This window comes from Sapajus apella, unplaced genomic scaffold (genome assembly GCF_009761245.1).
Source record: "Sapajus apella isolate SASKATOON/1434 unplaced genomic scaffold, GSC_monkey_1.0 scaffold20, whole genome shotgun sequence".
NCBI lineage: Eukaryota > Metazoa > Chordata > Mammalia > Primates > Cebidae > Sapajus > Sapajus apella.
Window position 1 is genome coordinate 14,762,515 of NW_022436960.1, and position 144,179 is coordinate 14,906,693.

Consider the following 144,179-nt stretch of genomic DNA (forward strand, 5'->3'; position numbering starts at 1 on the left):
CTGTTATTATCTGCGCTGTAGATGTATGTTCTACATTGAGGTATACTGTGTATATTTTATTAAGTCATAATTGCTTGTTGAATTATGACTAGCCTTGCTAGTCTGTCTTTCACTGAAACTTTTAAACTCAGTCCTCAACTTGTGACTAAACATTTGTGGCTTTGTCATGAAGTGTGTCCACACTAAGTTATTTTGTTGTAGTGCTCAGGCATCCAGCTCTTCCTGGCCCCATCTCCACTTCTCGTGTCCTGCACTTGAGCCAGGCTAACTTGATTAGGTCATCCATCCTTTCTCCCGTTGGCTTCCAAGTGTCCTGGCAACTAGGGTTCTCCTTGCCTCATCGCTGCTAGACTGCAAACTCAGACAAGAGGGCTCATCTCAATGTGATTCTGGCCTAGTGTGCAAGATCCTTTAAAATGCTGCAACACCTTTCTAAGCAGGAAAAAACTCACACTATTATAGTGCTTATGAGATTAATACAAATAGAGAAAAACTGCGTAACAAAAAGTGCCATAGATTTAAATTTGCTTTCTTTTAATCAGTTTTGGGTCTGAATTTTAAGTTGGTTTTTACATTTTTCACAAGCGAACTACATAACTCACGTACCTGAACAGTCAATGCCGTTGCCTTCAGTGGACACAGGTTTAAGAGTGCAGGGAGGAATGATTCAGGGATAAGGTGTGGGTAGATTTTCCAGAGTAACTCACTGAGTCCCTGAGCCAGCTGGACAAGGTCCTTTTATAGTTAACACTCTTCCCATTGCATTAAGAACGGTCCGTTTTTATATGTGACTCAAGTACTTTCCACAAATCATATTCGAGTACAGCTCAGTACTCAGGCCTATTTTATCCCTTTATGTTTTGAATGGGGCCTGGTAGGTTCAGTTAAATCTGAGGACTTTGATCAATTTGATTTTCTTAAAAGAACTTTTCTCTCCCATTGACTTTTAAGACCACAATATTAGTAAAATTAGGTGACTGGATTGTTTTTGGTCCTTTTTTCTTAAAGGATTCTACTGAAAGAAAGGGTATGCAGCTACAGTCATGGGTAAAGAGCAAAAGGTACTACAAGTTAAGAACCTTGGGCCTGAGTCTAGAGCCTGCCATTTGTGAGTTCTCTGTGATGTGGTCAGGACTCTTCGTGCGTCAGAACCTCAGCTTCCACATCAGATAACCTGAGATCACGGGCGGCCATCCCTGCTCTGCCTGCTTCGTGGCATTTTGTCCCATATGCAGTTAGACTTGAAAAAATGCCTCCTGAATTATATGATTCAGCAGAACTGATTTTAGTGAAAGATTTGCTTTTGTTTGTTTTGACACTGATTACCTTATAAAAGAGACAGCTATGGGACCTCAGACAATCTGTGACTCAGTTTTTACATTTGTAAATGAGAGGACCCAGAGAGTTGTTGGGGGAATAAAATGAGGTTCTGGCACATTGAAAGTGCTTAGTCAGTCTTACCATATTACTGTGAGGTTGTATCATACATTTAACTTAATGGCTTTCAAGAGAGGAAGAGGCCAATCCCCTGTTGTGCCCTCTGACCTTTCATAGTAACATGGGGTTGCCATTATCTTCATTGTTACAACAAACAAATTTCCTAATGTGAATTAAGGTTGTGGAGCTTTAGTATTAAAAAGAGTGAAATAAACTGCAGACAAGAAGGAATGATTTTGGAATTCTCCGCCCATTTCCACCTCCAGTGACCTGATTGTTATCTTAAAGGCAGACTGGTTTGGGTGCTCATACATCTACGTGAAGGTTTTCTTTCTGTTGTACCCTTTAGTTTCGTGCAGTTGTTCTAACATAAGAAATTACTGTGCAGGGTATACATTAAAGTCCTGTACTTATAAGGGCTAATTAAGGCATATTCAAGGCAAGTTTTGACTACATACGACATTCTTCCAATACTGGCTTTTGAACTGACCTCAGCCAATCAGCTTTATCCAGCATGTCCCAGTGTGGGATATTTTGAGTCATTTTCAGCCAGAGAAGTGCCAGAGCTAGCTCATATTGGCTGGCAAGCACCAATTAAATTTTCAGAAATCTTGTGAGCCAACTGATGTGACATTAACAGTTTGAAACTGGCTGTGATGGAAGTATTTACACCATGGATATGGGTAAACACCAATCAGAACTTCCATCCAAGAGCCAGTTGCTAAACATTACCAGCTCATCACTGTTTTCTGCACTTGCTAGAATCATGAAATTTTAGCCTAAGCAGGAACTTTTTAGTCTGTATGTCTGTGTCTGTGTGTGTCTGTCTCTTTTGGCCTAGATGAGGCTTAGAAAGGAAAAGTGGCTTGCCTGAAAGAAGTTGGTCAGTTAGAGGCTGGCTGTGAACCCAGGGCTCTGCCAGTTTCTAGTCTAGACTGCCTTATGTGGGGAGCTCATGGTCAAATGTGAATTATAAAATTAAAAATTAATCCACTTAGCTTTTTGAGTTAGGTACCATAGTCTCCAATTACAGCAGCAATCTTTTAGCACTTTTCTCGCTCTTACCAAGATGACTTTTCTTTGTGTTCTTGCTCCATTATCATAGGGCTTCATGGCCTGTCACAGACTGAGAGAGCTGGAATAACACTGATTTTGTTTACAGGACAGAATAGAGAAAACCATTTTTTTCCACATTGGGGCTACTCTCATTATATTGATAGTTTCCAAGGAAGTATAGTTATATCCAAGGAAACTTAATGTTCTTTTTTGTTGAGACGGAGTCTCGCTCTCTTGCCAGACTGGAGTGCAGTGGGGCAATCTCAGCTCACTGCAACCCCCGCCTGCTGGGTTCAAGGGATTCCCTTGCCTCAGCCTCCTGAGCTAGGATTATAGGGGCACGCTACCACACCCAGCTAATTTTTGTATTTTTAGTAGAGACGGGGTTTCACCATGTTGGCCAGGATGGTTTTGATTTCGTGACCTGGTGATCCACCCGCCTTGGCTTCCCAAAGTGCTGGGATTATAGGAATGAGCCACCGGGCCCGGCCAACTTAGCGTTCTTAGGCTTATTATTCCCAGAGAGGAAAATTATGCCCTAATAGTAACTTTGGGAAATGCCTGTTTTCAGGAGACAGGATTTTGTCGATGCTTTCTCTTTTGTCCTGTCCTCTGGGTGTCATGATGGAGATTTTAGTCCTGTTTTATTTTCCTTTAAAATGTAGCCATTCTGAGAGGTAGCACTACCTAACCTGGGTTATCCAAGTCTGCACTAGAACATAGAGTAGGATATGGAGGGAGCTTCAACACACAAAGGGGCTGCTGCAGAAAGCATTTAATTTTTTCAGAATGACTTAAAAAATTTATATATTTTAAAAATTGTAAAAGCTGGCCAGGCATGGTGGCACACGCCTGTAATCTCAAGAACTTTTGGACACCAATGCAGGAGGATTGCTTAAGTCTAGGGGTTTGAGACCGTCCTGGGCAACACAGTGAGACCCCATCTCTACAAAAAACACAAAGATTAGTTGGGCATGGTGGTATGCGCTGGTAGTCCCAGCTACTCAGGAGGTTCAGGTGGGATTGCTTGAGACTGGAGGTTGAGGCTGCAGTGAGCTACAATGGTGCTACTGCATTCCATCCAGCCTGGGTGACAGAGTGAGACCCTGTCTCAAAATATAGATACATATTACCATATATATATATATAAGCTTATTACAGTCAAGTGATTACATTTAAAGCTTTTTTTTGTGGACTGCAGCTGATTTTTTATGTGTGTCTTGTTTTAAAAGGAATGCGGTCTGCCTGGAGCCTCACCTTTCATTACAACAACTTTGTAACCAATTGCGTTTCAAAACCTTCTATCTGGAAGACTTATCAGGGCTTTGGCTTTGAAAGGAATGTCTTCCTACTAATGTTTCGTTAAACAAGTGGTGTGTGAAGGAGTGTAATCTTTCTGGGTTTATTAGCAAAGGAGAACACTCCCTCTGTTTGTTCCTGGTCTTCAGTGCATTGAAATTTCTTTTCACGGGGTTGTATTTGTGTATATTTCACATATACATATACATCTTTTTACAGGGAATGAAAAAGACTCGAGTAGATGCAAAAAAAATTGGTCCTCTTAAACTGGCTGCCCTAAATGGACTCTCCCTATCTCGAATCCCTCTGCCTGATGAAGGAAAGGAAGTGCCTACCAGAGCAACAAATGATGAAAGGGTACGTATGGGACACATGGGGCCTTGTGCCTTCTCTGGGACAACTGATAAATGCTGGGCAAATGCCTTCATGAAATTTTGAATTTTCTAACACAGTTTAATAATAATAAATGAGTGTTAAGGAATTTTGTAATATGGGCCTCAAAATTGGGGCAAATTATAGCTAATGTCTTAATAGATAATTTCAGGTTTAAATGCTGATTTTTTTGTGTGTTTATTTCTGAATGTTCTTTTTTAACCTTCCCCTGGCCTTTGGGGCAGTTTTCATTTTGATGGCCTTAAAGTGAGAAGAAATCTACAAAAATACAGGAGTATACATAAGAAAGACAGCAGACACTGACTTTTATTATGTTGAAAGTTTATCTACAGAGTAGTTTTTCAATTTTTCAAACTTCCTTTGTGCCTGAGATGTATTTTCTATGAAATTTTATTATATCAAAATGAGATAGGCATACATTTGCCTTACAACGGGGTCTTGGAGGTAGTTCCCAGTATTTCTTCCTGCTTTAGTCTTTTATATATCATACGATATAAAATGGAAACATTTGTTCATAGATATTGGAACTAATTATCTGTCCCCTAGATTTACTGTTCTCCAGGAGAATTCCATAAGGGGTCACAAAACTGACCACAGACCTAGAGAAAATGAATTCAACAAATTTCTTTAGGCCAGTGTTTAACTTTAAACACAACTTTGCATTATATTTCTCACCAAAATGATTGTCCTTTTTTCTTTTAACTCCTGTTGTTGTGGATTGGTAAAATTTTAACTTTGTTTTCACCTAGAATTTTGTTTTTGATTTTGTTTTGTTTTGTTTGAAATAGGGTCCCATGGTTCACTATAGCCTCAATCTCCTGGGCTCAAGCAATCCTCCTGCCTCATCCTCCCAAGTAACTGGGACTGCAGGCATGCACCACCACACCCGGCTCAGTTTTAAATTTTTTGTAGAGATGGGGTCTCACTGTGTTGCTTAGGCTGGTCCCAAACTCCTAGGCTCAAGTGAGCCTCCCTCCTCAGCCTCCCAAAGTGCTAAGATTACAGGTGTGAGCCACTGTGCCCAACCTAGAATTTTCAATATTAGTGCTTGATTTGAAGCAGAAAACAATATTTCAAATATACAGTCAAAATGTAGCTGCGACATGTGGCTATATTCATGTTATTCCACAAATTCTGTTTTATAGTGTAAAATTCTGGAACAACGATTAGAACAAGGAATGGTATTCACAGAATATGAAAGAATTCTTAAGAAACGGCTAGTTGATGGGGAGTGCTCAACAGCACGACTCCCTGAAAATGCAGAAAGAAATCGATTCCAAGACGCTCTCCCTTATGACGACGCGAGAGTGGAGTTGGTCCCAACTAAAGAAAACAATACTGGTTACATCAATGCGTCACATGTTAAGGTGAGAGGGATACCTCATGTAAGAAACAGCACATGCAGTTTCAGTTAAGTCATGAGAGTGGTAAGAACTGTATTCGTGTCTCTTTAGAATTCAGATATTTAAAAATGTATCTTTATTTTACTTTTTTTAGGTAAACACCCTAGTTTTGAACATTTGTGACAAACTGTATTATAAGCTGGGAAATCCACACACCAATGCTTGATAAAAAGTGACTATCAGACAGAGCCAAAGTCATGTCTACTCTCTGTGTGCGAAACCACTCTGCCCCCAACACTGTTACCAGGACTTGGGGCACACTTATTTGCTGGGCTTTTTTTCTTTTCCTTTTTTTGAGATAGAGTCTTGCGCTGTTGCCCAGGCTGGTGGAGTGCAGTGAGGTGATCATGGCTCCCTGAAGCCTAGACCAGCTCTTGCCTGGCTTTAGAACTCTGTCCTTCTAAATCTGAAGACCTGTTTTTAGCTTCTAAATTCTTTTGGGAGCCACTGAATTGCTAGTTTTTCCTCATCACATACTGACATGCCTTTTTATGTAACAAAAGTATCTGGGCTTTTTGATGGTGTTCACAAAAGCTTTTGACTTACCAAGGTGCCATCTGTTCCCTTTGCATGTTCCCTGTAATAATTTTTAAGTATCACTTTGTTCTTTGAAGAGGTACTTTTTCCTGGAACCAGTATAATGCCTAAACTGGGGTGATGTTTATGGTGAGAGGTATGGGTCTAGTTGTATTTTTCTGCTTATGGATATCCAGTTTTCCTGGCTCCATATATTTAAGAGGCTGTCCTTCCTCCAATGTATGTTCCTGGCACCTTATCTGGGGTAATGTCACTCCCATGAAAATGGACAAAATGATGATGCACAACACATGATGAAATAAAGCCAGATATTCTGTCTTCCTCACTGTGCCCTTTGTTCATGCTGGCCACATTCAATTCTTTATTTTGCATAGGAGAAATCTCCTTACGGTGAGTGAATGAGTAAGCGTCTGCGGACAGGTGGTGGTTTTTCTATTTAGTTTGCAAGTATTATTTGAGAAGGGAATAGGCTGACACCAAGGCTTTCCTGGAGACTGGCAGTCTGCCTGTGAATGCCAGTACCCCCGATGGCTTTTGGGAATCTATGCACATGCTATTTTGTTTTTAAATATAATATAGGCATAATTGACTTAAAAACTGAGGATTTCTTTGAAATAACTCATCCAGTCTTTTAAGACTAGATGGGTAAGAATCGAATGATACTATAGTTCTGTTAGTGATATTTCAAAATCTTCAGCAGCCACCTGCAGGATAGAGGAAAGAATTTGATAGACCTGGGTCTGATTCCTAGATCTAAAATGAGGGCCTTCATCTTACTTATATGGGAATAAATAAATGATGACACCTGCTCTGCAGGCTTCTCATTAGTCCCTTCCTCCTCCCTAGCATGTATTCACTGTTATAACCTGGTACTCACCCACAGTGGCAGCCACTGGGTGCTCAGATAACGTGGAACAGTGACTAGGGGGCTGGCAGCCCTTAGTGAGACTGCATGTGGCACAAGGCTTAGCACGGGGTTTTATATTTAGTGAGTGCTTAGAAGACACTCACAATATTGTCGTCACTCAATATTGGTGAAGCCAAGGTTTAACCCAGGTCTCTTAACTACAAATCTAGTAATTACTGTTGTATTAGACTGCTCTTAAGGAAGTTAAATCTTAAGTGGAAACTTACTATTATTGTGGAGAGTGGCCTCGACTCAGAAGTTCAGAAGTGAGACTATCTTAAGTAGGAAGTTGTTTCCTTTAAAGAAGAACCATGGCTGCAATAACAGCTACTTCTTGAGTTATGTTCCAGGTACCATAGATACTTAGTCCTCACAACGACCCTAAGAGACTAGGCAGGATTTTTATTTTATAAATGAGAACTGAGATTCAGAAAGGTTAAGCAGGTTGCATAGATGTAATGTATATTCTGAGTACCTGAGTTTATAAAAATGTCAGTAATGCAAATTGTATTCACAAAAGATTAAAAGTCTTTCCTTATTCTACTGAATAGTCCAGTTTTTACTTTCCTACTTTTTACTTTTTAAAAAAACTTTTGAGTACTACCATGAATGCACGCCTACACCTATGTATATCATACACACACACCAATTTTTTTCGATCTTTTCTAATCCCAGGTCTCTGTCAGTGGAATCGAATGGGATTATATTGCCACACAAGGACCATTACAGAATACCTGTCAAGACTTTTGGCAGATGGTATGGGAACAGGGAATTGCAATTATAGCAATGGTGACAGCAGAAGAGGTAGGTGCTCATTTCTCTTAAGTGATTTTCTCAGCCTCTGAAGAACAGTTAATGTTAATCCTCTATAATCCTGACCTTTAGAGAAAAAAGCAGGGTAGGGTTGTGGTTTTGTTTCAGATGTGCTCTGTGTGAGAAGGGCATCCACTGCTGGATCTCAAGTCATTTAACCATGCTCGTCTTTAACAGGAGGGTGGAAGGGAGAAGAGCTTTAGGTATTGGCCACGACTTGGTTCCAGGCACAACACTGTCACCTACGGAAGGTTTAAGATCACAACCCGGTTCCGCACAGACTCTGGCTGCTATGCCACCACGGGCTTGAAGATGAAGCACCTCCTTACTGGGCAAGAGAGGACCGTCTGGCACCTCCAATACACAGACTGGCCTGAGCATGGCTGCCCAGAGGACCTCAAGGGATTTTTATGTGAGTGACTTTAACTTTGTTCCCAGGACAGCTAGCTGCCTCTTGAGAGAAACATTTATGTTTCTGAAATATTTCCTTTATGTTCTCTCATATAAGCTTCAGACTTTTTTTTTGTTTTTGTTTTTTTTTTGAGATGGAGTCTTGCTCTGTCACCCAGGCTGGAGTGTAGTGGTGAGATCTTGGCACACTGCAACCTCCGCCTCCTGGGTTGAAGTGATTCTCCTGCCTCAGCCTCCTGAGTAGTTGGGGTTACAGGTGTGTGCCACCATGCCTGGCTAATTTTTGTATTTTAGCAGAGACAGCGTTTCACCATGCTGGTCAGGCTGGTCTTGAACTCGTGACGTCATGATCCGCCTGCCGCGGCCTCCCAAAGTGCTGGGCTTTACAGGCGTGAGCCACTGCGCCTGGCCCAGACTTGTTTTAACATAAAGAACACAAATGTTTTGGGGAGGCTTAACAAGAGGTTTATAAATTATGATTTGGTAGTGAGTAGAATGCCACAACTGACTCAGTACCTTCCCCATTTCATTTTGTAGATCAGAAAGTGGGCAGAGGTAGTGACTTGCTCAGGGTCACACTGTCCCTTGGTGGTTGGGTTTGATTAATTGGCACCCAGTGCTCTTTTATCTGCAGTCCTCTCAATCCGTGGAGAGAATATGAAAATTGAATCACTGATGTGATATGCCTTGATCCTTGAGTATTTTTCTATTTCATTGATTTTCCACAGCATACCTTGAAGAGATCCAGTCTGTTCGACGCCATACAAATAGTACAAGTGATCCCCAAAGCCCCAACCCTCCGTTGTTGGTCCACTGCAGTGCTGGGGTAGGAAGGACTGGCGTGGTTATTTTGTCGGAGATCATGATTGCCTGCCTGGAACACAATGAGGTGATGACTCTTACGATTGCCTGGCCTTTCTGGGTGGAAATAAGGGGGTAGGGAAGAGAGAGACATAGTGACCTAATAGCTCTTTTTACACACATTTCCTTGGACTGTGATGGCCTCCAGACATTATTAATGTTCCCCGTAAAGGGCTGTGTCTTCTTGGAGAGTCTCAGTACCAGTTAGCATATTAAAGACTGTGAGAAGTTATACGATAAATAAAGCTGATATTTTTTTTACTTACCCAGAGTTTCTCAAATTTGAGCTCAGAACCCTTTTTTCCTGTTCACATTTCAAAGAGGATTCATGCTGCCCAGAGCCCTTGCGGGAAATAGCTAGATATTGATAGCACTTAGCACACACTGTTTTTGTAGAATCTTGGTAGTTAGTGAGATATGGTAATTATGTCCAACCATACCAAGTCAGTGAGCTACACCCAGGGAAAGCTGAAGTAGTAGTCTGCATGGACATTCTATTTATAGTTAAAACGAATCAGAAAATCAGAGGTAGGCAGTCATTCATGGCTTATTTCTAGAAGACGCTAGGGTGGAAAAGAGACTGTCCATCTCCTAACCAGGTTTCTGCTAGGACGCTAGTGTCTTCCCATCCTTTCTGACACCCCGGGAACGCATTACCTTCATCACTGTTTCTCTCAACCCAGGTGCTGGACATCCCGAGAGTGCTGGACATGCTGAGGCAACAGAGAATGATGCTGGTGCAGACGCTCTGCCAGTACACATTTGTGTACAGAGTCCTCATCCAGTTCCTGAAAAGCTCCAGGCTCATCTAAGCTCCCACATTTCTTACGGGGCCAGTCATGTGAAGCGTTTACAGCTTAAAAAAAAGCGCTTGCCTAACTCATCCTTTCCCCTTGACACTTGATCCACGCAGCGCTGCACTGGGATGTAAATGGTGCAGTCGGAATGGCGGCACACTGAAGGAAACGCGCGAAGCACGGGCTGAAGAGGAGATTTCTAACCTGGGAAGGTGCTCAAGGAGGACTTGGCTTCAAGGGCCTTGCCCTGCCCGGGTCTGTCCAGTTTGCAGTACTTGCACACATTTTGGAGATTGTATTTTCGAGACAATTCTTTTACTGAAGCTATGCTGGGCAATTCTGGCAATCATTAAAGTGCATAGATTTCTATCTTAAATGAGTTTTTGATAATGGAGTTTTATTTTATGACAAATATTTAGGGATTTTCTAGTGAGAACTTTGTGTAGGTATGATCCACAGATACGAGTGGCTCCTATAACTTTGTATTTAAAAATCATGTTATCTTTTGTTATTTTTTTAAAAAACCTTGGGTTTTAATAGTTTAGTTACCAAATTGAAAACTATACTGAGAATCTTAAAAGTGTTATTTTGAAACATCAAAAACATTTTTCTATCCAGAATATTTTTTATCCTAAAAATTCGATAGAGTTGTACCTTCTCTATTTTTCAAACGGGAGCTCAACTCATTTAGATACTGAAATGAGTCAGTTCATGTAAAGTTGGGGATGAAGGCACGTTATTTAAAATATAAGAGAATAAATATTATTTTTTCAGTATTATTCATAAATTAAATGACTTGCATTTTATTGGTTGAAAATGAAGTGGAAAAACAATTGCCTAGGGTGGTTTTAAGCACTTTTTTGTTAAAAACAAATCTGAGTTTTAATATATGTGTTGCTTTGTAGATGACACAGTGACAGTGGGCACTGAGAAGTGTTCTGGGAGAGAGTGGGACTGAGTATGTAAGATGACTAGGACAAGAGTAAGTGGAGCATGACATTAAGTGCAGGATGCCTTCATCTTTGCAAAAATGCAGTATTATCTACACTCAGACCGAGGTGCTGGGATGGAGAGCAGGGGCTTGGAGTATGGGGGCTGACCCCACAGCACTGTCCCCAGGGAATTCAAGTCCTGTCATGCCAGTGACTTACTCTGTTTCCTTGGGGTTTTTCCACCTAAACCTGTATTTTTTTTTTCATAAATAAATTCAGCATTATCATTAAAAGAAGCCCTGAAGAGGGTTGTTTTTCCTTTTGGTGGAAAGGGATAGTTAATAATAGTTTTCACCTCTTCTCCCAAAAATACAGTCCAAATTTGTGCACAGCAATTGCTGTGGTATTCAAGAGGTACTTGCATTTTAGCTCCTTAATCAATCCCCTGGTCAGTGTTAGCTGTTTAGTGCCCCCTCATCCATCCCATTTAGGCACATCCCAGTAGATAGAGCCAGGCTGAGTTACAGGGGGAGAGTGTCATCTCTGGCCCAGATTAAGATGGCCTTGTCACAATGACCACTGAGTAGGTACGGATGAATGATATGTAGCCGAGGAACCCTCTCCTTTTTCCTTCTTTTTGGGCTCTTCTCACAATGGAAAGCTTCCAAAATGTCAAATCTAGGGCTGTTTCCCAAATTACACTCTTCTAGGCATCATTCTGATTCCCATGTCACTCCTAAAGCAATTTAACACACTTCCATGAGCACTACATGTGTGTTGTCAGCCACGAGACAGACTTCCTACAGAGTGTGTGTACCAGCCTAACTAACTCTGCCTTACCCAGAAGCCAGCCACCTAAGAGGAAAACAGAGGTATTAATGAAAATTGAAAGTAGGTACACTTCTCATGTAGGAACAAAATAAAAATTTTAAATACAAAATTCTTTTTAAAGTTCTTTTTAAAGAACAATAAAACTAAGTGAAAATGTTCAGAAAGAGCCCATTAGAAGAAAGGAATGAGAATTTTTTACTGGGACTATTTCCCATCTCTGGAAAAAGTGCTTCTTCCCCTCCCCTTCCCTCTCCATGGTATGTTTTTGTGAAAATGCTTTTCTATCGGGTTTAAACATTTTGAAGTAGCTTGTTGACAAGAACATATTGTAAAACAAATCTAATTAAAGAGTAATATATGGTCTACTTGTGTTCCTGTTGTAATAATTTGACAAGTAAACTTCTGGGGGCAAAATTAATGTTTAAATCTATCACTCTTAAAATGTTGCATGTTTGACATCATTTCTAAGAGCCATGTAACTTCAAACTTTTAATTGCAGTTGGTGAATATGAAAGGATTTCTGAATAAAAATCTATCATATTACTGAGCTTTGAAATAGTGTGATTTTCAAGAGCATACGAGAACATTTAAGGGTTCATAAGTTTACCGCCTCTGAAATGAGGATATTACTATCTGTCAAACTTACACAGTGCTTCATGTATCTTAGGTATCTTAGTGTCTTTTAATAAAAATTATTAAAATGTGCACTTCCATAAAAAGTAGAGTTATAACCAGTGTTTTCTACTGATCAATTTTGGTATCTCTGGCATCTGTTTTCCTGATTAGTGGCACATTTTGATGAAATGTTTTAGTTGATAGTTTTGAGCACAGAAAGTACTCACTTTTTTTTAAATTTTTTATTTTTGAGATGGAGTCTCGCTCTGTTACCCAGGCTAGAGTGCAGTGGCACGATCTTGGCTCACTGTAACCTCTGCCTTCTGGGTTCAGGTGATTCTCCTGCTTCAGCCTCCTGAGTAACTGGGATTACAGGCATGTGCCACTATGCCTGGCTAATTTTTGTATTTTTAGTGCAGATGGGGTTTCATCATGTTGGCCAGGCTGGTCTCTAACTCCTGACCTCAGGTGATCCACCCGCCTTGGCCTTCCAAAGTGCTGGGATTACAGGCGTGAGCCACTGTGCCTGGTGAGAAAGTACTCATTTTAGAATATCATTTGGAATGCTGATTGTATTATTCATTATTAATTTCTCCTGGATCATCTGTGAAGCATTCAGAAAATGCCAGAATTTAGTCTTTAAAACCCTTTGGCTGAATTACAAGTGTTTTGGGCGAGAGTAAGGCTTCTAAGGAAGCCTGTGCTTTAGAAACTTCCAGAAAGCACTGTCAAGCCAGAAGCACAGGAAGGAGGAGAGCATGGTGGTGTGAGTGATGACAGCATGACATGGCCAGCTTTTCTGTGAAGCTTTCACCATCAGAAGAGAACACTCATTTCAGATGGGTTGAGATGTTAATGTTCACAGTATTAAGAAAATTTAGGCTGGGCGCGGTGGCTCAAGCCTGTAATCCCAGCACTTTGGGAGGCCAAGGCGGGTGGATCACGAGGTCAAGAGATCGAGACCATCCTGGTCAACATGGTGAAACCCCGTCTCTACTAAAAATACAAAAACATTAGCCGGGCATGGTGGCGTGTGCCTGTAATCCCAGCTACTGAGGAGGCTGAGGCAGGAGAATTGCCTGAACCCAGGAGGCGGAGGTTGCGGTGAGCCAAGATCGCGCCATTGCACTCCAGCCTGGGTAACAAGAGTGAAACTCCGTCTCAAAAAAAAAAAAAAGAAAATTTAAATATGTGCCATACAACTACGTGTGGTAAAATAAACTGGAGGTTAGCTGCAACTTACCAAGAGCAGGTTTATTATTTGAGATTTGCATGAACAAATGGAAATAGGAATTACTATTGTAAATCAGATTCTTTTTTTGAGATGGAGTCTCGCTCTGTCACTCAGGCTGGAGTACAATGGCAGGATCTTGGCTGACTGCAACCTCCACATTCTGGGTTTAAGCGATTCTCCTGTCTTGGCCTCCCAAGTAGCTGGGATTACAGATGTACACCACCATGCCCGGCTAATTTTTGTATTTTTAGTAGAAATGGGGTTTCACCATGTTGGCCAGGCTGGTCTCAAACTCCTGATCCCAGGTGATCCGCCCACCTCGGCCTCCCAAAGTGCTGGGATTACAGGTGTGAGCCACTGCTCCTGCTGTAAATCAGATTTTTAAAGGAACTCTTTTGGATAGAAATGGAGTTGAATTTGCTTCTCCGCAAGATTTCATGTGGAACAAGCTACATCTATCCCTTTCCAGTTTTTTTTTTTTTTTTTAAAGAATCTATATTGAAGTGGGCTTTCTTTTGAGCTGAGGGATGGACATATTAAAAGTAGAGGAATAGCTGCATTAGACATTTGCCTGGGAAAACATTTATCAAAAGAATATGAGCTTTTCAAATTCCTGTAGATAAGCGCTCCATTTACCCTACTATCTAAAATTACTTATAGAAAAATGAGGAAGGCTGGTCGTGGTAGCTCACGCCTGTAATGCATGCTGGTGCACATCTGCAATCCCACCTAATGGAAGGAGAATTGCTTGAACCTGGGAGGCGGAGGTTGCAGTGAGCTGAGATCTCGCCACTGCACTCCAGCCTGGGTGACGGAGCAGGACTTTGTCTCCAACAAAACAAAACAAAACAGAGGAAACATCAGGAAATTCAGATCACAGTTTGCATGTTTTGGGGATACCTGGGCAGAGGGGATTTTAGAAAACATTTGAAGTCCTTGGTTTGTTAAAGTGGTGGCATAGTTTTCTGTTTTTCAGGTAGCTCCCAAATAAAATATATGCTCTAAAAATTCACTTGTATGTTGACTTTTTGTAATATTTACCCATGCAAACAATACTCTTGGTGTTAACTCTCTTACTTTGGGCCCCCCAAAGCTAACTCAAACCATAGGGGCCCTGAAAGGTAAGCAGTGGTACAGAATCAAGGCACAACATGTGTTCTGTACTCCCAGTAAATAGGGCAACTTCTCTCCCTACACTGCACCCTGCTGGTGAGATCAGAGAATAAATTCTCACTGCTCCTGCCAGGCAGTGGCAACCTGGACTCAGAAAGCCACTGAAGTCAAACTAGTCAAGTGTTTTATGGGGAAACTGTACAGAAAGTATGCCAGCGTTTGTTGCAGAAACTTGAGCTGTGCACGGGTAAGGAGCAGAATGGGGCTTATAACGTGAGCAGGGATGCTACTAATGTAACTGTCTGAAGTGGGGCAGGAGGTGAAGGAGGGCGAAGTGGCAAAACTTACCCCTTCCTCTCCTGTTGTCACTTAATGTCCTCCTTAGCATTCCTGGCTTGAAAAGGGAAGTAAGGGAGGGCCTGAGAAGGAAGTTGAAGGTCTTCGGCGCCCAGCTAGGGAGCAGCAGTTCAAGGCAAATGTTATTACATAGAGGGTATCCCTGGGTCACATACCAGTCAAATTAAGATCTGTCTGTAGACTGTATTTCCAAAAATGTTTACATTACTCATGTGTATTTTAAAAAATAATTGGTTTTCAAAAATCTAAAGAACATCTAAATATCTTCCAATATTTTATAGGCCACTAAAGGGATAGTAACCATATATTTTTGAGTTATGCTTTAATATTATAAATAAGTACAAGAGAGGAACCATTGTGTTTGAACTTTCGTAGAACTTCGGTAACAGTATGGCTCACATACTGTTCCAAATTTCTGAAATTGCTTATTAACTAGTAAGTGTTTTGATCATTATTCCTTAACTTCCATTAAATGACTGTGGTGTGTCAAATAAAAGGACTTTAAAATCTATAAAACCCCGTGACCCTGAATCAACAATGTGGTGTACCTGCACTGGCTATGGCAGGACACGAGTGACACAATTTCAGTGTTAATAGACCTACAATTTTAACTGGCAGGTGGTTTTTAAAGTGTGTAAAAAGAATACATAATTTCAGATGTCAAATTCAATACTATTGACATTTAAGTGTTCATGTGTATTTTAAATTCACTCTAAAAACTTTGTGAAGCCGGGCACGGTGGCTCACGCCTGTAATCCCAGCACTTTGGGAGGCTGAGGCGGGTGGATCACGAGGTCAAGAGATCGAGACCATCCTGGTCAACATGGTGAAACCCCGTCTCTACTAAAAATACAAAAAAAAAAAAACATTAGCTGGGCATGGTGGCGCATGCCTGTAATCCTAGCTACTCAGGAGGCTGAGGCAGGGGAATTGCCTGAACCCAGGAGGCGGAGGTTGCGGTGAGCCAAGATCGCGCCATTGCACTCCAGCCTGGGTAACAAGAGCGAAACTCCGTCTCAAAAAAAAAAACAAAACAAAACAAAAAAAACTTTGTGAAATACTAATACTGAACTAGAGTTCCGTATTCACCCTAAAAGCAGATGTCTATTGCAAAGAAATTCAGAAGGTTGGATGATCCTCTGGGTTAGACAGGATATGAGTCTGTCAGGCCTCAATTTTTTGGGTAGGTTGATGAGACGAGTACAGATTTAATAACTAGTTTTCATTTCTGTCTGCCCATCAGCTGAGAAAAACTGAACAAATGAACGGGGAATATAAATGTATTCATAAGATCTAGGCATTACAGGTCAGACTACCATATGCTGATATGGCCCAAATCTTTTTATCCTGGAATTTTATTAGAAATAACTTGAAATTAATAGACCATTGAATGAGACAAATATTTTGTTACTTACAGTAATTAATATTTATTGAAATGTAATTTAATCTTAAATGTCCTGAAAGGATTTTGGTAAGGTTTTATTAGTTTTACTGTGCAACGCTGGTTCAGACCAACAAATAGCTTGAAAAAACTGAATATTCTCCAGAGATGACAAATTTATTTCTAGAACAGGTTTAGTAAAAAAGTTAATAATACAGAATACTTAAACCCCCTGTAAGTCAAACAAAAAGGTAAACAAAAAAAAATGTAAGAAAAAATACTAGTTATTTTTCAACCACTTATTTTTCTTTGAGACAGGGTCTCACTTTCAGGCTGGAGTGCAGTGGCACAGTCATAGCTTACTGCAAATCCTTGAATGACAGATGCACATCAGCATGCTCAGCTAATTAAACAATTTTTCTTTGTAGAGATGGGGTCTTCCTTTGTTGCTCAGGCTTGTATCAAACTCCTGAGCTCAAAAGATCCTCCTGCCTCAGGATTACAGGCGTGAGCCACCGTGACCAGCCTACAATCACTTTTAGGTTAGGAGAGCTCCAGTAGGTTTCATTTGAGTTGTGTGGTTTTTGTGGCACAACAGAGAAATTAAAGTAGTTGTGTAGGGATGATTCTTAATGTTTCTGAAAAATTTCTGTTAATATGATCAGTTTAGACCAGCTCTCTATATGTTTTAGAATTCCATATTAAACATAAGCAGCTTAATTTCTGATAGAATTAAACTATTACCTACTTATCAGTATACTCAATTTCTAAATAATACATTGAAAATGGAAGAAAAATTTTAAAGTTGTCAATGTATCAAGTCTTAAAAAAAAAAAAAAAAAAAAAACTCATACAGCCACACCTTACTCAAAAGACTGGCACTGGGATAATATAGTTTTGCTTTTTAACTGTTCTCCAGTAATTTTTTACATTCTAAAACATTTTTATCGTGCCAATGTTAATGTTACATGTTAACTGAATATTTTCTATGCAGTCACCACAATGTTTTAATCTATTGTGCTTAACAGTGGGAAATATTCTGATTTAACAAAGCTCTTTAGTTCACATAAAGAACTGCACTATAATCAGAGATTCGATTTATATTTTTGTATTGTACTATCTGGTTAAAAATGGAAGCAGTCCAAACCCTAATCATAACACATTTAGCAGAGCATAGTTTTAAAATTTTGCTGTTTAAATAAAAATTCCAAGATAGGTTATTATGATTTAATATGTCTGACAAACCTAAAACCAAAATTTGGATAAAACTTATATGAAATACATTTTCATAGAGCAAATTTAGAAATTTGCTCTGTAATTGAAGCAATGCACTAGGAATTCTACCTTTTCAAAATGGTAGTATAAATAATTGTCTAGTATTTTCTAGTTTAAAAAGAAATTTTATGTGCTACTGTCTGATCGATAGTGTAAAAATGTATAATCAGAAGAGCTTAATTCTTCTAAACTTATTGATTTGTCAAGGTGTGTACCTTTAATGGGCAAAAAGGCTTGAATGGCTAAATGTAATATATGTGAAATAAATATATGGTCTATTCTTGCCATAAAAAATAAATGTTTGAAGCAAGACATGATTTGTGTGTGAATATTATAGTGCAATTAAAGCTATTTTGCCTCTATTTTTCCACTGTAGATCTTACTGCAAAAAGGCATGTAATTAAATTAGTCCTATTTCCCCACTGGATTATTTTTAATAATGTACCAGACAACAGATGTTTCTTTTAGTACATCCCAATGTGTCATCACACATTTCCATAGTAATCAATCACTTTAAGTGTTAATGCACCTTGCCAAGCTAGCCAGCTTCATTAATCAGGATATTTGTGGGTCAATTAATACACTCGAATGAAGATTTGATACCAATTTCACAGAGGGCTGGCAGAGCTCCTCATGTGGCCATCCCTGTAGTAGAACATATGCTATCTGTTGTGTCCACTTTATTCATCTTCCAGTGGGGTTGCTTTTGGACCAGTAGCACCAGGGTCTGGAATCTGTTAGAAATGCAAATTCTTGCACCTGGCCCCAGATCTAAAACTTCTGAGTCAGAAGCTATGGGGATGGGGCCCAGAAAGCACTTTAGTTTTCCAGGTGATTTTGATGCACATTAAAGTTTGAGAATCATGCATTAGTAATTAAAAATCAATGGACATTTAATATAGATCCTAATTTGGGACTCATTATATGGCCAAGCTATAATTATCCTCAAGTCTATTTAGGCTTTTTTTTTTTTCTTTTTGAGATAGGGTCTCTCTCTGTCACCCAGGGTGGAGTGCAGTGGCCTGATCACAACTCACTACAGCCTCCATCTCCTGGACTCAGGTGATTCTCTTGCCTTAGTCTCCCAGTTAGCTAGGACTACAGGTGTGCACCACCACTCCTGGCTAAGTTTTTGACATTTTTTTTTTTTTTTGTAGAGACAGAGGTCTCACTCTGTAGACCAGGCTGGTCTTGAACTCTTGAGCTCAAGCAATCCTCCCATCTTGGCCTCCCAAAGTGCTGGGATTATAGATGAGCCACCACACCCAGCCAACTTAGGCCATTCTTTTTAGTTTAATGATATTTATAGTTGTGGTAGGTTGAATAGTGGCTCACTAGATAGGTCAATGTCCTAATCCCCTGAAGTTATACATTTTACATGGCAAAAGGGACTGTTCAGATGTGAATAAATTAAGCATTTTGAGTTGGGGGATTACCTGGATTATCCAGGTGGACATAAAGTAATCACCAGGGTCTTCAATGGAGAGATTTAAAGATGCTTCACAGTTGGCCTGGAATATGGGGGAAGATGCCACAAGTGAAGGAATGCAGGCAGCCTGTGCAAGCTGGTAAATGCAAGGAAACAGATTCTCCCCTAGAACCTCCAGGAGGAATGCAGCCCCAGCAATAGCTTGATTTTAGGACTTGAGTTCCAGAACTGTAAGACAATGAGTTACTGTTTGTGATAGCTTGTTACAGCAGCAATAGGAAACTAATACAATGATACACTCTTTCTCTCAGAAGAAACTTGACAGTCTGCTGGGTTGGAAAAACTAGGTGAGTAAGGAGGCCTCATGTCCAGAACTACTAGGTGCTTTTGCCTCAGAACGTGAATATGAGCACAAAACAGAATGCACAAGGCAACAAGCTTCGCGTTGGTGCAAAACTTTCCTTATTCCAGCCCAAAAAATCTTCCTCACAGTCTTTAAACATATTGATTTGTTCCATTATGATATGCTATTTGTTACTGGTTCAATCTGGCTACTGGGGAAAGTCACTCAGGGTGGCATCTTCTATCACTGAGGTATGACTCAGTTTAACAGACTGATTTCCAATACTACACCAGCACATGAAGAGTGAATAGGTGTTTCTACTTCAAATATAAATTATTTCCATTTTAATCTCTACAGACCTTAAGAATTAAACTAATTTTGGTAACAAAAAGAAATCTTTGGATCATCTAGTCCAAGGTCCTTAAAACCAAAGCCCTTCCTCCCTGTGAGGTCTGAGAAAACAAAAACACATGAAGGCTTAGGATAAAGTAATTCATTGGCGACCATACAGCTAATCAGTTCACTTGGCAAAGTACAGTCTTGCCCACAAAAGCTGTTCTGATCTTTACTTATTGACTTTATTGAGAACATGTGACTTTTTAAAGTAAGACTTCTAATGATGATGTTAATTTATATTTTACACCATTTAAAACGTGAGCATATACATTTTCATGTAACCTAGCAATCTGCTACATTCTTTTCCACAGTGCAGAACTAGAACTTTCCGAGTATAAAGAGAAGAGGAAATCTTGTTTTCCCTATAGCTTGTCTTAAGCTAAACCTCCCATTAAGTTCAAACTATCTTCCCCCATAATCAAATGCATTAATTGTCAAGCTGGGTATCCAAAGAGAAACAGGCCCTTCCTCTTGAGAATCTTACAGTCTAGGGACAAACTGGGTAAACGACATTATACAACTCACGTAATAAGACAGATTCCAGATCACAGAGCTGGGGTAGGATGGACAAATATTAGGGCAATCACTCAAGGATTCACAGGAGGTGTTATATTCGGTCTGGGCTATAAATGAAGACTCCAGGGTCCCAAAGAGGGGAAATGATACTCTGAGCAGAAAACATAACATAGAAAATGCAAAAGGGCCTGGACTTTATTGTGTTATCAAGTCCAAATTCTCAAAGGTGTTTTAAAGAAGACAGTGGCATGGTTTGTTTAAAAACAGTAGCAGCAAGGGGTATACTGGAGGGAAGACGGTGGATAGGAAGCAGGACTAACTAGCAGCTCCCACTAAGATGGACAGAGCAGCATGTGGAGACCCACATCGTGAACCTTTGCTCCAAGAACTACCACAGGAGCATACCAGGAAATCCAAGAGGATCCAGCAGAGAGAAGGAGGTGAACTGCTGCTGCAGGCTCTGTGGGACAGCCAAGAAACTCTAAAGACAAAGGACATAATCTCTTGGGAGCTCTACGGCCCCGCCCACAGGGTGATTCTCCCTGTAATACCACAGCTGATGCACTCTTGAAAGCGCCACCTCCTGGCTGAAGGCCAACCAATGCAAAACTAGTGCCCTTAACAAAAATACAACCAAGGACCCTCATAGGGTCCACTTCACTCTCCTGCTGCCTCCACCTGGGCAGGTGCTGGTATCCATGGCTGAAAGACCTGAAGATGAATCACATCTCAGGACTCTCTGCAGAAACTCCCCAGTACCAGCCTAGAGTCTGGTAGCTTTCCTACTAGATCCAGAAGAGAAATAACAATCACTGCAGTTTGGCTCTTAGGAAACCCCACCCCTAGAGGAAAGGGGAGAGTACTGCATCAAAGGAGCATCCTGCAGGTCAAAAGAATCTGAACACGGCCCTTGAGTCCCAGATCTTCCCTCTGACACTGTCTACCCAAATGAGAAGGAACCAGAAAAACAATTCTGGTAATATGACAAAACAAGGCTTTTAACACCCCCAAAAGATCACACTAGCTCACTAGCAATGGATCCAAACCAAGACAAAAATCTCTGAATTGCCAGAAAAAGAATTCAGAAGGTTGACTATTAAGTCAATCAGGGAGACACCAGAGAAATGTGAAGTCTAACTTAAAGAAATAAAAAATGATTAGAGAAATGCAAATCAAAACTACACTGAGATACCACCTCATGCCAGTTAGAATGGCGATCATTAAAAAATCTGGAGACAACAGATGCTGGAGAGGATGTGGAGAAATAGGAACACTTTCACACTGTTGGTGGGAGTGTAAATTAGTTCAACCATTGTGGAAGACAGTGTGGCGATTCCTCAAGGACCTAGAAAGAGAAATTCCATTTGACCCAACAATCCCATTACTGGGTATATATCCAAAGGATTAGAAATCGTTCTACTATAAGGACACATGCACACGAATGTTCACTGCAACACAGTTTACAATAGCAAAGACCTGGAACCAACCCAAATGCCCATCGATGATAGACTGGACAGGGAAAATGTGGCACATATACACCATGGAATACTATGCAGCCATAAAAAACGATGAATTCATGTTCTTTGTAGGGACATGGATGAACCTGGAAACCATCATTCTCAGCAAAATGACACAAGAACAGAAAACCAAACACCACATGTCCTCACTCATAGGCGGGTGTTGAACAATGAGAACACATGGACACAGGGAGGGGAGCAATACACACTGGGGTCTGTTGAGGGGAAATAGGGGAGGGACAGTGGGGGGTGGGAGTTGGGGAGAGATAGCACGGGGAGAAATGCCAGATATAGGTGAAGGGGAGGAAGGCAGCAAATCACACTGCCACATGTGTACCTATGCAACAATCTTGCATGTTCTTCACATGTACTCCCAAACCTAAAATGCAATTAAAAAAAAAAAGAAATAAAAAATGATATAGGGCCAGGTGTGGTGGCTGGCACCTATAATCCCAACACGTTGGGATGCTGATGCAAGTGGATCACTTGAGGCCAGGAGATAGAGACTAGCCTGGCCAATATGGCAAAACTCTGCCTCTACTAAAAATGTAAAAATTAGCTGGGCATGGTGGTGGGCACCTGTAATTCCAGCTACTGGGGTGGCTGAGGAACGAGAATTGCTTGAACCCGGAGGTAGCAGTTGCAGTGAGCCATGATTGTGCTGCTGTACTCCAGCCTGGGTGACAGAGCAAGACTCTCTCTCAATGAAAAAAAGAAAAAAAGATATAGGATACAAATGACAAAATGTCCAGTGAAATAGCATAAGTGAAAAACAATCACAGCTGGGTACTGTGGCTCATGCCTGCAATCCTAGCAGTTTAGGAGGCCAAGGCAGGTAGATCACCTGAGGTCAAAACCGGCCTAGCCAACATTGTGAACCCTGTCTCTACTAAAAGTACAAAAATTAGCTGGGCGTGGTGGCAGGTGCCTGTAATCCCAGCTACTCAGGAGGCTGAGACAGGAGAATCACTTGAACCCAGGAGGCAGAGGTTGCAGGTAGCCAAGATTGCACCATTGCACTCCAGCCTGGGCAACAAGAGTGAAACATCATCTCAAAACAAAACAAAACAAAACAAAACAAAAAGCACAACTTCTAGAAATGAAGAACACAGTTAGGGAAATGCAAAATGCAAAATGCACCGGAAAGTCTCTCAGCAATAGAATTGAACAAGTGGAAGAAAGAAACTTCAAGGCTCAAAGCCAAGGCTTTCAAATTAACCCAATCTGACAAAGACAAAGAAAACAGAATTTAAGAAAATGATCAAAACCTCCAAGAAGTTAGGGATTATGTTAAATAGCCAAACCTAAGAATAACTGGTGTTCCTGAGGAAGAACAGAAATCTAAAAGTTTGGAAAACACATTTGAGGGAATAATTGAAGAAAACTTCCTTGGCCTTGCTAGAGATCTAGACATCCAAATACAAGAAGTTTGAAGAACACCTGGGAAATTTAGTGCAAACAGATCATTGCCTAGGCACATAGTCAACAGGTTACCTAAGTCAAGAAAAATGAAACGCAATCTTAAGAGCTATGAGGCAAAAGCTTCAGGTAACCTATAAAAAAAAAAACTTATCAGATTAACAGCAGATTTCTCAGCAGAAACTCTACAAGCTCAAAGGGATTGGGGTCCTATCTTTAGCTTCCTTAAACAAAACAATTATTAGCCAAGAATTTTGTATCCAGCAAAACTAAGCTTCGAAGGAGAGATACAGTCTTTCTCAGAAAAACAAACACTGAGAGAATTTACCACTATCAAACCAGTACTATAAGAACTGCTAAAAGGGGTTCTAAATCTTAAATCTTTAAAATCACCAAAACAGAATATCCCTAAAGCATAAATCTCACAGGACCTACAAAACAAAAACACAATGAAAAAAAAACTAAGGTATTCAAGCAACAAATAGTATGATAAATAGAATAGTACCTTACATATCAATACTGACATTGAATGTAAATGGCCTAAATGCTCCACTTAAAAGATACAAAATGGCAGAATGGATAATAATTCATCAACCAAGTATCTGCTATCTTCAAGAGACTCACCTGACACATAAAGACTCACATAAACTTAAGTAAAGGGGTAGAACGGTAAAAGGGTAGAATAGCTACTCCTGCTTGCTTTTGGTGTCCATTTGTGTGGAATATCTTGAATGGAATAATTAGAAAACCTAGAGGAGATGGATACATTCCTGGAAATATACAACCTTCCTAGATTATCCCAGGGAGAAATAGAAACTCTGAACAGACCAATAACAGCAGCAAGATTGAAATGGTAATTAAAAAATTACCAACAAAATACCAATGGGATATTTGTTACCAACAGAATACCTTTCCATGCAAATAGACACCAGAAGTAAGCAGGAGTAGCTATTCTTATATCACACAAAGGAAACTTTAATGCAACAGCAGTTCAAAATAACAAAGTGGGGCATTATATAATAATAAAAGGACTAGTCCAGCAGGAAAATATCACAATCCTAAATGTATATATATGCACCTCACACTGGAGCTCCCAAATTTATAAAACAATTACTACTAGACCTAAGAAATGAGATAATATGGCAACACAATAATAGTGGAGGGACTTCAATACTCCACTGACAGCAGTAGACAGGTCATCCATACAGAAAATCAACAAAGAAACAATGAACTTAAACTATACCCTAGAACAAATGGACTTAACAGATATTTACAGAATATTCTACTCCACTATTGCAAGCATGCTATTAATCAGCACAAGAAACATTCTCCAAGATAGACTATATATGATAGGTCACAAAACAAATCTCAACACATTGAAAAAAATAAAAATCTTATCAAGTACTATCACAGACCACAGTATAATAAAAATAGAAATCAACTCCAAAAGGAACCCTCAAAGCCATGCCAATAAATGGAAATTAAATAATCTGCTCCTGAATGATCATTGGATCAACAATGAAATCCAGAGGGAAATTAAAAAATTCTTTGAACTGAATGATAATAGTGACACAACCTATCAAAACTTCTGGAATATAACAACGGCAGAACTAAGACGAAAGTTCATTGCTTTAAATGCCTACATCAAAAAGTTAGAAATCACAAGCATTTCTATATACCAACAACAGAAAAACAGAGAGACAAATCAAAAGTGAACTCCCATTCACAACTGCTACAAAGAAAATAAAATATCTAGGAATACAACTAACAAAGGATGCAAAGGACCTCTTCAAGGAGAACTACAAACCACTGCTTAATGAAACAGGAAAGTACACAAACAGATGGAAAAACATCCCATGCTCATGGTTGGGAAGAATCAACACCGTGAAAATGGCCATACTGCCCAAAGTAATTTATAGATTCAATGATATCCCCATCAAGCTACCAATGACCTTCTTCACAGAACCGGAAAAAACCACTTCAAACTTCATATGGAACCAAAAGAGAGCCTGCATAGCCAAAACAATCCTAAGCAAAAAGTACAAAGCTGGAGGCATCACACTGCTTGACTTCAAACTATACTACAAGGCCACAGTAATCAAAACTGCATGGTAGTGGTACCAAAACAGAGATATAGACCAATGGAACAGAACAGAGGCCTCAGAAGCAACACCACACATCTACAACCATCTGATCTTTGACAAACCTCACAAAAACAAGCAATGGGGAAAGGATTCTCTGTTTAATACATGGTGTTGGGAAAACTGGCTAGCCATGTGCAGAAAGCAGAAACTGGACCCCTTCCTGACACCTTACACAAAAATTAACTCCAGATGGATTAAAGATCTAAACATAAGACCTAACACCATAAAAACCCTAGAAGAAAACCTAGGCAAAACCATTCAGGACATAGGCATAGGCAAGGACTTCATGGCTAAAACACCAAAAGCAATGGTAACAAAAGCCAAAATAGACAAATGGGATCTAATTAAACTACAGATCTTCTATACAGCAAAGGAAACAATCATAAGAGTGAATTAGCAACCAACAGAATAGGAAAAAATTTTTGCAATCTACCCATCTGACAAAGGGCTAATATCCACAGTCTACAAAGAACTAAAAGATTTACAAGAAAAAAAAAAAACAAACCCATTCAAAAGTGGGTGAAGGATATGAACAGATACTTTATAAAAGAAGACATATATGAGGTCAACAAACATAGGAAAAAATGCTCATCATCACTGTTCATTAGAGAAATGCAAATCAAAACCACATTGAGATACCATCTCACGCCAGTTAGAATGGCGATCATTAAAAAATCTGGAGACAACAGATGCTGGAGAGGATGTGGAGAAATAGAACACTTTTACACTGTTGGCGAGAGTGTAAATTAGTTCAACCATTGTGGAAGACAGTGTGGCGATTCCTCAAGGACCTAGAAATAGAAATACCATTTTACCCAGCAATCCCACTACTGGGTATATACCCAAAGAATTATAAATTGTTCTATAATGAAGACATATACACACACATGTTCATTGTGGCACCGTTTACAATAGCAAAGACTTGGAACCAACCCAAATGTCCATCATCGATAGACTGGATAAAGAAAATGTGGCACATATACACCATGGAATACTATGCAGCCATAAAAAATGATGAGTTCATGTCCTTCAAAGGGACATGGATGAATCTGGAAACCATCATTCTCAGCAAACTGACACAAGAACAGAAAACCAAACACTGTATGTTATCACTCATAGGTGGGTGTTGAACAATTAAAACACATGGACACAGGGAGTGAAGCATCACATACTGCGGTCAGTAAGGTGGGGCTAGGGGAGGGACAGCAGGGGTGGAGAGGGTGGGGAGGGATAATGAGGGGAGAAATACCAGATACAGGTGATGGGGGGATGAAGGCAGCAAACCACATTGCCATGTGTGTACCTATGCAACAATCCTGCATGATTTACACATGTACCCTACAACCTAAAGTATAATTTTTAAAAAGTCTGAAAGAGCACAAATAGACAATCTAAGGTCACACCTCAAAGAGCTATAAAAACAAGAACCAACCACACCCAAACCCAGCAGAAGTAAAGAAATAAACAAGATCAGAGCAGAATTAAATGAAATTGAAACAAAAGAAAACCACAATATAAAAGATAAATGAAACAAAAAGCTGGTTCCTTGAAAAGATTAATAAAATTGATACACCATTAGTGAGATTAACCAAGAAAAGGAGAGGATTCAAAGAAGCCCAATTAGAAACAAATGGGACATATTACAACCTATACCACAGAAATAAAAAGATGAAGTTTTAGGCTTTTCAAGACTACTTTGAACAGCTTTTACATGCATAAACTAGAAAAGCTAGAGGAGACGGATAAATTTCTGGAAATATACAACTCTCTTAGATTAACCAGGAAGCAAAAGAAAGTCTGAAAGAACCAACAACAAGCCATGAGATTGAAATGGTAATTTAAAAATTATTAAAAAAAAAAAAAAAAAAAAAAGTCCAGGACCAGATGAATTCACAGCTGAATTCTATCAGATATTCAAAGAAGAATTGGTACCAATCCTATTGACATTATTCCAAAAGATAAAGAGAGAATCCTCCTAAATCATTCTATGAAGCCAGTATCACCCTAATATCAAAACCAGAAAAGGATATATTAAAATAAGAAAACTACAGACCAATATCCCTGATGAACACAGATGCAAAAATCCTCAACAAAATCCTAGCTAACTGAATGAAATAGCATATCAAAAAGATAATCCATCATGATCAAGTGGGTTTCATACCAGGACTGTGGGGATGGTTTAACATCAGCAAGTCAATAAATATGATATACCACATAAAGAGAATTAAAAACAAAAATCACATGATCTGAATAGACCAGAAAAAGCATTTGACAAAATCCAGCATCCCTTTATGACTAAAACCCTCAGCAAAATCAGCATAGAGGGGACATACCTTAAGGTAATGAAAGCCATCTAAGACAAACCCACAGCTAACATCATACTGAATAGGGAAAAGTTGAAAGCATTCCCTCGGGAAAATGGAACAAGACAAGGAGGCCAACTTTCACCACTTCTATTCAATATACAGTACTGGAAGTCCTAGCCAGAGCAATCAGACAAGAGAAAAAAGGGCATCCAAAGTGGTAAAGAGGAAGTCAAACTGTTGCTGTTTGCTGATGACAATACTTAGAAAATACCTGTTTTCTATACCTAGAAAACCCCAAGACTCATCCAAAAACCTCCTAGATTGATAAATTCGGCAAAATTTCAGGATACAAAAGTAATGTACACAAATCAGTAGCACTGCTATACATCAACAGTGATCAAGCTGAGAGTCAAATCAAGAACTCAGCCCCTTTTATAATAGCTGCAAAAAACAAACAAACTTAGAAATATGCTTAGCCAAGGAGGTGGAAGACCTCTACAAGGAAAACTAAACAACACTGCTGAAAGAAATCACAGATGACACAAACAAATGGAAATACCACACTCATGGATAGATAGAATCAATATTGTGAAAATGACAATAGTGCCAAAAGCAATCTACAAATTTAATGCAATTCCCATCAAAATACCTTCATCATTCTTCACAGAACTAGACAAAAAACATCCTAAAATTCATATAATACCAAAAGAGAGCCCACACAGCTGAAGCAAGACTAAACAAAAAGAACAAATCTGGAGGCGTCACGCTACCTGACTTCAAACTATAAGGCCATAGTGACCAAAACAGTATGGCGCTGGTATAAAAATTGGCATATAGGCCAGGTGCAGTGGCTCCTGCCTGTAATTCCAGCACTTTGGGAGGCTGAGGCGGGTGGATCACCTGAGGTCAAGAGTTTGAGACCAGCCTGGCCAACATGGTGAAACCCCATCTCTACTAAAAATACAAAAATTAGCTGGATGTGGTGGTGAGCTACTTGGGAGGCTGAGGTAGGAGAACTGCTTGAACTCCAGAGAGACAGGTTGCAGTGAGCTGAGATCACACCACTGCACTCTAGCCTGGACAACAGAGTGAGACTCCATCTCAAAAAAAGAAAAAAAAAAAAGGCATATAGACCAAAGGAATGGAATAGAGAACCCAGAAATAAAGTCAAAGACTTGACTAACAGTGAACTGATCTTCAACAAAGCTATTCAACAAATGGTGCTGGTACAATTGGCAAGCCACATGTAGAATAAAACTCGATCCTCATCCCTCACCTTATAGAAAAATCAACTTAAGATGGATCAAAGACTTAAATCTAAGAGCTGAAACCACAAAAATTCTAGAAGATAACATCAAAAATACCTTTCTAGACACTGGCTTAGGCAAACTATTCATAACCAAGGACCCAAAAGCAAATGCAACAAAAACAAAGATAAACAGATGGGACTTAATTAAACTAAAAAGTTTCTGCACAGCAAAAGAAATAATCAGTAAACAGACAACCCACAGAGTGGGAGAAAATCTTTGCAATCTATACATCTAATTGCAAAGGACTAATATCCAGAATCTATAAGGAATTCAAACAAATCAGCAAGAAAAAAACAATCCCATCAACAATGGGCTAAGGACATGAATAGACAATTCTTAAAAGAAGATATACAAATGGCCAACAAACATATGAAAAAATGCTCAACATCACTAATGATCAGAGAAATGCAAATCAAAACCACAATGTGATACCACCTTACTCTTCCAAGAATGGCCATAATCAAAAAATAAAAAAATAGTAGATATTGGTGTGGATGTGGAGAAAAGGGAACACTTTTACACTGTTAGTAGGAATGTAAACTAATGCAACCAGTATGGAAAACAGTGTGGAGATTCCTTAAATAACTAAGGGTAGATCTACCATTTGATCCAGCAATCTCACTCCTGAGTATATACCCAAAGGAAAAGAAGTCATTATACAAAAAAGATACTTGCACACGCATGTTTGTAGCAGCACAATTCACAATTGCAAAAATATGGAACCAGCCCAAATGCTCACCAGTCAATGAGTGAATAAATGTGGTGTATGTATGTATGTGTGTGTGTGTGTATATATATGTATACAACTGAATACAACTCAACCATAAAAAGGAATGAAATAATGGCATTTGCAGCAACCTCGATGGAATTGGAGACCATCATTTTAAGTGAAGTGACCCAGGAATGGAAAACCGAACATTGTATGTTCTCATTCATAAGTAGGAGCTAAGCTATGATGATGCAAAGGCATAAGAATAATACAATGGACTTTGGGGACTCAGGGGAAAGGGTAGGAGGGGAGTGAGGGATAAAAGACTACACATTGGGTACAGTGTACACTGCTCGAGTGCTGGGTGCACCAAAATCTCAGAAGTTACCGCTGAAGAATTTATTCATGTAACTAAACATCGCCTGTTCCCAAAAACCTACTGAAATAAAAAATAAATAACAACAACAACAACAAAAAAGTAGCAGCAGCCTGTATTTAATTCTCATACAAGCTCATTTAATTCTTGTACTCTATGATAAAAGTTCTATAATTACCCCCACACTCAGGCTTAGTAACCCAGCTCAAACTCACAGCTCAAAAGGAATCAAACCCAGGCAACCTGGCTCAGAAGGCACACTCCCATTCATCATGCCTCTCAGCCTCAGTTGATGGGCTGTGTGAGAAGGAAGAGGGGAATGTATAAATTAAGATGTTGCTTGATGCTATAACAAAGATGTCTTACGAGAAAAAAAAAAGATGCTGCTTGAAGAGTTTAAGTGCTGTTTCCCAAACTTACCACTTACATCCTACCTTCATATTATAATACTTTTGCCACATTCAAGAACCATTTTTAATATTTCTTTAAATCAACTTATCTTTTAAAACCTAAAGGGGAAATAAAGGATAACAACAAATTGTCCTTATAGGTATCCAAGTTAGAATGGGTCATGACTCCAGAGACAAGAAGCTGTACCCAGAGTTACAGCATGGAGACATGTTCTGTGGACATGTCAAATAAGGCAGGTCTGGGATGTGGACCAAAGTGTGGAGAACAGCAGCCAGGGGATAGTTTCTGAGAATGTCTCCAGAAAGACAGAGGTAGCTCCAGCCAAGAAAGGAAAATTGGGGCCAGGCCAGTAGGTCTGAAGTAGTTACATGGGGAATGGGATGAGGAGGTTTGTGGAAGAGTGAGGCTGGGACTGAAGACAGGAACCCTGGGGCTGAGGAATGGTAGAACCCAAGAAGCAAACAGAGGGGTAAAGGCTGACAGATGGAGAGACCCAGGCTGGGAACCAAGAATAGAGTTGAGGTTATTTCAGGAGGTTTAAGAGGACTGCAAGAGGGGAGACACAGTATTGCTTAGAGGGTTAAAGGGAAGAAGTCCAGGGGTGAGAATTGAGGGGCAGGTGGGCGAAGGAAGGGTTGCAGCAGGATGAGTTGGGGATTCCGACAGTGGGAGGGCTGGGGGAGGGTGATGGGGAGAAGTGGGTCAAATGCTCAGTCCTACCATATTCTGCTTTGCAGGTTGTGCCTGAGTCTGAATCCTGAAGACAGTGGTGATGGTCAGCATCCCATGAATGAGATGGACCTGTCATCCATATACCACTAAAAATCAACTCTCAGATCTCTAGAGGTATGTACCATCCTTTGGGAAACACTGCTACGGCCAAAGCATAATAAAAACCCAAGTTAAAGAACAGGGTACTTGGAAGTCATTGTTAACTTTTTAGAAGGATACTTGGGTTGTATTTTTTTAAATATAAAATTAAAATATAGCTTACAAAAACAAAACGGGTTGTTTTTATCCTCCACAGTACCTAAGCATGAAACTTTGTACGTAATGGGCACACAAATATTCAATTACATTATTGTAAATAACTGAAAAGATATAATTAGGGATGAATCTTCTGGGCCATGTTCTAATAGTTAGGGTCTCATTCATGAGCTACAAAGGTAGGGGAGGGCTTCAGACAGGTCTGATGGAATGTTTGTGCTCATTAGAAGAGACAATATCTCAGCTAGCTGACATATTTCCCTGGGTCACTGACAATTGGAAGGTCCTCAAGGCTTTAGATATTGCAGGAAAGTGAGAAAAAAGAAATTAAAGACATTGCAGACAAGGACCAATGCTTCAAGACCCACACCAGATCTTAAACCATTTCCCATGGCCTACAAAACCATTTTATGTCTGGGTAAAATATGTTCCTCTGAAAATATGGGTAAAATATGTTTCCTCTGATAAGTAATTTTAGAAATTGTGGCCAGCAGATCCTCAGATGACCCCAGTGATTCCTGTGATCTGGCATTCACACCCTTGTATACATCCCCAACCCTTCAGTGTGGGCATGACCTGTGACTGGCTTCTAACCAAAAGAACATGGCAAAGGTGACAGAAAGTCAGTATTGTCATTATGTTACATTACATAAGACTCCATCTTGTTAGCAGAATCTCTCTGGTTTGCCTGATACCCTTAAAAAAAAAAAAAAGCAAGCAGGCATGTTATAACTTCCCTAAGGAAAGGGCCAAGTGACAAAGAACTATAGGCAGCCTCTAGCCATTGCCCAGCAAGACAGCAAAGCCCTCAAATCTATAGCTGCAAGGAAAATAACTGCCAACAAGCCTCTAGATGAGAACACAGTCTGGCCACTGCCTTGATTGTGGGGTAGCCTTGTGAGACCCAGGGCAGAGGACCCAACTAAACTGTGCTTAGACTCCTGATCCACAGAAACCGTGGGATAAATAATAAATGTGTGGCATGTTAGGCCGCTAAGTTTCTGGTAACTCATTATTGCAGCACAGAAATCTTCATACATACATTTAAAAAAAGGAAGAAAAGTAATATTGAGTTACTCGCCATTTGAGGTATTTATTAGTGAAGATTAAACATCCAAAGGGCAGTCCTCAATGCTCATTTCCATGATTTTAAGAGCTGATAATTCCATGTCATGATTATTGTCACCTTTGACACTGGAGAACTGAACAGATTGGGAGAGTGATGTGTTAAGACAGCATAATCCATTTGAAATCTCAACATTTTCAGTGTCACTATCACCTTCAATGACATTCACAGAAGTTTCCTGATCTGTTAAACTGTCTGAAATACTTGGATTATTTTCATCCAAAGTTGCAGGTTTAAGATGCGTTTCGTCATTCACCTGTTGAATTGTAACCCCTTCTGAATCCTTCGATTTATAAATAGGCATGAAAAATTCAGTTGGTGAAGAGAATATTTCATTCTCATCCTTTGGTACAGACAATAACATATCCAAAGCCTTTTGGTATTCTTGACGTTCCTGCAGAATTGTTATATCATTTTCATTTTTGAACTTTTTTGGTTCTGAATTCCCAGACTTTTCAAAATCAAATAAATCCAACATATCAACATCATTTTGCATTACCAAGTTTTTCTCCGACGTGCAGCCTAAGTCTACCTTCAGGACATGCAGCAGGTGGCGCATTTTTTCCTAGCATGAAGAAAAGATTAGAACAATTACATTAACTAAGTCAAAATAATTTTTGACTGCAAAGCTGCAAATCTCACAGGATTAATACTTTCCCTTTCACTTCTCTCACCACCACCCTCAAAAAAGTTCAAGGGAAAAAAAAGCACTTGCTTTTAAGGTATTGTTTGAGGGTATGAAAAAACTGTGAAATTATTTCTATATTAGATTTTTTCTAATGAAGTTATAAGGAAAGACATACCTCCTCCAAATGTTTATTTTGTTTTATATGTCGCTCAAACAGTCGTTCTAAAAACCTACAAATGATAAACAAAAATGTTAATGTCTCAAAATCAGAAAATCATCTAAATATAAAATAGCCATGTATTACTGAAACTACTAAAGGTTGAAAAATATTTTTTAGATTATTCTTTTTCTCTGTAAAGCTGAAGACTAATCCTTTCCTGTTCTCAGTTCTTCCACTATGCATTTGCTTCACATTAAATGTTTCTGAAAGACTGTATGCTACTTTTATTTATTTGAATAAAATTCTGCTTTCTCTCACCCCACCTCCAAAAAGCCGTTTTTCTCTCACAGACGTATGCAAACACCAAAAGCCTCTCTTCCCCTCCCCATCTTTACACACAAACACACACACACACACACCCCTACCCCCAAAGCCAAACCCTAAAGCAAAGCCTCTTACGGAGATATTTTATAATGCTTCCTAAATTATACTTAAAAAAATTCCTATAATGAAAAGTATAAAACACCAATAAGCAAAATGGAAAATGACACCAAAAAAAAGGGGGAAAATATTCCATGTTCATGGATTGGAAGAATCGGTATCATTAAACTGTCCATACTACCCAAAGCAATCTATAGAGTCAATGCAATCCCTACCAAAAGACCAGTGACATTTTTCAAAGATACAGAAAAAAAAATCTTAAAATGTATATGAAATCACAATAGACCTAGAACAGCCAAAGCTATCTTAAGTAAAAAGAACAAAACTGGAGGAATCATTCAAATTATACTACTGACTTCAAATTATACTACAGAGCTATAGTAACCAAAACAGCATGGTCAGGCATAAAACCAGACCAATGGAACAGAATATTGAACCCAGAAACAAATCCACAAACCTACAGTGAACTCATTTTTGACAAAATTGCCAAGAACATACACTGGGGAAAAGGCAGTCTCTTCACTAAATGATACTGGAAAAACTTAATACCCATATGCAAAAGAATGAAACTAGACCCCTATCTCTCACCACATACAAAAATCAAAACAAAATGGATTAAAGACTTAAATGTAAGTCCTCAAACTACGAAACTACTGCAAGAAAACACTGTGGGAAAATCTCTAGGACACTGGTGTAGCAAAGACTTCTTGAGCAATATCCCACAAGCACAGGCAACCAATGCAAATGGACAAATGGGATCACATCAAGTTAACAAGCTTCTGCACAGCAAAAGAAATAACTAACAAAGTGAAGAGACAACCCACAGAATGGGAGAAAATATTTGCAAAATACCCCTCTGACAAGGAATTAAAAACCAGAATATATAAGGAGCTCAAATAACTATTTACTATTAGCTTTATAGGACCAATCTAATAATCTGATAAAAATGGACAAATTTTTTTAAAAATTAAAAAACTCCCACTGATGGTAAATCCACATAACTTAAAAGTTATCACCTATTAAGTTCCATTAAGTGCTACTATGTTAGCCATAATAATCATTTTACCTCAATTCTGACCAATGTAGGGAGAAAAAGATAGTGTAAAAACCATTTTAAAGATGAGAAAGCCACATCTCTAAGATGATAATTTCCTCTCCCCTGAGGTCAAAAGCCATTAGGAGAATTTAACCCAGATGTGGTTTGGCTCCATAGAATTTATTCATTCTAAAACACCATGCTCACCTCTCTATCACAGAAATGTATCAACAGTTTCTTAAAAAACAACTAATTTCTTTTGTTATCATTTGTTAGCATCAGTGAAGTTATGAGCCAATCTTAGGCTTAGTAGTTCTGAATTATTTCACAATTTTCTTTTAAACCCAAGAAATCTGTATTCTACTTTTAACAGCTATCATTAACATTTTAGAATGTTCACTACTAAGCATTTTTTCTATTCATTTGTATTTCTTTACCAAATTGGAATTAAACAATACATACTATTTGGGCATATATTTTTTCTTTTTCATTTCATTTCTTTTTTTTTTTTTATTGAGACAAGAGTCTCACTCTGTTGTCCAGGCTGGAGTGTAATGGCAAGATCTTGGCTCACTGTAACCTGCACCTCTCAAATTCAGAACACACAGTTTCCTTAAGCTATGCAATAGCTAATCTGGTTTTGCAAACTTCCATTTCACTGACAGTGTGTAAATCTAACTCTTAATTTCTCATTTTACTAGATCTAATACTAGTAACAGTTGTACCAAAAATGCTTGATTTTGATCTTCATGACAGCTTCAGATAGTAAAATGGGATTATGGAACTTTGCAAATAAGTGGTAAAGATCTTCTTTTACTAGTTACTTATAACCAAGGGATATAATATTAAAATGAGTAAAATCTCCATTCTATAAATCTCCCAAGTGGTAAACTTCCCCTAATGTATGAATTAAACATTCTTTACAACTTGCTATCAATTATAATAATATGTTTCTGGTGGGATCCAAGATGGCCGTTTAGGAACAGCTCAGGATCGCAGCTCCCAGTTAAAGCGCAGAGGGTGAGTGGACGCCGCGTTTTTATTGCCCACAGACTAGGAAATTCCCGGGCGGAGGTGACCCACGGTCGCCAGCGCGGCTGTTTCGGCCAGCACGGCTATGCCGGCCAGCGCTGCCGCTTTGCTCCGCGCGACTGCTTTGTCGGCGCCCCAGAGCCGCGCTTCTCCGTACAAAATACACCGGTCCGGGGGCCCTTTAGGCTGGCGATTGGAGCCACGGGAAGTTGCCCGTACGCCGGCTCAAAAAGGGGACTGAGCAGAGAACCAGGACAGTAGATTCCAGGGGAAAAAACAAAAAAAAGCGCCACAAACCTCAGTGCCGCTGTTTAAGCCAGCGCAGTGAGTGGCCACAGGGGAAAACAAACAGACCCCGGCGCCTCTTCAACAGGTGACTGGAACACCAACTTAAAAAAGGCTCTGAGGCAGGGAGCCAGGCGATCAGGCTCGGCTGGCCCCACCCCCACAAAAGAACAGCAATCAGAAACTCTGGATTGAGAATTTCACAGCAAGCGCAGCTGAACCCGGGACAGTCCAGCTCTGTGGGGGAGGGGCGTCCGCCATTACCGAGGCAGCCCGCCGTTGCCAAGGCAACCCGCCATTGCTGAGGCAGCCCGCCGTTGCCAAGGCAACCCGCCACAGCAGAGACTCCGCCCCAACAGTGGCAGGCCACCATCCCCAAAGCAGTTCTAACTACACCCATATAAACAGGACTGCAGGGAAGTTCACTCGGCAGCTGGGCAGAGCCCACAGCAGCTCAGCAAAGCTGCTATAGGCTGACAGTGACTAGGCTGCCTCCTTGCTGGGCTGGGCAGGTCTGAAGGAGAAAAAAAAAAAAAAAAGAAGGTGGCAGCATAACGGAAACTCATAAATAAAGCCCTAAATCCCTGGGACAGAGCACCTGGGAACAAAAAGCAGTTTATGAGTACTGCTACAGCAGACCTAAAAGTACCTGCCCAGCAGCTCTGAATGAACAACAACAGAGCTTGCAGCTCACCATTTGAGCTCCTATAAAGAAGAGACCGTCTCCTCAAGCAGCTCCCTGACCCCTATATATCCAAAAAGACACCTCATAAAAGAGAGATCAGATTGACACTAGGCGGGTATCCTTCTGGGACAAAGATAGCAGAAGAAGAAAACTGGTAACAACCCTTGCTGTTCAGCAGCTGCTGCAGGTGAACCCCAGGCAAGCAGGGCCTGGAGTGAACCTCAGCAGACCTACAGCAGAGGGGCCAGACCGTCAGAAGGAAACCAAGAAACAGAAATAACCTCATCATCAACAAACAGACCGTCAATCTGAAAGATTTGAGACCCAATCTGAAAGCCAACAACCACAAAGTCGACAGGTGGATAAATCCTTAAAGATGGGAAGAAACCAGCGAAAAAAGGATGAAAACACCCGAAACCAGAACACTTCCCCTCCTAAAAGGGATCACAACTCCTCACCAGCAAGGGAACAAGGTTGGATGGAGAACGAGTGTGATGAAATGACAGAATCAGACTTCAGAAGGTGGGTAGTAAGAAACTTCTGTGAACTTAAAGAACATGTTCTAACCAAATGCCAAGAAACTAAGAACCTTGAAAAAAGATTTGACGAAATGCTAACAAGAATGGACAAAATAGAAAGAAATATAAGTGAATTGATGGAGCTGAAAAACGCAACACGAGAACTTCGTGAAGCATGCACAAGTATCAACAGCCGAATTGACCAAGCAGAAGAAAGGATATCAGAGGTCAAAGATCAACTCAATGAAATAAAACGGGAAGGCAAGACTGGAGAAAAAAGGGTAAAAAGGAATGAACAAAGTCTCCAAGAAATGTGGGACTATGTGAAAAGACCTAATCTACGTTTGATAGGCGTACCCGAATGCGACGAAGAGAATGAATCCAAGCTGGAAAATACTCTTCAGGATATTATCCAGGAAAACTTCCCCAACCTAGCAAGGCAGGCAAACATTCAAGTCCAGGAAATACAAAGAACACCACAAAGATATTCGTCAAGAAGAGCAACCCCAAGGCACATAATCGTCAGATTCACCAGGGTCGAAATGAAGGAGAAAATACTAAGGGCAGCCAGAGAGAAAGGTCGGGTTACCCATAAAGGGAAGCCCATCAGACTCACAGCAGATCTCTCAGCAGAAACCCTACAAGCCAGAAGAGAATGGGGGCCAATATTCAACATCCTTAAAGAAAAGAACTTTCAACCCAGAATCTCCTATCCAGCCAAACTAAGCTTCATAAGTGAAGGAAAAATAAAATCCTTTGGGAACATGCAAGTACTCAGAGACTTTGTCACCACCAGGCCAGCTCTACAAGAGCTCCTGAAAGAGGCTCTACACATATAAAGGAACAACAAGTACCAGCTCAACTAAAGGGCAAAACAGCCAGCTAGCACCAAAATGGCAGTATCAAATTCACACATAACAATATTAACCCTAAATGTAAATGGACTAAATGCCCCAATCAAAAGACACAGACTGGCAAATTGGATAAAAAGACAAAACCCATTGGTGTGCTGTATCCAGGAAACCCATCTCACATGCAAGGATACACAAAGGCTCAAAATAAAGGGATGGAGGAAGATTTACCAAGCAAATGGAGAGCAAAAAAAAGCAGGAGTTGCAATTCTCATCTCTGATAAATTAGACTTTAAAGCAACAAAGATCATAAGAGACAAAGAGGGACATTACATAATGGTAAAAGGATCAATGCAACAAGAAGAGCTAACGATCCTAAATATATACACACCCAATACAGGAGCACCCAGATACATAAGGCAAGTTCTTAATGACTTACAAAGAGACTTAGACTCCCACACAATAATAGTGGGAGACTTTAACACCCCATTGTCAACATTAGACAGATCAACCAGACAGAAAATTAACAAGGATATCCAGGACTTGAACTCAGACCTGGACCAAGCAAACCTAATAGACATTTACAGAACTCTCCACCCCAAATCCACAGAATATACATTCTTCTCAGCACCACATCACACCTACTCTAAAATTGACCACATAATTGGGAGTAAATCACTCCTCAGCAAATGCAAAAGAACGGAAATCGTAACAAACAGTCTCTCAGACCACAGTGCAATCAAGTTAGAACTCAGAATTCAAAAACTAACTCAGAACCGCACAGCTTCATGGAAACTGCACAACTTGTTCTTGAATGTTGACTGGATAAACAATGAAATAAAGACAGAAATAAAGATGTTCTTCGAAACCAACGAGAATGAAGACACAACATACCAGAATCTCTGGGACACATTTAAAGCAGTCTCCAGAGGAAAATATATAGCAATAAGTGCCCACATGAGAAGCAAGGAGAGATCAAAAATTGACACCCTATCGTCAAAACTGAAAGAGCTAGAGGAGCAAGATCAAAAAAACTCAAATTCTAGCAGAAGACAAGAAATAGCTAAGATCAGAGCAGAACTGAAGGAGATAGAGACACAAAAAACCCTTCAAAAAATCAATAAATCCAGGAGCTGGTTTTTTGAAAAGATCAACAAAATAGACAGACCACTAGCCAGATTAATAAAAAAGAAAAGAGAGAATAACCAAATTGATGCAATAAAAAACGATAAAGGGGATATCACCACAGATTCCACAGAAATTCAAACCATCATCAGAGATTATTATAAACAACTCTACGCACACAAACTAATAAACCTGGAAGAAATGGATAAATTCCTGGACACTTGCCTCCTGCCAAGCCTAAACCAGGAAGAAGCCGAAACCCTGAACAGACCCATAACAAGGTCTGAAGTTGAGGCAGCAATTAAGAGCTTACCACCCAAAAAAAGCCCAGGTCCAGATGGGTTCACAGCTGAATTCTACCAGACATACAAAGAGGAGCTGGTACCATTTCTTCTGAAACTATTCCAAACAATACAAAAAGAGGGAATTCTTCCCAAATCATTTTATGACACTAACATCATCCTGATTCCAAAACCCGGCAGAGACTCAACAACAAAAGAAAACTTCAGGCCAATATCCATGATGAACATAGATGCAAAAATCTTCAATAAAATACTGACAAGCCGATTGCAACAGCACATCAAAAAGCTTATCCACCATGATCAAGTAGGCTTCATCCCAGGGATGCAAGGCTGGTTCAACACACGCAAGTCTATAAACGTAATTCACCACATAAACAGAACCAAAGATAAAAACCACATGATTATCTCAATTGATGCAGAGAAGGCCTTTGACAAAATTCAACAGCCCTTTATGCTAAAAACACTCAGTAAGCTAGGTATCGATGGAACATATCTCAAAATAATAAAAGCTATTTATGACAAACCAACAGCCAATATCATACTGAATGGGCAAAAACTGGAAGCATTTCCCTTGAAATGTGGCACCAGGCAAGGATGCCCGCTCTCACCACTGCTATTCAATATAGTATTAGAAGTTCTAGCCAGAGCAATCAGGCAAGAAAAAGAAATAAAGGGTATTCAAATAGGAAAGGAGGAAGTCAAATTGTCTCTATTTGCAGACGACATGATTGTATATCTAGAAGACCCCATCGTCTCAGCCCCAAACCTCCTGAAACTGATAAGCAAGTTCAGCAAAGTCTCAGGATACAAAATCAATGTGCAAAAATCACATGCATTCCTATACACCAATAGCAGACTTAAAGAGAGCCAAATCAAGAACAAACTTCCATTCACAATTGCCACAAAGAGAATAAAATACCTAGGAATACAACTAACAAGGAATGTAAAGGACCTCTTCAAGGAGAACTACAAGCCACTGCTCAACGAAATAAGAGAGGACACAAACAGATGGAGAAACATTCCATGTTCATGGTTAGGAAGAATCAATATCGTGAAAATGGCCATACTGCCCAAAGTAATTTACAGATTCAATGCTATCCCCATCAAGCTACCAATGACCTTCTTTGCAGAACTGGAAAAAACCACCTTAAACTTCATATGGAACCAAAAGAGAGCCCGCATAGCCAAGTCAATTCTAAGCAAAAAGAACAAAGTGGGGGGCATCACACTACCAGACTTCAAACTATACTACAAGGCTACAGTAATCAAAACAGCATGGTACTGGTACCAAAACAGAGATATAGACCAATGGAACAGAACAGAGGTCTCGGAGGCAACACAACATATCTACAACCATCTGATCTTTGACAAACCAGACAAAAACAAGCAATGGGGAAAGGATTCCCTGTTCAATAAATGGTGTTGGGAAAGCTGGCTAGCCATGTGCAGAAAGCAGAAACTGGACCCCTTCCTGACACCTTACACTAAAATTAACTCCAGATGGATTAAAGACTTAAACATAAGACCCAACACCATAAAAACCCTAGAAGAAAATCTAGGTAAAACCATTCAGGACGTAGGTGTAGGCAAGGACTTCATGACCAAAACACCAAAAGCATTGACAACAAAAGCCAAAATAGACAAATGGGACCTAATCAAACTCCATAGCTTCTGCACAGCAAAAGAAACAATCATTAGAGTGAATCGGCAACCAACAGATTGGGAAAAAATTTTTGCAGTTTACCCATCTGACAAAGGGCTGATATCCAAAATTTACAAAGAACTAAAACAGATTTACAAGAAAAAAACTAACAAGCCCATTCAAAAGTGGGCAAAGGATATGAACAGACACTTTACAAAAGAAGACATACGTGAGGCCAACAAACATATGAAAAAATGCTCATCATCACTGGTCATCAGAGAAATGCAAATCAAAACTACATTGAGATACCATCTCACGCCAGTTAGAATGGCAATCATTAAAAAATCCGGAGACAACAGATGCTGGAGAGGATGTGGAGAAATAGGAACACTTTTACACTGTTGGTGGGAGTGTAAATTAGTTCAACCATTGTGGAAGACAGTGTGGAGATTCCTCAAGGACATAGAAATAGAAATTCCATTTGACCCAGCCATCCCATTACTGGGTATATATCCAAAGGATTACAAATCGTTCTACTATAAGGACACGTGCACACGAATGTTCATTGCAGCACTGTTTACAATAGCAAAGTCCTGGAACCAACCCAAATGCCCATCGATGATAGACTGGATAGGGAAAATGTGGCACATATACACCATGGAATATTATGCAGCCATCAGAAACAATGAGTTAGGGTCCTTTGTAGGGACATGGATGAACCTGGAAACCATCATTCTCAGCAAACTGACAGGAGAGCAGAAGATCAAACACCGCATGTTCTCACTCATAGGCGGGTGTTGAACAATGAGAACACATGGACACAGGGAGGGGAGCACTACACACTGGGGTCAGTTGGGGGGAAATAGGGGAGGGAGGGTGGGGGGTGGGAAGCTGGGGAGAGATAGCAAGGGGAGAAATGCCAGATGTAGGTGATGGGGAGGAAGGCAGCAAATCACACTGCCATGTGTGTTCCTATGCAACAATTCTGCATGTTCTTCACATGTACCCCAAAACCTAAAATGCAATAAAATAAATAAATGGGAAAAAATAATAATAATAATAATAATATGTTTCTAAGAAAGCAATATATTTTTTCATTTCCTAATATGGGAAAATAACTTTAAACATCATATGAAGAAATATGAAGAATATTTAATATAGACCTTAATTCCATAACACAGTTAAAAAAACTAACCTGTTGGAAAACAAACCAAGTTTCAAAATTTCATCTGTTACATCTTCAATGAAACTCAGATACAGCAGTTCTTCTTCACTGCAAAGGAAAGGCAATATATAGCATAAAAATTATTGCTTATTCTGAAAACTATAAGAAACATTACTACCTAATTAGAAATATCTACCTCTACCATTACCAATGTACTTCTATCTTATATTACTAAGAGGAATATTATAAAACAAACATGTCTACCTTCTCAAATTATGCAAGGATAAATATTTACTAAAGATGATGACCTAATAAAGTAAAATTTCACAGCTATCTGCAACATCCATAGCAGTAAAAATAACCAGAATTAAACAAAACAAAAAGAGAGCAATGAAAGGCAAGGGGCAATCAAATGCAATCCGCTGGGAGCAAGCACTTCCAAGGAGTGTTTTAAATTTCCTCTGGCTCCTGACCAGGTCCAGCAGCAGAGGTGCAAGCTCCTCTGCAAAGCACCTGCAAGGAGGAAAAGGAAAGTGGTCCAGAGAAGTGGGAGCTTCAACTAAGAAGTCCTCTCCTAGTTCTAGGCCAGCATCCTGTTTTAAGGTTGAGAAATTTACAAACAGAAAAATTTATTTTTTCTCTCAAAATGTTCAGAGAAGAAAAATTCTCATAGGAAAATTTATGAACATAAATATTGTAATTTTTTAACTACTTGTACACACTTCTCTATTATTTCTTGTAGCTATTACAAGAAAATTAGGATAGTATTGTACATTTGATTTTAATTAGCTAAAATTAGCAAATTTATACAAAATGTAAGTAGCAAGTAACTAAATTAATAAATAAGCAAATATAAGGGAAGAGTTAATAAGCAAATCAAATAATAGATTTAAATGTTTAATAAAAAGTTAGTTTCAAACTGATTCAGTGTCTTGCTTGCTTAAAAAGTGTACATTTGAAAATAAATAAAATTTTATATTTTCCCTAAAAAATGTAACTTAATTAAAACAACATTAAAATCTACAAGTAAAATGTCTGCAAAAAACTGCTGAGGTTAGAACCCTCTGGAAAGAGTATCCTGAGTTACTAAAAGTCTGCATTTCTCTAAAACTCTTCTTTATTATTTTTACTTATACAATAAATAAGAATTATAGATACTAATTATTTAAAAGTATCAGGTATTAGGGACAAATTTCAACTGGAGATAAAACAATGAAGTGGTTGATAATTATTCCAGAAAGTTATTATTTCTCAAATAAATTTGAGAAAATTATTTGGGTTTAGCCTGTATTATACGTTTGCTCTCCCAAAGCTGGTTGTAAGAAAGATTAGTGTTCACAGATGATTGGATAAAGAAAATGTATATATACACCATGAAATACTATTCAGCCATAAAAACAAATAAAATCATGTCATTTGCGGCAACATGGATGGAGCTGGAGGACAGTGTTAAGTGAAATAAGCCAGCAACAGAAAGTTAAACACCACATGTTCTCACTCATATGTGGAAGCTAAAAACAGTTGATTTGATAGAAGAAGAAAGTAGAACAGAGGGTACCGGAGGCTGGGAAGGGCAGAGGGGATCAAGGGACAAGGTGAGATTCGTTAAAAGATACAAAATTACTGCTAGATAGGAGGAGCAAGTTCTAGTGTTCTATACCACTATAGGACGGCTGCTACAGTTAATAATAGTTTCAGATAGCTAGAAAAAGGAAACTCAATGTTTCCAACACAAAGAAAGAAAATGTTTGAGATGATGGATATGCTAATTAAACTGTTCTAATCACTGTACAGTATATGTATCAAAACACCACTAGGTATTCCACGAATATGTACATTTATTACTTGCCAGTTTTTTTTAAAAAGAGAGATTATTGTTCAATCCTGACTTATTTAATAATGGTTTTTATGATTCTTAACTCTTGATTTCCACTATGCAAAATGAAAAGGTAAGAAAAGGTCTTACTCAGAGTAGATTTTACTAGTTGACGGGAGCTTCAGGGAATACTGACTTATTGCCCTAGAAAGAGGAAGTTAAAGTAGTTGAGCAAAACAATGGTTGGCATACAATAAGTACTAAATGATATTGTATATTAGTACAGATTGAATATCCCTTATCTGAGATGCTTGGAACCAGAAGGATTTCAGATTTTGGATTTTGGAATATTTCCATTATATACTTACTAGTTGAGCATCTCAAATCCAAAAATCTGAAATCCAAAATGCTCCAGTGAGCATTTCCTTTGGGTACCATGTCAGATTTTGAAGTATTTTGAATTACAGATTTTCAAATTTGGGATGTCCAACCTGTAATAATATGTTTTAGCAATTTTTAATGCATACTCATATCCATATCTAATTTAATCTTCTAAACAACCCAGTCAGGTATGATGGCTGTGCATTATTTTTCCCATTTACTGATGAGGTCATTAAGGTTCAGAAAGGCTAATTAACTTTCCAAGGTTAATGTTAGTAAGTAGCAAAGACAGGCTTTTAAACTACTTTTCTAGTTATAAATTCACAATTATAACTATGGCATATAAATTCAGAACTATACTACGGCATTTCGCCGTAGTATTGTTTTAAAAAGAATTGTGAATTTATAACTAGAAAAAAAGACAATTTGACTAAGGCTAATATAAACAAAGGCAATTTGACTAAGGTTAATATATAAATAATGCTTCTGGATACCTTACTAAGAAAAAATGTTTAAAGATGGTCATCATGATAAATTTTGTCATTATTCAGTAATGTTACCAATAGTTAATTCAAAGCTTTTTATTCAGGTATATTCAATTATAACATTTTGCTTTACTTCTTTAAGAAAGTATTAGAAAAGACAAACATTCCTTTCCTTCAGCCACTCTTTTTATTCAGTGAAGACTGGCTCAAGAACAGCTTATATTAATAAATAGTTGTATGTACTGAAGCACCAGAAATTTCAAAGATAGGGAAGTTAACAACGAACACTCTATGGCCTTAGCAGGTAAGATCTGTAGCAGAGGCATGAGGGAGAAGCTGGAGCCTGAGGGGACTGTGTGTACTTTACTAGTGGTCTGCTATGCAACACCTTATTCTTGCCCTCTTTTTAATCTCTACTCCTTCCTTTCTTCTAACCCTGCTCTTGATTTCCTATCCATTCTCTGACACTGAAAATATATTTGACAGCTGAAATTATCAAGGCATCTTTTAGGTTTTCTACTACCTGCTAATTAATGTATAATATTCCTTAATTACTCAACACGATGAGCAGTTTTTAAAGAGTGTCTCCATTGCAGTGAGCCAAGACTGCACCACTACACTCCAGCCTGGACAACAGAGACAGACTCTGTCTCAAATAAATAAATAAATAAATAAATACATAGTGTCTTCACATAGCACAGATAGGTCAAGCACCAGTATATGATGAGTATTCAAAATCACAAATTATGACTCCTCAAATGGTAAAGCTCTTCAGTACTATTTGTGCCATGTAAACTGATTAGCATCACTGCCAGAAGACTTGTCTTGGGGAAAATCATTTTTTTAATGAAAAGTGATGACAAATAATACCAGTTGGTATGCCTTTTTCCTTTACTGAGGAATTAGCAAAATTAACTTATTTAAACTTTTACTGAGCACTTAACTTTGTAAATTTCCTTGGCAAAACTAAAACTGTTATTGAATTACATAACACCAAAATAGATTATAGCATGTGATCAAATAGTACTTACGCTACAAATACTATATGTCTGTTATACAAGAAGGCAATTAAAGATAGTTGAAATTATTTCTCTTGTAAACTGTTTACCTTGGTGAAGAATGCTGAAGAGCATCATCCTTAATCCCATCCCATGTTAAGTCATGCCCTTGTAAAGGTAAAGGGGTTATTTTTTCTTTGGTATCATATGTCATACAATTAGATGCCTGGGAATGCAATAAAAATATTTTTGCTTAAAAACACATTATGAAAGCAGAAATATAGCAAATTTTAAGTGAGCAGAGATATCCAGTAGATAAAAATTATACAACAAAGAATATTTTAGAATGATTTTTCTATCAGTTCAGAACTTTTTTCTTAAAGATAAAATGACTTACTTCTTGTATTTTAATGACATTTAAATGACATTAAGAAACTGCCACAAACAAACATATAAAGGGAAATTGAAGCAAATTTTCAACTTCTAAATAAATTTGAGGGGAAAAAAAATCCCATTAATCAGAAATTCAAACAGCTCATCTGTTTTAAATGCCAACATGTCAAATATGCAGAAGCAGTGGTAGCACTAGGAGCATGGACAATAATATTAACAAACAAACAAAAATAATGGCAGCTTACTTTTTTTTTTTAAGTACGGAGTCTCTCTGTCACCAGGCTAGAGTGCAGTGGCGCGTTCTCGGCTCACTGCAACCTTTGACTCCCTGGTTCAAGTGATTCTCCTGCCTCAGCTTCCTGAGTAGCTGAGATTACAGGCAGGCGCCACCATGCCCAGCTATTTTTTTGTATTTTTAGCAGAGATGAGGTTTCGCCATGTTGGCCAGGATGGTCTTGATCTCCCGACCTTGTGATCCACCCGCCTCGCCTTCCCAAAGTGCTGGGATTACAGGCGTGAGCCACCGCACCCAGCTTGTTTTTGTTTTTTTGAGACGGAGTCTTGCTCTGTCGCCAGGCTGGAGTGCAGTGGTACGATCTTGGCTCACTGCAACCTCCGCCTCCCAGGTTCAAGTGATTCCTCTGCCTCAGCCTCCTGAGTAGCTGGGACTACAGGCTTGTGCCACCACGCCTGGCTAATTTTTTGTTGTTGTTGTTGTATTTTAGTAGATACGGGGTTTCACCATGTTGGCCAGGATGGTCTCCATCTCCTGACCTCATGACCCGCCAACCTCAGCCTCCCAAAGTGCTGGGATTACAAGTGTGTGCCACTGCGCCCAATCATGGCACTGCGCCCGTCCAAGTCTTACTTTTATAGACTCCTTCCTATGCACCATGAACTGTGCCAAGCATTTACTTGCATCATTAGATTTAATCTTTACAATAATTTATGTATGGTTTTAAAGGTACTGTTAAAATGTGGATCTATTGCAGTTAATACTCTACTGGCTTCTTCAAGTCAGGTATTGATGGCACTGACTATGGAATATGGAGACACCCATTTTCTTGCAGGATTATTTTCGTATTTATTTAGTTATCTGCAGAGGTAACTCTTTTCAAAAATTTTAAACTAATAATAGCTATCATGGATTAAGCCCTTACCAGGCTAGGCACTTTACCTACATCATTTACTGCTCCCTAATAATCCTGAAAGTTAAGTACAGTTTTTCTAGTTGAGGAAATTCAGCTCTCAGAGGATAAGCGATTTATCCTTGGGCCTTAAGTGGCAGGGCCCTATGTCAAACAGCTATTAATGGCTGAGATGGAAAGCTACCACCTTCTGTCCAGTTTTAGAAGGCAGGAGGGAAGTTGAGTATGATTATATTTTATTCTTCTATCTCTGGATCTGTGTTTGACATTTTAATAGACAAACTATTTTTATAAACAATAAATTTAAGTCAGGACACAAGTGTGTAAGACTGATACTGCAAAAATAAAACAATTCCATTTGTCTCAAAATTAGACCCAAAGTTGCAATATTTTGAAGAAATGATGCTCAGAATTCAAAATATAAACACTGTAATAAAGAGCTTTATGGTCTGGAAAAAGTAAAGGCATGCATAAGAGAATAACATCTACCTATTCTTATAAAATGTATAATTTCCAATCATATAATCTGTGGCAATTTGTTACCAAAAAAAGATATAAAAATTCAACTTCTGCACTACTCTGCTGGCTCCTCTAGTAATCCAGGTCTGCATCTTTGGAAATAATACTTAAGGTATTTTACTGATCATTCCATCTGTCCCACACAACCAACCACCCAGGAAAGATGCTAGTAACAAATGACTTCCCAGATTTGGCAGGATCCACCTGGCTATTCAGAAAGTTATAACCATTTATAAGTAGGCAGACCTCCTGTATAATGGCTGTATCATGTATGGTAAGTGTCACCAAGAGATGATGATTCACAGTCTAAATAGCTGTATATATTTATTTACAGTAAAACATCTGTAATTCAGATGCAGCAATACAAAAATACTTCATACTTATTACCTGCTTTATGTTCATTTCTGAATCTGTCACATTTTTGGTCTCAGCTGCCCCCAACTCAGATTTAAAGCTGTAATAATTTAAAATAAATAATTGTTAATCCTTCAAAATATCAGCACTGTGGTAATAAGGTTTACTGGCTAGAAAAACTCAAACATAAGATAATCAGATGCATCTATTCTTATAAAATACATAATTTTGAATTATTTGATTTCATTTGATTAAATATCTGCAGACTCATCTGATATTACTGTACCTCTTACCTATATCCAAAGAAAAAAATACAAGTCTTAAATTGCTTTTACTTTCTAAAACAACTAAAATCTAGTATCAGATAAATTGTTTGTGTAATAGAAAAACAATCACAGTCACAAATCTGCTGTTACTCAAAACTTGACAAGGTTCGTTTTTTTCTTTAGTCATCTGGCAAACTTTTATTCAACATACATCTTGTGCTGGGCACTACTGTATTTGAAAACATTATTGAGGCAAATTATACATAATTTCCAGAAATTATCCCAACTTAAAATTATTCTTGGCAGGTGTTGCTATGAAGATTGGCTTGAATATCTGCAGGGAATGGAGCAGAGGGGTGGATGGATAAAGGGTTGATTTCTTCCCCTCTGTAGTCCATTGTTTTTGCCACTTTTAACATGAATCAATATGCATATTTACACAAATGCTGTCTGATGACATATTTTAAGAATTCTCATGACTGCATATTTAGAAGACCCTATCATCTCAGCCCAAAATCTCCTTAAACCGATAAGCAACTTCAGCAAAGTCTCAGGATACAAAATCAATGTGCAGACATCACAAGCATTTCTATACACCAATAACAGACTAACAGAGAGCCAAATCATGAGCAAACTCCCATTCACAATCACTACAAAGAAAATAAAATACCTAGGAATAAAACTAGCAAAGGATGCAAAGGACCTCTTCAAGGAGAACTACAAACCACTGCTCAAGGAAATAAGAGAGGACACAAACAAATGGAGAAACATTCCATGCTCATGGTTAGGAAGAATTAATATTGTGAAAATGGCCATATTGCCCAAAGTAATTTATAGATTCAATGCTATCCCCATCAAGCACCAATGAGCTTCTTCACAGAACTGGAAGAAACCACCTTAAACTTCATATGGAACCAAAAGAGAGCCCGCATAGCCAAGACAATCCTAAGCAAAAAGAACAAAGCCGGAGGCATCATGCTACCTGATTGCAAACTATACTACAAAGCTATAGTAATCAAAACAGCACGGTACTGGTACTAAAACAGAGATATAGACCAATGGAACAGAACAGAGGCCTTGGAGGTAACGCCGCACATCTACAACCATCTGATCTTTTACAAACCTGATAAAAACAAGCAATAGGGAAAGGATTTCTTGTTTAATAAATGGCGTTGGGACAGTTAGAATGGCAATAATTAAAAAACCTGGAGACAACAGATGTTGGAGAGGATGTGGAGAAATAGGAACACTTTAACACTGTTGGTGGAAGTGTAAATTAGTTCAACCCTTGTGGAAGACAGTGTGGCGATTCCTCAAGGACCTAGAAAGAGAAATTCCATTTGACCCAGCAATCCCATTACTGGGTATATATCCAAACGATTATAAATCGTTCTACTATAAAGACACATGCACACAAATGTTCATTGCAGCACAGTTTACAATAGCAAAGACCTGGAACCAACCCAAATGCCCATCGATGATAGACTGGACAGGGAAAATGTGGCCCATGTACACCATGGAATATTACGCAGCCATCAAAAACAATGAGTTCGTGTCCTTTATAGGGACATGGATGTACCTGGAAACCATCATTCTCAGCAAACTGACACAAGAGCAGAAAATCAAACACTACATGTTCTCACTCATAGGTGGGTGTTGATGAGAATGCATGGACACAGGGAGGGAAGCACTACATGCTGGGGTCTGTTGAGGGGGAATAGGGGAGGAACAGCAGGGGGTGGGGAGTTGGGGAGAGATAGCATGGGGAGAAATGCCAGACATAGGTGAAGGGAGGAAGGCAGCAAACCACACTGCCACGTGTGTACCTATGCAACAATCTTGCATGTTCTTCACCCCAAAACCTAAAATGCAATAAAAAAATAAATAAATGGCGTTGGGAAAACTGGCTAGCAGCGTGTAGAAAGTGGAAACTGGACCCCTTCCTGACACTTTACACTAAAAGTAACTCCAGATGGATTAAAGACTTAAACATAAGACCTAACACCATAAAAACCCTAGAAGAAAACCTAGGCAAAACTATTCAGGACATAGGCATAGGCAAAGACTCCATGACTAAAACACTAAAAGCATTGGCAACAAAAGCCAAAATAGACAAATGGAACCTAATTAAACTCCAGAGCTTCTGTACAGCAAAAGAAGCAATCATTAGAGTGAACTGGCAACCAACAGAATGGGAAAAAATTTTTGCAATCTACCCATCTGACAAAGGGCTAATATCCAGAATCTACAAAGAACTAAAACAGATTTACAAGAAAAAACAAACAAACAAACAAACCCATCCAAAAGTAGGAGAAGGATATGAACAGACACTTTTCAAAAGAAGACATATATGAGGTCAACAAACATATGAAAAACTGTTCATCATCACTGATTATTCGAGAAATGCAAATCAAAACTACATTGAGATACCACCTCATGCCAGTTAGAATGGCGATCGTTAAAAAATCTGGAGACAACAGATGCTGGAGAGGATGTGGAGAAATAGAACACTTTTACACTGTCGGTGGGAGTGTAAATTAGTTCAACCATTGTGGAAGACAGTGTAGCACTTCCTCAAGGACCTGGAAATGAAAATTCCATTTGATCCAGCCATCCCATTACTGGGTATATATCCAAAGGATTAGAAATCTTTCTATTATAAGGACACATGCACACAAATGTTCATTGCGACACTGTTTACAATAGCAAAGACTTGGAACCAACCCAAATGCCCACTGATAGACTGGACAGGGAAAATGTGGCACATATACACCATGAAATACTATGCAGCCATCAACAATGATGAGTTCATGTCCTTTGTAGGGACATGGATGAATCTGGAAACCATCATTCTCAGCAAACTGACACAAGAACAGAAAATCAAACACTGCATGTTCTCACTCACAGGTGGGTGCTGAACAATGAGAACACATGGACACAGGGAGGGAAGCATCACACACTGGGGTCTGTTGTGGGGGACGGGGAGGGACAGTTGAGGAGGGTGGGGAAGTCAGGGAGGGATAACATGGGGAGAAATGCCAGATGTAGGTGACGGGGGGATGGAAGCAGCAAACCACATTGCCATGTGTGCACCTATGCAACAATCCTGCATGATCTGCACATGTACCCCAGAACCTAAAGTACAACTTAAAAAAAAAAAAGGAATTCTCTGGAAGTATAATATTTAAAAACATACATAATTCTTGAACCATGCTTGAAATAAAATATGTAATTCATACTTATGAGGAGCTTCACCAGTTTAATAGCTATTTTTCAGTAATTACTTTGATAGTTCTGGTAATACATGGAAAAGGAAAAGTCACATTCATCTCATTCCAATCAAAGGGCACTATCAGATCTTAAGGCTGGCAGCAGAAAACAGGAATATAAATTCATTAATTTTCATTTAATTTCCTGAAGGATTTACTATTGGATGTTGATATATCATACCTTAATTCAGTCTGGGTTTCAGCTTCTATCCGTTGATCTGTAAAATCCTTTTTTCTTTTGGCAGGTGTATAATAGCGATATTGTGACAGGAAAGATTTTGCTTCTGTTTTTAAAGTGCGGGGAGTGAATGGCAATTGTTTGTTAGAAAAGAGTTCAGAATGTTTATCCAAAAGATCCCCACTGGGTGCCTTTGAAATGACTAACTGAAACCGGTGGGAATTTGGGAATGTGCTCCTGGGCCTTCTGCCATACAGGGTTCCAGAGCCTGGTTTTCGGGGCCCGGAGGCTGTATAATCCAGGCTGGACAGGGAGGAACTGGAGTTCTTCTCGGGACCGTTGGTGATGACTTTATCGGATTTATGTAGACTTAGGTGCAGTCTCTCTGAAGAGGGCACTAGTGACCTTGCAAAGGATGAAAATCCATTCATTTCTTCTTTTAACACATCATCCTCAATTTGCGGTTCACCTGAGGGCTAAGAACATTTGATATGACAGTCATCAACTGCAATACAAATTCATGTAATTGGGGACCTCGAGATTATACATTAAAAAATGATAGCCTCAAGGGTTTACAAAATTAACTAATATGTTACTGAATATGTTGGTATTTTATTTGAAGTTCTAGTCAAGTATTTGAATAAACATATTAAAATATAATTCTAAATATAAGTCTAGTAGAGCAATCAATTTCCTTTCTGAAACTAAAAAAAAGAATATTTGAGATCTTAAACTTGCATATTAAGATCTACTGGGAGATCTCAGTTTTATCTGAAAGTTTCCACACAAATTGTGAGCACCAATGCCCTTCTCAACCACTGTTAGTGGCATCATCCTCACTGTCCTATCTTGTCATTATTGGAGGCTACAGTGTAAGCCATCCCTCTGTGATGTCCAGGCTTTAAAGAAACGAAAAGCAACTTCTCCTCATAATGTATGGAGCCCTGATTTAGGTAACTGATAATTTAAATAATTAATAAATATTTATTCCATAAAAATTTCATATACATTTCTCAACTTTTCATTGGGGTGGGGGTAAAATTTTGAAAAGGGAGGCATTTTGACTTGCTCCATTTCTTTTTGGTTTAACTTCAGGAAAACCATTTTTGCAGGTTATCTGTGAAGTCTAAAAGCACAGATAATATTTTATTTTATAAACTTTTATAAAATGTCTAAGAAGCTTTGCCTATGGCTTCAGCCCTTATGGACACATCTGTATATCCATCCTCTGCAAAACTCTGAGGCACTTTCATTAGGCAGAGGGTAAATTACATGGAAGTTACAGAAATTGAGGTGAAAATCACTAGGATTTAGTCACTTATATCTGTCCTATAACCTTGTTAGGAGGAATAACAAGGGGAAGATGGACAAGCTGAGTAAGGAAAAAGCCAAGTGCTTCCTGTGTGCAAGGTACTGCTCTTGACATTGAATAGAAGAAGAATAAGAACTTCTATCACTGCTACTAATATGTATGATGTGTTTATTATGTACAAGATACTGCACTAGTTAATTTTCATGTGTAGCTCATTTAATCCTAACATCAACTTCTGGGTGGTGGTACAGTTATTACCCTATTTTGTAGATAAAAATACTGCTCTGAGGTGCATAGTCTCACAGATTTGAACCGAGGCAGAGCCCATGTTCTTTACCACTTCATCATATTATCTATTTTAAAAGTTATTTAAAAATTATATGATTTTAGATTTTTTACAGCATAAAAAATCTTAAACTGATTTTAACTCTTTTTCTTGGAACAAATAAGTCAGCTAACCTAAAGTGCTGATTTATCAAAGCAAAGAAATTGCAGATAACTGGATATTGTGCTACTACTACCTAAAATATGTCAAATCACCTTTCCTTTCCAACTCCTTTATAACCTTATTCCAAATATAAAACAAAAATTACTCAAAGCCAGTAAGTATGCCAGCATTAAATTTTGAGTCCCTAGGGTACTATTTGGTAAATGACTTTAAGACATTAGTTTTTACAAATAATTCTAAATGATACTCACACTACAGCTTATGTACCAGAGCAGTTTAGTTCCCAAAGAAATTTCTTAGTCTAAAAATATTCTATAGGGCAACTAATTAATAAGCACAAGAATTATTTACACTTAGAACAGCACAAATTGAGATCAGAGGAAGGAAAAAGAAATGCACAAGGCATTATGATTGCCTATAAAGAAATTTTATCAGTAATGGTTATTTAATAAACAAAATGAAACACCAAAGAAAGTCTTTTAAAAGGGGTAGAAGTATATGTTAATCTGTCACTCTGAAATGGGATGGAAAAATTGCTTCTGAACTTACTGAAAGCATGAAACTTTTCTCATTTTTGTAACTTATAATCTCTACCTTCTATCCTATTTTTTCTTTCCTTGGAAACTAGTAGACCACAGTATAAAATCCACTGTACCAATCTGCATCTTAAGATTATATAATTGTTTCCTTTAGCTACAAATATTGGAAAGCTTGGATAAAGACATTTGCACAGAATATATGCAACACGCTGGTAGAATCCCAAAACATAAATAGCAAATCACTGTAAAGTTCTGAAATCAGGAAAGGGTTCACCAATTATGTGCCAGTAGAGCAAAAAGTTTGATGGTACCCCCTGAACACTTACTTTCTTTACATCATTCTTAGTCCTGTGAGGCTTGTGGTACAATTTTTCTGTGATTTCAGGATTTATGTAAAGTAATAAACACACCATAGTTGATATACTTATCATATTTTCATGTCAAGAATTTTACAATACAGAACTCAGTACTAAATCAACCTTTTTTTAAGGATGTCAGGAGACGTAATGTACAACAATTTTCTAATTGTCAGATTTTTAAACAGTTGAAGAGTCAATTCAATTGCAGAACTGGATGGGAATGAATTATTTTAAAATCTGACTAACATTTGTTTGCAAAAAAGTTTCAAGTTATATTTCATAAAAGAAACACAGCTCTTGATTTTCACTATTTTATACTGTTTTTAAAAAGTTTCCTAGATTTTTTTTTTTAATCTCACTTTGTTGCCCAGGTTGGAATGCAGTGGCCTGATCATGGCTCAGTGCATCCTCAACCTCCTGGGTTCAATCAATCTGCCCACCTCAGGCTCCTGAGTAGCTGGGACTACAGAAGCACACGATCATGCCTGGCTTTTTTTCTGGTGGGCGTGTGGGGGTGGGTATTTTTTTTGTAGAGATGGGGTTTTGCCAAGTTACCAATGCTGGTCTGAGACTCCTGGGCTCAAGTGATCTGCCTCAGTCTCCCGAAGTGTTGGGATCACAGGTGTGAGCCACTGCTCCCGACCTCTTTTCTAGGTTTATTCAGAAACACAGATCACACCCACATATTCACTTAATCTTAAAAGCACACAGTAAGTGCTATGCCGGTGAAGCAAGTATGGGAGCACTGACCAAGTAGTGAATGACCCGGAGTTACAGGGTGAAATCTGGAAGGACTTAGGAGGGTTCTGAGGATGATAGCAGGTGAGTCAGAGTATGAGAGAAGAAAAGTGGCATGAGATATGGGCAATTGTCATAAAAGGTTTTTGATATATGACCTTTACATATGTACATAAGGGGCTAATACAATCAGAGGTTAAAGCCAGCATTTTAACTACAGCAACCTTTTCAGTGAATACAAATTATAACCATAACAGGTATCTGTTAACTATAACACCCATTCAATTATCAAAATATACTGCCCAAAATAAGGCTTTTAAGACAATCTGAGTGTATCTAAAATATTTATTATCAGGGCTTATCAAAAATGTAGGCAAAGTGCAAGTTACTATGAATTCTAAATGGAGTCAATAAAAACATAGATAAAATAATAAATTAACAACTTTACACAGGCAAAAAGTTATAGGGTTATAGCTGCTATTAGAAAAATGAAAACATCTAACATTTACAGAAATATATTAAAAATATATAACATGTAAATAATATGTTTATATTTTTACTTTATTATAAATATAGTAGATATATAAAACACATTAAAAAGTGTATTAACATATATGACTTGTATTTTCAAGAAGCCCTATTCTTATCTCAAAATATAATTAGTAATTTATACTCATGCCGAATAACAGAAACACATTTAAAATTTTCAGTTAAAAAGTACAATCACTAAAAATGAAAAGATAGCTGTGAGTCAAACATTGAGGAACATATTCCCAGATAGCAAAGTATAATACAGAGCAGATAACAGATTTATTCTAAAGGAAGCAGCTCTATTCCTGGTCCTTTTATCTACATAATAGCCCTGGGGCTCTCAATCATATTCACAGCTTCCCCTGATGACTCCCAAATCTATTTTCAGCCCAGACCTCTTCGCTGACACAGATGCTTATATCCAAATGTCTATTAAATATACTAGATGTTCCAAGAGCACCTCAAATCAAACATAGCCAAACAATAAACTCCTATCTTTTATTATCTCCAGCCCCAAAGAAAACCTGCACTTCATCCTATTATATTTCTGTGAATGATATATTGCTACCCTCCCAGTTGCCCAAGCCAGAAACTTAGGAATCTTTTTAACTCCTGCCTCTTGCTCTTTGCATCATCCACTCAGTCACCAAGTCCTGGAGATTCTACTTTCTTTTCTTTCTTCTTCTTCTTCTTTTTTTTTTTTTTGAGACAAAGTTTTGTTCCATTGCCAGGATGGAGTGCAGTGGCATGATCTTGGATCACTGCAACCTCTGCCTCCAGGGTTCAAGTGATTCTCCTGCCTCAGCCTCCCAAGTAGCTGGGACTACAGGTGCGCACCACCACGGCCAGCTAATTTTTGTATTTTTAGTAAGGACAAGGTTTCACCATGTTGGCCAGGATGGGCTCAATCTCCTGACCTCGTGATCTGCCCACCTCAGCCCCCCAAAGTGCTGGGATTACAGGTGTCAGCCACTGCACCTGGCCTCTACTTTCTAAATATCTGTTAAATGTATTCCTTATGCTCTCTCTGCTGTCTTAGAATCATGTCTTAATTACTGGTTCCCAGATTACTGCAACTGCCTCATAAGTAGTCTGTCCTTCTCTGTTGTCAGTGTAAAGCGTCAGTATGATGATATAACTTCAACTAAAAACTGGTCTATGGCTCCCAGCATTTCTGAAGAGAAAAAATCCAGACCCATTATGGCATTGGTATTTGGTAAGCAGAGCAGTGAATCTGGCTTTTGCCCAACAGTCCACAGTTTTGTTTTAAACCACATAATGGGTGCTGGGGGCAGAAAACAAAGCTCTATGAGATCATGCTTGAGAATCTAGGATCCTCTCAATGGCTACTCTTCAACTAGATGACTTGCAAGGAAACTTCCCCATCCTGAACCCTGGCACTGAGCTGAAGGAGGCTGCTGACCTTCTAATACCAATTCAAACAAACTCAAAAAGGAGACAATGGGTAAATCTAAACATTAGATATTTGTTAATAATTTTTAAGGCATAATAGCATTGTTGTGGTTTTAGAAGTCTATCTTTTAGATATATACTCAAACATTTATTAACAAAATTATACAGTATCTGGGGTTTGCCTCAAAATAACCTAGGAAAGTGAGTGGACACTTAGGTAAAGTAACACTGGCTCTGAGCAGATCATCGTTACAACCTAGGTGATGGGAACATGTGGGTTTAATATACTATATTTTTGTAGATGTTAAGGTTTTCAAAATTAAAAACTTCAAGAAATGAAAACAGCACACATAAGAATAAAACAAACTTACCTTTCAGTTGAGAGATAGAGATAGAAAGAACACAGCCCTCATCATTACAAGAAGAAAAAAACTGAACGATCTGCACATTAATGATTTTTCTTGAACTAATGAGAGAACTGAGGTCACAGAGCAAACAACTAACCTGAAATCTGGAGAGAGATAAGTATCTGAGCACCTGCTTACTTGGGAAAAATGCCATGGAATGCCTTGTAAGTTGATAAGATATGCTAAAATTTTTGTTAATTTCCTAAAGACTGAGTGTGGACTAGTGATGAGTGTGTGCTGCCCCTGAGGTCTGGGGAGTCTGTACCTCTTGCAGGCTTTCCCCAGGTGGGAAAGGGATTCCTGCAGAGAGAATCCCTTTCCCACCTTCTCTTGGTGTGCCTTGGGGAGAGAAATAGCAGTCACTGAGGAAAATCTTCCCAGACTTATTTTCTCATTCTCTTTTAAGGAACAAAAGATTTTGTCACTTAATCTGCAGGGGGAAAAGATCCCTTCACTTTTGCCACATAACAGAATCACAAAAATGACATCCTATTATATTTGTCATATTCTACTGGGTAGAAGCAAGTTACAGGTCCTACCTGCACTGAAGAGGAGGGGATTATTTAAGAGTGTGGGTCAACGTGGGGGTGTTGTCTTCAAATTTTGTCTACCACATTGAGTCAAACAGAAAGTATGAAATAAGAAGGCAGAAATAAAAACATATTAAACGCCCCATTAAAAAGATAATGATTATCAGATTGAATAATCTGACCCTCCAAACACTAATCTAAAACATTAAGATTGGAAAGTGACATTTAAAAAAAAAAAAGAAAAAAAAACATTAAGACTAAAAAATGGAAAATAATATACCAACTAAATACTAGTCAAAATAAAGCTAATTGAATTATGTCACTATCAGAAAATATTAACAGAAAAAGCATTAAGATAAAGAAATTCAAAGCACAGTGGTAATAGGTTCAGTTCACCAAGAAACTGCCTCTTGCAGGCTTTGCTAAATCTGTATTACATATCTCTAATATCTCTAAATCTGTTTTATGTAATAACATGCATTCAAAAAATATATAAATCAAAAATTAATAGTACCAAAAACAGAAATAGCTAAATACATAATTATGTGGAAGATTTCTTTGAATAACTGATAGATTAATCAGACAAAAATAATCAATAAGATATAAAAGATTTGAACATCTGGAAAATACAAAGTTTAATGACTGTACTATATATTAACTACTACACACAAAAACCATAGAATACATTTTATTTTCAAACACATTATGACATTTAAAAAAATTGTCCACCTACTGGGACATAAAACAAGTACTCAATAAATTTCAAGAAATGGATATAATATAGCTGTTTCCTAATCACAACACAATTAGGCTAGAAATCTATAACATACAGATACTAAGGAAAAAAACAGATAAAGAGATTAAGAAACAGTTTTAAAAGACTTCTGGGTTAAAGAAAAAAATCATAATGAAAATTGCAGGCTGGGCACAGTGGCTCACGCCTATAATCCCAGCACTTTGGGAGGCTGAGGGGTGGGATCACTTGAGGTCAGGAGTTTGAGGCCAGCCTGGCCAACATGGTGAAACCAAACTCTACTAAAAATACAAAAATTTGCTGGGCATGGTGGCAGGCACCTGTAGTCCCAGCTATTCTGGAGGCTGATGCATGGGAATTGCTTCAACTCAGGAGATGGAGGTTGCAGTGAGCTAAAATTGCACCACTGCACAACAGCCTGGGCAACAGAGCAAGACTCTATCTCAAAAAACAAAACAAAAAAAACAAACAAAAAGAAACTTGTAAAATACTTTGAATTGAAACATCATAAAAATACTGTGTATCAGAACTTGTGGGAAGCAGCTAAAGCTGCACTTGTTGGCAAAATGTATAGCCTTAAAAATGCTTACACTAGCAAAGAAGTAAGGCTAAGAATTAATAAATTAAATAAAATTAGAGATAGTACAGCAAAATAAACCCAGAGAAAATCAAAGAGGGAAATAAAGATAAAAGCAGATATTGACAAAACAGAAAACAAAGTACAATACCGAAGATTAACACAAATAGAAGTGTGTCCTTTAAAACAACTGACTCAATATCTGAGAATGATGGAGAAGAATGAAGGCACAAATAAACTAATTTAGGAATAACAAGGGGAAACAATACATATTCAAGAGAGATGAAGAGAACAGTATGAACAATTCTCTGCCAAAAATTTACATAAAATGAACAACTTCCTACATAAATCTAACATTTAAATCATTCCGTAATGACTACAAAAAGTGAATCAGTAGTCAAAAATCTTCCCATTAAAAAAAAACAACCAAAAACAAAACTTTAGGCCCAGACAATGTTAATGTTGAGTTCCATTGAATTTAAGGAACAAATAATCCCAAACGTAGAGAAAGAAGAAAGACTGCCCAGTTTATTTTATAAGGTTAGCATAACCAGACATAGGGAGTAGAAAAAAAAAGATCACAGGCCAGTATCAATAATAGACAGATTCCAAAATCCTAAACAAAATATTAGTAATGAAATTTAGCAATGAATAAAAAAGGCAATGGACCATGACTAAGTTCTGTATACAGCAGGAATGCCAAGATGGTTTAACATTAAAGTCATTGTTGTAATTCATTACATTAACCGATTAAAAGAGGCTTAGCATGGTGGCTTACACTTGTAATCCCAGCACTTTTTGGGAGGCCAAGGTGGGTGGATCACTTGAAGTCAGGAGTTTGAAAACAACCTGGTCAACATGGAGAGACCCACCTCTACTAAAAATACAAAAATTAGCTGGGAGTGGTGGTGGGTGCCTGTAATCCCAGCTACTTGGGAGGCTGAGGCAGGAGAATTGCTTCAGCCCAGGAAGTGGAGATTGCAGTGGGCCAAGATCATGCCACTCCAGCCTGGGCAACACTGTGAGACGTGTGTGTGTGTGTGTGTGTGTGTGTGTGTGTACACGGAGTCTCACAATATTTGTGTGTGTGTGTGTGTGTGTGTGTGTGTGTGTGTGTGTGTGTGTGTGTGTGTACAGAGTCTCACAATATTTATATATATATATAAAACTCCACGGATTAAAGGAGAAAAATTATATCGTCATTCCAAAAGATGCAAAAAAGCATTTCATAAAAATTAATACCATTCAGGAGAAAAGGAAAAAAATTTCACAAACTATGAATAGAACTCTTTTTTTAAAAAAAAAAAAAAAACTCAGTCTCGCTCTTGTCCACCAGGCTGGAGTGCAATGGCATGATCTCAGCTGACTGCAACCTCCGGTTCCCAGATACAAGTGATTCTCCTGCCTCAGCCTCCCAAGTAACTGGGATTACAGGCACCTGCGACCACGGCCAGCTAATTTTTGTATTTTTCGTAGAGACAGGGTTTCACCATATTGGCCAGGCTGGTCTCGAACTCCTGACCTCAGGTGATCCACCCGCCTCCGCCTCCCAAAGTGCTGGGATTACAGGCATGAGCCACCATGACTAGCCAGGAATTTACTTCTTTAACCAGATGTTCAAAGGTATCACAAAAAGCCTGTAACTGGGATCTGCAAACTGTAACCTTCAGGCCAAATCTGATCCAATGTCTTCATTAATAAAGTTTTAGCAGAACGCAGCTACACTCATTTATTTATACATTGTCTATGCCCACCTTCCAACGGTAGAGTAGTTGTGACAGAGACTGTATAGCCTGAAAAGCCTTTGAAAATATTAACTATCTAGATCTTTATAGGAAAAGTTTGCTGACCCTAAACTATAGTAAACACGTTGCCAAAGTCAGATTGTACCACTAATGAAGTGCCTTGGAAACATTTGCTTTTAAAAAGTAAAAATACTACCTTACCTTTTGTAGGGTGTTAAAAAATGACTTGGAATTATTTTTAGAATTGGCTTGCACTGCAGTTTTAGTTAATTTGAACTCTTTTTCACACCGTGCTAATTCCTTTTTGAGTTTCTCTCTTCGTTGTTGGTCTGCATCTAAAAGGGAAAACAAATCTTTCAAAATATGGAACAAAACAGAAAAATTAGTTTTTTGGTCTTGCTTGAGTAATAAATGGAACATTTTTCTTGTTAATTGTTATGATATGTAAATAAAAATCCATATACTTTCCTATATAAAGAGTTACTAACAAATTTCAAGAATTATTTCACATGTACCTCTAGAAATTAACTAATACATTTAATTTATAGAAATTCTAAAGAAATTAACTATTTAAATAATACAAACAATGTAGTGAGATTTGTGTAGTTACAAAAAAAAAATGCCAACAAGATATGACAAACTGGCCAAGCCTAAGGGCATAAGAAAGGCAATTCTTAGGAGTTATTCGGAGATATGAAGGTTACAAATGCTTAGTCATGTTATTTGTGACTATGTAATCACCAAATACATAAAATAACGTTTGAACTAGTCTACAGACTTATTCCCCAAATGAAATATTGTTAATACCATCATATTCCATTAAAATATTAAATTTATATGACTTCAAAAAGTGACATTATATTTTAAAAACATTAGTGTGATCAGAGCAACTGACTTCTGTTTCTCTTGTGGAAATACAAACAAAAAAGTGGTTTCATACTTTGGTGTGCTTTAAGTCAGGCACCAACTAAAGGTTAAAAATAGTGAAATGGAAGCTAGCCAAATTTCAGAATTAAGTAGAAGGTTGACTATCAGTAAAATGACTCGTCTTTTCATACAAAATGTAAAATCTATTGGAATTGATTCCAACTTAGTGGACAAGATCAAGTCTAAAATCACCTTTATTTAAATCAGAATTTATAAAAATGTCTATGAGCTTAAAAAACTAAGGTAATTTATATGTATCTATAACTTCAGTTATAATTATTGAAGAAGATTATAAGCATGCTAAATAGGTCGATTTGTCATTTGAAATGACTGAAATATTACTTTAAGGCTATTCTATCTTCAACTAGCTGCTTAATGAATGTATTAGCTAAATTGTAGTAAATAATAATGTTTGTGGAGTGAATTAAATAGTACCTTCTCAGTGGATTATCTTACTCATAGGTAAAATAGGTGTATTTAAAAAAAAAAAGTCCTCAGACACTATTATTATAAAAATGTTCTTCTGTATTATCAAATCTACCTATTCATTTATAAGTAAAGCTTCTTCACATCACCTACAAAAATCAACTTCAAATGAATCACATTCCTAAATTTAAGAGCTGAAACTATAAAACTCTTAAATTAGACAATCAAAATTTAAAATGCTAGCTGGGCACAGTGGCTCATGCCTATAATCCCAGCACTCTGGGAGACTGAGCTTGGAGGATCACTTGAGGTCAGGAGTTCAAAACCAGCCTGGTCAACATAGTAAAACCCCGTCTCTACTACAAAAAAAAAAAAAAAAAAAAAAAAGCTGGGCATGGTAGAGCGCACTTGTAGTCCCAGCTACTTAGGAGGCTGAGGCAGGAGAATCCCTTGAACCCAGGAGGCGGAGGTTTCAGTGAGCTGAGATTGAGGCACTGCACTACAGCCTGGTCAACAAGAACAAGACTCAGTCTCAAAAAAAAAAAAAAATTAAAAACATTTACACTTTTTCAAAAGCCATACATGTGAGAAAAAGACAAGTCACATATGTGGAAAATATATTTTCAAATCACGTATCTAATAAAGAACTTGTATTCAGAATACAAAAATAACTTACAAATCAATAATAAGACAACCCAATTTAAAAATGGGCAAAAGATTTAAACAGGCATTTCACCAAAGACATATAAACGGCCAATATGCCCATTAAAGAAAATGCTGTACATCAGTAGTTATGAGAGAAATGCAAATTAAAACCACGATGAGATACCACTTCAATCTCACTAGAATAGCTATAATTAAAAAGGGTCAATAACAAGTGTTAGCAAGGATATACAGAAACTGAAACCCTAATACATTGGAGGTAAAATGTAAATTGGAACAGCCACTTTAGGAAATGGTTTGACAGTTTCTTAAAAAGTTAAACATAATATTACAATATGACCCAGCAATTCCACTCCTAGATATATACCCAAGAGAAATGAAAACATATGTCCACACAAAAGACTTGTATATGGAAGTTTGTAGCAGCAGTATTCACAATGGCCAGAAAAATACAGCAACACAAATGTTCATGAATTGATTAACAGATAAAATATGGCATTTTCATGTAACAATTCTATTTAGCAATGAAAAGAAATGAAGTACCAATACAGACAACAACATGGACAAATCTCTCAAAACCATTAAGCAAAATGAAAAGTCTAATGCAAAACGCCATATAAATGATTCAGTTTATGTGAAATGTTCAAAAAAGGCAGATTTGTAGAGAAAGAAAGTAGGATACAACTAAGATGGCTGTCTAGATGCAGCTGGGAAATGCCTCTCCCACCAAGATGAACTAAACTATCGAGTAAACCATCATCCTTTAACAAATTGTTGAAGAGGAAACACTGCAAATTGATAGAGAGGTGATGCAGAGATCATGGCTGAAGAGGGAGGAAGCTGGGAAATCTGCAGAGCTGCTGAGAGCCAGAACTAGCTCCTGGTTTAAGGAAGGGGTGGGTAAGAGAACTCTGGGATCCTAGCTACAAGAGAACCCACGACCCCCATAGCCATTTGAATTAGAAGGGAGAACTGTCTGGAGATCAGGCAGAGGCAGTGCTTGAACCTAAACAGAGCCCAGGATTCCTGATGAGCAGTGCAGTTGCAGCAAAATGCGACCACAGGCACTCATCCCTCAAAGCCCTCCATCTTGCTCTGAGCAGCTGTAGCTTCTGCTGTCTGCCAGACTGGGAGAAGGCAGGGCTGCCTTTCCTGGGGGACTGGGCCCATCTGATCTGCATGCCCCTGTTGTTTTTACTAGCCCCTCCCAAGACCACCTGTCTGGTTGCTCCCACAGCAGGGTGTCCATAGCAGGGCCTTCACTGCCCCACCTGTGTTTTACTGGTGGTCTGGGAGCAGTTTGGCTCCCCCAGCACAGCTGCTGCTTTACCCTGAAAGGCTAGAGAACAAAGTCATGGGCTGAGCCCAGTCCCAACCCCCAGGACTCAACCACATCGCCCAGGGGTATCAAGCTGAGATCTGTGCCCTGAGCTTGAACAGGGCCGGAGCCCTCATGCTCAGAACACTGAGAAAAACGTGGTGCAGGTTCATCATGTGATGGCATGGGAGCTGGGCATCCCTTCCTCCAGAAGATGGATCTGGGAAGGGTGCGGTCTGTTAGTCAGCTATAGCCTCTTCCTTAGGGGTCCTATGGTAGAGAACAACTGGAACAGCCCAGTGATCTGGGTGCAGAAGACTTGGGACAAGCCTAGCAGCTCAGGCCTGCTCCTGGGGCAGATGCTGGAATGCTGGAAAGAAGCCGACCAGGTCAAGAGACCATGAGCTAGGCAGGCCCCACAGCCAACTGCTAGGCTAAAAAGCTCAAGCTGTGAATGGCACATCAGATGCCCACCTGTGGTACCACTGCCCTGAACTGGGGATCCTCCACCCATAACCCACTGCATCACCAAACCACAGCAGACAAATCCCAAAACATGCTCTGACTCTGCAAACTCAGAGGACCAACTAGTGCCCAGGAAGTTGCGGGTCTTCTGGTGACCTAACCTTCAGCTTGAACTACCTCTAAGGGAGGGGGCCGTGCAGCTCACCAAAGCCCCCTGTTAGAACTAATGAAATGCCAGCGTGGTTCCAGCAATTGCAGGGGGCTCCACCAAGGCCTGAGAACACCAAAGGCTGGTGAGGGAGTCATCTCTCTCACTGCCCATCTTCCCTTCCCAGAACACTGTTGCTTATATACTGAAATGCAAAACAGGTGCATGGCTGAGAGACTGTGTTGGACCTTATTTTTAAGTTCCATCTTCTGGATCACAGCCTGAATCACAACACAAAACAAAAATAAATTTCTTCAACACAAGATGCCTGTGAAATCCAAAGCAGGAAACTAAGGAACCCATACAGAGCCTTAGCCCTCTGAAATCACCCAGAAATGAAGCCAATCAACTATACACAACATACACCACAGTCAAACGCTCAAGGGGATAGGGCTTTTTGTTTCTATTGAGAAACAAATGACAGTGAATTCAATAAAAATAAAGAAAAGAAACACCAGCCCCCTCAGATAAGAAGGTATTAGCACAAGAACTTCGGCAATTCAAAAAGTCAAAAGTCAAGAGTGTTTCCTTACCTCCAAAAGATCACACTGGCTCTCCAGCAGTGAATCCTAACCACACTGAAATGCCTGAAATAGCAGACATAACTTCAGAATCAAGTTGGTAAGGAAGCTCAACAAGATCCAAGAGAAAACTAAAATTCAACCCAAGAAAGCAAGAAAAATCCAAGAATTGAAAGACAACATAGCCATATTAAGAAAGAACAAAAAAGAATTTCTGGAACTGAAAAATTCACTACAGGAATTTCAAACTATAATTGAAAGCCTTATTAACAGACTAGACTAAGCGGATGAAAGAATTTCAGAGTATGAAGACCAGTCCTTTGAATCACGTCATACAAAAATAAAGAAAAAACAATTTAAAAAGTGAAAAAAGCTTCTGAGAAATATAGACCAAACCTATGACTCACTGACATATCTGAGAGAGAAGACAGAATAAACAACTTGGAAAACGTATTAGAGGATATAATCCATGAAAATTTCCCCAATCTCGCTAGACAGGTCAACATACAAATTTAAGAAATTCAGAGAACCGTTGTGAAATACTATACAAAATGACCATCCCCAAGACACAGAGTCACCAGACTTTCTAAGGTTAACATGAAAGAAAAAATCTTAAAGACAGCTAGAGAAAAAGGAAACCCAAAAACAGGCTAACAGTGGACTACTCAGCAGAAACGTGACAAGCAAGAAGAGATTGGAGGCCTAAGTTTAACCTTCTTAAAGAAAAGAAAAAGAAATGCTAGCCCCAAATTTTATATTCTGACAAACTGAGCTTCACATACAAAGATGAAATAAAGTCTTTCCTGACAAGCAAATGCTAAAGGAATTGGTTATCCCCTGACCTAATGTGTTAGGCCATTCTTGCATTGCTATTAAAAATACCCAAGACTGGGTGATTTATAAGGAAAGAGGTTTAATTGGCTCATGAGTCTGCAGGCTGTACAGGAAGCATAATGCCAGTATCTGCTTCTGGGGAGGCCACAGGAAGCTTTTGCTCATGGTAGAAGGCGAAGAGGGAGCTTGCATCTCACATGGCAAGAATGAGAGTGGAAGTGCACAGGGCATATGCTTTTAAACAACCAGATCCTGCAAGAACACACTCACTATCACAAGGACAGCATCAAGGGAGTAGTGCTAAACCATTCATGAGAAATCCACAGACATGATCCAATCACCTCCCATCAGGTGCCACCTCCAACAGTGGGGGTTACATTTCAATGTGACATTTGGGTAGAGACGAACATCCAAACTATATCACCTGGTCTACAAGAAATGCTCAAGGACATTCTAAACACACACAAGTAAGGATGATACTCACTACCATAAAGAACACATAAATACAGAGGTTCACAGATCCTATAAAGCAACTGCACAATCAAGACTACAAAGCAACCAGCTAACACCACCACCACAAGATCAAACATCACATATTAACTTTGAATGTAAGTGGTCTAAATGTGCCCACTTAAAAGGCATAGAGTGGCAAGTTTCATTAAAAACAAAACAAAACAAGATCCAACCTTCTACTACCTTCAAGAGGCCCATCACACATGAAATGACACCTAGATATATATGCACCCAACACTGAAGCACCCAGATTAATAAAACACGTACTTCTAGACCTATGAAAATATTTAGATAGCTACAAATTAATAGTGGGGGACTTCAACACCCCACTGGTAGTGTTACATAGACCTTCGAGACATAAAACAAACAAAGAAATTCTGGATTTACATTTGACACTTGACCAACTGGACCTAACAGACATCTATAGAAGAATACTCCACCCAACAACCATAGAATAAACATTCTTCTCGTCTGCATGTAGAACATACTCTAAGATCAACCACATGCTTGATGATAAAGCAAGTTTCAATGAATTTCAAAAAACTGAAACCACATCAAGCATATTTTTGGACCTCAGTGGAAAAAAAGTAGAAATCAATACCAAGAGGATTCCTCAAAACCACAGAATTTTACATGTAAATTAAACCATCTTGCTCCTGAATGACTTCTGGGCAAACAACAAAAAGTGAAATCAAAAAAACTCTTTGAAATAAATAAAAATAGAAACACAACATACCAAAATTTCTGAGATGCAGCAAAAGCAAGTTTACAGTGCTAAATGCACACATGAAGAAGATAGAAATATCTCAAATTAACAATCTAACATTGCAACTAGAGGAAGTGGAATAACAAGAAGTAATCCCAAAGCTAGTAGTAGAAAACTATTATCTACAAGCAGAAATAATTGAAATTGAGATTCCAAAATCCATATAAATGTTAAATGAAACAAAAAGTTGGTTCTTTTTTTGAAAGAATAAAGACTGTTAGTGAGATTATCAAAGAAAAAATAGAAGATCCAAATAAGCACAACCAGATATGACAAAGGCAACATTACAACGTATCCCACAGAAATAGAGAAGATCCTTAGACACTATTATGAATACTTCTGTGCATAGAAACTAGGAAATCTAGAGGAAATGGATAAATTTTTGGAAACATACAATTTCCCAATATTGTATCAGGAAGAAATGGAAACCCTGAAGAGATCAATAATGAGTTCCAAAATTGAACCAGTAATAATAATTTTAAAAATCTACCAACCATAAAAAGCCCTGGACCAGTTAGATTCACAGCCAAATTCTACCAGACATATCAATAGTTGGTATTAATCCTACTGAAACTGTTCCAAAAAGTTGAGGAAGGGCTCCTCCCTAACTCATTCTATGAGACCCATCCTATGAAACTGGCATCATTCTAACACCAAAATCTGGTAAATATACACCAAAAGTGACAGGCCAATATCCCTGATGAATATAGACACAAAAATGCTCAACAAATACTAGCAAACCTAATCCAACAGCACATCAAAAGGTTAATAAACCACAATCAAGTAGGCTTCATTCCTGGAAAGAAAGGCTGGTTCAACATATGCAGATCAATAAAGGTGATTCACCATATAAACAGAATTAAAAACAAAAACCTTATGATTATCTCAACAGATGTAGCAAAAGCCTTCAATAAAATCCAGCAACCTTCCATGATTCAAAACAAAACAAAACAAAACAAAACCACCTTGAAAAAATTAGGGATCAAAAGAACATAACTCAAAATAATAAGAGTCAGCTATAACTGGCCCACAGTCAACATCATACTGAATGAGCAAAAGCTGGAAGCATTCCTCTTTTGAACTGAAACAGCATAAAGATGCCCACTCTCACCACTCCTATTCAACATACTACTGGAGTCCCAGTAAAGTTTTAGCATACAAAATTAATGTGCAAAAATCAGTAGCATTTCTATACACCAATGACATTCAACCTGAGCACCAAATCAAGAACACAATCCCATTTACAACAGCTACACATACACAAAATAAAATACATAGGAAAACATTTAACTAAAGAGGTGAAGGATGTCTAAAAGAAGACCTACAAAATAATGCTCAAAGAAATCAGAGATGACACACACAAATGGAAAACATTCCATGTTCAGGGACTGGAAGAGTCAATATCATTAAAATGTCCATACTACCCAAAGCAATCCACAGATTCAACACTACTCCTATCAAACTACTAACATCATTTTTCACAGAATTTCAAAATACTATTCTAAAATTGATATGGAACCAAAAAAGATCCTGAATCACCAAGGTAATCCTAAGCAAAAAGAACAAAACTGGAGGCATCACATTACCCAACTTCAAACTATACTACAAGGGTACAATAAACAAAACAGCATGGTACTGGTACAAAACCAGACATATAGACCAATGGAACAGACAGAGAACCCAGAAATAAAGCTACACACATAATTTATCTTCAACAAAGTTTACAAAAATAAGCAATAGAGAAATGACTTCCTATTCAATAAAAAGTGCTAGGATAGCTTGCTGAATCATATGCAGAAGAATGAAACTAGACCCCTACCTATCACCATAGATAAAAATTAACTCAAGATGGATTAAAGATTTAAATATAAGACCTAAAACTAAAAAATTCTATAAGAAAATCTAGGATATACTCTGCTGGACGTCGGCCTTGGCAAATAATTTGTGACCAAGTCCTCAAAAGCAATTGCAATAAAACCAAAATTTGACAAGTGAGACTTAATTAAACTAACGAGCCTGTGCAATGCAAAAGAAACTATCAACAGAGTAAACAGACAACCAACAGAATGGGAGAATATATTTGTAAACTATGCATCTGACAAAAAACTAGTATAAAAAATTGTGATGGTTAATACTGAGTGTTAACTTGATTGGACTGAAGGATGCAAAGTATTGATCCTGGGTTTATCTGTGAGGGTGTTGCCAAAGGAGATTAAGATTTGAATCAGTGGGCTGGGGACGGCAGATTCACACTTAATCTGGGTGGGCAACATATAATTAGCTGCCAGCAAAAATAAAGCAGGCAGAGAAACATGAAGGGTTGAGACTTGCCCAGCCTCCCAGCCTACATCTTCCTCCCATGCTGGATGCTTCCTGCCCTTGAACATCGGGCTGCAAGTTCTTCAGTTTTGGAACATGGACTGGCTCTTCTTGCTCCTCAGCCTACAGATGGCCTATTGTGGGACTTCGTGATTGTGTGAATTAATACTTAATAAACTCCCCTTTATACATACACACACACACACACACACACACACACACACACACACACACACACACACACATATAAAATGTCAAAAACTGTGTCCATTAGTTCTGTCCCTCTAGAGAATGCTAATACAAAAATCTATGAAGAACTCAAGAAAAAAATTAAGAAGAAAAACAACCCCATTAAAAAGTAGGAAAAGGACACAGACACTTATCAAAAGAAGACATACAAGCAGCCAACGCATAAAAAAGTAACATCACTAGTCATCAGAGAAATGCAAATCAAAATCACAATGAGATACTATTTCATACCAGTCAGAATAGCTATTACCAAGAAGTCAAAAACTAATAGACGTTGGCAAGGCTGTGGGGAAAAAGGAATTATACACTGTTGGGAATGTGAGTTCAGCCACTGTGGAAAGCATTTTGAAGACTTCTCAAAGAACTAAAAATAGACCTACCATTCATCCCAACAATCCCACTGCTGTGTATAAACCCAAAGAAAAACAAATCATTCTATCTAAAAGACACACATGCCCTCATATCTACTGCAGCACTATCCACAATAGCAAAGATATGGAATCAACATAGGTGCCCATTAATGGTGAATTGGCTAAAGAAAATATGGTGTGTGTATATACATATACATATATATATATATATATATATGATGAAATACTACATACACATGAAAAAGAACAAATCATCAAATCATGTCCTTTGCAGCAACATGGATGTTGCTGGAGGCCATTATCCTAAGTGAATTAATATAGAAACAGAAAACCAAATACTATGTTCTCACTTATAAGTGGGAGCTAAACAATGGGTACTTACGGACGTAAAGATAGGAACAGTAGACAGTAGAGACTAGAAGGGGGCGGGAAAGGAGGTGTGGGCTAAAAAGCTATTGGGTAATATACTAACTAAGTGGGTGATGGGTTCAATTGTACTTCAAACATCAGCATCACATAACATATCCTTGTAACAAACCTGTGTAAGTACCCCATGAATCTAAAGTGAAATGTGATTTTAAAAAAGATGAAGAGGACAGGGATAGAAGGAGGAAGAGGAGAAAAACAGAAGGCTGTTGTCCAAAGTGTCAGGACTCTTAGTCATAATTCTTCTGCCAGATGTTTTCTCCTTGATCAAAGTCCCTGTTCAGGATGAAGTTAAGGGAAATAGAAGTTAATGGAAAATTAAAATAATTGTTTAATGACTTTACTGCTGGAAAGGCTGTTAACGGTTATTTGGAGTACACCACTGTCATATAGGAATTTCCCTGCAAGCACAGTAGGATAAAGAATACCTGGAAAAAATATAGGGTAGCTGGCAAAACGGCCAAAGGGGAACAGCTCCGGTCTGCAGCTTGCAGCCAGATAAATGCAGAAGGTGTGCAATTTCTGCATTTCCAACTGTAGTACTCAGCTCATCTCACTGGGACTAGTTAGACAGTGGGTGCAGCCCACAGAGAAGCAGGGTTGGGTGTTGCCTCACCCAGGAAGTGCAAGGGGTCAAGGAGCTCCCTCCCCTAGCCAAGGGAAGCTGTGAGGGACTGTGCCACGAAGAATGGTACACTCTGGTTCAGATACTATGCTTTTCTCACAGTATTCACAGCTCACAGACCAGGAGATTCCCTCGGGTGCCTAAGCCACCAGGGCCCTGGGTTTCATACAAAAGAACTGGGCAGCTGTGTGGGCAGACACCAAGCTAGCTGCAGTAGTTTTTCTTTTTTTCTCATACCCCAGTGGCTCCTGGAATGCCATTAAGACAGAACCATTCACTCCCCTGGAAAGGGGTCTGAAGCCAGCAATCCAGGTGGTCTAGCTCAGCAGATCCACCCTCACAGAGCCCAAGAAGCTAAGATCTATTGGCCTGAAATTCTTGCTGCCAGCACAGCAGTCTAAAGTTGACCTGGGATGCTAGAGTTTGGTGGGGGTAAGAGTGTCCAACATTACTGAGGCTTGAGTAGGCAAACAAAGCCACAGTACAAACAAAGCCACCTGGAAGTCCAGACAGGGTGGAGCCCACTGCAGATCAACAAAGCTGCTGTAGACAGACTGCCTCTCTAGATTTCTCCTCTCTGGGCAGGGCATCTCTAAAAAGAAGGCAATAGCCCCAGTCAGGGCTTATAGATAAAATTCCTATATCCCTGGGACAGAGCACCTGGGGGAAAGGGTAGCTGTGGGTACAGCTTCAGCAGACTTAAATGTTCCTGCCTGCCGGCTCTGAAGAGCAGCAGATCTCCCAGCAAAGCACTCAAGCTCTGCTAAAGGACAGACTGCCTCCTCAAATGGGTCCCTAACCCCTGTTTCTCCTGATGAAGAGCTACATCCCAGCAGGGGTTGATAGACACCTTATAAAAGAGAGCTCCAGCTGGCATCTGGTGGGTGCCTCTCTGGGAAAAACCTTCCAGAGGAAGGAGTAGGCAGCAATCTTTGCTGTTCTGCAACCTCCACTGGTGATACCCAGGCAAACAGGGTCTGGAGTGGACCTCCAGCAAAATCCAGGAGACCTGCAGCAGAGAAGCCTGACTGTTAGAAGGAAAACTAACAAACAGAAAGGAATAGCATCATCAACAAAAAGGATGTCCACACAGAAACCCCATCTGAAGGTCACCAACATCAAAGACCAAAGGTAGATAAATCCACAAAGATTAAAAACCAGCACAAAACGGCTGAAAATTCCAAAAGCCAGAATGCTTCTTCTCTTCCAAAGGATCACAATTCTTTGCTAGCAAGGGAACAAAACTGGATGGAGGATGAGTTTGATGAATTGACAGAAGTAGGATTCAGAAGGTGGGTAACAACAAACACCTCTGACCTAAAAAATCAAATTCTAACCCAATGCAAGGAAGCTAAGAACCTTGAAAAGAGGTTAGAGGAATTGCTAACTAAAATTACCAGTTAAGAGAAGAATATAAATGACCTGATGGAGCTGAAAAATACAGTACGAGAACTTTGTGAAGCATACACGAGTATCAATAGCCAAATTGATAAGCAGAAGAAAGGATATCAGAGATTGAAGATCAACTTAATGAAGTAAAGCATGAAGACAAGATTAGAGAAAAAAGAATGAAAAAGAATAAACAAAGCCTCTAAGAAATATGGGACTATGTGAAAAGACCAAACCTACATTTGATTGGTGTACCTCAAAGTGATGGGGAGAATAGAATCAAGTTGGAAAGCTCTCTTCAGGTTATTACCCAGGAGAACTTCCCCAACCTAGCAAGACACGTGAACATTCAAATTCAGGAAATACAGAGACCACCACAAAGTTCTTGAGAAGAGCAACCCCAAGACACATAATCATCAGATTCACCAAGACTGAAATGAAGGAAAAAATGTTAAGGGCAGCCAGAGAGAAAGGTTGGGTTACCCACAAAGGGAAGCCCATCAGACTAACAGCAGATCTCTCTGCAGAAACCCTACAGGCCAGAAGAGAGTGGGGACTAATATTCAACATTCTTAAAAAAAAAAGGAATTTTCAGCCCAGAATTTCATATCCAGCCAAACTAAGCTTCATAAGCAAATGAGAAATAAAATCCTTTACAGACAAGGAAATGATGAGAGATGTTGTCACCACAAGGTCTGCTTTACAAGAGCTCCTGAAGGAAGCACTAAACATAGAAAGGAACAACCAGTACCAGCCACTGCAAAAACATACCAAATTGTCAAGACCTTTGATACTATGAAGAAACTGCATCAACTAATGAGCAAAATAACCAGCTGGCATCATAATGACAGAATCAAATTCACATATAGCAGTATTAAGCTTAAATGTAAATGAACTAAATGCCCCAATTAAAAGACACAGATTGGCAAATTGGATAAAGAGTTAAGACCCATCAGTGTGCTGTATTCTGGAGACCCATCTCATGTGCAAAGTAACACATAGGCTCAAAATAAAGGGATGGCAGAATATTTACCAAGCAAATGGAAAGGAAAAAAAAAAAACAGGTGTTACAATCCTAGTCTCTGATAAAACAGACTTTAAACCAACAAAAACCAAAAAAGACAAAGCACATTATATAATGGTAAAGGGATCAATGCAACAAAAAGAGCTAACTATTCTAAATATTTATGCACCCAATACTTAAGCACCCAGGGTCATAAAGCAAGTTCTTAGAGACCTACAAAGAGACTTAGACTGCCACAAAATAATAGTGGGAGACTTTAACACCCCACTGTCAATATTGGACAGATCAACAGGACAGAAAATTAACAATGATATTCAGGACTTGAACTCAGCTCTGGACCAAGCAGACCAAACAGACATCTACAGAACTCTCCACCCCAAATCAACAGAATATACATTATTCTCAGCACTACATTGCACTTATTCTAAAATTGACCACATAATTGGAAGTAAAACAATCCTCAGCAAATGCAAAAGAATGGAAATCATAATAGTCTCTAGGACCACAGTGCAGTCAAATTAGAACTCAGGATTAAGAAATTCACTCAAAACCACAGAACTACATAGAAACTAAACAACCTGCTCTTGATTGACTACTGGGTAAATAATGAAATTAAGGCAGAAATAAATATGTTACTTAAAACCGATGAGAACAAAGACACAACGTACCAGAATCTCTGGGACACAGCTAAAGCAGTGTTTAGAGGGAAAATTATAGCACTAAATGCCCACAGGAGAAAGCAGGAAAGATCTAAAATCGACACCCTAACATCACAAATAAAAGAACTAGAGAAGCAAGAGCAAATTCAAAAGCTAGTAGAAGACAAGAAATAACCAGGATAAAAGCAGAACTAAAGGAGATAGACATGAAAAACCCTTCAAAAAATCAATGAATCCAGGAGCTGTTTTTTGAAAAGATTAACAAAAAAGACCGCTAGCCAGACTAATGAAGAAAAGAGAGAAGAACAATACAAAATGATAAAGGAGATATCATCACTGATCCCACAGAAATGCAAACTACCATCAGAGAATACTATAAACACCTCTATGCAAAGAAACTAGAAAACCTAGAAGGACTGAATAAATTCCTAGACACATACACCCACCCAAGGCTAAGAAACTGAATCCTTAAGTAGACCAATAATGAGTTCTGAAATTGAGGCAGTAATTAATAGCTTATCAACCTAAAAAAGCCCACGACCAGATGGATTCACAGCCGAATTCTACCAGAGGTACAAACAGAAACAATGACAAAAATCACATGATTATCTCAAAAGATGCAGAGAAGGCCTTTGATAAAATTCAACACCCCTTCATGAAGCTAAAAACTCTTCATAAACTAGGTATTGATGGAACATACCTCAAAATAATAAGAGCTATTTATGACAAACCCACAGCCAATATTATACTGAATTGGCAAAAGCTGGAAGTATTCCCTTTGAAAACTGGCACAAGACAAGGCTGTCCTCTCTTATCACTCCTATTCAACATAGTATTGGAAGTTCTGCCCAGGGCAATTCAGGCAAGAGAAAGAAAGAAAGAGTATTCAAATGGGAAAAGAGGAAGTCAAATTGTCTCTGTTTGCAGATGATATGATTGTATATTTAGAAAACCCCATCATCTCAGCCCAAAATCTCCTTAAGCTGATAAGCAACTTCAGCAAAGTCTCAGGACACAAACTCAATGTGCAAAAATCACAAGCATTCCTATACATCTACAATAGACAGAGAGCCAAATCATCAGTGAACTCCCATTCACAATTGCTACAAAAAGAATAAAATACCTAGGAATAAAACTTCAAGGGATGTGAAAGACTTCTTAAAAGAGAACTATAAACCACTGCTCAAGGAAATAGGAGAGCACATAAACAAATGGAAAAACATTCCATGCTCATGGACAGTAAAAATCAATATTGTGAAAATGGCCATAGTGGCCCAAATTATAGATTCAATGCTATCCCCATCAAGCTACCACTGACTTTCTTCACAGAATTAGAAAAAAAAAAACTACTTTAAATTTCATATGGAACCAAAAAAGAGCTCATACAGCCAAGACAATCCTAAGCAAAAAGAACAAAGCCGGAGGCATCATGTTACCCGACTTCAAGCTACACTACAAGGCTACAGTAACCAAACAGCATGGTACTGGTAACAAAACAGATATATAGATCAATGGAACAGAACAGAGGCCTCAGAAATACCAACACACATCTACAACCATCTGATCTTTGACAAGCCTCACAAAAACAAGCAATGGGGAAAGGATTCCCTATTTAATAAATGGTGCTCGGAAAACTGGCCAGCCATATGCAGAAAACTGAAACTGGACCCATTCCTTACACCTTATACAAAAATTAACTCGAGATGGATTAAAGACTTAAACATAAGACCTAAAACTATAAAAACTCTTGAAGAAAACCTAGGCAATTTCAGGACATAGGCATGGGCAAAGACTTCATGACTAAAACACGAAAACCAATGGCAACAAGAGCCAAAATTGACAAATGGAATCTAATTAAACTAAAGAGCTTCTGCACAGCAGAAGAAACTATCATCAGAGTGAACAGGTAAGCTACAGAATGGGAGAAAATTTTTGCAATGTATGCATCTGACAAAGGGCTAATACCTAGAATCTACAAGGAACTTTAATAAATTTACAGGAAGAAAACAACTCACCCCATCAAAATGTGGGTAAAGGATATGAACAGACACTTCTCAAAAAAAGCCATGTATATGGCCAATAAACATATGAAAAAAAGCTCATCATCACTGGTCATTAGGGAAATGAAAATCAAAAACACAATGAGATACCATCTCACACCAGTTAGAATGAGATCATTAAAAAGTCAGGAAACAACATATGCTGGGAAGGATGTGAAGAAACAGGAACGCTTTTACACTTTTGGTGTGACTGTAAATTAGTTCAACAATTGTGGAAGACAGTGTGGCAATTCCTCAAGGATCTAGAACCAGATATAATTTGATCCAACAATCCCATTACTGGGTATATACTCAAAGGATTAGAAATCATTCTACTACAAAGACACATTCACATGTATGTTTTGCAGCACTGTTCACAATAGCAAAGGCTTGGAACCAATTCAAATGCCCATCAATGATAGACTGGATAAAGAAAATGTGGCACATATACACCACGGAATACTATGCAGCCACAAAAAAGGATGAGTTCATGTCCTTTGTAGGGACATGAATGAGGCTGGAAACCATCATTCTCAGCAAATTAACACTGGAACAGAAAACCAAACACTGCATATTTTCACTTATAAGTGGGAGTTGAGCAATGAAACACATGGACACAGGGAAGGGAACTCCACACACCAGGGCATGTTGGGGGGTAGGGAGCTAGGGGATGGGTTGATGGGTGCAGCAAACCACCATGGCAAATGTATACCTATGTAACAAACCTGCACATTCTGCATATGTATCCTAGAACTTAAAGTTTAATAATAATCATAATAATACCTGGATACTTTTTAGTCAATATTTTTCTTCTCTAAGGAAACTATATACAAATGCAATTGTGGAAACTAATTACAAATAGATTAAAGATCATTTTGATTTGTAAATATGCTTAATAGAATTTCTTCTTTTTCCAAGAATAAAAGATAGAATTCAAAAAAAAAAAGGAGATTAGTGGTTGCCTAAGGCTAGGGATAGGAATTTGCAGCATGGCTGCAAATGGGTACAAAGGATCTTCATAAAATGATGAAAATGTTCTAAAAGTGGTTTGTGGTTGCACAATTCTGTAAATTTAGTAAAAATCAGTGAATCTTATAGTATTTAAATTATTTTTCAATGAAACTTCTATAAAAATTAAATTATTTAAACAATTCAACAAACTATATTCCAGTTTAGGTACTATGAAGATTGAAATGATCAAGTCAGTAGCCTGCTATGACAGAAAGACACAGAGTAGCTTATAAAAACAGAGATGACTGAAATCCAGAGATTTCTTTTTTTATGTGTCTAGAAAGCCCGTTTCTAAGCTAAGTTCATTATAATGAAAAATTATATAATGAACTTTATAATTTTTATACAATTATATAAAATGTAAACATATAAAAATTATATAGTGTAAAATATAATGATGATTATTAATTACATTTAATTTGAGATTACAATATTTGCAATTACTCTAAGCCATCACAATTTGGTTTATACAGCAAAAAAGGAAAAGCTCCTGCCTTAACTGACTAAAAGCAAAAAATACTACGGATAAATAAGCACTAGCTAAATCTAAATTTTAAAAACAAAACATGGAGGCAATTCTTTAAATACCCCCTATATGCTGTCAAATTCCAAATTTTTAGATCTCTTCTGGAACTGTCTCATGAATTCCAGACTTGCACTCCAACTGCCTCCTTGGGGTTGCCAACTGGCTATGTAACAGGCATTTACTTCAAAGTTAATGACCAACACTGAACTACTGATTTGCTTTCTCCTCTCAAGCTTTTCCTATGAAATCATAACTCCATCCTTTTGGTTGACAAGTTCTAAGTCTTGGAAGTCATTTTTTACTCACTCCTCTTTTTTCTCTCCCGCTATATCTACATCCAATCTATCAGTAAATTCTATTGACACACATTTGAAATGTTTCCAGAATCCAACTATTTTAATCTCTCTCTATACTGCAACCACTCTGGTCCAAGTCACCATTATTTCTCATCTGGATTATTTATTGTCTTCTAACTAGTCATTCTGCTTCTGTAATTCCCTCTTACAGAGTATTCTAACTACAAAGCTAAAAGGGATGCTTTTAAAAGTAAAAGTGGCCCTGCTAACTCCTCTCTTCAAGAGCCACCAATGGCTTGCAATTTCATTCAGAGTGAAGGCCAAAGTCTTTGCAATGCACTGCCTTTTATCATCTGCATCCCTCTGTCCCATTCCAGTGACTTCATCTATTACTCTTCAGTTGGCTTATTTCACACCAGCTATCCAGCCCTCCTTGCTGTTTTTTGGTAACACCAATCATGACACCATTTCGAGGCTTTTATACTTGCTGTGACCTCTGTCTGGACTGCTTTTTCCCCAGGAAGCCACATGCCTCTTACTTAATTCTTTCGGGTCTCTGCTCAATTGTCATCTTATCAGCAAGGCCTTCTCCTCCAAGGGACTGTCAGCCATTTTTTTCCCATTGCATTTACTACCATATGAGATATTCCTTATTTGTATTTGCTTATTGTTTGTCTCTTCCAACTACAATGTAAACTCTACAAAAGCAGGAAATTTGTCTTCTTCACCTCTTTAGTCCCAGCCCTTAGAATAGCATCTAGCACACAGCAGAGGCCCAATAAATATTTGCCCAATAAATCAATGAATAAACTCTAGCAAACTAAATGTTATTCAGAATGACCATTTTAAATGTGTGATTTGGATTTTACCTTTTTTCTTTTTTTTTAAGATGGAGTTTCACTCTTGTTGCCCAGGCTGGAGTGCAATGGCACGATCTTGGCTCACTGCAACCTCTGCCTACTGGGTTCAAGAGATTCTCCTGCCTCAGCCTCCCACATAGTTGGGATTACAGGTGTCTGTCACCATGCACAGCTGATTTTTTGTAGTTTTAGTAGAAACAAGGTTTCACCACGTTGCCCAGGCTGGTCTCAAACTCCTGACCTTAGGTGATCCACCCGCCTCCAGCTCCCAAAGTGCTGGGATTACAGGCATGAGACGCTGCACCTGGCCAAGTTTTACTTTTTAAGTTTGTTGTTTTATCTTTTTTTTTTTTTTTTTTTTTTGAGAGACAGAGTCTTACTCTGCTGCCTAGGCTGGAGTGTAGTGGCATTATCTCAGCTCACTGCAACCTGTGCCTGCTGGGTTCAAACGATGAGAATCACTTAGCCTCCCGAGTAGCTGGGATTACAGGCAAGCACCACCATAACCGGCTAATTTTTGTATTTTTAGTAGACGAAGTTTTGCCATATTGACCAGGCTGGTCTCAAACTCCTGACCTCAGTTGATCCACCCACCTCAGCCTCCCAAAGTGTTGAGATTGGCATGAACTATTGCAACTTGTCTTGTTTTATATTTAGGAGAGAAATAAAATATTTTAAAATTCAGCTCTCTCTCAGGCTTTATATTTATTTTTTGCCTGCTTCACTTTTCCTTCATAAGGCTTTATGTTTCTAAAACATCATTGATCCAACTAGAATTTTATACTAGAAAAAGGAAGCAAATTGGATAATTATATTAAGTTTTATTTCTCAAATGGCTAGCCAATTTTCAGATTACTATTTATTATTACATACAAACACACATTTGATATGCCATCTTTTAAATATAAAAAAATTCCTGCATGTACGTGACCTTATGTCAGAATTCAACATATATGTGTTTTGTTTATTCAGTTTCCTTAATGTATGTTAGTATCAAACTTTTAAATAGCTGCAGCTTTAATATACTTTTATTTACTTATCTATTTTATTTATTTATGTTTTGAAACAGATTCTCATTCTGTCACCCAGGCTGGAGTGCAGAGGCACAGTCTTGGCTCACTGCAACCTCTGCCTCCTGGGTTCAAGCAATTCTCTTGCCTCAGCCTCCTGAGTAGCTGAGATTACAGGCATGCGCCACTACACCTGGCTAATTTCTGTATTTTTAGTAGAGACAGGGTTTCACCATGTTGGTCAGGCTAGTCTTGAACTCCTAACCTCAAGTGATCCTCCCGCCTTGGCCTCCCAAAGTGCTGGGATTGCAGGCATGGACCACCACACCTGATCTAAAGTACTTTTAAGTACTTAGTAGAGCTCCAAATATTTCCTCCCATTCTATAAGTTGTCTATGCACTCTGTCAGTTGTTTCCTTTGCCACACAAACTCTTCTGAATTTGTTGAAATTCCACTTTCTATTTTTGCTTTTGTTGCCTGGCTTTTGGAGTCATATCTAAAAATATTACTGCCCAGGCTAACACCAAGAAGCTTTTTTTCTATGTTCTCTTCTAGTAGTTTTATGGATTCAGGCCTTATATTTAATGTTTTAATCCATTTTGTGCCTATTTTTGTATGAGTTGATTTCTGTATATGGCTTAAAATTCCATTTTCATCCTTCTGCATGGGGATACCCAGTTTTCCCAGAGTCATTTATTAATGACACAACCCTTTCCCCATTGTGTTTTTGGTACCCTTTTGAAGATCAGTTGACTAAAAATACATGGATTTATTTATGGGTTCTCCATTCTTTCCGACTGGTCTGAGATGTGCTTTGATGTCAGTATCATACTGTTTTGATTACTGTAGCTTTGAAATATATCTTGAAATTAGAACGTGTGATTCCTCCAGCCTTGTTTTTCTTGCTCAAGGCTGTTTTGCTTATTTGTGATCTTTTGTGGTCCCACATGAATTTTAGAATTCTTTTTTCTATTTCTGTAAAGAATGTAGAATGTCTTTGGGATATTGATAGGGATTGCAGTGAATTTAAAAGAATTTTATAGTAGTATAAAAATTATAATTATTCCAATTCATAAACATGAAGGTCTTCCATTTATCTGTCTTTTAAAATTTCCTTTATTGATGTTTTACAGTTTTCAGTGTACAAGTTTTTCACTTTTTAAAGGTTATTCCTAAGCATTTTATTCTGTTGCGGTTGCAAATGGCATTATTGTCTTACTTTCCTTTTTCAGATGTTGTGTACAGAAATGCCACTGTTTTTTGTACATTAATTTTATATCCTGCCACTATATTGAATTCTTTTATTGTAACAGTTTTTTTTTTTTTTTTTTTTTTTTGAGACAGGGTCTTCCTCTCTTGCCCATGCTAGAGTTCAGCGGCACAGTCAAAGCTCACTGCAACCTTGACTTCCTGGGCTCAAGAGATCCTCCTGCCTCAGCCCCCAATGTAGCTAGGATTACGGGTATGTGTCACCACGCCTGGTTAATTTTTAGTTTTCTTACTTTGTAGGGACACAGTCTATGTTGCTAGGCTGGCCACTCCTGGCCTCAGGTGATCTCCCCACCTTCGTCCCCTAAAGTATTGCAATTACAGGTGTGAGCCTGCAGAAGAAAGCTTTACTTCTTTGTTTCTAATTTGTATGCCTTTTATTTCTTTTTCTTGTCTAATTGCTCTGGCTAGGGCTTCCAGTAATATGTTAAATAGAGGCAACACAAGTTGGGAATCCTGGTCTTATACCAGATCTTAGAGGAAAAGCTTTGTTTTCATTAAGCATCATGTTACCTGTGGGATTTTCATATATAACTTTCATGCTGTTAAGTTCCTTCTACTCCTATTTTGTTGAGTTTATCATGAATGGATACTGAATTTTGTCAGATGGTTTTTCTGCATTTATTGAGATGACTGTGTAGTTTTTAATCTTTCACTGTTAGTGTGGTATATCACATTGGTTGATTTGTATATGTTGAACCACCTTAGTATCTCAGGGATAAATCTGACTTGGTTGTGGTATTTGATTCTTTTAACATGCAGTTGAATTCAGTTTGCTGGTATTTTACTGTAGATTTTTGTACTTATGTTGATTAGGTATATTGGCCTGTAGTTTTATTTTATTGTGGTGTCTTTGTCTGGTTTTGGCATCAGGTGGTGCTAGCCTCATAAAGTGAGTTTGGAAGTATTCCTACTTCTATTTTTATAAGAGTTTAAGGAGGACTGGTACTATCTTTCTTTGAATATTTGGTAAATTTACCTATGAAGCCATCTGGTCCTGGGCTATTCTTTGTTGGGAGGTTTGTTTTTTGAGATGTTATCTCACTCTGTCACCCAGGCTGGAGTGCAGTGGCATGATCTCAGCTCATTGCAACCTCCGCCTTCTAGATTCAAGTGATTCTCCTGCCTCAGCCTCCTGATCCGCTGGGATTACAGGTGTGTACCACCACACCTGGCTAATTTTTTGTATTTTTTTAGTAGAGATGGGGTTTCACCATGTTGGCCAGGATGGTCTCAAACTCCTGACCTCAAGTAATCTGCCTGCCTTGGCCTCCCAAAGTGTGGGATTATAGGCGTGAGCCACAACGTCTGGCCTCTGTTGGGAGGTTTTTGATTAATGATTCAATCTCTTCATTTGTATTAGTCTATTCAGGATATTTTTTCTTGATTCAGTTTTTGTAGGTTGTATGTTTCTAGGGATTTACCCACATGGGCTTAGTTTCCTCTTTTTCTAGTTCCTTGAGGTATACAATTAGGCTGTTTGAAATCTACTTTTTAAATGTAAGTATTCATCACTATAAACCATTCTCTTAGTACTAATTTTGCTGCATTCTGTAAGTTTTGGTATATTGTGGTTTTGTTTCCATTTGCCTCAAGATATTATAAAAATTGTTTTAATTTCTTCTTTGACTCAATGCTTGTTCAAGAATGTGTTGTTAAGTTTCCATGTATTTGTGAATTTCCCATTTTCTTACTGCTATTAATTTTTAGTTTTATTTGATTCTGGTTGAAAAAGATACTTGGAATGATTTTAATCTTCTTAAATATTTTATGTCTGGTTTTGTGGCCTAATATGTGATCTATCCTGAAGAAGTTCTCATGTGCACTTGAGAAGAGTGTGTACTCTTCCACAGGGTGTAAAGGTTTGTACATATCTGTTAAACTCCTTTGGTCTATTGTGTTGTTTAAGTCAGCTGTTTAAATGATTTCTGTCTGGGTTATCTATCCATTACTCAAAGTAGATTATTGAAGTCTACTATTATTGTTATCATTGTTAATTTCTCCCTCAGATCTGTCCATAATTGTTTGATATATTTAGGAGTTCTGATGTTGGGTATATATATAAAATTGTTACATCTTCCTGTTGAGTTGACCGTTTAAAAATTATATAACATCCATTGTCTCTACAGATCATTTAAATCTGTTGTTTAAGAATAGCAATACCTGATTTCTTTTGGTTATCATCTGCATGGAATATCCTTTACCATTCCTTCACTTTCAGCATATATGTGCCCTCATTCTATAAGAGTGAGACTCTCTCAGCCCAAAATCTCCTGAAACTGATAAGCAACTTCAGCAAAGTCTCAGGATATAAAATCAATGTACAAAAATCACAAGCATTCCTATACACCAATAACAGGCTTAAAGAGAGCCAAATCAAGAATGAACTGCCATTCACAATTGCTACAAAGAGAATAAAATACCTACGAATACAACTAACAAAGAATGTAAAGGACCTCTTCAAGGAGAACTACAAACCACTGCTCAACGAAATAAGAGAGGACACAAACAGATGGAGAAACATTCCATGCTCATGGTTAGGAATAATCAATATCATGAAAATGGCCATCCTGCCCAATGTAATTTACAGATTCAACGCTATCCCCATCAAGCTACCAATCACCTTCTTCACGGAACTGGAAAAAACCACCTTAAACTTCATATGGAACCAAAAGAGAGCCTGCATAGCCAAGTCAATTCTAAGCAAAAAGAACAAAGCTGGAGGCATCACACTACCTGACTTCAAACTATACTACAAGGCTATGGTAATCAAAACTGCATGGTACTGGTACCAAAACAGAGATATAGACCAATGGAACAGAACAGAGGCCTTGAAGGCAACACCACACATCTACAACCATCTGATCTTTGACAAACCTCACAAAAACAAGCAATGGGGAAAGGATTCTCTGTTTAATAAATGGTGTTGGGAAAACTGGCTAGCCATGTGCAGAAAGCAGAAAACTGGACCCCTTCGTGACACCTTACACAAAAATTCACTCCAGATAGATTAAAGATCTAAACATAAGACCTAACACCATAAAAACCCTAGAAGAAAACCTAGGCAAAACCATTCAGGACATAGGCATAGGCAAGGACTTCATGGCTAAAACACCAAAAGCAATGGTAACAAAAGCCAAAATAGACAAATGGGATCTAATTAAACTCCAGAGCTTCTATATAGCAAAGGAAACAATCATAAGAGTGAATTGGCAACCAACAGAATGGGAAAAAATTTTTACAATCTACAAAAAAAAAAATCCAGAATCTACAAAGAACTAGAAGATTTACAAGAAAAAAAAAAATTCAAAAGTGGGTGAAGGATATGAACAGATGCTTTATAAAAGAAGACATATATGAGGCCAACAAACATGAAAAAATGCTCATCATCACTGGTCATTAGAGAAATGCAAATCAAAACTACATTGAGATGCAGTCTCATGTCAGTTAGAATGGCGATCATTAAAAAATCTGGAGACAACAGATGCTGGAGAGGATGTGGAGAAATAGGGACACTTCTACACTGTTGGTGGGAGCACAAATTAATACAACCATTGTGGAAGACAGTGTAGCGATTCCTCAAGGACCTAGAAAGAGAAATTACATTTGACCCAGCAATCCCATTACTGGGTATATATCCAAAGGATTATAAATTGTTCTACTATAAGGACACATGACACGAATGTTCATTGCAGCACAGTTTATAATAGCAAAGACCTGGAACCAACCCAAATGCCCATCGATGATAGACTGGACAGGGAAAATGTGGCACATATACACCATGGAATACTATGCAGCCATAAAAAACGAGTTTGTGTCCTTTGTAGGGACATGGATGAACCTGGAAACCATCATTCTCAGCAAACTGACACAAGAACAGAAAATCAAACACCACATGTTCTCACTCCTAGGTGGGTGTTGAACAGTGAGAACACATGGACACAGGGAGGGGAGCATCACACACTGGGGTCTGTCGGGGGGAAATAGGGGAGGGACAGTGGGGCGTGGGGAGTTGCGGAGAGATAGCATGGGGAGAAATGCCAGATATAGGTGATGGGGAGAAAGGCAGCAAATCACACTGCCATGTGTGTACCTATGCAACAGTCTTGCATGTTCTTCACATGTACCCCAATACCTAAAATGCAATTAAAAAAAATGAGACTCATAAACAGCATAACACTGGACCTTTTAATTTTATTCATTGAGCCACTCTATGCCTTTGATTGGGAAATTTAAACTATTTACATTTAAATAGTTTAAATTACAAATTAAATATGGTAAGTGAGAACTTACTATTGCCACTTTGTTAACTAATTCTGTTTTGCAATTGTTTTGTTCTTCTACTCTTCTTTGTTACTTTATGCTTTTTTGGGGAGTGATTTGCTTTGATTCTTTTATATGTATCTATTAAAAGTTTTTTTCTTTGTGGTTATCCTGTTTGCATAAAATATTTTGTAGTTGTAACCATCTATTTTTTAAGTTGATAACAACTTAACTTCATACAAAACTCTACAGTTGTTTTTTTGTTTTTTTTTTTTTTTAAGACAGGGTCTTACTCTGTTGCCCAGGCTGGAGTGCAGTGGTGTGATCATGGTTCACTGCAGCCTTGAGCTCTCTGGGCTCAGCTGATCTTTCCACCTCATCCTCCTGAGCTGCTGGGTCCATAAGCACATGTCACTATGCCAGGCAAATTTTTTGAAAAGATGGGGTTTTGCCACATTGTCCAGTCTGGTCTTGAACTGCTAGGCTCAAGTGATCTGCCTGCCTCACCTTCCCAAGGTGTTAGGATCACAGGCGTGAGCCACCATGCCTGGCCAACTCTACGCTTTTACTCCCTCTTCCAATACTTTGTATTCTTGTAGTGAGAGATCACTTCTTTTTATATTGTACATCCATTAACAAACTTTTGTGGTTATTGTTATTTTTAATATTATCTTTTCATTTTTATATTAGGGTTTTTTAAAAAACAGAAATGTTATCTTTTATACATCTATATGTGAGCCCTGCAGAAAATCCTAAAGGGAAGCCAAGCCATGTGAAGTTCTCCTTTAAAGGAAAGCAATTATCTCAATATTTAATAAAGCAGTATATATTAGAGTTTAAAGTAATTTATGCACCACCATTACATGGTTATGTTAATATATTTATCAGCAAGACTTATGTTTTCATATTGTTTGTCAATGTTTTTGTTTCAACTTGAAGAAATCCTTTAAGCAATTCTTGTAACTCAGATCTAGTAGTGACAAACTCCCTCAGTTTTTTTAGCTTGAGAAAGACTTTATCTTTTTCTTTTTTTTTTTTTTGAGACGGAGTTTCACTCTTGTTACCCAGGCTGGAGTGCAATGGCACGATCTCGGCTCACCGCAACCTCCGCCTCCTGGGTTCAGGCAATTCTCCTGCCTCAGCCTCCTGAGTAGCTGGGATTACAGGCACACGCCACCATGCCCAGCTGATTTTTTGTATTTTTAGTAGAGACGGGGTTTCACCATGTTGACCAGGATGGTCTCGATCTCTTGACCTCGTGATCCACCCGCCTCGGCCTCCCAAAGTGCTGGGATTACAGGCTTGAGCCACCACGCCCGGCCAACTTTATCTTTTTCATTTAAAAAAGTAGTTTTCCTAAGTAAAATATTGTTGGCCGTTTCTTTTTCTTTCAGAATTTTGACTATATCATCCCACCTTCTCTTGGCTTGCAAGGTTGCTGTGAGAAATTACCTGATGGTTTTGCATAGGATTCCGTATTTGTGATAAGTTGCTTTTTCCTTGCTATGTTCAAAATTCCCCCTTTGTCTTTGATTTTTGACAATTTAATTACAACGTGTCTTGGAATAGAACTCTTTATGTTTAATTTATCTGGGATCCTTTGGACTTTCTGAATCTAATCTATTTTATTCCCTAGATTTGGGAAGTTTTTTTTTTTGTTTTTTTTTTTTTGGTTTTTTTTTGAGACGGAGTTTCGCTCTTGTTACCCAGGCTGGAGTGCAATGGTGCGATCTCGGCTCACCACAACCTCCGCCTCCCGGGTTCAGGCAATTCTCCTGCCCCAGCCTCCTGAGTCGCTGGGATTACAGGCACGTGCCACCATGCCCAGCTAATTTTTTGTATTTTTAGTAGAGACGGGGTTTCACCATGTTGACCAGGATGGTCTCGATCTCTTGACCTCGTGATCCACCCGCCTCGGCCTCCCACAGTGCTGGGATTACACAGTCATTATTTCTTTAAATAAACTTTCTGCCAGTCTCCCCTTCTGAAACTCCCATATTATGCATGGTTTGCGGATGATGTACCCTAGATCTCTAGGCTTTTTTGTTTGTTTGTTTTTTCACTCTTTTTCAACTGTTTTTCTCCTGACTGAATAATTTCCAATTACCTGTCTTAAAGTTTCCCAATAATTCTACCTTATCAAATCTGCAGTTAGAACCCTCTACTGTATTTTTCATTTCATTAATTGTATCCTTCAGCTTTAGAATTTGCTTCTTTAAAAATTTTCTTTGTTGAACTTCTCATTTTGTGCATGTATTGTTTCCTTCATCTCTTTGAGTTGTCTATCTGTGTTCTCTAGCCAAGCTTCTTCTAAACAATTGTTTTGAATTTTTATCAGGCAATTCACAGATCTCCATATCTTGGGGTGTTTGTTACTAGAAATGTATTGTGTTCCTTTGGTAGTGTCATGTTTCCTGTATTTTTCTGTGTTCCATGTAGACATGCATTGCTGTCTATGCATTTGAAGAAGTACTCACCTATTCCAGACTTTACATACTGGCTTCAATAGGGAAATTATCCATCATAATTGCGGATAATTATGATGTGGTGGGTGTGAGCCCACCAGCTCAATGGGGTGTGCATCTGTATCAATTCTGGAGATATGTAGGGGTGCTGGGTATGTGTGATGGTGCCAGGTCTGGGATGGGAATGTGAAGGGTAAATTTGGATTTTAAACCCAAAAGGTTGGTTAAGAGGATTAATATATATATTCAGGCTTTCTTTTTAAAGGGGGGGATAATTTTATTTTATATATCTATTTTTTTAGAAGATTATTACCGGTATGAAAATTTTGCAAAGCTTTTCTAATTAAAGTTGACACACAGTTAAAGAGGATTATTTGCTCTCACAACAATTAGGTAAAATCATCTTATTTCAAATGATCCAGATATTTAAAGCATATAAACGCTAAAGCAGTTTTGTGCTATAAAAAAGTTACTAATATGATACAGAAGAAAATAATATAAAGCACCAAAATTAAAAATTTGGATGGTTCCTTAGAAATCATCTAATTACCTTCCATTTCACAAAAAAGGGCGGTCAGAGGTAAAATGACTTGCCAATATAACTTGTATGTAGTGACCAAACTGGTCTTTAAAAATATGTACTAAGAAGTCTCTACTCTTGCCTAACAAGACTTTTTTCCTCCTTTAAAATTATTTGAATCTAATTTTCCTTCGAAAATACAACAACCTACAGGAAGGTTTGTTGCAAACATAAAAAGAATAGAAGGAGGATAATACAAAGTGTCAAGCACAAGGCCTGAGAAACACATTGTGTTTGTAGCTGTGAACTGTAGCTTGTAGTTACTGTCTCCACTACATTCTGTCTCTTCAACTAAGAAGATATACAAGAAGAGATGAGTTAACCAATGCTACTGTTTGTGATCTTTACTAGATTGCGCCCAAAAGGTATTTCCCTATTTATACTTTTATTAATTTATCATTTAGCATGAACTAACCTTGGGTTGATATTTACTTTTTAATGTAGAAATCCCCTCAGACTCTACATAAATTCAAATATTAACTTAGAAAACTTAGAAACTTAGAAAAACATTGAAATTAAAATTTATACCACTGATTTTTATATCATTAATAAGACAATCATAGGCTGTGACAGCTATGTTTTTTGCCCATTTTTAAAATATACATTTCTTAATTGAAATCAAACAAAGGTTTCAAATGGTATCCTTCAGAAATTTTTACACAGGGTTTTCAAATTTTTGGTCTGATGATTTGCTTAGTAAATATTTCTAAAAATGAAGATACTTGGTCAAAGGGTAAATACATAAGGACAGTATATATCCTACATCCATATTATGGCTTTCTTTTACTTTTTTTTTTTTTTTTGAGACAGGTTCTCACTCTGTCACCTAGGCCTGAGTGCAGTGGCAGCATCATGGCTTACTGCAGCCTTGACCTCCCTGGCTCAAAGTAATCCTTCTACCTTAGCTTCCTCAGTAGCTGGGACCAGAGTTGCATGCCACCACATCCAGCTAATTTTTGTATTTTTTGAAGAGATAGGGTTTCACCATGTTGCTTAGACTACTCTCAATTCCTGGGCTCAAGTGATCCACCTGCCTCTGTCTCCCAAAGTGCTGGGATTACATGTGTGAGCCACTGTGCCTGGGTATTTTTGGGTAATTTTTAAGTTAGAAATGCTTTCTCAAAAGACAATGTGTCAACATCTTTTAGTATGGCTACTATTAAAAAAAAAAAAAAAAAAGGAAGTGTTGGGGAGCATGTGGAGAAATTCGAATACCTGAGCATCATTGGTCATAATGTAAAATGGTACACCTGCTATAGAAAACAATATGGTTGCTGAGTGCAGTGGCTCACGCCTGTAATCCCAGCACTTTGGGGAACTGAGACAGGCGGATCACTTGAGCTCAGGAGTTTGAGACAAGCCTGGGCAACATGGTGAAATTCTGTCTCTACATAAAAAGACAATCACAGGCTGTGAAAAAATTAGCTGGGTGTGGTGGCATGCACCTGTGGTCCCACCTACTTGGCAGGCTATTAGGAGGCTGAGGTGGGAGGACTGCTTGAGCCCAGGAGGCAAAGGTTGCAGTGAGGTGAGATCACTCCACTGCACTTTAGCCAGAGCAATAGAATGAGACCCTGTCTCAAAAAAACAAAAAAGAAAAAAACAAAAAAAAACAAGGTTCTGGCATAGTGGCTCACGCCTGTAATCCCAGCACTTTGGGAGGACGAGTTGGGTGGATCACGAGGTCAGGAGTTCAAGACCAGCCTGGCCAACATGGTGAAACCATGTCTCTACTAAAAATACAAAAATTAGCCAAGCATGGTGGTGGGTGCCTGTAATCCCAGCTACCCGGGAGGCTCAGGCAGGAGAATTGCTTGAACCCAGAAGGTGGAGGTTGCAGTGAGCCAAGATCGCACCACTGCACTCCAGCATGGGCAACAACAGCAAAACTCCATCTCAAAAAAAGACAGGACAGGACAGGACAGGACAGGACAGGACAAGACGAGACTAGACTAGACTTCTGGATATATGCCCAAAATCTTTAAAAGGAAGTTCTTGAAGAGATATTTGTATACTCATGTCCATAGCAGTATTATTTATTCACAGCAGCCAAAAAGCGAATGCAACCCAAGTGACCATAAACTGATGAATGCATAAATGTGGTATACACACACAATTGAATATTATTCAGCCTTATAAATGGAGATTCTGACTCATTACAATGTGGATGAACCTTGAGGACATTATGCTAGGTGAAATAAGCCAGTCACAAAATAACAAATACTATATGATTCCATGTATATAAGGTACCTAAAATAGATTCATAGAGATAGTGAGTACAATGATGACAGTAGTCAAATTCATAGAGATAGAAGTTGGTTTCCAGGGCCTATGGAAGGAAATTATTGTTTATATGGCATAGGACTCTCAGTTTTGCAGGATAAAGAGAGTTCTGGAGACAGTGGTTATCACTGTACCACAATATTAATATACTTAATATTGAACTGGAAACTTAAAAATGGTTAAGACGGTAAATTTTATGTTAGATATATTTTACCCTAATTTTTTTTAAAAAAGGCAATAATGTAAAAAAATTACTTACACTTTACACTGGCACTCATGCTTATTGGAACTGAGCAGTCTATTGCAGCTGAAAGAGAAAAGTTAGTAGTTTAATAATATTCTCAGTATTTATAAATGACAAATACCAAATGTGGAAATCACAAAATGTTTCAGACCTTGCAGTTGTTTTTTTATTGTACTTCTAGCGATGGAAAATACAATATCCCTGATTAAAAATACACTGTTGAGATTAATAACTCATTCAATACTGCAGAAGAAAGTATTAGTGAGCTTGAAAATACAGCAATATAAATTATTCAAAATGTAACAGACTTAACATTCTTATGATGTAGTCTCAAAACAAGCTTGGGGAAAAAAAGCAAAATGGAAGCCTTACACTACTTGATTTCAAGACTTTGTGGTGTAATTGTACAATAATTAAAGCAGTGTGGTATGGGCTTAAAGACAGACATACAGATCAACAGAACCAAAGAGTTAAGTCCAGAAACAGACCCACATATATGGTCAACTGACTTTCAAAAAGTACTAAACAATTAAATAGAGAAAAGATAACCTCTTCAACAAATGGTACTGGGAAATTTGGATATGAAGAGGCAAAAAACAAAACAAACAAAAAACCCCAAAACCCTTATATCATACCACATACAAAAACTAACTCAAAATGGATTGCAAACTTAAATGTCAGGGTTAAAACTATAAAACTTCTAGAAGAAAACATATTAAGAAAATCTTAGTGACCTAAGGTTAGGCAAAGATTTCTTGAAAAGGTTATAAAAACAACTATAAAAAACTAAATTATTACAAGATTTTAACATCACAAAATATTTTTCTTTTTTTAGCCATTTAGTAATAATATCAACATCATAAAATATAAACTAAAATTTAAAAACTTTAGCTCTTCAAATGAGAAAATCATAAAAATTTAAAAGACAGTAAAAAGTTGGTGAAATTCAAATAAGGTCTGTAGTTAACGGGATTGCATCAATATTGATTTTCTGGTTTTTATAGCTATGCTATACTAGTGGTTTTTAAGATTTTTAACATTAGCAGAAGCAGGGTAAAGGGTATATGGTAACTGTCTATACCAATTTTTTTTTGGAGATAGAGTCTCGTTCTGTTGCCAGGTTGGAGGGCAGTGGCACAATCTCAGCTCACTGCAACCTCCACCTCCTGGGTTCAAGTGATTCCCCTGCCTCAGCCTCCGGATAGCTGGGACTACAGGCACACACCACCATGCCTGGGTAATTTTTGGTATTTTTAGTAGAGATGGGGTGTTTCATTATGTAGGCCAGAATGGTCTCGATCTCCTGACCTCACAATCCACCCATCTCAGCCTCCCAAAGTGCTGGGATTACAAGTGTGAGCCACCATGTCCGGCCTCTCTATACCATTTTTATTTTTATGTTTTGTTTATTATTTATTTTTTACTTTTTTTTTTTTTTTTTTTTTTGAGACAGAGTCTTACTCCCTCACCTAGGCCAGGGAGCAGTGGTGCAATCTCAGCTTAATGCAGCCTCTGCCTCCTGGGTTCTAGTGATTCTCCTGCCTCAGCCTCCTGAGTAGCTGGGATTACAGGTGCCCGCCATTACGTCCAGCTAATTTTTTGTATTTTTAGTAGAGATGGGGTTTCACCATGTTGGCCAGGCTGGTCTCAAACTTCTGGCCTCATGATTCCCCACCTCGACCTTCCAAAGTGCTGGGATTACAGGCGTGAGCGACCACGCCTGGCCTATATCATTCTTTTTGTTTGTTTGTCTTTGTTATTTTTTGTTTGTTTTCTTTTTATTTCTGTCCTATATAATTTTTAAATGTTTATGTAAGTCTAAAAATTCTTCCAGAATAAAAATTTTACAAAGAAAATGAAAACACCAGCTACAGATTGGGAAAAAATATATCTGATATAGAATCTATATATAAAGAAACTCTTACAACTTAATACTAAAGAGACAACCAACCATTTATAATAATGGGTAAAAGATTTTAATAGGCATTTCACCAAAGAAGACATACAGATGGAAAATAAAAAGTTAACATCATTAGAAATCAGGGAAATGCAAACGAAAACTATGAAGTTGTACTATTTCACATTCACTAGAATGGTTAAAAAAGGACTATCAACACCAAGGGTTGGTCAGGGTGCAGAAGTAATGGAAATGTAAAACGAAACATTCACTCTGGAAAACTGTAGTTTCTTATAAAATTACACTTATACTTAATATATTACCTCACAGTTCTACTCCTGACACATAAATTTGCCCGAGTGAAATGTAAACACTTTCCAAAATTGTTTGTGAATGTTTACAGCAGCTTCACTCCTTTTGAAGTAGCCAAAAGTGAGTTAAAACAATCCAAATGTTTAACGACTGGTGAATCATAAACAAATTGTGGTTTATTCATTAAATGAAATACTCCTTCCTTAACAATACAAAAGTATAAATGGTGGTACATAGAACAGCAAAAATAAGTCTTAAAGATTGTTAAGCTAACTGAAAAAAGCCAGATCTAAAACAATACATGATTCCATTTCTATGGACTTACAGAAAAGGTAAAAATATAGTGAGAGAGAGCAGATCAGTGGTTGCCAGGGATTTGTCAGGAGGGGACTGACTACAAAGGACTAGGGGGAAGCCTTTGAGGTAATGAACTTTTTCTATATCAAAGGTTGGCAAATTTTGCCTACAAAGAGCCAAGAAGTAAATGCTTCACGCTTTGCAGGGTGATAGTGATATAGTCTGTCACAACTGGTCAACTCTGCTTTTTAGTGTAAAAGCTGCCAAAGACAATATGAACATGATTATGTTTGTCTATGGATAACTAAATCTGAATTTCATGTCACAAAATATTGTTTTTTTGATTTTTTGCTACCATTTAAAAATATGAACACTAGTCTTAGTTCATGGGCTGTACACAAACAGGTGGTAGGAGGGTTTGGCCTGAAAGATGTAGTTAGCTGATTCCTGTTTTACAACATAACTGTAGTAGTATTTATATAAATTATAAATACTTTCATATTTTTTCAAAATATTTATAAAATATTTTGTCAGCTTTATTGGGATAAAACTTACATTATAAAAGGCATTATAATCAATGCATTTTATAATGCAAGTTTTATCTCAATAAAGCTGACAAAAGAAGGAAAAATTAAACAGAAAAACAGCATGTTCTTTGTGCAACTTCCATAGATGTTTAAACAAAAAAGGCAGACTGTTTAAACAAAAAAAGCAGACTATAAATTTTTATATTAAAAGTAATATCTAGCTTTTACAGTGGCTCACGCCTATAATCCCAGCACTTTGGGAGGCTGAGATGGGCGGACCATGAGGTCAGGAGTTCAATTCCAGCCTGCTAGCATGGTGAAACCCCATCTCTACTAAAAATACAAAAAATTAGCTGGGCATGGTGGCACGTGCCTATAATCCAGCTACTTGGGAGGCAGTGGCAAGAGAACAGCTTGAACCTGGGAGGCATAAGTTGCAGTGAGCCGAGATCACACTGCTGCAATCTAGCCTGGGCAACAGGTCAGGACTCTGTAAAAAAAAAAAAAAAAAAAAGAAAGAAAGAAAAAAAAAAGGTGCAATATCTAACAAAATATTATTAGCAATAGAGATAAAATGAAATATAAAATGAAATAAAATAGGCGTTAGATTTGAAATATAGTTAAAAAAATGGGTATGAATTTGCTTAGTCAATAGTTTCTATCACATTAAATCAAACAAATACAAATCCTCTTACATATATAATGTATTCATTTTTGCTATAGATGTACTTTAATGAGAAGTGAAGCTGGAGGTTTAAATTGAGTACAGAGAGTTCACATTTGCACATTTTTACCTTTGGCTGAAAGGATTTTATTATAGTGAACAGCCATGTGATTCTTGACCAGGTGGAGAGTGCTTAGTCTGAGAGAAGAGGAGTCAGTGCAAAAAGCTAAAAATTAAAACATAATCATTATATATTTAAAACTAATATAAAAATCAAGAGATAAACAAGTTACTGATTAACTCATTCTCATAAAATGTTCTGAAATTCAACCAGAGATATTGATATGACATTGTGATGTGAAGCTTTAATCTTGCACTGATAATGCTGATGGGCTATTGACCATTTGGGTTCAAACCTTCCTGAGAATACAATTTTACAAGCCTGAGAGTTTGGGGAAGAGATTCTAGAATACAATCTATTATTATACTTATGAAATGATTTCTTTCTGACACCTCTCAATCTTGTAACTAAGGGTGTTTAGCTGCTTGCTTAATTAGTTACCACTGTTAAACAATCCGTGGAACTTCAGAAATTCAATGAATATCAAATCCTAAAACCCTATATACAAAAATTCCATTCTGATAAGCAAATTTCTAACTTAAACCTGAAAACAAGATCTACATATCAGTTTACCACATTCTTTTTGAAGTACTAAAACCATCTTATAACAAGTGTAATTGCATAGAAATTCCATAACATTAAACTCCTTGATCCTCGTTCAAACTGTTTAAGAGAAATCTTATAAATAGTTAAGCACTTACACACAAGTATAAAATGAAAACGTAGGCAAAACTTTTTTAAACATAAAAAACAGTTTTGGAGAAGTAATACATGCAATGTGGCTAAAAAAATTCAACAGCTAAAATGGCATATGGAGATATAAGTGACTTCTCTACCTTGATCTTTAGTCTCCCTTCTCAGAAATATACTGTTACTATTTAAATGCATCGTTCCAGGGAAACTCTGCATAATATAAGCCTATGCAATAATTATGAGCTTATGTTACTACTAAAAACATTTACTGAATGGATGCCATTTACCACGCATTGTTCTAAACTCTTTATATGTATAAACTTATCTAGTCATTATTATTATCATTTAATAAAAGTGAAAACTGAGTCACAGAGATGGGTTACATCTTCAAGGTTACACTGCTGATAAAGGATGCAGCTTCCATGTTACCCATAGAAGCAGCCTCATACTTACAACCACCATACCTATACCAGCTCTATACATATATTCTTTAAAAAAAAAGTTAGCAAACTTTACATATTGTTCTTTATCCTGATTTCTATGTATGTATATTTTAAATCTTGTTTAAACTTTTTATTTAAAATTTATTTTTTAAAGTTTATGATTATGCACATATATATGTATTACATTGTAATACAAAGAAATAAATGAGGCAACTGAAAATGAAATCCTTCCACCACATTTGGAAGTTAACAGTATCAAAGATTTTTCATGTAAATAAGAAAAATAAGGCTTTCAATTATTTTACCTACAGACATAAACTTCTAAGCTATAATTACCAAAAATTTATTTTAAAACCTACCTTAAAATTTTATCTTGAAAGCTTTAAAATACAAAAATATCACGGCACCTAGAAATCCAGCTGGATAAAGAGGCCCATAGGCCTTTGCTCCTATAATATGAAATGTATTATTCAAGTGTTCTTTTCTCTGCACAGCTTTTCCTTTTCAGTGCTTGTGTCTTTAATACCTGCTACTGACCATTTTAACAAGGCAAGCATGCCTTAAATCAAGGTAGTTTCCTGGCAAAAGTAGAGCTGGGCTGCTGCAGCAGCTGGAAGCAGGAGACAGCCAAGTCCACATCCAGGGCACAATAATAGTTTGAAATCATAGATTCCAAAATCCTCTAATCTCAAAAACGCCTATATTTCACTAAAATTAATAATTTGAAGTTCAAATATTTGTCAAATGAAATAATTTTGCCATCATGTCATATAATTTGCAAACAAAGGAAACACTCTTTTAACAAAGCTACCATTTTAAGTACCTCACTTACCATTACTTTTGGTGCTCAAGTGTCCTTTAAATAGGCATGGTGGACCATATCTGGGAAGGACAGATGTTGCTCTGACTTTTAACAACAACAACAAAAAAATCATAAATTAGGATAAATGAAACACAACTTTTACAAAAACAACAACATTCAATTTTTTAAAATAACAAAATGATTTCTCTCCCCAAAAAGTAACTGTGCTTTTAGTGGTAATCTTCATAACAGGACGTCTGAGTTATAGTACTAAATGTATTTAATATGAACAATATAAATGCTATATCCCCCAAACAGAGATGTTTTAAGAGGGTAAGATGGCTAGTTTGCTATCAGGTGGGCTGTTAAAAGCTATAACAGGGAGGACACATACAAAGTCTAGAAGATACATGGATGACTAAATTAAATAGGTTTCGAGATAGGAGAACTAAAATCTAGGACAAGAGAACAGAACTTATCAGAATAGATTAAAACAGAAAAACTGAGGTCAGAATATCTAATAAGTTCTATGTCACAGGTCAGAGAGCAGAAAGGAAAAAAAATATTTAGGACGATACAAGTCAAGGTGATGCCATCTGAGCTGGGAATAAAGATAGTCATGAAATGAGTATAGCTTCTACCAAGAAAGAAGGAGGGTAAGACCTAAACATAAGAAAGAATAAACATAAGAAAAACTCTCAGGAAACCTCATTTCTCTAGATAGAAAGAACTGTGACTTTTTTCTTATCTGGAATTCAATGCCTCTTCACCTGGAAATAAACCTCAACTTTTCTTTGGGTAACCGCTGTTCCCTTACTCTTAGCCCAGGTGGTTCAAATTGAGCTGACCCCACTTTCAGGGTTAGGCATAAAACCTCAATCTGGACAACTGTGTTGACAGCGTCAGCAATGCTATATGATCGAAGTCCTGCCATGAGATACACAATCCTGGGCCTTTGACTAGAACTATTAGGAAAGGTACTTTCATTTCACTGAGCTTGCTAAACCCAGTGAAGGATCTGGGTTTGTCAAGCTTGCTGGCGGCACCATATAAAGGAACCTGTCTAAGAATGAAGCCTACATAGTCAAGGGGAATCAAGATAGAAAGGAATTCCTTGGTGACATCATTTGAGTACCCAAAGCCAACCATGTTTGAAACTCTACCTTCCCTAGACTTTTTACATTGGCCAAAAAGTAAGAAATAATAAATAAAAAATTAAAAAATCCCAGTTTAGCTTAAACCAGTATGAGTTGGATTTCTTCATTTATAGTCAAAATGCTAATTTGTTGAATAGTAACTGTGCCAGGCAGTGTTCCAAGCACTTTGCTGGTATAAATTCATGTAATCCTTACAACAATACTACAATTCTCCCTACTTTATAGATGAGGGTAATCAAAGCACAGAGGTTAAACTTGTAATTTGCCCAAGATTACATAAGAATGTGACAGATTTGGGATCTGAACCCAAGCAGTCTGGTTTCTGGGTCTTAATCATTACACTATCTTGACCCACATAAACTTCTCAGTACTTGAAGCATACTCTAAGCTACTAAACCATGTAAAACAGACTAAAAAGATACCTCAACTGTGTGTAGTATATTCACTCCAAATTCTATTCTGTTGTATGTATGTTTCAATACAGGTCACAGAAAGAGGAAAAACAGATATACCCAGAGAAGCTGGAGAGGATGAAAAGAAAATGAAAAAAGGTTGGAACCTGGTGATACTGCCTTGGATAGAAATGCTTCCCCACCCATCTGTAGGTGACAGCTGTGAACAAGGTAGTTAAGATTTGGCCCCAGGAATCAAAGATTTGGCCCCAGCTTCTCTTTAGCATAAGATGGTGGTAAGAACAAACATGGAATTGAGATGTCCCCTTGTCTATTTACCATCAGATATCAGATTACACCAAGGCATATACTCATTGGTTTCTAATATTCCTATAGATAAATGTGATATTAAAAGTGAGAGAATTAGGGCTGGGCACAATGGCTCAATGTGCTTTAGTAATCCCAGCACTTTGGGAGACTGAGGCAGGTAGATCACGAAAGCCCAGGAATTTGAGACCAGTCTGGACAACACGGAGAAACTCTAACTACAAAAAATACAAAAATTAGCTGGGCATGGTGGTGCATACCTGTAGTCCCAGCTACACAGGAGGCTGAGGTGGGAGGATGATTGGGCCCAGGAGATTGCACTGTACTCCAGCCTGGGTAACTAAATGAGGCCTTGTCTCAAAACAAAACACCAAAATAAAACAAAAACCCTGACAAAACTGAAGGGAGAAATAGACAATTTAATTCATCTATCCTCTCACAGTTTCTCGATCCTGCTTTGTGTCCTCTGTGTAGGTAACATTTTCCTGTTTTTTTTTTTTTTTCTTTGCACGACTTGCAATTTCTTTTTGTTGAAAAGTTATTTTAGGTAATACACTATAGCAACTCTAGATACAGAATCCTCTCCTGAGCTTGTTTTCATTGTTGTTCACTTGGTGTTTAGTGACTTGGCTAAGCAATTTATCCAAGTCTATTTCCCATAGAATGTGAAGCTTCTGGTGTCACTAATCAACGATGAAGCTTTGGGCATGTGCACAATCACAACTTCTCTAATGAGGTCTGAACCCCAGTCTTTGGGAGAAAGTCTCTTTCAAAATGTCCTTCCTTGAATGCTTTCCCTTAATTCTAGGTACCAAATATAGTTTTCTTATATCTTTTTATTTTAATTAATTCACTAATTAATTTTTTAAAATACTAGAGACAGGGTCTTACTATGTTACTCATGCTGGTTATAAACTGGCCTCAAGTGATGCTCCTACCTCAGCCTCCCAAAATGCCTAGATTACAGGCATGAGCTGACACACCCAGCCTCTTACATCTTATAGTTACTCTTTTATGAAAGTATAACAATTCTTTAACTTTTCCTTGTCTAAATCACTGTATCATTTCTATCTCCTGATTGGACCCTGAATGATCCAAAGCGGCATGGAGAAGTAGCTTCAAACCAAATGCCAAGGAAAAGAATATCACTCTAACTATTAGGACTAAAATCCTGTCAGTGAGATTGACGGTCTTAGTAGTGAAATTCGTTGGTACATGAGAGCAGCCCAGTTTCCTACACAATTAGATTAAAATAGCGAGAAGAAAGTTCAGTGAGGAAAGATGAAGGTGTTTTTTGTGCCAGGGTTTCTCCGGAAAACCAAAGGTTTGGGAATCTACCATTTTTAAGAGTCTCTGTGGGACCAATAGATGAAAATATATATATATATATTTTTTTGAGATGGATTCTTGCTCTGTTGCCCAGGCTAGAGTCCAGTGGCATGATCTCAGCTCACCGCAACCTTCCAGGTTCAAGTGATTCTCCTGCCTTTGCCTCCCGAGTAGCTGGGACTACAGGTGCATGCCACCATGCCCGGCTAATTTTTGTATTTTTTTTTTTTTTGGCAGAGGCAGGGTTTAACCACGTTACCCAGGCTGGTTTCAAACTCCTGACCTCAAGTGATCCATCTGCCTCGGCCTCCCAGAGTGCTGGGCAAAATTTTTTTTCAAGTTACTTTCAGTTATTTATACTAATAGGTTGCCTCCTCTCCTCCCCAAAGGTCATTGATATTAGAGTGAATGGTAGTTTGTTATTCTCAATCTTTTCTTCACTTTCCCCATGGGAAGTTGGAAACAACGTCTTGTATATTACCTAGTCCAAGCCACCATTTTATAAATAACTGAGGCCCAGGGACATAGAGTGACTTGCTGCAGATTACCAAGTTAGTTAATAGTAAACAAAGATTGCAAACAAGACTAACCATTTTTCAGTCTGGTGCTCTATTATACCACCAATTGAGAAGGTTTGCCTTACAAAAGAATGTCTAAAACGTGATTACAGTAAGAACATGACAAAAGATAATTTTCTTTATATGTTTTAATATTTTATGGTACGAAATAACTAAAAGTCACCGAATGAAATCTAAGAAACTGATTTTCAATTAAAATTAAGTATTTTAGCTTTGGCTAAAATTATTTATGGATTCCTATTAATATTAATTTACAGTATATGAAAGCTGTCACAGTTATTTGCTGATTGGATTTATTTTAAAAATTCAAAATCAGTAACAATATTTCATATTATCATATGTTATATCCCAAAAATGAAGCTAATTAAATTGTGCAAGTTGTAAAAATATCAATGTTTTTGCATTTGGCAGGAACCCAATTTTTAAAATAATTCCATAAACAAATACTGACAACTTACTAAATCTATTATACTCTAAATTTTACATATATCCTCTCCCCCTGTCACACCCCTACCACGGGCTAGTAAATAAAAGCACTGGCTTCAGATTTTATATTCTTCGCCTGGATTCAAAGCCTGTTCTGCCTCTCACTGTGACCTTGGCAAGTTATTTGTGATCTTTTGCTTTAGTTTCTTCACTATGACATAAGGCTAATGCCTATCTAACAAGCTATTTTTGTATATTGAGAGAATTGGGAAATAGGTCCTTGCACATAGCAAGGGTTTAATGTTAGTTTATGTGTAAAATTCCTTAAGATCATAAAGCGTTTTGATTTGCCTTTTCTGAAACCTGGGTTGGTAAAGTGTCAGAATATACAGTTTGCTGATCAATGAATAGTATTCTTCTACATTCAGAGTAGCATTTATTTTGATCAACGACTACATAATAAAGGCAGACTCATTCAAAGGAAGATTTCAAGAAATCATCTAGCAGCTTGGTTTTAAGGCAGTTTTTTAAATAGACAAGGACACTGAATTGGGAGGTGTGGGGGGCCTAAAGATTGCCTTATTCGATGAGGAAAGAATGTTACTTGTTCAGAAGGTGTGAAAATGCCAACTATTTTGTTTGGGCCGATTTGTAGACGTTTAAGGTTATATTTCCCCGCCCCCAATCCCACCCCATGATGTCCACCTGACTCCAGAAATCAGTGGAGAACAGGTGTATATGGTGATTACGGATTGCTGCTAAACTGCATTCTGCTGACCAGCAACACTGCATTACTTGGAAATTTATTATAAATGCAAAATCTCAGCCACGACCAAGGGACCTATTGAATAATAATCTGCATTTTAACATGATTCTGAGGGGATTCCTAGTCACATAAAGTTACAGAAGCCCAGGGTTAGTCAATAGCTTTGGGGAACGTAATTAGTTACTGAATGGGAGGTTTCCTATTTACTAAGCACTTAAAATGTGCCCGGATCTTCTCTTTATTATCTGCATTTAATCCTCAAGAACTCCATGGCCTGGGTATTTGATCCTCACGTTCAAGAGATGAGAAAACTGATTTGGGGCCCGGGGAGGTCTGACTCCAAAGGCCAAACCTGGTTCCTCTGCCTGGGAGCTACCGAGGATTTAAAGGCTGCACGACCCTGATTTCAGGAGACAGGGTCGCCTGGTGTCAGGGCGACTAATTCAGCGCAAAGAAGCGGACCTGAGAGCCTCGCAAGCAAGCCCTCCCTTTTCTTTTGCGCGGGCCCGGGAAGCTCAGGGTAACCTGGCGACTCAGCCAGGGACAGGGAGCGCCGAAGGGGCGGCCTTGCCTCGGCTGCCCGGACCCGAGGCTGGGAGCGCCGGCTGGAGCGAGGGGCGAGGCAGCGGTCGCCCGTGACAGCTGCCCTTTACCTCTCCGGCTGCCATCCATGCTTAGTTTTCTTGCAGCCGCCGTGGAGACACGTTGGATTCCCTCTGGTCCTTCCCCCGGCCCGCCCAGCTCTGGCAGTGGTGGACTGGAAAGGAGGAGCCGGCGGGGGCTGCAGCAGCCGAGAAACCGTCGCCAGGCTGGTTGCTAAGAGCCGGGTACAGGGCGTCGCGATTGTGACGTCACGGCGCAGAGGACGTGAGTTTTGCAGCCCCGCCCCCGGGGTACCCGGTAGTGGGAGGGAGTTGCTGACGGAGGGATCTGGCGGAGAAGGTACATCAATCCCCAGTCTGTTGCTCTGGGATTCTGCCAGTCTTCCGCAGAGCGACCTCCTGTCAGGATCCAAGTCACCAGCACCTGGTAGGCTCTGTCCCTGTGGGAAGAGCAGGGAGAGGAGGTGGACTCATCTGGCATCCACGTCCCCTGGGTCCTGGAGAAAAGTCAAGCACAAATGTTAGTTGAGGTCAGGGTAACATTTAACCAGTTCCAAATAATTAAATTTCAAAACAGACCGTGAACTTTTGGATTAGTGAAAATCCTAGGGGTGAAAAACATCTACATATTTACATCTTAATTCTTAACCTTAATAATAAATTTGAATTTCCTTTCTGCTCACCAAGCTTCCCCTCTTCCTGTCCCTGCCTCCCTTTTATCTTAAGTTTCAATCCATTTTTCTTATAATGGAAGAGAGCTGCAACGTGAATAAGGGGTTGATTTATTTATGGCTTTCCATAATTTGTTTAATTTTGAAGCAGTTATCTTTGAAACCTTGGAAATAACATCAGAACAGGGTAGGAAGCATTCTGTCATGTTAAGACTTCTCAGCAGCTCCATTGACATTTTGGGCGGGTTGTATAATTCTTTGTTGTGGGGGTGCTGTCCCTGTGAACTGTTTTGTAGCATCCCTAGCCTCTGCTCAGTAGAAGCCAGTAGCTTCTCAGAAACAGACCCCATCCATTCCACCTCCAGTTCTGACAATTATAAATGTCTCCAGACCATGTGAAATATTCCCCAGGGAGCAAAATCGCAACTCTGTTGAGAACCACTGCTGAAATGAAGAGTTCTGCTTTGGAGCCAGATATGTAGAACTTAATTGTGAATTTTCTGCTACTTACCAGCTTAATCTTGAATTAGTTTCTAAAACATTCTGAGCCTCAGTTTCCTCTTTTCTAATGTAAATTGTGAAAGTTGTCAGAATCAAAACAGAGTCACATGTATTAAGAAAATCTGACAAGTGGAGCTGGGGAAGCCTTGAAGGAGGGTTCTCATACATGAATGTCTGATAATAAAAACTATCACAAAATACTGCAAAAACCACAACCTCATAGAAGTATCTTTTTGGGTAAGATGGTTTACCTTTGAGAAGGTTTCTCCACCTTACCCAAAAAGATACTTCTATGAGGACATCCGCCCAGCAATTATCTGTCGAGCCTTGAACTGATGTCACCCTTGTTACTGATGCTTGTAGCCAAGGCTAATTACCTCAAAACAATTATGTAATCCTCTGCTTTTAAAAATTGTTTTAAAAAATATTGTTTTCTTTTAATTTCTTGAATATGCAAACAGTTTGCCATGGCGCACATATTCCCATTGCAATGCCCATTCCTGAGGAAATGTCATTTTCTTCTGGAGAGTTGAGGACTAAGCTCTGATTTTTTTTTATCTTGCTCAAATTCCTATCTAAGGGGTCTAGGGAGTCATACCCTACAAACCATAAATTATCATCGGATGGGTTTTATTTGACCCTGTATATCATGACTTACTTTCCAGTCTGATTCTGGCATAACATTATAAGACAAGGGAAAAAAATCAAAATATTTAACCCCAAAATATATTTCCTTGCTATACCTTGAAATTGCCCTGCAAAGTCTCTTGTGGGAAAAATCCACATTCTATAGAGAATCCTTTTTCCCCATTGTTTTCCTTTCTTCCTTTCCAGATCCAGGAGATAATCAACAAAGAGCCAGGCACCCTTTCAGGTATGACAAGAAATGTTTAACCTGCTCTCTCTTTGAAGTCTGCTATCTGAGAGCTTCCTCTTCACAGTAGAACTTGGTCTCCACAATCCTTTATCTTAACCTCAACATTTCCTTTCTACTGATCCCAGGTCTTCGGGTAAACTCAACCAATTGTCAACCAGAAAATGTTTAAATTTACCTCTGGCCTGGAAGCCCCCCACCGCCGCCCCCCACACACATTGAGTTATCCCACTTTTCTGAACCAAACCAATGTATTTCTTAAACATATTTGATTGATGTGTCATGCCTCCCTAAAATGTATGAAACTAAGCTGCACCCCAACCACCCTGGGCACATGTTTTCAGGACCTCCTTAGGACTGTCACAGGCCATTGTCACTCATATTTGGCTCAGAATAAATCTCTAAAAATATTTCACAATGTTTGTCTTTTTTCATCAACAGTCCACCTCTCTGTTGCTTAGGATGAAAAAATGGTGCTACCAATTTCATAGTTAAAAGAATTAACAGTGCCTGGCAAATAAAAGAATGTATTCAATAAATGTTAGCCTTCTTTCTTCTAAGATTCCTATCTCAGCAGAGTTGGGTATCAGGGAATTCAGGCTTGAGAGAATAAGTCATAAACCCTATAACAAGGAAAGAGAAATAAATCAGAAACCTGGTTTCCTAAAACCCAGGGTAGGCAGACAAAATTTGAGGCATGTTGAAGTGTGTGTGATGGCTCTGTGGCCCCAACAACAAAAGTCACTTGGAAGAATACAGGACAGGGAGTCAGATGTTATGCAGTGCAAGAATTCATTCTCACTTTGCTGTAAAGAACTACCTGAGACTGGGTAATTTATGAAAAAAAGAGGTTTAATTGACTCACAGTTCTATAGGCTGTACAGTAAGCATTGCTGGGGAGGCCTCAGGAAACACAATCATGGCAGAAGGGCAAAGGGGAAGCAAGTCATTTCTTCACATGGCAGAGTAGGAGGGAGAGAGAGTGAAGAGGGAAGGGCTTCACACATTTAAACAAACAGATCTCATGAGAACTTACTATCATGAGAGCAGCAAGGGGGAAATTCATCCCCATGATCCAATTACCTCTCACTAGGTACCTCCCCCAACACTGGGGATTACAATTCAACATGAAATTTGGCTGGGGACACAGAGCCAAACCGTATCATGCAGTGAACAAAAACTCCTTCCTAGGTACTCATTATTGCTTGAAATCCATTGCTAAGATGATGAAGGTCTTTATTTCACTACTTGCAGCTAGCAAATACTTTGCATACAATAGCCTCCAGTAGGCATCTGTTAAGTCGAATTATAACTAAAGAACCCAAGGCAAACCCATCTGGGTTAAGCAACACAGTGACTTGATTCAGAGAAGGTGATACTAGCTCCTCTTAGAAAAGTAGATTTTAGGATGACAAGTAGATTTTGTTTTCAAGTAGAAAGGGGGCTCTGTGATCTGGAGAGGGCAATAGAATGGGAGAAATTTGTGAAGACCACATTGCCTGGTACCCAACTTTGTCTGAAGCCATCCATTTCATTATTTCTTTCAACACTTTCTTCCAATTATTTCAAGAATGTGTGCATAATAGGGTCTATTTCTCTCCAATTTTAGCAACGAACATATTGTCCTAAGTGCAATTTTATTTGTCCTTTGCTTTGGCTCTATGTATGTAAACAAGAGAGAAGATTCTTTCTGGTTGCTCTTTCCAGGAGATAATTCCTGATCATGGGTGATGGATATAGCTGGCATGTGTTTATTATAGAGTAAGCTCCCAAGAAACACCCTTCTATTGGGGAGATCATGACCAGCTGCAATGGCCTTGGAGAGTAGGCATTCTGAAGACCTTTTGTTGAATATATATGTTTACACATGAATTTCATGTTCTGAAATTATTCCAATGCTATAATCTTGTTATTGACATTTAGAAATCTGTATATGTGTTTTTTAATTTTTAATTTTTATTTTTATGGAGATGGAGTCTTGCTCTGTCGCCCAGACTGGGCTCGATCTTGGCTCACTGCAACCTCCACCTCCCAGGTTCAAGCAATTCTCCTGCATCAGCCTCCTGAGTAGCTGAGACTACAGGCACATGCCACCACGCCCATCTAATTTCTTTTGTTTTTGAGTAGAGATGGGATTTCACTGTGTTGCCTAGGCTGGTCTCAAACTTGTGAGCTCAAGCAGTCCACCCACCTTGGCCTGCCAAAGTGCTAGGATTATAGGCATGAGCCATCACACCTGGCTAATTTTTGTGTTTTTAATAGAAATAGGGTTTTGCCATGTTGGCCAGGCTGGTCTGAAACTCCAGGCCTGAAATGAAGTGCTGCACCCAGCTCAGCCTCCCAAAGTTCTGGGTACAGGCATGAGGCACTGTGCCTGGCCCATATGCGTATTTTAGATGGAAAAACTTTTGTTTCCCTTCTTATATGTAAATTTTCGGTGCTGCAAAAGAAATAGCACTTGAATATAAATTTTTTCAGCAAGGCAGGGTGCATCTCACGGATGGAGCAATGACGAGCACATACCTGAGCAGGGGAGGGTAAAGGATTCTTATCCTTGACGTAGGCAGCCTTTACTGCTCTGTCATGAACTCATTGTATCCAACACCCTTAATGAATTGGCATGAACTAACCAATTATTGGGTTTCTTTTTTGCTCTTTGCTTACATGAACCTCAAAACTAAGATTTGTGCTCAGTTGCAAATAAATATTCATAGCCTTTTAAAAATTTATCTCTTTAATTTCCTTTATTAGGAATATGACTTCTATTCTTTTAGTGGTTCAGTTAGACCTGTCTTATTGGATGAACTCTAAGCCCTTTGGAAATGAGCTTTTATATAATTGAAATATATAATATATTTTAATTTTATACAAATGAAATAAACTGTATATTTTAATACCATAGCCTATAGTCATACAAATAATACATAGTTTATTATTTGTTCTGTTTTGTTATATATTATTTATTTATTTATTTTTGAGATAGAGGCTCGCTCTGTTGCCAGGCTGGAGAGCAGTGGTGCAATCTCAGCTCGCTGCAACCTCCGTCTCCCAGGTTCAAGCCATTCTCCTGCCTCAGCCTCCTGAGTAGCTGGGACTACAGGCATGTGCCACCACACTCAGCTAATTTTTGTATTTGTAGTAGAGATGGAATTTTACCATGTTGGCCAGGATGGTCTCAATCTCTTGACCTCATGATCCACCCACCTTGGCCTCCCAAAGTGCTGGGATTACAGGCATGAGCCATGGCGCCCAACCTATATATTATGTTTTTAAACAGTATGTTATTATTATGCATTTAATCTGTGTCTTTATGGATGACCCCTCGTTTCATAATTCAGAGGATTCCTGGAATTTATATTTGTGTGTTTAGAAAATGTTTCAGTAAATATAGTAAGATACAGTATTTCAGTAAATACAAGAAGCTAAAGGTAAAAACAACTTTTTTATTTATTGGGTTATTGTGAACATATTTTAATCATTAAAGTTCCTAATGGACAAAAATGAAGGAAATTTAGGGAATTAAAAAAATTATATGTACTAGGACAGTGCAAAATTATAGAGTTAAATGTGCGCTGTGTTGACCTCAGTCTCAAAATTGATTAGGTTTTGGCGACTTAAGAATGCTTGAGAATTTAAGCTATTAACTATTTTTTAATCATTCGCTGATCCAAATAATGTAGCAATTGATTCGTCTAATAACTAAATGAGAAAATAGAACTTTAGAGCTTGTGGGTATTAGCATGTTATGAAATAATGGATTAATTTGCTGTTTGTCACTAGAGGGGGCTTTAGGAAAGTTTTAAGTTCCATTCCTGTGAGGAAAGCAGACATGCCAAGGCGATAGTACCTACAAATTTTATTCAAACCATGTAACATGCAACTGACAAACATTTTAAAAAGTGACTCCAGGGGAGGGGCAGAGTGTGATAGCTGAATAGAAGAATCTGCCTGTTATCCCTTCTCAGAAACCCCTAGCTTGACAGCTATCTACGCAAAGGGAGTGAACTTCACAGAAATAAAAATCAGGGCATCACTCTCAGTGCCTGGCTTTGATTTCACATCACTGATAGTCTTGAATTGTTGATACCACCCCTCTCGTCCCCTGTTCCCCAGCAGCAGCGACCTGGTGCAGAGAATCTCTGTGCTTCAGAGAAGGGGAGCACAGCGATTATGAGGCTTTGCATTAGGCTCAGTGCTGCCCCAGCACAACAGAAAGCAAACGGAGCTGTACTCAGCTGATGCTTGCCCATGGAGGGGGCATTTGGACTGGCCCAAGGCAGAGGGTAATTGCCCATTTCAGCAGTTGGAGTTTGAGTTCTGGCAAGCCTTGCTACTGAGGGCTGGAGTGGTCTGGGGCCCTGAGTGAACTTGAGGGGCAGTTTAGGCCACAAGTACTGCAATTCCTATGCAAGTCCTAGTGTTGAGCTGGACTCAGAGCTAGTAGATTGGGTTGGAGGGCAGGACACATGACCTATTAAGACACCAGCTGGGGAAGCTAAGGGAGTGCTTGCACTTCTCCCCTTTTGTCTCCCTCTCACCAATCCCAGGCTACACAACTGATGAATAATGCATCAGAGTGTCTTAATAGCAGAATTGATCAAGCAGAAGAAAGAATTAGAGATCTTGAAGACAGGCTATTTGAAAATATACAGTCAGAGGAGACAAAATAAAAAAGAATAAAAAACAGAGGAACATGCTTACAAAATCTAGAAAATAGCCTCAAAAGGGAAAATCTAAGAGTTATTAGCCTTAAAGATGAGATAGAAAAAGAGATAGGGATAGAAAGTTTATTCAAGAAATAATAAAAGAGAACTTTCCAAACATAAAGATGTCACTATCCAAGTACAAGAAGGCTACAGACCATCAAACAGATTTAATCCAAAGAAAACTGCTTCAAGGCATATAATAATCAAACCCCCAAAGGTCAAGGATAAAGAAAGGATCATAAAAGCAGCAAGAAAAATAAACAAGTAACATACAATAGATCTCCAATACACCTGGCAGCAGACTTTTCAGTGGAAACCTTACAGGCCAGGAGAGAGTGGTATGACATATAAGGTGCTGAAGGAAAAAATCTTTTACCCTAGAATAGTATATCCAGTGAAAATATTCTTCAGACATGAAGAAGAAATAAAGACTTTGCCAGATAAACAAAAGCTGAGGGATTTTATCAACACAAGACTTGTTTTATAAGTACTCCCCTAAAGTGGGTACCTTAATCAGAAGGAAATTGGCATTAATGAGCAATAAGAAATCATCTGAAGGTACAAAACTCGCTGGTAATAGTCAATATACAGGAAAACACAGAAAGTTATGACATTGTAACTGTGAAGTGTAAACTACCTTAAAGTCCTTAAGTAGAAAGACTAAAAGATGAAATCAAAAATAATAATTACAACAACTTTTCAAGACAAAGACTGTACAATAAGGTATAAATAGATGCAACAAAAAATTAAAAAGCTGGGGGATGAAGTTAAAATGTAGAATTTTAATTGTTTCTTTCTTTCTTGCTTGCTTGCTTGCTTGCTTGCTTGTTTGTCTATGAAACCAGTGTTAAGTTGTTATTAGTTTAAAACAATGGATTATAAGATAGTATTTGCATGCCTCATGGTAACCTCAAATCAAAAAACATACAACAGATACACCAAAAATGAAAAGCAAGAAATTAAATACTACCATCAGAGAAAATTTCCTTCATTAAAAGGAAGACAGGAAGGAAGGAAAGAAGCATGAATCTTTAACAAAATTTTAGCATGAAGAGGTGTTGAATTTTGTCAAAGGCCTCTTCTGCATCTATTGAGATAATCAAGTGGTTTTTGTAATTGATTCTGTTATGTGATGGATTACGTTTTTTGATTTGCATCTGTTGAACCACCCTTGCATCCCAGAGATAAAACTGACTTGATCATGGTGGATAAGCTTTTTGATGTGTTGCTGGATTCGGTTTGCCAGTATTTTTTTGAGGATTTTCATATCGATGTTCATCAGGGATATTGGCCTGAAATTTTCTTTTATTGTTATGTCTCTGCCGGGCAGCAGGATGACGCTGGCCTCATAAGATGAGTTAGGGAGGAGTCCCTCCTTTTCTGTTGTTTGGAATAATTTCAGAAGGAAAGGCACCAGCTCCTGTTTGTACCTCTGGTAGAATTTGGCTGTGAATCCATCTGGTCCTGGGCTTTTTATGGTTGGTAGGCTATTAAATGCTGACTCAATTTCAGAACTTGCTATTAGTCTATTCAGGGATTCAACTTCTTCCTGGTTTAGTCTTGGAAGGGTGTATATGTCCAGGAATTTCTCCATTTCTTCCAGATTTTCTAATTTATTTGCATAGAGGTGTCTGTAGTATTCTCTGACAGTAGTTTGTATTTCTGTGGGATCTGTGGTGATATCCCCTTTATCATTTTTTTATTGTGTCTACTTGATTCTTCCCTCTTTTCTTCTTTATTAGTCTGGCTAACAATCTATCTATTTTGTTAATTCTTTTCAGAAAACCAGCTCCTGGATTTGTTGATTTTTTGAAGGGTTTTTCATGACTCTATCTCATTCATTCTGCTCTGATCTTAGTTATTTCTTGTCTTCTGCTAGCTTTTGAATTTGTTTGCTCTTGCTTCTCTAGTTCTTTTAATTGTGTTGTTAGGTTGTTGATTTTAGATCCTTCCTGCTTTCTCTTTTGGGCATTTTAGTACTATAAATTTCCCTCTAAACACTGCTTTAGCTGTGTCCCAGAGATTCTTGTACATTGTGTCTTTGTTCTCATTGGTTATTTATTTATTTCTGACTTAATTTTGTTATTTACCCCATAGTCATTGAGGAGCAGGTTGTTCAGTTTCCATGTAGTTGTGTGGTTTTGAGTGAGTTTCATAATTCTGAGTTTTAATTTGATGGCACTGCAGTCCTAGAGACTGTTATAATTTCCATTCTTTTGCATTTGCTGAGGAGTGTTTTACTTCCAATTATGTGGTTGATTTTAGAATAAATGCTATGTGATGCTGAGAAGAATGTATATTGCTTGATTTGGGGTAGAAAGTTCTGTAGATGTCTATTTGGTCTGCTTGGTCCAGTGCTGACTTCAAGTCCTGAATATCCTTGTTAATTTTCTGTGTTGTTGATCTGTCTAATGTTGACAGTGGGGTGTTAAAGTCTCCCACTATTATTGTGTGGGAGTCTACATCTTTTTGTAAGTCTCTAAGAAGAACTTGCTTTATGAATCTGGGTGCTCCTGTATTGGGTTCATATATACTTAAGATAGTTGGCTCTTTTTGTTGCATTAACTTCTTTCCCATTATGTAATGCCCTTCTTTGTCTTTTTTTGATCTTTGTTGGTTTAAAGTCTATTTTATCAGAGACTAGGATTGCAACCCTTGCTCCTTTTTTGCGCAGGCAGGAATGTTTAAGTCTGCTGAAGCTGCACCCACAGCCACCACTTCTCCCAGGTGCTCTGTCCCAGGGAGATGGGCATTTTATCTATAAGTCCCTGACTGGGACTGTTGCCTTTCTTTTAGAGATGGCCTGCCCAGAGAGGAGGAATCTAGAGAGGCAGTCTGGGCACAGCGGCTTTGCTGAGCTGCAGTGGGCTTTGCCCTGTCTGAACTTCCAGGTGGCTTTGTTTACACTGTGAGGGGCAAACCACCTACTCAAGCCTCAGTTATGGTGGATGCCCCTCCCCCATCAAGCTTGAGCATCCCAGGTTGACTTCAGACTGCTCTGCTGGCAGGGAGAATTTCAAGCCAGTGGATCTTCGCTTGTTGGGCTCTGTGAGGGTGAGATCTGCTGAGCAAGATTACTTGGATCCCTGGCTTCAGCCCCCTTTCCAGGGGAGTGAATAGTTCTGTCTCATTGACATTCCAGGCACCATTGGGGTGCAAAAAAAAAACTCCTGTAGCTTGCTTGATGTCTGCCCAAATGGCAGCCCAGTTTTGCGCTTGAAACCCAGGGCCCTGGTGGTATAGGCACCCAAGGAAAATTCCTGGTCTGCAGGTTGTGAAGACTATGGGAAAAGCATAGTATCTGGGCTGGATAGCATTGTCCCTCATGGAATGGTCCTTCATGACTTCCTTTGGCTAGAGGAGGGAGTTCACTGACCCCTTGTTCTTCCTGGGTGAGGCAATATCCCACCCTGCTTCAGCTTGCCCCTGTAGGCTGCACCCACTCTCTAACCAGTCCCAATGAGATGAACTGGCTACCTCACTTAGAAGTGCAAAAATCACCTGCCTTCTGCATTGGTCTCACTGGAAGCTGAAGACTGGAGCTGTTCCTATTTGGCCATCTTTCTGGCAATCCATCTAGTACTTATAGGCTGATTTTTACAAGTCAATTGTACAATAGCTTATAAATCCCAATTGCAATTGTTAGAAATAAAATATCTAGCAATTAATTTAACCAAAGAACTGAAATCTCTACAGTAAAAACTATAAAAGAAATTGATGAAAGAAATCAAAGAGGACACCAGAAAATGAAAAGGTATTCCATGTCATGGATTGGAAAGCTATTCTATTTTCATGGATTGATAAAATGTCCATACTACCAAAAACAATCTACAGATTCAATGCAGTCCCTATCAAAATACCAAGGACATTCTTCACATAAATAGGAAAAACAATCCTAAAATGTATATGAAACCACAAAAGACCTGGAATAGCCAGAGCTGTCCTAAGCAAAAAGAACAAAACTGGAGCAATCACATAATCTGACTTCAAATTATACTATAGAGCTATAGTAACCAAAATGCATGGTTCTGTCATAAAAGAAGACACATAGACTGGTGGAACAGAATAAAGAACCCAGAAATAAATTCATACATTTATACTGAACTCATTTTCAACACAGGTTTCAAGAATACACATTGAGAAAAAGACAGTCTCTTCAGTAAATGGTTCTGGGAAAACAGGATATCCATATGTAGAGAACAAAACTAGACCCCTATCTCTCAACATATGACAAAAATCAAATCAAAATGCCTTAAAATAATAAATCTAACACCTCAAACTATGAAACTACTATAAGAAAATATTGGGGGAAACTCCAGGACGTTGGTCTGGACAAAGACTTCTTAAGCAATACCCCATTAGCACAGGCAACCAAAGCAAACATGTACAAATGGGAGCATATCAAGTTATAAAAGCTTCTGCACAGCAAAGGAAATAATCAATAAAGTGAAAAGACAACCACAGAATGGAAGAAAATATTTGCAAACTATTCCTCTGTCAAGGGATTAATAGCCAGAATATCAAACAAGTTGAAACAACTCAATAAGAAAAAAATATAATAATCTAATTAGCAAATGGGCAGGAGATCTGAATAGACATTTCTCAAAAGAAGACAAATGGCAAACAGGTATACATACATTTAAATGTGGTAAACCAAAATAAAATTCTAAGTCTTTCCAACTGACTGAATGGATTCTCCTCTTAGCCAAGGGGACCCAAAGGAATCTGCAAAAGCAGTTCAGGCCATCAAGGGAAGGGGAGGGTAGGACATATCTCTTATACCCCCTTTCTTTGAAGTTCAGGCATAACTGACCAGCATTAACATGAAATAACATGAAAATAGGAATTCTAAGACTGAGAGAACAAACTCTGTAGCAATAAGCTAACAAGTTCCAAACAGACTCTAGCATAGCATCTAGCATCATATGAATGACAGCAGGCCCTGAAGGAAATGAAAGTATTTTACCCCAAAATGTATTTTTTGATATATTTTGAAATGCTCCTGCAAAGCTGTCTCTTGTGGGGGAAATTTGCATTCTGTAGAGAGTATCCTTCCCTTAGTAGAGTATCTCCCTTAGCTTTCTGAAGAGTCTGACAACGTTTAAAGTTCCATAGGAGATATTCACATCTATTGCCTCTGAATTCTGCTACTTGGAGGCTCATCTACATGACAAGAACCTTGGTTTCCACAACCCACCACTCCCCAATTACCTTTACTGAAACAGATTTTAACTCCTCAGGCAGAGCTTACCCCTTTTAACCAATTGCTGATCACAAAAATTTTAAATCCACCCATGACCTAAAAGACTCCAAGATGTCTCACCGTTCCAGGCTACACCAATATATACCTTACATGTCTTTACCTGTAACTTCTGTCTCCCTAAAATGTGTAAAATTAAGCTATAACGCAACCACCTTGGGCACATGTCCTTAGGACCTCCTGAGGCTGTGTCATGCTTAACCTTAGAAAAACAAATCTCTAAATTGAGTGAGACCTGTCTCAGATACTTTTTCATTTATAATATATCCACAGTGAGTTCTTTTTTGAGCATAGGCAAAAAGTACTCTATCATCTAAAAATCCTTAATGAATAAAAAAATCACTATCACCAAGCTATACCTTGAATTTTCTCAATCCTTAATGAATGAGTCATTATTACCAATCTATACCTTGATTCTTCTTAATTTTATGTTAAAAATAAAAGAGAGTAGAAGTGATTATAATTCTCTATAAAACATTTTGTGCCTAATGGTATTATATATAGACCAAAGAGAGTCATGATAGGATATACTGACTCCAAGGGCCCATTATGAGTTCTCTTAAAAGAATAGAGCTCTGATATCTGAACACAAATGTAATCTTGTCCACAGAAAATGATCATTCTCAAAACCATAACACCACACAGTTTTCACTACACTTTTTAATGTGTGTAATTCCACACTTAATTTTCATTTTTCCTGCAGTTGAAAAGTGCACAAAATTGTGGCTCTGTAGGTAGCTTCACTGGCTTCTTTGTACTAACAGAAGATTCACTCATATTGCTACCATTGGCTAAGGCTGTTGGGAATACAGATGTCAGGTCCACTAATAATGGCCACGGTCCTCCATTTTTCCATTTCTCCCCAGCTGTGCTCTTTAAATCTTTTCATCCAATTAAGGGAACAAGACTCCGTGAACAAAACTTAATCATTCCGTGGTTACTAGGTAACCTGTCCCCATAGCTTAAGAAGAGCATTCTATCTATTCTCCACTGCCAATCAATCTCCACAACAGTGCATTCAGGAGGATGCTCACCTTAAAGCTTTGATAATCTCTACCAAATGCATTCTCCGTTTACAAGTGGCTTCACCATGAAAAACAAAGCAAGACAAAAAGCTTAACCAATCTTTTCATCTATCCTGATAATATCTTTTTTCTTAAAAAATAGAATCTGAAGTTTTAACAGTTAATGAATTTTTGAAAAGCTCTTATAAGTGCATCTACTCCTCACAAACTGCCATGCACAACCAATTTTTAAAAGCCATGATTTATGTAAGCTACCAATGAAAACCATTCTTTATTGATACTTTGCCTAGTCTTTCTAAAGGATTTCAGTCTCCACTCCAGTTACACTTTAGTTCTTTGTCTTGTTAGATATCTGCCTGCAATGTACTCAAACACTTTAAATTATTAGATTGAATGACACAAAATTACTATTTTATAAATAAAAAATGGTCAAATAGACAATATTACTTGGGTCTACCTACTAATTTGAAGTATTTGAAGAGCGCTATTAGAAACTTAGATTTAATTTAGACTACATTAATTATGTCTTTAGAATATTTGAGTAAGTAATATTAGAAAATGGAGGTGGGAGGGTGGTTCTTGACATCCTTAGACATGTTCAATCTCTGACTTAATTGAATTAAATATGAGATTTCTCTTATCCTCTTTGAAGCCTTCCATTTCCTTGTCTGCAAACAATTGCTTAGTGTTCATTATGTTTTTAAACACAATCTAAATTATCCAACAGTATGAAAATGTTTTATGAAAACAGCCTATTGTTATGTAATATTAAGTATTCCCTGAAGTTTATACCCATAGGCAACCAGAGATTACAATAACATTGAGGTCACAATTAACGCAGGAGGTATTAATATTTCCCACAGTAAAAGCACAGTCTAGATAGAAATTTTGGTGTTGATCTAGGTACAGAAAGACTTCCTCTGTGTTCTTTACACCACGCAGAGTGAATGTGTCTGTACAATACTAAAGAAGGTGGAAGTGATGCTCCAACACTCTTTAATTCAGTTGTACACAAGGCTGGAAGTAAGCAAATATTTTCTCTTGTTAGTCAGAAAATTTGGGGGATACTGGTGATTGCAAAGTAAAACTTCTAATTTACTGAAAAGGCTATGGAGCCCAGAAAAAGTAAGTAATTAGTCCACACAACTGGGCTTTATGACTCTTGATTTAGGGCTCATTCCACTAAATCAGGAAATAGGCAGCAAGACAATTATTTCAGTGACTTGTCCTTAGACGTGTTCACTCTCTTATGCATGTGCTACCTAAAATAATAGAAAAATGATTTTCATATGTAATCATAGACACATAAAATGGAAAGGGTCAATGAGAATTTGCTTCGATCTTTGGTCTTAGGCAAACCTGTACCTAAGCTGTCTTAGATAAATAAGAATATGTATATTTTGAAGTTATACCTTTTTTTTTGGTAAAAGAGCAACATGTATTATTCTTCCAATGTGTAACAGAGCATGGTTGAGTCCAATTTTTCTTCTACTCTGGAGATGATAACTTTAGCGTAATCCAGGGGGACCATCATTTTCAGATTCTAGAAATATTTTACTGGAGAATTATCCCCCAGAAAGTTTCCCCTTTTCAAGGATAACATAAAGAGCAACACTAATGATGTTTTGTAAAGTAAATACTGCCACGTTATTTTAATAAATACTAATGGGCACCTACGACGTGCAAGGCTACTTGGGTCACGGTTCCCCCTGAGATTCGATGGAACAACAGTACTTTCTCTAGTTCATTTACATCCCCTTCAGTGATGCTCTGGTATTTACCTGCTTTGAATAGAATCATTGGAAGCTGGGGTCTGTAGTGATATTGTAAAGTGTCAAGAAACACAGCAGCCATTGTTAAGTGTGTGTTGGAGTCAATCTGCTTTGAATTCTAGCTGTGCTTTTTCCCAGCAGTGTGGCCTTTACTAAGGGCCTCATTTCTTTTATCTGCAAAATAGCATAATAATAGTGTGCAATTCATGTGATTGTTATGAGAATGACAGGAGGTAATACATGTAAATAGCTTACCACTACATTTGGCTGTCATAGTTTGGGTTCCTCTGGAACAAGACTTCAAGTACAAGTGGTTTAATTGTGTGCCATTCTGAATAGCATGATGAAACTTCGCACTGGCCTGCTTTGTCCCATGGGAGATGTGAATCCTTCCTTTGTCCAGCATCTCCACGCTGTCTCCACTACCCACTAATGAATCACTCAGTAGCCCTCTCAATGATCATCTCACATCATCACAAGAAGGGTGAGTACAGTACAATGAGATATTTACAGAGAGAGAGAACCCAAATTCGGTAACTTTTGCTATAGTATATTGTTAGGGTTGTCCTACTTTATTATTAGTTATTGTTGTGAATCTCTTCTTGTGTCTAATTTATAAGTTAAGCTTCATCATAGGTAGGTAGGTATGGGAAAAGACAAGAGTGTGGGCCGGGCACGGTGGCTCACGCCTGTAATCCCAGCACTTTGGGAGGCCGAGGCAGGCAGATCACGAGGTCAAGAGATAGACACCATCCTGGCCAACATGGTGAAACCCCATATCTACTAAAAATACAAAAATTAGCTGGACGTGGTGGTGCGCACCTGTAGTCCTAGCTACTCAGGAAGCTGAGGCAGGAGAATTGCTTGAACCCGGGAGGTGGAGGTTGCAGTGAGCCGAGATCGAGCCACTGCACTCCAGCCTGGCGCCTGGCGCCTGGTGACAGAGCAAGACTCTGTCTAAAAAAAAAAAAAAGACAGTGTGTGTATAGGGTTTGGTACTATCCATGGTTCCACGCATCCACTGGGGGTCTTTGAATGTATTCCTCGTGGTTAAGAAGGGACTACTGTGTTCTTCCAATTATAATTGAGCCAGTTTCTTTTAAAAATATGGTTAATTTTAAAAGCGAGTAAATTCAAGGTAAAACTATAAAGTAAACAATAGTAAAGGTGGTATAACAATATGGCAGAAGCCATGTAGGTGGTATTTAGAAAGCTTAGTTTTGGAATCACTTGCTTAGCATAGTGGTATCCCTGTTTCCAAAGGGAGGAAACAGGGAGTAGACAAGGATCTGTTCAAATTGGCATAGGCTGCTTCACTGACATGATTTTGACTAAAAGACAAAGTTGGTTCATTGAGAGAGGAGTCTCTTCATTTGCGGGTAAAAACAGAACGCTTATTTTTCTTAATCACTATTTTCAACTCTGCTCTAACAAAGTCCCCTCCCCACTGGGTGACAGGGGCTTTTTATAACACTTCATCCTGATTCTTCAGCTTTTTGTCGTTTTCAGTAATTAAAAATCACCTTCAGTTTTTAAGACTCAGCTCTGTTTATTTAAATTTTAATTTTTTTCAGATCTAAAGCTCTTCTCTTCCCACTCCTCCCAGTACTGGCTAGACCAGTGGTCTCCAGGGCTGGTATTGGAGGGAGCATCATCTGCTTTCATACACCCACTTCTCCCTCCCTCCATGCACCTGTTCCTCTGATGCTGAGCTGGAGAAGGAAAAGGAACAAGAAAGACCTAGCTCCTTATTTGACTTGTCTTTATGTAGCTCTCATGGGTAGTTGACACTGTTGTTGTCGGAGGGTTCAATGTAGACAAGTGGTGGCTCCAGCATTCCCCTTGGATGGCAGCCTCCCCAAGCAGCTTCCCCAGATGTTGGTAATATGTTGTGAGATTTGACTTCAAATGAAGACCCTCTACTGCATTTCCCCCCACTGCTTCAGTGTACTTGCATCATTGACCCCTGCTACAGCAATCCCCAGCTAAACTATAGGCCCCAGACTCATAGACTTACAAGTACCCGTGGGATCCTTTTATGTACTTCTTGAGAACTGGAACTACAGGAGGGATGCAAAGACAGGGAGTGGCCTCTCTCTGTCTTACCACCCTCCATCATGCCTTGTCTTCTTAATTCATTCCCCTCCACCTGGAATACAGGGGCAGGTTAGCAGATACACTAACTAACATAGACATTTAACCAGGGAGTGGAATCACAATTCCACTTCTTGTACGCACCTACAAGAAGAATCTAGGCACCTAGAAGAGAATGTTTCTCTTGGGACCTGCCTCCCTTGGTTTTCACACTGCTATAAAGAAATACCGGAGGCTGGGTAATTTATAAAGTAAAGAGGTTTAATTGACTCACAATTCCACATGGCTGGGGAGGCCTTGGGAACCTTACAATCATGGTGGAAGAGGAAGCAGGCATGTCTTGCATGGCAGCAGGTGAGAGAGGGAAGTAACTGCGAAGGGGAAGAGCCCTTTATAAAACCATCAGATCTCATGAAAACTAACTTACTATCATGAGAAAAACATGGGGGAAATGGCCCCCATAATCTAATCACCACCATCCCTCCACACGTGAGGATTACAGGTCCCTTCCTTGAGACATGGGAATTACAGGTTGAGATAAGATTGGGGTGGGGACACAGAACCAAACTACATCAGAATCTGAGTCCCTCATACTATGGAAGTTCATACCAACCTAAAAGGGCTGCTATCTTCAGACGTTCCGAAGAGACAACTAAATGTTACATTACTTACATTATACATAATCCTAGCCAATCATAGTTAGTCTTTTTGTAGTGTTCAAACTAGACTATGGAAATGGAGTCTCTTAGAAACTACCTTTATTGACAGCTTGGAATAGTTGTCAATGAAGAGTGTACATTACAGAATGCCTACTTGGACAGGACTGAAAATGCAACAATATTTCTACCCTTATATGTGGATATTTTTATGGTTTGGAGGAATTGGAAGACTGACTTGAAATGAGCCAAACCCAGATTCAAGATTTTATTAGAGATTGCCTTTTCCCCACTATCCTAGCCTTTTTTTTTTTGAGACAGAGTTTTGCTGTGTAACCAGGCGCTAGGCTGGAGTGCAGTGGCCTGATCTCGGCTCACTGCAATCTCTCCCTCCCTGGTTCAAGCAATTCTCCTGCCTCAGCCTCCCAAGTAGCTGCGACTACAGGCACGCGCCACCACGCCCAGCTACTTTTTGTACTTTTTTAGTAGAGACAGGGTTTCACTATGTTGGCCAGGATAGTCTTGATCTCTTGACCTCGTGATCTGACTGCCTCAGCCTTCCAAAGTGCTGGGATTATAGGCGTGTGCCACCGCGCCCAGCCTAGTTTCCTAACCTTTAAAATAAAAGAGTTAAATTGCAATAAATGTTGCTTCTAGTCTTTTATTTCTATGAAAAACTTGGTATTTTTAAAAGACAGCTTTTTCCTACTGTTCTGACAAAGGCCAAATCTCGAAAACTTTGGAGTTATTTTAGGACCTGTGCTATCACAAGCTGCTCTATGAAAGATGGCAGATTTAGTGTTAGTGATTTCACTGATATTTTGTTCTTAGAAAATTATTCATGGTCTTAAATCATGTTCAAACACTCGAATTATTAACATGATCATTTATAGAAAGTAAAAAGTTTCAGAGTGAGGAAGCAAATGATTCTCTTTGGTACCTGCTTCACCGATTGGAATGGGACATCTTGTACTGAACCTATAAATAGTTTCTTCTGTACTCTTTCATTAAGCATAGTGTTATTGTTTGTTTGCTTGTTTTTTTACAAACTCCTTGGTGTCTTTTAGAGGTACAGTCTAAATCAGACATTATAAAGGACTGAAGTGGGTAGGGAGTTGACATAATTATATCAGGACAATTAAATGCTAAGTCACTAGTATTGTTACCAGGTGTATCCACTGCCCAGGTAATTTGGCTTTTCAATAACAGGCATACTTAAACACACTCCCAGGCTGTACATTGCATATAAGCACCAATTGATAATTTATGACTTAAAAAGGTTGGTGGCCAAAACTCTTTGCTTACTAAGAATCTTGGCTAGGCATGGTGGCTCACACCTGTAATCCCAGCACTTTGGGAGGCCGAGGTGGGTGGATCACTTGAGGTCAGGAGTTTGAGACCAGTCTGGCCAACATGATGAAACCCCATCTCTACTAAAAAATACAAAAATTAGCCGGATGTGGTGGTGGGTACATATAATCCCAGCTACTCGGGACACTGAGGCAGGAGAATTGTTTGAACCCAGGAGGTGGGTTGAGTGGAGATTGCGCCACTGCGCTCCAGCCTATGCCACAGAGCAAGACCCTCTCCCCCAAAAAACAATCTCGTGGGGTCGGGTGTGGTGGCTCATGCCTATAATCCAGCACTGTGGGAGGCCAAGGCAGGCAGATCACCTGAGGTCTGGAGTTTGAGACCAGCCTGGCTAACATGGTGAAACTATGTCTCTAAATACAAAATTTAGCTGGGTGTGGTGGTACATGCCTGTCATCCCAGGTATTAAGTAGGCTGAGTCAGGAGAATCGCTTGAACCCAGGAGATGGAGGTTGCAGTGAGCCTAGATTGTGCCATTGCACTCCAGCCTGGACCACAAGAGTGAAACTCTGTCTCAAACTCTGTCTTCTCCTGGAAGGCCTGAGCTGTGGTTCATGCCTGTAATCCCAGCACTTTGGGAGGCCAAGGAAGGAGGATCACTTGAGCCCAGGAGTTTGAGACCAGACTGGGCAACATAGTGAGACCCTGTTTCTACTAAAAAAAAAAAAATTAGCCAGATGCGGTGGTGTGTACCTGTGGTCCTGGCTACTTGGGAGGCTGAGTCAGGAGGATCACTAGAGCCTGGGAGGTTGAGGCTGCAGTGAGCCGTGATTTCACCACTGCACTTCAGCCTGGGTGACAAAGTGAGACCCTATCTCAAAAAAAAAAAAAAAAAAAGAAGAAGAAGAAAAGAAGAATCTCCTGGAGAGCTTTTTGAAAGATATACCTGAGCTTCTCCCACTCCCAGAAATTCTGGTTGAATTAATTTTGGGTTGGGCTTGGCCATTGGCATTTTTTTCCTAAATCTCCTCTCTTAATTTTCATGTGGAGCACAGTTAAAAAGCACTGAGGATATTCTGTTATAGATTCCTTACACTACAAATAAAGTGGTATAATATATTTGCAGGCAGACTCTGATTAAATATATATGTTGTAAACCTAGGGCAACCACTAAACATCTTCAAAAAAATTTTTATATATCGCTATAGAGATAATCAAATGGAATTTTAAAAAATCCTCAGTGATTCCGAGAATAGGCAGCAGAAAAGGGGGAAAATGAGACAAAGAAATGATGGAACAAATAGAAAACAGCTAGTAAGAAGGTGATTTTCATGCATTTTACACATTAATGATCCGAATACTAATTGAAAAACATTGTCAGACTGGGTAAAAAACAAGACCCAACTATATGCTTCTTTGCAGAAATCAACAAGTTGATTCTGAAATTTATTTGGAGAAGTAAAGAAACCAGAGTAGTCAAAAAAATTCTGTAAAATAAAAACTATGTAAAATTGTTAACATTAGGGGAAGATGGGTGAAGGAAAGATGGGAACTCTTGCAAGTCTTCTTTAAGCTCAAAATTATTTCAAAATAAAATGTTAAAAAACTTAACCCTGTTTATCAGGTGCCTAAGGGAACTGAGGACAATGTGATGAAATCATTTTCCATCTATTTACTATTTAACTACCATATTTGATACTGCAACCCAGTTCTGCTGACTGTAAAGTTTGTCGTCTTTGATTAGCCGACTGTCTTTTAAATTGTGTTTCTCCAACTAGTTCGTAAGTTTGAGGAATAGAACTGTATCTTTTTGTTTGTTTTTGTTTTCATTCTAAGGCGGAGATGAAGTTTCATACGTTAGTATTCCCAGCACCTAGCAGAATGACTGTTTTAGGGAACATACCCCTGAAGGATTTGTTGGTTGGGATAGCATTTCTGTCCTCAGGAATGTGTGTTCTTTGCCATCTTCACATTCTCTTTTCCAAAATCATATTGACAAGCTAGTATGTAACAACCTGACATGCTTCTCCCCATCATTCCCCAGCTCAATGCCAGTTGTTGGAATCAAGTAGAGGGGAACATTAAAAAAAAGATGGTCAGAAATGCTGCAAGAGTAGGTGCATTCAGAGAGCATTGTTTGCTCTTTCTATGGGCTCTTGAATGCTGTATGAGTCAGGGTAGGCTAACTGCTGTAACAGACCTCCCCCACTTCCCTGCCCAAATTTCAGGGGTCTGATACTATAGACAATTATATTTTCTTTATGCAAATTTGAATAGGCAAGGGTACAGGGGTGGATAAGTTGAGTTCCATGTAATCATCACAGGATCTGGCTTATGGAGGCTCCACCATTCTTCAAAAATAACTTCATGGTTACCTGGGCATGGACATCCAGCTGGCAGATGGGGGAAGAGAGAGCAAGGAGAATTAACCATGGAGGTTTTTATAGGCCAGTCCTGGAGGTGGCCCACATCATTTCTGCTCATATTCCATTAGCTATAACCTCAAGAGAGGCTGGGAAATAGAGTCTAGCTATGTGCAAAGGAAGAAGAGGTTATGGGATTGGTTGTATGCATGGATATTAATGACTACTTTAGTCCATTTCTGTTGCTGTAAAGGAATACCTGAGGCTGGTAATTTATAAAGAAAAGATGATTGTTTGGCTCACTGTTCTGCAGGCTGTACAAGCATGGTGCTGGCATCTGCTTCTGGTGAGGGGCCCAGGCTGCTTCTACTCATGATGAAAGGTGAAGGAGAGCTGGTGTGTGCAGAGATCATGTGACAAGAGAGGAAGCCAGAGAGAGAGAGAGAGAGAGAGAGTGGGAAAGTGTCACTAACAACCAGCTCTCCCAGGAACTAATAGAATAAGAACTCACTCCTTACCATGAAGACTGTACAAGCCACTTATGAGGGATCTGCCCCATGACTCAAGCACCTCCCACTAGGCCCCACCTCCAACATTGGGTATCAAATTTCAGCATGAGATTTGGCGGGAACAAACAAAACCAAACTATGGAAATGCCCAGATGTGAATTCATTTGTAGGGACAGGCTGGACAAGGCACCTTAGAAATCATCACAGCAGCAACCGCTAAAAATAGAACTGACAGCTAATCCCTCCTCCTCAGCATTAGTTGGGGAGAATCTCTTACCTCTTTGCTGGTGCTCCAGTGTGTAATCTTCTGCTTTGCCCTCTGCATGAGCAGTTTCTGATGACAAATGCATGGGAATAAATGGACATAAAAGAGAACAAAGCTCCACTTGTTTCAATAAACCCCAGCTGTCAGGACACATCTCTTATACCACAAGTACTGATCCCAAGTGTTTCTTGGAAGTGATCTCTTTAAACCGAATCAAGTCAGAATGCACTTAACATTCCTCATTTCCTGCTTTTATGTAGCTTTGTAGTATAAGCTCTGTGGGATCTTGTCAGACCCTTTGTTGTTGAGTAACAACACATTTGTTTGAAAAAAAAAAAAAAAAAAAGACGGCAAATTAAGAGAGCATGAGTTTATTGCAGCAAATGTAATAGGACTGCTTTTCTTCCTGGGAGTGAGCTGTCACTGTAGCTCAATGTCCTCAACTCACCTTACAATGAGGTAGACCACAGTCAAGGGCTTGTCCTATTCAAGAACCTGGAAAATTCATAGACATTCACCAAAATCAAGATTTTCCCAGCCTAATCAAAGCACATAGAACAATTAGTTACTGCATGGAAATGAGGTCATTTACCAGGTGAGGTTTACATGAATTTTACAGTGTAAATGGTGTGTCTTTCCAGTTTTTTTTCAGGGTATTTCATGTTCAGAAATCATTGAATTGCAGCTTGTCATCTATTTACACAAACCAAATTAAAAAGCTATTTTGTACTATGTGAAATATAAATGAGCATGAAATGATTTATATACAAGAGTGGTTATGTAGAGTCTAGGTCCTACACCATCATGAATGGATATCAACCAATGACATTTTGACCTATTGGGCCACAGTGAACATAACCATTCAATGGTAACTTCTTGATCCTGAGCTATTATATGATGTGTCGGCTCTAGCTCTGAGAATGTAGTAACTAGAGTAGTAGTAGTTTAAATGTGCCATTTTTAGGTAACATTGAACTATAGCAAATGTGAGTTACTCATTGCTATGGTCTAAATGTTTTTGTCCCATTCCTAATGCCAGCACATTGGGCATTAGGATTTAACGTATGAATTTTGGAGGGGACAAAAACATTTATTGGGCGGTATCTCTCTGGGACCTGGCATTAGGAATGAGACCTTTGGGAGGTGATTAGGTGAATGCTTTTACAAAAGAGGTCCCAGAGAGATACCTCACTTCTTCCTCCATGTGAAGACATAAAAGCAAAAGAACAGCAGTCTATGAACCAGGAAGTGAGCCCTTACCAGCCAACACCTTGATCTCCAGAGCTGTGAGAAATAAATTTCTGTTATGTATAAGCCACCCAGTCCATAGCAGTTTGTTATAGTAACCTGAACAGACTAAGATATCCATGGTTAATGATGAATAGTAATGATAATGATGATAATAATCTCAATAAAGTCTAAAGACACTCTCAGAATATCAAAGATCAAAAAAGAAAATGTCAAAGATTAAAAAAAATAATAATACTTTAATCAGATTTTATAGAAAAGTCAAAGAAAAACTTTAAAAGTATAGTCTGTCTTACTTGTGCCCTGGAGTTGAGTGTCTTGCTATCTCTGGAGTTCAGTCTGTTTCTCTGAGCTCATAGCTCCAAGCTGGGTGAGGCCTGGCAGAGGATGGGGGCTATCAGTTAAGTGGTATGCTCGATCTTGAGGCTAAGAGCTTTCTAGCTGCCAGGCTGCTATTATATGGCACAGTGAGTAGGGACTGCCTTGTCCACAATAAGAAAAATCTCCCCCCGCAAAGCCAGGTAGGCAGATAGTGAGGAACATGGACAATATTTCTCAAGCACCTATTAAATGTGCAATATTGAATGCTCAAGTGGTGACACAAGATGGTAGTGAGTGGGAATGGGTGGAGAAAGACAAGGGCCTGAACATAGAAATCAGAAGATGGTTTATGTGAATATGATTTTTCCTGCAACTCCGACCTTGCCTTGGAGTAGACTACATGTTCCTGAAGGACAGAAACACCAATGAGGTGCAGCAGGGGATAGGGAGAGAAAAATCTCAGCTTTCTAGTTGAATCAACCTGCTCTGATTCTGCTCTTATTTAATCCCCACATTTTTCCTGTATGCAATGAGCATCAAAACAACTATCCCAAAGGGTTGTTTTCACATTCATTAGGTGTTCAAGGTTAGCTGCTTCTTCTCTGGGATCTTGCTTATAGTAGGCGCTTGATAGAGAAATGAGTTAAGAACATTTTTGTAGAATTCTTGAATGTTAAAACTGGAAAAGCCTTTCAAAATCATCTAGGTCAACTATCTCATTGAATTGAATTACACTTCTTTTTTAGGAGTTATAAATTGATGGGAAATAACTGCTGCTATCAAAATATAATGACATCGATTAGATGGGAAAAGATAAAAAGACTGAGATAACCAGTATCAGTGAAGATGCAGAAAAGATTTACCTTCATGCCTTACTGGTAGATGTATAGATTGACTTAACTCTTCTAGGGTACAATCTGGATGATATGGACTCCAAATTCAAATATATATATATATATATATATTTTATTTAGCAATCTCATATCTAGGAATGTATCCTGTAGAAATAGTTGATCAATTGCACAATAACGTATGTAAAGGATCTTCTTTGTAGTATTGTTCATAAGCAAAATGCTGGAAATGTCCTACATATTTCTAAATAGGAGATTAAAGAAATTTTGACATGCCTGTGCAGTAGAATATAAGACAAATCTATATTGATTGGAATGTAAAGACCTTCACAATGAATTAAATGGTAGAAGCAGGTCACAAAACATCATTCAGAACACAGTCTCACATATGTAAAGTTATTAAGAAATGCATGTGGCCAGGCACTGTGGCTCACACCTGTAATCCCAGGACTTTGAGAGGCTGAGAGAGGCGGATAACCTGAGGTCAGGAGTTCGTGACCAGCCTGACCAACACAGTGAAACCCCGTCTCTACTAAAAATACAAAAATTAGCTGGGTGTGGTGGCGGGATCCTATAGTCCCAGCTACTTGGGAGGCTGAGGCAGGAGAATCACTTGAATCCAGGCGGTGGAGGTTGCAGTGAGCCTAGATCATGCCATTGCACTCCAGCCTGGGCCAAAAGAGCAAACTCTGTCTTCAGAAAAAAAAAAAAAAAAGAAAAGAGAACACATGTGACATGCATGCACATAGTGCTGTTGGGATGATAGGATAGTCATCACGATTTTAACGGTTGCCTTTGGGTGACTTAGACTGATGTTTGCTTTCTTCTTTATACGCTTCTGAAGTGCATGGATTGTGTACTTGAACATGTATTGACTTTATAATCAGAAAAAAATCATGACGCTATTCTCAACTTGAAACAAAAGACAGAACTATCAAGGATCCCTTCATGCTGCCCAGTTTAAGAGTGGTACTTGATCAGTGTCACTGTACAGAATCCAATTTTATTTTTCTTATTTATCCTACCTGCCAAGCTAGCTGCTTCTGCAGTCATAACTAACAGAAAGCTCACAACCCAATACTTCTCACTTTCTTCATCTCTCCTTTTGGGATTCTGGGACTTACCACAGATCTTTTTGAAAAAAAAAGTAGCAAACAAATAAATAATAAAAAGCACTCTTGTCTCTCCCTCATTGTAAAGCTTATACCATCCCCCCCAATTTTTTTTTCCTAAATAAAAGCAAATGGTTGACCATCATGTAATATAAATCTGGCCTTAAGTGACATCCAAACAAAACAGATTTCCTGTCTTGTGATTAAAGAATTTGAAGGACTACTGGGCAAGATGCAGGATGTGTACTGTGTACTGGTTGCCATGGTTTTGACTGAGGATGGGCTATTTAAGCTTATCCTTAATTTGGATAGGCATGAGTCTCAGCTTTGCAGGGTTAAAAATGGTGTAAAAGACATGGCTGTTTTTAGACTGAATGGGAGTCTGGCTATAGTAACAGCTAAAAATAGAGGTTCTTATCTTTAATTAACCCTTTGGTTTCTGAATCAAATAAAGAAATTAATTATGATAGATTCTTTTAAGAAAGTAAGCTGGCATGACAGAAAAGCTAATTTCTAATTATACAGGCATTTTTGAACTGACATCCTGACTTTTTTTTTAAAACCTGAAGTATGTATTGAAAAGGCTTATTTTAGCTTTAAAATCAGCTATTCAGTTCCCATGGCAGCTTTACTCTGTTGAAGGATTCGATTGTAACCAATTTAATGTTTTTAGCAGCAGATTTATTTTTCCATTTGCCAATAGCACTTTGGAGCAAACAGGAGGTGGACTGTTAATAGTTTACTCTTGATTCTATTATCTATATTACTTCATGCAGCATGCCACACGTTATTAAAATGCAGATGGTAGATTGAGTTCTGCATAGAGTGAAAAAATTTAGAAACATAAAATGCAGATGGTCTCTGTATCAAAGACTTTAACACTGAAGGTAAAACAAATCTATGTAAGTTGGATAAATAAGCATTCAATAACTTCAGACTCAAGATTTTCAATTCCTTGTTTTGGAACTGCAAGGGCTTTTTGATGGACACACCATATTTTGGAGAGCTCATTGAAATTGGAATCAGAAAGTGGGAATTCCAGTTTTAGTCTTGTCCTTGGGCAGCTCTAAGATTTCAGACAAATCATTTAACCTGCCGAGGCCTCAGTTTCCTTAATTATATACTTATCAGCTTTGAGGACGTTTGGACCAAATGAATTATCTATTTTATTTTATTTTATTTTTATTTTTTGAGACAGAGTCTCACTGTCACCCAGGCTGGAGTGCCGTGGTGCAATCTTGGCTCACTGCAACCTCCACCTCCAGGGTTCAAGCCATTCTCCTGCCTCAGCCTCCTAAGTAGCTAGGATTATGCACCTGCCACCACACCCGGCTGATCCTTGTATTTTTAGTAGAGATGGGATTTCACCATGTTGGCCAGGCTGGTCTTGAACTCCTGACCTGAGGTGATCCACCTGCCTTGGCCTCCCAAAATGTTGGGATTACAGGCGTGAGCCACTGTGCCCTTCCAGAATGATCTATTTTAAATTTTTATTTCTTTTTAAATAGTTGAATGCTTTCTTCAAATAAAGCCCATGTAGAAGCCTATTATGAAAACAGAAGTGGATTTCTACGTGTTAAAGGTGTCCTGGGGTTGGCAGGGTCCTGAGTGCTTCTCTCTTGTCCCTTTTCTAACCCCCTTGAAACACCAAGTAGGAGCCCACAGCACTCCTCAGTGCACAATTTCAGGGCCATTTTTTTAAAGACAAATTTTAACATCTCATTTTATCTTAAAAGTTAGTCTTAGGTTCTGAGAAATCTCAAAACATAATGCCATAATAATTTTTTTAGAAGATAGAAATTTTCGTATTATACCTTCACACTCAAGATAAAGTATAGCAACTTTGAAAAGATGGTAATTTTATTTCTGACTTTATGGGTTAGAAAAACTGTTGCTTTCCTGTTACAATGCTCCTCAACTTACAACTTTATGTCCTGTTAAATCCAACTTAAGTTGAAAATATTCTGGGTCAAAATGCATTTAATCAACCTAACCTATGAAACATCACAGCTTAACTTAGCCTCCCTTAAATGTGCTCAGAACATTTACATTAGCCTATAGTTGGGCAAAATCATCTAACGCTAAGCCTATTTTATAAAAAAAAGTTGGTTATCTTATGTACTTCATTGAGTGTTGTATTAAAAGTGAGAAACAGAATGGTTGCATATGTACTCAAAGTATGGTTTCTACTGAGTGTATTGCTTTCACACCATGGTAAAGTCAAAAAATTAAATAATCCTGAGTTGAACCATTGTGCAGTTGGGGGCTATCTGTATTTGACATCAAGGGACACTTAAGTGAGTCATCTCCCCACTGCCTGTTACAAGACCTTAGAATCAAATGATTTACTACTTGATGCATGCCCTTTGCTACTGTGTCTTTTTACAAACGTCTACCCATTGACTCATCACAACATAATTTTTATATTCTTTTGGATTTTTTATGGCTTTGCACAGTCCACATACTCCACATTCTGAATAATAGAATGCTGCTTATAAGGATAACTTGTTAATCCAGCCTCTGTTAGCGTAACAAAAAGTACAAGAACACTTTTATTTACAGAGCAAGCTGCAATATTGAGAAGAGCTCTGGTTGGATCAAACACTTGTGAGCCCACGTGGAGGAAGCTGTAGTTTGGGCTCCAAGATGGAGATTTTTATTAGAACCTGATCACTATTCCGTATCTACTAATGGGAATAATATAAGAAAGAAAAATAGATATCTTCAGACCTTCTTCATTATTTCAAATAATATTTCAGGATCAACAATGACAGCTTTGTCTGATTCTTGCTTTACTTTAATGTCTTCAGTAGCTGTGATCTTCATAGAAATCAATTGTGTTATAATCTGCAGCTGGAAATCATGACTGCTTCTGGGCACTGTGCTACACAGAAAAAATAAAGCTGACTGAAAGTACTATGACTTAATAATATAATCTCTACAAAAAATATTATATACACCCCTAACATTTATGTGTTTCCCAAACCATTATACAAATCATTTATAGAGAAATCACACCAACCACCCACCACTTGTTAAAACAGAGCAAGTATTTTAACATGGAAATGCAACTTTATAAAACAGCAAGGGAATTGGAAATGGAAATGACAGGCTGGAGACTTAACTGTTTCTTCCTTTTTTTATTTTAAACCTTAAAAGTGTAATGTATGTTCAGAAAAATATACACAAGGGCCAGCTAGCTGAATTTTCACCAGCTTAACACACTGGTGTAGTTAGCACCCATATCAAGAAACAGATTATTCCCAAACTCCCTCAGTTCTGCTCTTGCTCCTTCTAATCACTGTCCTTCCACTAGGGTTACCTGGTATCTTGCCCTCTAATAGCATAGATTAGTCTGTTTTTAACTTTTCTATAAATGGAATAATACAATATGTATTATCCTTTTGTGTTTAGCTTCTTTCATTTAACTTTGTGAAACTCATCTATGTTGTTGTTTGTAATTGTTCATTCTGATCAAGAATATTAACTTGTGCAACTATGCCACAATTTATGGACCATTCTGCTGTTGATGTTTGTTTGGTGGTTCTTTGTTTTTAACTTCTACATATTGTGTTCTAATGAACATTCTTGATCATATCTTTTGATTACATATCTAGGAGTAAAATTGCTGTGTCATACGTAATAAACGTATGTCCACATTCATGGAGACTGCCAAGTAGTTTACCAGATTGTTGTACCAATTTACTTTCTCAACAGTAGTGGGCAGGAAATCCTGGCTGCTGTGTATACACTTGACCCTTAAGCAACATGGGTTTGAACTTCAAGAGTCCACTTATACATGAATTTTCTTTCACCTCTGCCATTCCTAAGACAGCAAGACCAACCTCTCCTCTTCTTCCTCCTCAGCCTACTTATTGTGAAGATGACAAGGATGAAGATCTTTGGGATAATCCACTTACACTTAATGAATATTAAATATATTTTCTCTGTCTTATGATTTTCTTAGTAACATTTCCTTTTTTCTAGCTTACTTTATTGTAGTAATAAGAATACAGCACATAATACATATAATGTACAAAATATGTGTTAATGAATTGTTTATGTTGTTGGTAAGACTTCCATTCAACAAGAGGCTATTTGTAGTTACGTTTTTGGGGTTTCAAGGGTTATATGCATATCTTTGTCAGAGCAGGTGGTTGGCGCCACTAACCCCCATGTTGTTCAAGGGTCATCTGTACTTGCCAACACTTATTATTTTCTGTTAAGTGAATGGTGGTATCACATTATGACTTTTTCATTTGCATTTTCTTGTGGACTGATAAAGGTGAGCATGTTTTCACACATATACTGTCCATTTAAATAGCCTCTTTTGTGAAATATATGTTCAGGGTTTTTGTCCAATTGTATTTTTCTTATTGGTTTATAGGAATTATTTGTATATACTAGATAATTTCTTCATTTTCTTATGTATAAAGAATAAGTGTTCAGATCTATGCTTGGTATATCTTTATGTTTTCAGGTATTCTGTTTATTATGCACCTCAGGCCACTGTATACTGAAGTCTGGAAAGCTTCAAATGACACTCAGGTAGAAAAAGTATCCTTTTTCAAAAGTTGAAAGTATTGTATGCAATGTGTCATCATTATTTAATGACATTTTAAATTTCACAACTTATTTTTTTAACTTTAGCCTTTTAATGTTGTTTGATCCATTGTTTAAAACTCGATATAAAAATCAGAAGGACCAAAGAAAAGGAAACGATAATGGTCATGCTTTGACTTTGTTAGAATAGACCATAATATCTCACGTTGGACGTATGTCTGGTGATGTTCATAAGAAGATTGAAAATCCTGGTTTGGATTTCAGCTTTGCAACTTACTGGTGTTTCCTGGTCGAAATAGCCTTGCAATCGCCATACACTGGGGAAGACATTTGCCATTTTTGACTATCTATCTAGTATCCTTCTTTTGGTAGCAGCACCCCGTATGTTTGGGGAGCCACCCGAGATCCACAGTTGGTCTATGTGTGACCCCACCTCTACCTCCAGCAGAGAGTAGCTACTAATTCACACCTGGCCAATCAAGCATCACATTCCTTAGGGCACAGTCACTGGTTTAAGGATGGGCATGTGACCCGGTCAGAAGCATTGACATGTAGTAAGACCTGTGTTAGGACTGCAGCAGTAGAGAAAGTCCCTTCCCTGGTGAATTTGACCTTTGGAAAATGAGATGTAGAAGTGTTTCAAAGCACCTTGCAACTTCAAGGGAAGATCTTGTTAAAAACAGAGCCAGCCTAGAAGAGGTGCAGCTGAGGAAGAGAGAGAATTGAAATATTTTGAGTCCTTTGGATCAAGCCATGGCTGAAGCAAATAATACTTGGTCTTTTCAGTAATGTGAGCCTATACATTTCTTGTCCACTTAATATGGTTTGGGTTGGGTTTTCTGATACTTGAAACTGAAAGCGCATTAACTGGTGCAAATATCTGTCCCAGATGTTGTTAGCATTATGTGTGATCAGTATGATAATGATATGTCTTGAGGCAGAGACTTCTCCCTGAAAGGCAAATATTCTTTCAAATAATAGTTTTATAATTTAGGCACTAGGATTTAAAGTTTCCTAAGGGTTTGTGTATGCCATTGTAGTTTATTATGGCAAAAATGTTTGGTTAGGTTTTGTTTAATGGAGACAGGTGGGAGAAGAGAAATGTGTGTTCTTGTCTGTGGTCAAGAATAATCACTGTGCTTCATGAGAATGTTTCCCAAGTACCTGTTCGTGGACTCTCTCCATCAGAACTGCTTGAGAAGCTTCCCATACATAGACATTTTAGGGCTCTAGCCTTGAAGATCTGAATAACTAAATGTGGGATGATGAGCAGAGTCTGTGTTTTTAAACAAACTCCAATAATTGGGAACCAGTGCTTTATTACAGGACTCCCTCTCCTAATCATGGGACATGGATGGCTCCTGCTTAGTTTCTTCCAGGAATGTTAACTAGACAAGGGAATAAAACAAAGAGAAAGAAGAGAGGTACACATAGGCCATGAGAAAATCATAACTCCTAAAGGACTGAAGAATGCTGGGGAGGAGAGGGGAAGGGAAGAGATTTTACATTAATATTGTTTTTAAAGAATCAGAGTTTTCTAGAAATAAAAAATAGATTAGATAGTTGGTTATAGAAGAAAAAATACAAAATAGAAATAAAAATAAATTTATTTGGAAATGCAAAGGTGCATGTATATTCCTCATTTCTACCTGGATGCATCATTTTTGGGGAAAGAATGAGGAGGAAGTGATCCCAGATCTCTTTTTCCTGTGGCATTGCTGACTCAAAATATATGTCAGTGGGCCGGGCCCAGTGGCTCACGCCTGTAATCCCAGCACTTTGGGAGGCCGAGGTGGGAAGATCACTTGAGGTCAGGAGTTTGAGATCAGCCTGGCCAACTTGGTGAAACCCCATCTCTACTAAAAATAGAAAAATTAGCTGGGTATGGTGGCATGTGCCTGTAATCCTAGCTACTTGGGAGGCTGAGGCAGGAGAAATTGCTTGAACCCAGGAGACAGAGGTTGCAGTGAGCAGAGACTGTGCCACTACTCCAGCCTGGGTGACATAGAGAGACTCTATCTCAATTTAAATATATATATATATATATATGAGTATACAGTTGACCTTGCATTGAACACTGCAGCGGTTAGGGGTACTGACTTCCTGTGCAGTAAAAAATCTATGTTTAACTTTTCACTCCCGTAAAACTTAACTACTAATAACCTACTCTTGACTGAAAGCCTTATCAATAATATGAACAGTTGATTAACACATATTTTGTATATTTATGATATACTGCATTCTTACAATAAACTAAGCTAGAGAAAAGAAAAAGTTATTAAGAAAATCATAAGATAGAGAAAATATAATTTATTAAGTGGACATGGATCATCATAAAGGTTTTCATCCCTGTCATCTTCATGTTTAATAGGTTGAGGAGGAGGAAGTGGAGGAGATGGTCTGCTATCTCAAGAGTGGCAGAGGTGGAAGAAAATCTGTGTCTAAGTGGATTCTTGCAGTTTAAACCCATGTTGTTCAAGATTTTACCGTATTTCACATACATTGGTTTTCGTGTGGAGTCACGAAGAAACCACTCCCTTTTCTACTTAGTAGTTAATAAAATCGATGAAAAAAAACTGTTAGTATTGATCATCTCCAGATAAAAATTTTCTAGCTCCTTCAACTGCACTAGCACGCATATCATGTATAGTAAAATATGACAGGTTAGTTTGAGGACATATGTTGACTTCAAATACAGTTTTGTATGTGAAGAGACTCCAGGCTTAGTACTTTGATACTGTAACAGATGCCCAGTAATTGATGTTGAAAGCACTTTATAAATCTGGCTGTAGGAAAAAGAGCTAATGATTCTCTTATGACCCCAGGAGTATTACATTACACTTTACCATCATTGGTTGTATTTCAGGAAGGAGGGACATATAGTTTGAACTACATCTGTCTGAATCTCTGTAATAAAGACCTACGAATATGGGAATTCAGATTTGCATATTATATTGTATGTAATGTTGAAAAATTATTTTTAAAATTTAAATTACTTATTTTAAAAAAGATATTTAAATTTAAGAAATTTAAAACAATTTAAATTTAATTAGATTACAATAATTAAAATTAAAATTAAAAATTTTAAATTTAATTTAAAATTAAAATAAAAAAATACTTTCAAATGAATATTTATTTAATTTTAAATACAATTAAAATAGAAGTGGAAGCTGGGTAGAACTAACTGTGAGAGCCTTTCTTCTAGTCTGGCTATTTTGTGTTCTACTTTAAAATGTAAGCAAAACAGATTCTTTTCAGTGCCAAAGGGGCTTTTTTCCCAACCAAACTCAAGTCCTTTGATTTAACAGCAGGCTCAGACAACTTTTTTGGTTTATGAATTATTATTTACAGTCTTTTTGCCAAACCACAATAAGAAGTAGTACATATAACCACAGGATGTTCAAATTTTACTTTTTTTATCTACCAGATGAATATATTTATTACTGCAATTGACTATTCTGCATCTGGAAGCACAATATTTAGCAGTCCAAGTAGCTTAGCATCTTAGGTTGCAGTTGAAAAGCGTGGATTTGGGTTCTTACCTGGATCCTGCTACTAACCAGGGGAGTGATTTCGGCAAATTATCAGGCCACTCTGACCCTCTGGCTCCTCTTCTATTTTAACAGGGGCTGGGGCCAATGATCCATGTATAGTTATAAAATGGAATGGATTGCTAGACACTAGTTGACATAGACTCCTAGGAGACACAGTCAAGGAAATAGCTTCTGGGCAGAACCCAAACAATAAGAAATAAAATAATAACCAAAGTAAGATTCATTATTTCCTAATGATGTAAAACAAAACAAATCCTGTTAGTCACCTTTGGAGGATGTTAGGGGGGAACCAACTATTTATTCTGACAACTGGTACATAAAGGAAAAGAATTGGACACTTCTCCTATTTGTTGTGGATGGATTTTACCTCAATGTAATCAAATAGTTTATGAAGGAGAGTTCATTATATAATAGTTCCAGCTAATAAATGCAGAAAGAGTAGTAGAATTAAAGTGGTATCATTTTGCAACCCCCCAAAATGGCACAAGGCAATGATCACAAATAGTTGTAAAACAATTAGGGGAAAAGCAAATGGGGGATTTTGTAGTAGGTAGATCAGGCTGACAACAAACGAAACCATTAGCCAATCTTAGTGTCACACAAAAAGACATCCAGGCATTGTGGTAATAAGATGTAAAGTACAAAACCCCACCTATGAAGCATTCTTTCTAAAAATATTAAATCTGAATATGCTGTAGATCTAATTTCTTGTTTACAGAGAATGCAGGGAAGACAGAAACTTATTAAAGATACTCAGAGATAAATTAAAATCTGGGAAATTTTACAATGCAAACAACCTGACCTGGTTTCTTCAACAAATAATTTAGAGGGAAGGAACAAAGAATAATTTATAGAACAAAAGACATGTTAACCAGATGCAGTGCATAGACCTGGTTTGGGTCCTGTTGCAAAAAACCTAATTCAATAAAATATCAGATAATTGGGGGAAATCTGAATATTGATTAGATATCTGATGTTATTAAAATATTTTGTTAATTTTTTAGGTGAAGGATCATATTTTGGTTATGTTAAAAAAGGAAACATTGTGTTTTTTTTGAGATGGAGTCTTGCTCTGTCATCCCAGCTGGAGTGCAGTGGCATGATCTTGGCTCACTGCCTCCCCAGTTCAAGTGATTCTCTTACCTCAGCCTCCCAAGTAGCTGGGATTACAGGCGCCTGCCACCATGCCCGGCTAAGTTTTTTTTTTGTATTTTAGTAAAGATAGGGTTTCACCATGTTGGCCAGGTTGGTCTTGAGCTCCTGACCTCAAGTGATCTGCCTGCCTTGACCTCTCAAAGTGCAGGTGTGATTACAGGTGTGAGCCACCCTGCCTAGCAGGAAACATTGTTTTTGAGATATATTTAAAGTATTTATAGATGGAACAATATGATGTCTGGGATTTGCTTCAAAATAATCGAGTGGCAGGGTGGTGAGTGGGAGTATAGATGAAACTAGATTGCTCATGTGTTGACAATTGTTGAAAATGGGTTTTGGCACAATGGCACATGAATATCTGTGTAACAAACCTGCCTGTTCTGCACATGTATCCCAGAACTTAAAGTATAATTAAAAAAAAGAAAAGAAAAGAAAATGGGTTTTTGGCACATGAAGATTCATTATATTACTTATAATGAATATTACAGTATTCATTATATAACTGTTTTGTGTGTGTTTGAAAATTTGCCTAATTAAATTTATTTTAATGGGAAAAAGTAATAGACACTAATAATTTATTAAATTGTATACTTAAGATTTGTGCAGATTTTTGTATCAATGACTTGGTCTGAATCCTGCTGCAAAAAAACTAACAGACTAACACATCTGTTGCTATGCGGAACTACCTGAGACTGGGTGATTTATAAAGAAAAGAGGTTTATTGACTCACAGTTCTGCAGGCTGTACGGGAAGCATGGCTGGAAAGGCCTTGGGAAACTTACCCACATGGCAGAAGGCGAGGGGAAGTAGGTATGTCTTACATGGCCAGAAAAGGAGGAAGAGGGAGAAGGGGATAGTGCTATGCACTTTTAAACAACCAGATCTCATGAGAACTCACTCACTTTCACGAGAACAGCAAGGGAGAAATCTGCCTCCATGATCCAATCATCTCCCACTAGGCCCCTACTCCAATATTGGGAATTACAACTTGGGGTGAGATTTGGGTGGGGACACAGAACCGAACCATATCAATAACTATTAGCTTTCTGTAGCTGCCATAACAAATTACCACAAATTGGTGGCTTAAAACAATAGAAATGGACTTTCTCAGGGTTCTGGAAGACAGAGGTCTGAAATACAGCAGAGTTGTGCTCTCTCCTGGGGCTCTAGGGGAGGATCCATTTTGAGCCTCTTCCAGCTTCTGGTGGCTGTTGGCATTGCTTGACTTGTGGCCGTATCACTCCAGTCTCTGCCTCTATGATCACATTTCTACCTCCTCTTCTGTCTGTGTAGTCTCCTCCTGCCTTTCTTATAAGGATACTTGTCCTTGGATTTAGTGCTCATCAGATAGTCTAGGATGATCTCCTCATCTCAAAATTCTTAATCACATCTGCAAACATCCTTTTTCCAACATGGGCACATATGTTTTGGGAGGCCACGACCCAATCCACCATAATGGCATATTTTGGTAGAGAGATTTGAAAACTAATTACTAAAAAGCACAGTTTATCTTTCTCAATTTGGTAATAAGGAGTAACTGTCAGAGTTGTTTCTGGTACTAACATGTGAGATATCCTTGATTTTTTTCCTACCTTGTCACATAAGCAAGTCCTGTCATTTTCACTAAACAAATGTAAATGAAATCTTTCTGCTTTCCGTCTACACTCTCAATGCTTTAATCTCATCTACCATATTTTCTGATGATCTTACTGATCTTCCTGACTCTAACCTCACCTCTCTCCATTCCATTCTCTGCACAGAAGCCAAAAAGAGTAATTAACTACAAACAAAACAAAAATTTATAATCTAATCACCATCTCTTTCTTGCTCTGTACCTGAAATGGTAGTCCATTACTTCTAGAATAAAATTGGAACACTACTATGGCCTCAAAGGTGGGAATAAATGATTCATATCCCAACTTTGTCTACACTTAATCTGGGACTATTTTCTTTCTTACCCACAACTGCCCAGCCCCTCTGGTTTCCCTTCAGAGTCTTAAACATGCCAAAGCGAACTCCAGCAAATGTATACCCTAGAAAAGGAGACACCAGAGAGTGTTTACTATGAAATTCTATTGATAATTGGACAAATTGTCATTTTTAAAATGGAAATAATAATTCATAATGGAAACAGTAATTCATGTTGCATACAGATACATTAGGAGACATGTAAATAAAATATATATACTCATCCCTCTTTCCACTCTCTGAGATAATGATATTTTAATATATATCTGTTCAGAATGTGTGCTTAAATAAAACAAAAATACAACTGTATAACTTGGTAACTTGTTTTTTTTCGAGGTGGAGTCTTGCTGTGTCACCCAGGCTGGGGTACAGTGACATGATCTCGGCTCACTGCAACCTAACCTTTGCCTCCCAGGTTCAAGTGATTCTCCTGCCTTAGCCTCTTGAGTAGCTAGGATTACGGGTGTGCACCACCATGTCTGGCTTTAATTTTTGTATTTTTAGTACAGACTGGGTTTTGCCATGTTGGCCAGGCTGGCCTCAAACTCCTGACATCAAGTATTCCACCTGCTTCGGCCTCCAGAAATGCTGGAATTACAGGCATGAGCTACTGCGCCTGGCTGTAACTTGCTTTTTTCCACTTAGTAATGAACTGAGACTGTGCTTTTATATTGTTACATATACCATTTCACCATTTTCTTAAGGCTTTTGATCCATATTTCCTAATCACCCTCCCCAGGACTTGTGCCAAGCTGCATTCCCACCAGCAGAGCATGAAAGTGCCCATTTCCCCACATCCCTGGACATCTTTTTAAATCTCAGCCAATCTGAGAGATGAAAAGCAGCATCCTATTGTTCAATTTGCATTTCTTGGATGGTTGTGACATTGACTTTTTTTTTCTGATATTTTTCACTTGTAGTTTTGCATAACTGTGTAATGAAGTATTTGGTTACATTTTAAAAAGAAACAGCAAACTAACAAAAAAAAGTGTTTGTGAAAGCCACTTAGTGCCAAATTGCAGCAGCCCTGCCACCATGCCTGGGAGCACAGTTACAACAACGCCTCAAAGCTGTTTGCTCTCCTGTATCTGAGCATACAGCCTGGGCTTTATAGCCCTTATTAGGGAAGTCTTGATTTCTTCTTGTAAAATATAAGTCGCAGAAAACCCTCCATGATCAGTTTTCAAAGTTTATTCCTTGCATTTTCTGAAAATACATGTGGTAAAACAAGAAATTACAGATCTAAAATCTAAGTTTCAGAGTGGGGCTCAGCAATTTGCACTTGCCATTGTCTGGGGTTTTGATTATCTTTAAGTTTCAGCGTGGAGTTCACGTAACTTGATACATTCGCATATTCAGCAGTACATTTTCCTGTTACGTTTATTTTAGAAAGAAGGTCAGATACATGTGTAGGAAAACCCTCATTTTCTACATTATTTTTGAACAGGCAATTTTATTTTGCTTCGTCTGAAAAAAATAACAGCAGGATATTTCAGGGCACCCTGTCTGATATAGTACTGCAGATGTAAAAATGTATCACAAACTTGCTTGTGAGGCAAAACCAGGGATTACAGCCAGAGTACTTCTAACTGTCCAAGGTCCTGAAATCTCACATCTTCTTGGTCTACAGTCTTGTGTATTATCTTGAGTGTTTGTTCATCAAGCAGACACGTACTATCACTTCATATTTCTATACTCTATTATCATTTATGTGTATCTAAAGTTACTCCACTTGAAGGTTGCAGTGAGATGAGATTGCACCACTTCGCTCCAGCCTGGATGACAGAGCAAGTCTCCATATCAAAAAGAAAGAAAAAGAAAGAAAGAAGGAAAGAAAGAAAGAAAAGAAAAGAAAGGAAGGAAGGAAGAAAAGAAGGGAAAGAAAGACCAGTTGAATATGGATCAACTTTATGTGTAATATAGTGTCATTTTTAAGAGCTATTTTTCTAAAAAAAAGTAATCAAAACAAATAAATGTAATTATGGTTGTGATTGTGAGACCAAATATTTTCTTTAAAAAGTCAAAAATGTAAACCAACATGACCTACATCACAGCTTAATAGAGAGCTCACTGTAAATAGAAATTCTAAAGAAAGAGGTTCAGGGTATCAGAAATAAAATTAAATAGTATGATTCAATAAACACAAGCACAGGAATTCTAAAAGTAAAAAATAACCTGTTAATAAAAGGGACGTGTGGAAGTAACGTTTTGTTTTCATGGCGAATGTGGAGAGTCAAGGAACATGGTGTGCCATTTCATGGGAGGGAACGGTGCCACTGGAAAGACACACGGTAAGTACTGCTTTTAAAAACCTAGTCTTTACCAAAATCAGAGTTCAGTAGTGATCAGATATGTGGCTCATGCGCCATCTGTGAGAGAAGCAGGTGGAGAGGGGAAGGCAAACTAGACCAAGAAGGAAGTGTCAGCGTTTATCAGGTGAGCACACAAGTAGCTTTATGAAATGGGCTGAGTGCAAAGAAGATAAATCAGAAAAGATAGTTTCTTCCTTAAAGAAATGGGACAGACACGTAGAACTTTGGATCTCAGAGTTTAACCCTTTCATTGAACAACAAAAGCTCAGACAGGCAAAGTGGCTTACTCAAGTTCAGACTGCTTACCAGTGGCAGAGCTGAGGCTAGAAATTAGTAGTTTCAATTTCAATTAGAGTGGTCTTCCCACCCTAGGACAGCTATCTCATATGTGAAAAACTTAACATTCAGATAAACAAACATGCACTAAGGGGCTGGGCATGGTGGCTCGTGCCTGTAATCCCAGCATTTTGAGAGGCCAAGGTGGGTGGATCGCTTGAGCCCAGGAGTTGAAGACCAGGCTGGGCAACATGGTGAAGCCCATCTCTACTACAAACATGAAAATTTTCTGGCACGTGCCTGTAATCCCAGCTACTTGGGGGGCTGAGGCAAGAACTGCTTAAGCCTTGGAGGTGGAAGTTGCAGTGAGCCTAGAGAGCGCCATTGCACTCCAACCTGGGTGACAGAGTGAGACTTAGTCTTAAAAAAAAAAAAGGTTAAACACAAAGGATTAGAGAAACAGAGCAATTAAATGAATGGATGACAAACTGAACGGTATAGAAAGGAACTGTGTAACATGAGTCAAGAGAGATATGTCTGGCTTTATATGAATTTGAAGGAGAAGAAAGAGCGTTGGCCAAGAGGTACGAGAAAGATGGGGGTGTTAACAGGCCCAAAGTTACCAAGGGGAGCCTAGTAAACCACATGGCAGCAGGATTTGGAGGCCAATCAGAGAAAAAGTAGAGGAAAGACTTCTGTAGTCCAACAAATAAGGGACAGAGGTGTTACAAATACTTGATTAACCAGAATGCATCTGAAATGAAGAGTTTCAGATAACTGAAATTTCTGATTGTGTAACTTTACTTTTTTCACAACTCTTAACTCCCATCATGCTTGCAAATGTTTCTTAAATACATTAGTCTATTTTTTGAAGACTTGAAGCCAGTCAGAATATTTCTGTTCCATCCCAATTCTATCACAGACCAGTTGTTTCGCCTCAGGGAAGTCACCTTACCTCTTGGGGCCTCACTGCTGTCTGTAAAACAAAGGGCTCTAGTACATTAGAAGTTCCCAGACTTTGCATGAAAAAATCACCTGGTAGCCAGGTTTGGTGGTTCATGCCTATAATCCCAGCACTTTTGGAAGGTGAGGTGGGAGGATTGCTTGAGCCTAGGAGTTGGCAGTTGTGGTGGGCTATGAACCCAACACTGTACTACAGTCTGGGTGACAAAGTGAGACTATGTCTCAAAAAAACCAAAACATTGGCTGGGGCTCTGGGGCTCTTGTTAAATAAATAAATCTCCAGGCCCCACCTTGG

At 38.3% G+C, this 144,179-nt stretch overlaps 2 protein-coding genes across 4 annotated transcripts in view; one reads left to right on the forward strand and one right to left on the reverse strand.

Moving 5' to 3' along the window:
• Positions 1-12,225, forward strand: part of PTPN21 (protein tyrosine phosphatase non-receptor type 21) — an 88,181-nt gene extending 75,956 nt beyond the window's left edge. The window contains exons 14-19 of the mRNA XM_032287685.1: positions 4,012-4,149; positions 5,331-5,552; positions 7,708-7,836; positions 8,023-8,257; positions 8,985-9,145; positions 9,801-12,225. Of these exons, the coding sequence (XP_032143576.1) occupies positions 4,012-4,149; positions 5,331-5,552; positions 7,708-7,836; positions 8,023-8,257; positions 8,985-9,145; positions 9,801-9,929 (1,014 nt within the window). The 3' untranslated portion in view covers positions 9,930-12,225. The remainder of the gene's footprint in view (positions 1-4,011; positions 4,150-5,330; positions 5,553-7,707; positions 7,837-8,022; positions 8,258-8,984; positions 9,146-9,800) is intronic.
• Positions 12,226-32,583: 20,358 nt separating this feature from the next.
• On the reverse strand, positions 32,584-103,907 carry SPATA7 (spermatogenesis associated 7). 3 transcript variants are annotated; one of them, XM_032287686.1, is made up of 12 exons: positions 103,606-103,907; positions 98,008-98,082; positions 96,049-96,144; positions 92,237-92,284; positions 61,873-62,006; positions 52,322-52,794; positions 48,639-48,705; positions 46,302-46,417; positions 44,478-44,531; positions 42,542-42,619; positions 33,445-33,499; positions 32,584-33,206 (listed from the first exon to the last, which is right to left on the reverse strand). In XM_032287686.1, exons 1-12 carry the CDS (start codon positions 103,622-103,624, stop codon positions 32,622-32,624), a joined length of 1,800 nt encoding a protein of 599 aa, XP_032143577.1. In that variant the 5' UTR covers positions 103,625-103,907; the 3' UTR covers positions 32,584-32,621. The 3 variants fall into 3 exon arrangements, with proteins under 3 accessions (XP_032143577.1, XP_032143578.1, XP_032143580.1); XM_032287687.1 differs by lacking the exon at positions 96,049-96,144 and having other exon boundaries at positions 103,606-103,794; XM_032287689.1 differs by lacking the exon at positions 103,606-103,907 and having other exon boundaries at positions 96,049-96,116; positions 98,008-98,063.
• Between the last annotated feature and the right edge of the window lie 40,272 nt (positions 103,908-144,179).

Coding starts and splice junctions, on each gene's coding strand:
- SPATA7 (XM_032287686.1), bottom strand. Junction 52,795..61,872: donor TTTTTAACACCCTACAAAAG/GTAAGGTAGTAT, acceptor AAATGTTCTTAG/CCCTCAGGTGAACCGCAAAT. Junction 33,500..42,541: donor CTTGGTTTGTTTTCCAACAG/GTTAGTTTTTTT, acceptor TATCATTTGTAG/GTTTTTAGAACGACTGTTTG.